The sequence below is a fragment of the Oncorhynchus nerka genome, linkage group LG2 (genome assembly GCF_034236695.1).
Source record: "Oncorhynchus nerka isolate Pitt River linkage group LG2, Oner_Uvic_2.0, whole genome shotgun sequence".
NCBI classification, from domain to species: Eukaryota; Metazoa; Chordata; class Actinopteri; order Salmoniformes; family Salmonidae; genus Oncorhynchus; species Oncorhynchus nerka.
In genome coordinates, this window is record NC_088397.1 from 62,547,231 (window position 1) to 62,680,752 (window position 133,522).

General features: G+C 43.7%; 3 protein-coding genes across 4 annotated transcripts; 2 read left to right on the plus strand and 1 right to left on the minus strand.

The window, feature by feature from the left end:
• The first annotated feature begins 25,909 nt into the window (after positions 1 to 25,909).
• On the plus strand, positions 25,910 to 54,283 carry wnt4 (wingless-type MMTV integration site family, member 4). The gene is made up of 6 exons (XM_029676380.1): positions 25,910 to 26,621; positions 50,935 to 51,016; positions 52,504 to 52,657; positions 52,784 to 52,915; positions 53,079 to 53,221; positions 53,319 to 54,283. Exons 1-6 carry the CDS (start codon positions 26,545 to 26,547, stop codon positions 53,787 to 53,789), a joined length of 1,059 nt encoding a protein of 352 aa, XP_029532240.1. The 5' UTR covers positions 25,910 to 26,544; the 3' UTR covers positions 53,790 to 54,283.
• A 15,353-nt stretch (positions 54,284 to 69,636) lies between these two features.
• cdc42 (cell division cycle 42) lies at positions 69,637 to 120,457 on the minus strand. 2 transcript variants are annotated; one of them, XM_029676392.2, is made up of 6 exons: positions 120,374 to 120,457; positions 79,498 to 79,638; positions 79,325 to 79,397; positions 78,838 to 78,947; positions 78,530 to 78,727; positions 69,637 to 71,686 (listed from the first exon to the last, which is right to left on the minus strand). In XM_029676392.2, exons 2-6 carry the CDS (start codon positions 79,600 to 79,602, stop codon positions 71,597 to 71,599), a joined length of 576 nt encoding a protein of 191 aa, XP_029532252.1. In that variant the 5' UTR covers positions 79,603 to 79,638; positions 120,374 to 120,457; the 3' UTR covers positions 69,637 to 71,596. The 2 variants fall into 2 exon arrangements, with proteins under 2 accessions (XP_029532252.1, XP_029532262.1); XM_029676402.2 differs by lacking the exon at positions 120,374 to 120,457 and adding an exon at positions 119,527 to 119,551.
• Positions 120,458 to 128,189: 7,732 nt separating this feature from the next.
• On the plus strand, positions 128,190 to 132,293 carry snrpe (small nuclear ribonucleoprotein polypeptide E). Its single transcript, XM_029687402.2, has 5 exons — positions 128,190 to 128,384; positions 128,701 to 128,727; positions 128,882 to 128,944; positions 129,069 to 129,147; positions 132,158 to 132,293. Exons 1-5 carry the CDS (start codon positions 128,331 to 128,333, stop codon positions 132,211 to 132,213), a joined length of 279 nt encoding a protein of 92 aa, XP_029543262.1. The 5' UTR covers positions 128,190 to 128,330; the 3' UTR covers positions 132,214 to 132,293.
• The last annotated feature ends 1,229 nt before the right edge of the window (positions 132,294 to 133,522 follow it).

The following is a 133,522-nucleotide window of genomic DNA, read 5'->3' on the forward strand; positions in this document are numbered from 1 at the left end:
AAGTTACTGTCTCAGGTCCATCCCCTGGCTGTGTGATTAATGATGCTTTACTGGCAATGAGAGTCAACTTTTTCCACTCACACAGACACACACATACACACAAATAATCCACACTTGTACACTCTCACAAAAAATGCTCACACACACACATACCGCCCTCACACATACACATGCCCCACTATCACACCACCACGATGCTAAACAGTTGGGAGGCTTGGGGCTGAAGAAACAAAGGATGATGTTTGGAGACAGTGGTGTGATGCAGGGACTTTTATTTATTTTATTTAACCTTCATTTAACTAGGCACGTCAGGTAAGAACAAATTCTTGTTTACAATGACGGCCTACACCGGCCAAACCCTTCCCTAACCCGGACGACGCTAGACCAGTTGTGCCCCGCCCTATGGGACTCCCGATCACGGCCGGTTGTGAATCAGCCCGGGATCAACCAGGGTCTGTAGTGACGCCTCTAGCATTGCTAGGATGAGGAAAGATAGCAGATTGATCCTGCTCTCTCCAGTAGATCACATGACCACAGTGTGTCAGATCCCTGTGGATCAGAGAGAGATCACACATACACATCTGGAACACATCTACAACAGGAAACAGAACACTGAGACGACGGTGTTACAACGGCATCCCAGTGCTTACAAAGCTATGATAGGGCTCTCAGAACACTGCCTGGATGCTATAATGCATCACCTCTCCATCACACATTGATGTCCTCTATCCTCTGTCCTCTTTTTCTGTCTCATCGCTTCAGCTCGTTTCTAGAACCCGTAGGGAACACAATATGTGGTCTATACTTGGCATGTACGTTTCTCACTTATGGGTGGCGATAGTGGGCAGGGTATATGCAAATTAAATACTGTAGTATTTACTATAGTATTCTACAACATTATATAGTAAGTACTACACATGATTGAGGGATACTAGAGTGTGTAATGTACTATAGTAGTATATAGCAACATGTATTATTTTTTAAATCTGGAATCTCTATCTATTTGTCTATGTTGTCTCTCTGTAGCTCGATGTAATGTGAGACAGAGGTGAGGACAGTCTAATGATGTCCCAGTGTTCAGCACCGCCAGGGTGACTGTCTCCACCCAGACCACACCACTCCTGAACCTCAATTCCAAATCAACCCCTTGACCTTATAAGTCGCTCTGGATAAGAGCGTCTGCTAAATGACTTAAATGTAATGTAAATGTAGTAATTCCTATATCCTATATCTGAAGGGATTGGTTTATCCAATATGGCGAAACTTTCACCTAGTGTATGCTGGTGTATCAGAGGGTTAGAGGGTTAGCGGCTATGGGTAGTTTTGGAATTCAGTTCAAAGAATTCAATTCACACAATGCTCACCAGAGCCCAGATCCAGACCCAGCAGCTGGCTCTCTCCAGCTGGACAGTGAGGCCACACATAAAAAACAGCTCAGTGAGTTAACAGTAAGTTCCACTGCATAGCTGGGATTGGTGGGGATCTCAGCACATCATCATTCCTGAGTCAACATACTGTAGCCACATACTTCCTCTCAAAGGTTCCTGTGGAGTTGGTTAGCCTGGTCCCAGGTCTTTTTGTGCCGTCTTGCCAACTCCTACTGTCAGCACAAACAGGGACCAGGCTAGAAGCCATCGCTTTTCTCAAAGACCGCCAACAAGGTTCCAAGTGCAACAAATTCCCAAAATACACGTCTTCACGGTTGAGATTCAGACGCAGAATGGGACAGGAGTGGCTTTGTGTCAGTATCCAATGCGGCCATAATACGGTTGGCACCTCCTATACAGCTTTAGCAGAGAAAACACATTTTTGAAAAGAACACCATTTTCAATGTGCTCACCTCTGGAAGACTGATATGACTTGAACAGCTTCTGATGTGTTAATGGTTAGTTAATTAATGACCTCTACATCAGACAACACATCAATACACAAAGACAGACAGACAAGCCTCCCATTTGGATTGTCCTGTACACACAAGTAGATAGACTATCGTCCCTTTACATACCTCGGCATCTATCAGTTCCTCTGCCATAAGCACTATGTCTTTAACATTAGTTTGTCTTAAAGGGGCAGTGCAGTTAAAAACGTGATTTACCCAATAACCACATTTCCATTCAAAGTTATTATGCGAGTAAAGTCATAGCGTATAAAAAAATGTATGACAGCTGTGATGGAAACAGGAAGTTTCGGTACAATTGTATAAATGCAGACAGATCATTTGTTCATTCGACTTGGTGGTATAAGGGCACAAGGCAAGACCCAAATGCAGACACAGGAGGCAGATGGTAGATATTTATTATAACAAAGGGAGTAGGCAAAGGCAGGTCGGGGACAGGTGAGAGTTCATAAACCAGGGGAGAGTTCAAACTGTAACAGATGATAGACAGTCTCGAGGTCAGGCCAGGCGGGGGTCAGAAAGTACAAAGGGATAGGCAGGATGGTAGTCAGAACAGGCAGAGTGGTCAGGCAGGTGGGTTCAGAGTCAGGATAGGCAAGGGTCGAAACCAGGAGGACTAGAATCAAACAGAGACTGAGAAAAATAGGAGCAAGGAAAAACGCTGGTTGACTTGGCAAACAAGACTAACTGGCACAGAAAGACAGGAAAGACAGGGATATATACACACACCGGGGATAATAAGTGAAACCTGGAGGGGGTGGAGACAATCACAAGGACAGGTGAACCAGATCAGGATGTGACAGTACCCCCCTTCTCTAGGGGCGCCACCTGGCGTCCTACCTGGGCGCATACCTGGTTGACTGGGGTGTCGTCGGTGGAAGTCGGCAATGAGGTCTGGATCCAGGATGTCCCAGTCAACCAGGTACTGGAAACCCCTGCCCTGTGGTCGAACACCCAGGAGGCGTTTTACCGTGTATGCTGGATGGCCATCAATGACACTTGGAGGGGGCATGGGCCTGGGGACAGAAGACTGTGAGACACAAGCATAATCCTAGACACATGGAAAGTAGGGTGAATAAGGAGGGTATGGGGTAACAAGAGATGGACAGCAGTGGAACTAAGGACTCTAGAGATGGGTAAAGGAATAATGAAATGCGGGGACAGTTTGTGGGACTCTACCCGAAGGGGCAGGTCCCGTGTGGATAGCCATGCCCTCTGCCCAATGTGGTAGCGGGGAGCTGGAGTCCAGCAGCGGTCCGCTTGTTTGACGATACCTGGAGATGGTCTTGAGAGGTGCTCTTCTCCAGGTACGTCGACAGCGGCGGATGAACATCTGGGACAAGGGTACGTTGACTTCCGGTTCTTGTTCTGGTAAGAGTGGAGGCTGGTACCCCATGGAGCACTCAAAAGGGGAGAGTCCCATGGCTGAACAGGGAAGGGTGTTCCGGGCATATTCCACCCAGACCAGTTGTCAGCTGCAAGTAGTGGGGTTGGTTGAGACCAGGCATATTAGGGTTGAATCCGGAGGAATCCGGAGGATAGGCTGGCCGACGCACCAATAAGGGTGCAGAAAGCCTTCCAGAACTCAGACGAGTACCCCGGTCAGAAACCATATCCACCGGGAGTCCATGGATCCGGAAGAGGTGCTGCACCATGAGCTGGGCTGTTTCCTTGGCAGAGGGAAGTTTGGGGAGAGGGATGAAATGATTGAGAACCGATCCACCACCATCAGAATGACAGTGTTGCCGTCAGACTGGGGAAGCCCAGTGACAAAGTCCAGAGAGATATGAGACCAGGGACGATGAGGGACCGGTAGTGGCTGAAGGGCAGAAGGAGCTTGCCATGGTCTTGTTCTGAGCACACACCGTGCATGCGACGACGAAGGCAGAGACGTCAGGAACCAATGTGGGCCACCAGAAACGTCATCGGAGGAATGCTAGGGTACGGCGGGAACCTGGATGACAGGTCAGCCTGGAGGAATGAGCTCATTCCAGGACCGGACTGAGTTGGGGACAAACAGCTGGTTAGCGGGGCCCCCTTCAGGTCCAAGCTGGGAACATTGTGCCTTGCAAACCAGGGTCTCAATCCCCCAACCTGCTGAGGCTGCAAGGGAGAATAGTTTCAGAGACAGAGGTTGTGGCAGAGGAACTGTAGAGGTGGGAGAGGGCATCAGGCTTCACATTTTGGACCCTGGGTGGTAAGAAATGGTGAAGTTGAATCTTGTAAACAAGAGCCCACCGGGCCTGCCTGGAGTTAAGGTGTTTGGCTGTATGGAGATAATCCACATTTTTATGGTCGGTCCAGACTATTCTGCTCCTTTCAGCCAGCTTCTCCACTCTTCCAATGCCATCTTGACCGCCAGGAGTTCTTGGTTGCCTACGCCATAGTTCCTCTCTGCAGGATTGAGGAAATGGAGCAGGAAGGCACAGGGATGAAGCTTTTGGTACTGGGTAGATTGCTGGGACAGGATGACTCCCACTCCAACGTTAGAAGCATCAACCTCTACCACAAATTGACAGGACAGGTCCAGATGGACAAGGATGGGTGCTGTGGTGAACCGATGCTTCAGGTCCAGTAAAGCTTAGTCGACAGCTGGAGACCATGTGAACGGTACCTTGGGAGAGGTGAGTGCAGAGAGGGGGGTCGCCAGGGTATTGTAGCCCCGAATGAAACGGCGGTAGAAGTTAGCAAACCCCAGGAAACGTTGTAACTGCACCCTGGATCTAGGTTGAGCCCAATCTACCACTGCTTTCACTTTTCCAGGATCCATTTTGACATTTCCCTCAGCGATGTCATATCACAGAAAGGAGATTGTCGAGCGGTGGAACTCACTCCTCACCTTTCACAGACAATTGGTTCTCCAGGAGGCGCTAAAGGACCTGTCTGACATAAAGAACATGTTCTTGGCAGACCAGGAAAAAGACAGGATGTTGTCAAGGTAGACAAACACAAAACAGTTTAGCATGTCCTGGAGCACATCGTTTACCAGAGCCTGGAAGACAGCGGCGGCGTTGGTGAGTCCGAACGGAATGACCAGATACTCCTAATGTCCGCTGGCTGTGTTGACAGCTGTCTTCCACTCATCTCCCTCATGTATCCGAACCAGGTGGTAGGCATTCCAAAGGTCCAGCTTGGAAAAAATGGTGTTCCCCTGGAGAGGTTAGAAAGCCGAGGAGAGGAGTGGTTAGGGGGTAACGATTCTTAATTGTAATGTCATTCAGACCCGGTAGTCAATGCATGGACGCAGGGTCTTGTCCTTCTTCTCCACAAAGAAAAACCCTGCGCCGGCAGGAGATGCAGACGGACGGATGCCTCCAATAGCGAGAGACTCCTCTATATACTCCTCCATGGCCTTGGTGTCCGGCCCGGATAGAGAATATAGATGACCACGAGTTGGTGTGGTGCCTGGGAGGAGATCAATGGCACAATTATAAGTACGGTGCAGTGGAAGAGAAGTAGCACGTGCCTTACTGAAAATTTCCAGGAGATCATGGTATTCAGTGGGAATGGCAGAGACATCCAAAGCCTTGCTAATGCAATAAGGAGGACGTCTCGGGGATGGTTGTGCTGCTTTAAGACAGTGGGAATGGCAAAATAGGCTCCAACCAAGGATGGAGCTCATGGTCCAGTCAATAACAGGGTTGTGATTTTGGAGCCTGGAAAATCCCAAGACAACAGGAACATGGACAAGACGCAATGAGGAGGAACTGTGTGGTCTCACTGTGGTTTCCTGAAACCCGTATATGAACGGGCACTGTACTATGACTCTTCCAATTGAGCGGCCGTCCAGTGCCCTTGCGTCCATGGGGACAGATAGAGGTTGAGTGGGAATACCAAGTTCAGAAACCATAGTCAATGAGCACTCAGATTAGTCTCCCCAGAGCAAAAGCACAAAAAAAAGAGTACGGGTGATGGAAATTAGGGAACTCCCAGTCTGGCTCCCCAGAGTAATTGTACCCTCTAGAGACAAGGGTTTCCTAACAGGGCAGGTAGCTATATAATGTCCTGCTCCTCCACAGTACAGACAACAGTTTGAACTTGCCTACGTGAGCGTTCCCCAACTGATAACATGGCTCTTCACAGTTGCATAGGCTCAGGAGTATCCAACTCACCCCTCATTGATGATTCTCGTGGAACCTCGTGTGTTTTCGGTTCTCCTCAGAAATACACCTTTCGGGATTTCTGGTTTCCTTAGGACAAGTGAACATCATCAGAAGAACGAGTGTTCCCGAGGCACAACCTCCTCTCACACCGGCGTTCTCGTAGACGGCCATCAACCCTAATCAAAAGGGCGATAAGGTCATCAAGGTCCAGTGGTATTTCCCGAGTTGCGAGCTCGTCCTTTATCCTCTCTGACAGTCCGTGGAGGAAGGTGTCAAATAGAGCCTCCGGATTCCAGGAACTCTCGACGGCCAATGGGCAAAAAATCTACTGCGTAGTCTGCCACACTGCAGGATTTCTGATGTACCTGCAGTAGTTTGAGCCTCCTCCCTCCCGGGCACCGGAGAATCGAAAACCTTCCTCACTTCTGCCATGAATTCCTCTTGCACACAGCAGATTGCTGCTCCCACACAGCTGTTGCCCGCTCTTCCAGACTTTAGCGTGATTAAATACGCTATCCTCGATCAGTCCGACGGGAATTAAGAGGGCTGGAGTTCGAAGATGAAAGAGAAATGGGAAAGGAACGCCCGGCGGGTACCAGAATCGCCTGCATCATGTTCCGGAGGTGGTATGCGGGGCTCTCGGGGTAGGTTACTGGGTGGTTGGAGGTCTCACATGTGGCGTACTGCCTATGAGCTAATTCACTGATTTGCTCCATTATCGCCTTGAACCCTTGGTCGTGGCGTTCCATCAGGGAACGAAGCCTTTCCAAAAGGTCCCAAAGTAGCTCCTCATGCCTCCCAATGGTGGCTCCCTGCAGGGAGACAATGTGACGGAGCTGGTCCAAGTCTGTTGGGTCTATCATGGCCAGTTCATACTATAAGGGCACAAGGGGAGACCCAAATGCAGACACAGGAGGCATATGGTTGAGCTCCGATATTCATTATAACAAAAGGGGTAGGCAAAGGCAGGTCAGGGACAGGCGAGAGTTCATAAACCAGGTCAGAGTCCAAACAGTACCAGATGCTAAGTAGTCTCGAGGTCAGGCCAGGCAGGGGTCAGAAACTAGATCCGAATTCAAAACAGTACAAGGGGATAGGCAGGATGGTAGTCAGAACAGGCAGAGTGGTCAGGCAGGCGGGTTCGGAGTCAGGACAGGCACGGGTCGAAACCAGGAAGACTAGAAACAAACAGAGACTGGGAAAAATAGGAGCAAGGAAAAATGCTGGTGACTTGGCAAACAAGACGAGCTGGCACAGAGAGACAGGAAACACAGGGATACAGTGCCTTGCGAAAGTATTCGGCCCCCTTGAACTTTGCGACCTTTTGCCACATTTCAGACTTCAAACATAAAGATATAAAACTGTATTTTTTTATGAAGAATCAACAACAAGTGGGACACAATCATGAAGTGGAACGACATTTATTGGATATTTCAAACTTTTTTAACAAATCAAAAACTGAAAAATTGGGCGTGCAAAATTATTTTCATTAAATGAACACATACAGTGATTATTTAAAAATATATGATTACAAAGACTGCATGGAGGCATTAACGTTAATACCTTAAACAGGTTCTAACCTACCTGTTTAAGGTATTCATCTTCACTCTTGGAAAAAAGGTGCTGTCTAGAACCTAAATGGGTTCTTCCATAGAATAATCCTTTAAATAACCCCTTTTGGATTTAGGTAGATTTAGGTAGAGCCCTTCTGGTTCCAGGTAGAACCGTTTTGGGTTCCATGTAGAACCCTTTTCACAGAGGGTTCTACAGTACCTGGAACCAAAAAGGGTTCTTCAAAGGGTTCTCTTTTTGGGACAGCCAAAGCACCCTTTTAGTAGTATCTAGTATTTGAGATCATGGAAGGATGAAACAGATCATTTACTGTGAGTGTATGTGTGAGGGTTTGATCTTTGATCAGTGTGCGTCAGCAGCATATGTCTCTGTCTATAAGCATAGTGATGACTCATGCCTCTCTGCCCACCAACCCCTCTCAACACACACACACACTCTCTCCCCCCTCTGACATGTCAGATGTCCTGAGTCCTGCCCTGGCACCTCTCTTCAAGCCCCAATTATGACCACTCTTGTCCAGAATGGAGACACAAACAGACACGCAAAAACACGCTTACACCCGCACCTACACACGTGCAAACACGCACGAACACACATACACACACCCACACCCACACACACACAGGGGTTTGGGGATCAGGTGCCCCAGACTGCATTCCCCTGTGTGATTAGGCTTAGTGAGCCATCTCCCCTCTAGAAACCTGTCGCCCGTAGCTCTGCAGCATGCTTAACACCCAAGCACTGTCTGTGGGTGACCACCGTGTGTGTGTGTGTGTGTGTGTGTATGTGTGTGTGTGTGTGTGTGTGTCTACAATCTGTGTGTGTATTTCCATGGTGTGTGTTTATCTGTGTGTCTATCCACTGTCTGCGGCCCCTAAAGCCATGTGGATTAGAAGCAGGACCCCACCAGAGCATGACAAAGTTTTTATCCCTGGAGCCCAGTGCTTTTACAAGCTGTGTGAGCGTACAGTACCAGTCAAAAGTTTGGACACATACACTCATTTTAGGGGTTTTCTTTATTTGTAATATTTTCTACATTGTAGAATTATAGTGAAGACATCAAAACTATGAAATAACACATGGAATCATGTATTAACCAAAAAAGTATTAAACAAATATCAAATATATTTTAGAGTCACCTCTGCTGCAGAGGTTAAGTTCATTAGAGTTACCAGCCTCAGAAATTGCAGCCCAAATAAATGCTTCACAGAGTTCAAGTAACAGACACATCTCAACATCAACTGTTCAGAGGAGACTGTGTGAATCAGGTCTTCATGGTCAAATTTCTGCAAAGAAACCACTACTAAAGGACACCAATAAGAAGAGACTTGCTGAGGCCTAGAAACATGAGCAAAAGACAGTTTATTATTTTTTATTTTTTTACATGTAACCTTTATTTAACTAGTCAAGTTAAGAACAAATTCTTATTTTTTTAAACTTATTTTTATTTATTTAATCTTTATTTAACCAGGTAGGCTAGTTGAGAACAAGTTCTCATTTACAACTGCGACCTGGCCAAGATAAAGCAAAGCAGTTCGACACATACAACAACAACACAGAGTTACACATGGAATAAACAAACATACAGTCAATAATACAGTAAAAAAAGTCTATATATAGTGTGTGCAAATGAGGTAGGATAAGGGAGGTAAGGCAATGACGGCGTACCGGGGATTTACAATGACGGCCTTCTGGGGATTTACAATGACGGCCTTCTGGGGATTTACAATGACGGCCTTCTGGGGATTTACAATGACGGCCTTCTGGGGATTTACAATGACGGTGTACCCGGGATTTACAATGACGGCCTTCTGGGGATTTACAATGACGGCGTACCCGGGATTTACAATGACGGCCTTCTGGGGATTTACAATGACGGCCTTCTGGGGATTTACAATGACGGCGTACCGGGGATTTACAATAAAGGCCTTCTGGGGATTTACAATGACGGCCTTCTGGGAATTTACAATGACAGCCTTCTGGGGCGGCAGGGTAGCCTAGTGGTTAGAGCGTTGGACTAGTAACCGAAAGGTGGCAAGTTCAAAAACCCCGAGCTGACAAGGTACAAATCTGTCATTCTGCCCCTGAACAGGCAGTTAACCCACTGTTCCTAGGCCGTCATTGAAAATAAGAATTTGTTCTTAACTGACTTGCCTAGTAAAATAAAGGTAAAAAATAAAAAAAAAAAAATGTACAATGACGGCGTACCGGGGATTTACAATGACGGCCTTCTGGGGATTTACAATGACGGCCTTCTGGGGAACAGTGGGTTAAGAACGACAGATTTTTACCTTGTCAGCTAAAGGATCTAGCAACCTTTTGATTACTGGTGCAACGCTCTAACCACTAGGCTACCTGCTGCCCCACTAGGCTACCTGCCACCCCATTAGACAGGTGAAAATCTGTCCTTTGGTCTGATGAGTCCAAATTTTTGATTTTTGGTTCCAACCTCCATGTCTTTGTGAGATGCAGAGTAGGTGAACAGATGATCTCTCTTTGTAACCTGGATCATTACAGTAGTGAGGGGCGGCAGGGTAGCCTAGTGATTAGAGCGTTGGACTAGTAACCGGAAGGTTGCAAGTTCAAACCCCAGAGCTGACACGGTACAAATCTGTTGTTCTGCCCCTGAACAGGCAGTTAACCCACTGTTCCTAGGCCGTGAAAATAAGAATTTGTTCTTAACTGACTTGCCTGGTTAAATAAAGGTAAATAAAATAAAACATGGGTGGTTCCCTCCATGAAGCATGGAAGAGGAGGTGTTATGGTGTGGGGGTGCTTTGCTGTTGACACTGTCAGTGATTTATTTAGAATTCAAGGCACACTTAACCAGCGTGGCTACCACAGCATTCTGCAGCGATACGCCATTCCATCTGGTTTGAGTTTATTTTATTTTTACAGGGACAGTGCATATTAATCAACATTTCAGTAAAAGTGCCGGTTTTAGCCAGCCGGCTAATTTTCAACAGCAGTCCCTGGGCAGGTTATTACAGTAAGTGGGGGAGTATCATAGATTTGAAGTACAGTTTTGCTACCTCTGTAGTCAAACAATTTCATATAAATCGGAAATTAGCTAGGTTGAATTTGGTTATTTGAATTACCTTTTTCACATGCTTTTTAAAAGAGAGGTTGGAATCAAGTATGATGCCAAGATACTTAAAATCAGATACCACCTGGACCTTCTCCCCTGACATATAGACATCTGGCTCAGTAGCATCTGTTGCCCTCTTTGTGAAGAACATGCAAACAGTTTTTTTCACATTGAGATGCAAACACAAGTCACTGAGCCACTTTGTAACCTGGATCATTACAGTAGTGAGTTCTTGTGCAGCTTGTTTTTTGCTCTTTGCATGCACATATATCACTGTATCATATGCATACATTTTAACTTCAGACCCAGTACAGACAGAAGGTGTGTGTGTGTGTGTGTGTGTGTGTGTGTGTGTGTGTGTGTGTGTGTGTGTGTGTGTGTGTGTGTGTGTGTGTGTGTGTGTGTGTGTGTGTGTGTGTGTGTGTGTGTGTACGTGCATGCATGTGTTCTGCGTTTTGCATGTGATAGATTGATGATAGATAGATATGTTTATTAGTCACATGCACAGGGTCGCAGATGTAATCACAGGGTACAGTGAAATTCTCATGCTCCGAGCTCCAACAAGCAGGTCAAGGATAAGTGAATGAGACAATAATACAACATAATAATACACTGTTTATTTTACATGTTATCGGGCCACACGGAGGGCCTTGAGATAATGACAGACAACTGTGATAATCTGATCTACCCAAAAGGGCCACTAGACATCTTTAAAATCCTTGAAAGATAACACTATTCTGGTAGTTTACAGGTAAATGTATACATTTTCCAGTAATATGTGCAATCTGGTTTCCGAGCCGGTCACGGGTGCACCTCAGCCACGCTCAAGGTACTAAACGATATCATAACCGCCATCGATAAAAGACAGTACTGTGCAGCCGTCTCCATCGACCTCGCCAAGGCTTTCGACTCTGTCAATCATCATATTCTTATCGGAAGACTCAATAGCCTCGGTTTCTCGGATGACTGCCTTGCCTGGTTCACCAATTACTTTGCAGACAGAGTTCAGTGTGTCAAATCGGAGGGCATGCTGTCCGGTCCTCTGGCAGTCTCTATGGGGGTGCCACAGGGTTCAATTCTCGGGCCGACTCTTTTCTCTGTATATATCAATGATGTTGCTCTTGCTGCGGGCGATTCCCTGATCCACCTCTACGCAGACGACACCATTCTATATACTTTCGGCCCGTCATTGGACACTGTGCTATCTAACCTCCAAACGAGCTTCAATGCCATACAGCACTCCTTCCGTGGCCTCCAACTGCTCTTAAACGCGAGTAAAACCAAATGCATGCTTTTCAACCGATCGCTGCCTGCACCCGCATGCCCGACTAGCATCACCACCCTGGATGGTTCCGACCTTGAATATGTGGACATCTATAAGTACCTAGGTGTCTGGCTAGACTGCAAACTCTCCTTCCAGACTCACATCAAACATCTCCAATCGAAAATCAAATCAAGAGTCGGCTTTCTATTCCGCAACAAAGCCTCCTTCACTCACGCCGCCAAGCTTACCCTAGTAAAACTGACTATCCTACCGATCCTCGATTTCGGCGATGTCATCTACAAAATGGCTTCCAACACTCTATTCAGCAAACTGGATGCAGTCTATCATAGTGCCATCCGTTTTGTCACCAAAGCACCTTATACCACCCACCACTGCGACTTGTATGCTCTAGTCGGCTGGCCCTCGCTACATATTCGTCGCCAGACCCACTGGCTCCAGGTCATCTACAAGTCCATGCTAGGTAAAGCTCCGCCTTATCTCAGTTCACTGGTCACGATGGCAACACCCATCCGTAGCACACGCTCCAGCAGGTGTATCTCACTGATCATCCCTAAAGCCAACACCTCATTTGGCCGCCTTTCGTTCCAGTACTCTGCTGCCTGTGACTGGAACGAACTGCAAAAATCGCTGAAGTTGGAGACTTTTATCTCCCTCACCAACTTCAAACATCAGCTATCCGAGCAGCTAACCGATCGCTGCAGCTGTACATAGTCTATTGGTAAATAGCCCACCCATTTTCACCTACCTCATTCCCATACTGTTTTTATACTGTTTTTTATTTTTTTATTTATTTATTTACTTTTCTGCTCTTTTGCACACCGATATCTCTACCTGTACATGACCATCTGATCATTTATCACCCCAGTGTTAATCTGCAAAATTGTATTATTCGCCTACCTCCCCATGCCTTTTGCACACATTGTATATAGACTGCCCATTTTTTTTTCTACTGTGTTATTGACTTGTTAATTGTTTACTCCATGTGTAACTCTGTGTTGTCTGTTCACACTGCTATGCTTTATCTTGGCCAGGTCGCAGTTGCAAATGAGAACTTGTTCTCAACTAGCCTACCTGGTTAAATAAAGGTGAAAAAAATATATATATATATATATATATATTCCCCCCCTTTGTAACCCTACCAGTCACCACTACCCTGGTCTCTGACCCTAGCCCTGGGTGGGTGGGCCTGTCTGTGTTCTCTTCATCGTTACCTGGAGACAGCAGTTTTATATTACACTAACATTTTTATGTTGACCCCATGACCAGTCTCCCTCCTACTCATCCATTCCTCTTCCACTTCCTCACCCTCTCTCATCCTCACTTCATCCTTTCTCTACTCTCACACCTCTACTGTTCTCCTTTCAACTCCGCCCTACTCACCTTTCCGCCTCACCCACTCCTCTCCCTAGGTGATACTGACCAAGCGTCATACACCTCGTTCAGTCCTGCAGTGGAGAGGATATAGGATGATGTGTATGTGTGAGGTCTCTCCCTGTTGTCTGCTAGGCTGGAGACAGACAGGCCCTCAGTCCCAGGGTGCTGCTGGTAATCAGGGATGGCTGGCTGGATCGGAGCACTGTGGTTTTTCCTAAAAGTCCTAGTCCAATGGGAATACCAGAGCTGTGGCCTCACACTGCAGATATCCCTCTCTATCCCCTATGTCTGACATGTGACCACAAATAAATAAGAGAGTGGGGAGACAGAGAGAAAGAGTGAGAGAAAATGTGTCACACCAGAGAAAGGGAGAACTTTCACTTAGTCACTCCTCTCATTCTAAATCTTACTTGTGCTGTGTCTATAAACTCTCTCGTTTTCTATTTTTCTCTCTCATGTGACTACAAACACAAACACACACCACATTAATTAGGGCAGGGGGTAAATATAAAACATTCTAGAACAGGCAGATCGCTCAAGATTGACTTCAAAATTGAACATCTGTCCACGTCCTGAGGATGTCGGGAAATGCCTCAAAACCAGCCACTAGGGGCAACAGTAAACACTACTACCATCAAGTAGGCTTGGGTTTTGCTAGGGCGCTGTGAACGGGGTTGGCAAATAGGCGTATCTGAAGGTCATGTGTTCAATAACAGTGGTAGACATTAACCCTTAACTTAACCATTCGGAATGGATGCCTAAACATAATGTTTTAACCCTATCCACAAACTTAACCCTTAACTTTGAAATTTGACGTTTGGATAAATGTGGCTAAACGTCAGAATCTGAAGTCAAATTGGTAAAACTGTGCGACCTTGTTGTTCTAGTGCGGCTGGGAGGCTATCAGGCTGGGAGGCTGGAGAGGGAAAAGCCTCACCACAGGACTCTTAAAGACATCCTCTCTCATTCCTGCTCTCCACTCATTCCTACTCTCCACTCACACTGCCACTCATGCAAGTCCCTAATGTCCGGCCCTGGGTGTGTGCGTGCGTGTGTGTGTGTGAGAGAGAGAGTGTGTGTGTTTGTGTATGTATGTACGTGCGTGCGCGTGTGTTTGTGTGTGCGTGCGGCCAGGGAGATGTCCGCCGTAAATCCGTCTGATTGAGCTGCAGTGACAGTGAGGGGTGACGCGGTTCAGTGCCCCCAGAAAACAGGGGAATAAACCAAATTGAATCCAGCTGTGTGTGTGTGTGTGTGTGTGTGTGTGTGTGTGTGTGTGTGTGTGTGTGTGTGTGTGTGTGTGTGTGTGTGTGTGTGTGTGTGTGTGTGTGTGTGTGTGTGTGTGTGTGTGTGTGTGTGTGTGCGTGTACATTTTTGCATGTGTCTGCCTGTGTGTGTTCGTGTTTGTGCTTCTGCGTCTGTTTGTGTGTGTGTAGCAGATAGCTCTCCAAACAGGCCCAGTGATGCTGGCTTGGACCAGAGAAACACAGCGAGGGAGGCCAGGCTGGCGGGAGCTCGGCTTGTGTTGTTGTTTTTACGCTGACTGTGGTTCATGCCGAGAATACTTGTGCTAACCTTCACAGCTGGAGACAACTTTGTGATTTCCTCTCCATGAGATAAGCTTCTGATAGGTGGCTGTTCTGTATAGTCAGGAGGAGTCAACACTATATAGTATACGGACTATTGTCTTTGGGATGATGCCAATCATAGATACTACAGTATTTATCCTCCATGTTGGCACCAGATGTCACATGACTATAATGTTCTCATTTGCATCCCACTGGAACTTTTCCATTGAACATTTGGTGCCAACATGGCTCCCATTGAAATGGTTTATGTTAAACACTGTGTTTGCGGAACTTGTTGAACTCCGTACAGTTCCAGTCAAAAGTTTGGACACACCTACTCATGCAATGGAATTTCTCTCCTTATTAATGCGTTTGAGCCAATCACTTGTGTTGTGACAAGGTAGGGTTCGTATACAGACGATAGCCCCATTTGGTAAAAGACCAAGTCCATATTATGGCAAGAATGGCTCAAATAAGCAAAGAGAAACGACAGTCAATCATTACTTTAAGACATGAAGGTCAGTCAATCCGGAAAATGTAAAGAACTTTGAAAGTTTCTTCAAGTGCAGTCGCAAAAACCATCAAGCGCTATGATGAAACTGGCTCTCATGAGGAACGCCACAGGAAAGGAAGACCCAGAGTTACCTCTGCTGCAGAGGATGAGTTCATTAGAGTTATAAGCCTCAGAAATCGGCAATTAACTGCACCTCAAATTGCACCGCACAGATTTCAAGTAACAGACAGGTCTCAACATCAACTGTTCAGAGGAGACTGCGTGAATCCGGCCTTCATGTTCGAATTGCTGCAAAGAAACCACTACTAAAGGACACCAATAAGAAGAAGAGACTTGCTTGGGCCAAGAAACATGAGCAATGGACATCAGACTGGTGGAAATCTGTCCTTTGGTCTGATGAGACGAAATTTGAGATTTTTTGTGAGGAGGAGGTGTGATGGTGTGGGGTGCTTTGCTGGTGACACTGTCTTATTTATTTAGAATGCAAGGCACACTTAACCAGCATGGCTACCACAGCATTCTGCAGTAATACGCCATCCCATCTGGTTTGCGCTTAGTGAGACAATAATTTGTTTTTCAACAGGACAATGACCCAAAAGGGCTATTTGACCAAGAAGGAGAGTGATGGAGTGCTGCATCAGATGACCTGGCCTCCCCAATCACCCCACCTCAACCCAATTGAGATGAATTGGGATGAGTTGGACTGTAGAGTGAAGGAAAATCAGCCAACAAGTGCTCAGCATATGTGGAAACTCCTTCAAGATTGTTGGAAAAGCATTCCAGGTGAAGCTGTTTGAGAGAATACAAAACTGTCATCAAGGCAAAAGGTGGCTACTTTGAAGAATCTCAAATCTAAAATATGTTTTGATTTGTTTAACACTTTTTTGGTTGGTACATGACTCCATATCTGTTATTTAATAGTTTTGATGTCTTCACTATTGTAGAATGTAGAAAATAGTCCAAATAAAGAAAAGCCCTTGAATGAGTAGGTATGTCCAAACTTTTGACTGGTACTGTATGTCTACAGCTATAGTCTAAACACATACCTGTGGCCTATGTCATTACTGTAACAGAGTCATGGCCAGTAAAAGTTGAGAGAGATGGGGAAGGAGAGAGAGGGAGAGCGAGAGAGAGAGAGAGAGAGAGAGAGAGAGAGAGAGAGAGAGAGAGAGAGATGCGAGAGAGTGAGAAGCGAGAGAGAGAGAGAGAAAGAGAGAGAGAGAGAGAGAGAGAGAGAGAAAATGCAGAGCCTGAGAGTTCTTGTTGAGAAAAGGGTTGTTTAATACCTTTTATGCAACCCTCATTTTCCACTATACACTTTTTCCTTGCTCCACCTTCCCTTCATCTTGTTGTTAAATAACCAGATTTGACCTTTGGAGAGTGGGGTCACCAGGGAGAGTGACCCAGGAAGTGAAAGGCTTCTCTGGGGGTCACTGGAACCCCCCTCTGTGTCAGAGACCTAAAGCAGCGGCTGGGGGGTGTGTGTGTGTGTGGGGGGGGGGGGGGGGGGGGGTGATCTCCATTTAATAATGAATGAATGTTTGTGTGAAACTGTGTGAGGGAGATTGAAACCCCACCTCCACAGTGACTGTGAGACCATCCCTATCATCCAAATGATGTACTCATTTTTATACCTATATGCTGCTATCCAGTTGCTGACCAGTCCCTTACACCAGTTTGAATAGATAGAGAACCATAACCAGCCGGACCCTGGTTCTTAAAGATTGGGAAACCCTGGTGAAAGCACCTGTGTGTTGTGAGGGTCTGGGGATCAGGATCAAGCACACTGACAGAGCAGAGAGAGACAGCAGCACAAAGAGCAGGGTCAGAGCTACACACAATCCTATTACACCCTATTAGACCTGGACCTGGGCAAAAGAGGAGGGGAGGCAGTGAATGGGGGGGTTGTATGAGGGGGTTGAGCACAGATCATGCACAATAGCCTTCAAGGAAAACTTTTCCTGAAACTCTGTGAAATGCATTTAGTGCATCTGTGGACAAATTTTTAGTAACTCTTTTTGAGTGTTTTTAGCTGCTAGATCACACCAGATAGACTTCAGTTTTCAACGTTTATCCAGGTCCCCAAGACGTCAGGAGATGCATTCAACACTGTCCAATAGGGGAAAGGTGAGGATGTATTACCATGAACCACTCGCTTCAGCTCGGAGGATCGTGGGTTCAATCTCGTGGGTACACTAATTTTTATGTTTTATATTTTAACCTTATCCCAATTCTTAACCCTTACCTTAACCCGTCATAATTAATGCCTAAACTTAAGCATAGAGTGTTTTATGCTTAACCTTCAAGTTATTCCTGTTTTAACAACCTTAACCCTTACCTACTTTCACTTCACCCATAGATGTTTACGAGACTGTGAGATCTTGTTGGTTTTAAAAAGGGTGTGTGTCTGTGATTCTATTAGTGATGTTGGCAAATAGCGGATGGTTGGATGGATGGATAAGAGTGTTGGCTAGCTGAAATAAGCCAAAGCTGCTCCAATCCCCTTCACAATGAACCAGCAGGGAGATGAGACTGGGTCAGGGGGCTCAGTGTAGTCCCATCATCACGCCCCCCCGGCCCTGAAGAAAAGAGTGATTAATCTGAGACCAATAGGATGTAGAGGCCACACTCAGCCCTTATGAAAGGCTTCAGAGGGCTTTAGGAGGAGGACTGACGGACAGACGGGGGAAGAGGACTCAGAAGATTCTGGAAAGGTTACAGAGGGACAGCCCTCAGAGCCCAGTCAGGTACTGACTCCCCTTTGTCTGCCATCAGGGCACTGTGCGTGTGTGTGCATGTATGCGTGTGTGTCTCTATGGGCCTCTGGGGGTCCACTGACTGACTCCCCTTTGTCTGCGGGCCCCTCCTCTCTGTCAGGGCCCTTTGTTATGACAGTTGGGCCGCTTTTATACCGACTAAATCACAGCACTCAGCTGTTCATTTACGGGCCTAACCCCTGACACCCCTCTATGCTCCTTCACCCTCTCCACTTGCTCCATCCAGCTCACCCCACTAAACTCATGGACACCATCATCACTTCATCCCAATACCTGATTCCTCTTCTGTAAATATACACCTCCTGATACAGAGCCATACCAACTTTTTACCCAGCTCCAGTGATGGTGTTTTCCACCACAGATCAGGACGTTGTTGTTAGTCTGATCTCTGGACAGAACATAGGAAGTGGCCGAGCTGCCCCCACACAGAGAAGAGAAGGAGGGATGAGTACAGGGATACGGTCAGAGAGAGGGAGAGGGGGAGGGGGGTTGACCTCTTGGCTGGGGCACAGAGGGGTCAGGGGGAGACAGAAACCGCTGTTACTGAGTAACCAACCACCTTCAACAGGCAGTGAACAGAGAGAGAGAGAGAGAGAGAGAGAGACAGAGAGAGACAGAGAGAGAGAGAGAGAGAGAGAGAGAGAGAGAGAGAGAGAGAGAGAGAGAGACAGAGAGAGAGACAGAGAGAGAGAGAGAGAGAGAGAGAGAGAGAGGGAGTTCTGCTCACATAGTATGTGAAGAGATCCTCTGCTGATGTGGTGGAGTCACAGTTGAGCTAGGTCATGGTCATGTGGTTGTGACAGTCATGTCAAGATATAGCATCCAGTGCTGAACCATGCAAGTTGCAACCTGACACCCAAACAACTACTACACCACACACACTGCCCTGAGAGAGAGAAACATCCACAAATCTACCCAGTTGTAAAGTAAAAATCCTTTAAAGTACTATTTAAGTAGTTTTTTGGGGTATATGTACTCTACTTTACTATTTATATTTTTGACAGCTTTAACTTTTACTTCACTACATTCCTAAAGAAACAATGTACTTTTTACTCCATACATTTCCCCTGACAACCAAAAGTACTTGTTACATTTTGAATGCTTAGCAGGACAGGAAAATGGTCCAATTCAAGCACTTATCAAGAGAACATCCCTGGTAATCCTTACTGCCTCTGCTCCGACAGACTCACTAAACACATATGCTTCGTTTGTAAATGATGTCTCAGTGTTGGAGTGTTGGAGTGTACTCCTGGCTATCCGTAAATACACAAAACTAGAAAATGGTGCCGTCGGGTTTGCTTACTATAAGGAATTTGAAATGATTTATGCTTAAGTATATTTTAGCAATTACATTTACTTTTGATACTTAAGTATATTTCAACCAAATACTTTTAGACTTTTACTAAAGAAGTATTTTACTGGGTGACTTTCAACTTACTTGAGTCATTTTATATTAAGATGTCTTTACTTTTCGCAAGTATGACAATTGGGTCCTTTTTCCACCACTGAATCTAGCACGGTCAATATTTGCAAGTGTGTGTGTGTATCTGTGTGTGTGTGTGTGTGTGTGTGTGTGTGTGTGTGTGTATCTGTGTGTGTGTGTGTGTGTGTGTGTGTGTGTGTGTGTGTGTGTGTGTGTGTGTGTGTGTGTGTGTGTGGAGGGGAGAATGCCCACTTAACCTGATGCGATCTTAGATAAGAGAAAGACACTTTCCCTCGTGGTCCTGTGTGTGTTTAGGGATGTGTGTCTGCGGGGGCCTGTGTTTGTGTCTAGCTCAAAGTGAATCAACCGGAAAACAGCACACCCCTTACAAAGGCTGGAAAAGAAACAGGGACTGATTCCAGAGAAATAATCAATAAATAAATTCTTTCTCTCCTCCTCACCTGTCTCTTGCCCTACCCTTCTCATCCTCCTTTCTCGCTTTCTTCAGGCAGCAGGTGTTGTGTGAGGCTATGAGACAGACGAAAAGAGAGAAAGAAGAGAGAGCGGGAATAAGAAAGAAAGAAAGAAAGAAAGAAAGAAAGAAAGAAAGAAAGAAAGAAAGAAAGAAAGAAAGAGGAAAAAGAAAGTGTATGAGCAACTGAGGCTTCTATAATTATAACTCAGACAGGGTGAAGTTAATGGTGCTGGATGTCCAGACTATTGTAGTGTGTGTGTGTGTGTGTGTGTGTGTGTGTGTGTGTGTGTGTGTGTGTGTGTGTGTGTGTGTGTGTGTGTGTGTGTGTGTGTGTGTGTGTTTGTGAAGGTTCCAGTGGCTAGGGTCACTGAGGACAACTTCCTTGGCTTCCTCCAGGAGGAAGGCTTTGGTCTCTGGTCAGACTGGCCGGACCTCAACGACCTGTGCAACTGGACTGGAGCAGAGCTCAGGTAGACACTGACTGACATGCAAACTGAGCCAGTGACTGCCTTGAGGCTTGTGTCACCCATGATGGAACATCTCATCCTACATCCAGGACAACACTCCTTGGTACCAGATAGATGCAGCCACTGCAACACTGGAATGGCCTGAGGCTGCAGGGGAAACTCACTGCTCTGAACTGTGCTGACCAGTCTCCCATTCCATGTACCAGAATTCTGCCATTGGCGAGGACATTCTCACCTTTACTGTGAAGGCACAGCTGCAAGTTCGACCAACAACATATAATCTAGCACTCTGCTACCTTGCAAACCATGTTGATGATGATGTGTTTTCCTGTGTGTCAAATAAACCAGATATTGTTGTTGTGGAGGGAGGCCAGGGGGAGGAGCTGATTTTGTAAGTGGGCTGCTCATTGGACGGCTACATGGTGCAGGCCTTTGCCTAGAAGCTGCTTAAGTACCAGTCCCTTGTGACACGCTGGGACATCCTTGGGTGGAGGTGCAAGATGGTGGCACGGATATTCGGCAGTCTGAGACATGTACACAGGCTTGCAGTGTGTGGCCTCCAGATTCTGGGCCTGACAAAAACTAGGGCAAAGTAATTGGCTTTGGTACTGCTCTGTTTCAGCTGTCACAGGCAGCCTAGTTGTTTGGAGAAGGTGTTGATTATGTACCCTTGAGTACCATGCATACAGGGACATTTGAAATGTTTGGATCCTTTTTTGTAAATGTGATTGGTGGATTCAAGTATTTAAAATGTGTGTGTTTGCAGTGTGTGTGGTGTGTTATGTATGTATGTGTGTGTGTGTGTGTGTGTGTGTGTGTGTGTGTGTGTGTGTGTGTGTGTGTGTGTGTGTGTGTTTGCAGTGCAAGGCGCCACAGTGTAGCACAACGCCAAGGTCCCTGCTTTCTCTGGTTACTCATCAGCTGTGTGTGTGACGCCCAGGGGTAAATGTTAAGGGGGTCCTGTGGCATTGTTGTTTCCAGGGTAACGGGCCAGGTGTGTGGGCCGAGACCATATAAAACCTGTCCTCCCAGAATACCTTTGTGACGGACGGATGAGCCAGCTCATGTTGCGATGGAGAAATGCTGCAGAACTTTCTCCCAGGACCCCCTCAATTAGCTTCATCACACACACATTATCTTTGTCTCCAAGTCTCTCGCTTCCTGTATCTTTCTCTCTTCTCTTTCTCTCCATTGTTATCTCTCTCTCTCTCTGTTCGCTCTGTCTCTTTCTCTCATACACACACGCACACAGAGAGACATGTGAGTGTGTGGACTGGCAGCATGCTGGGTATAGCGAGGGTCCTTAGAGGAAAATGGTTTATTTTCACTTAAACACACAGCAGGAGACTGGCAGCCACTTACAACATATTTACCCATGTACTGTACATAGACACAATCACACACACAGTACTGGAGGGGAGGTGATTTAAGGGTAATGGGCTGTCTGGAAACACCCCAGGGGGCATCAGAGGGACACACACACACTTGCGTTATCTTGGGTAGAGTATCCCTAGGCCTAATGGTACTGTACTGTTTGGGTTTTACAGTTTTCATGGAAGCCATGTTGGCACCAACGTTCCAAGACAGTTATGTCCTCGTAAGAATAGCAATAAGAATGTACCATAGAGGATAGTTGTACGTTTTGACTCTGGTTGATAGCCTACTAGAAGAGGGGATAAATAACACACACACACAGACACTTTCACAAACACACCTCATCCCTGGCGTCTGCAGGAAAACCAATCACATGTGTATTGTTCCTGTGGGATTGTGGTATTGTCCCACGGCCAAAGACCAGTAAATCAGTTCAGCGCAATAGAACTCTGGGTAGCTGAGTGTGTGTCTGTGTGTGTGCTCCAGTCCCTGTTCCGATCCTGATCTTCAAGCAACCTCTCAACATTACTCACTGTCCCCCTCTGTTGGCCAGTCTGTTCAGAAGCTGAACGATGATCTTTCAGTCTGACTCATTTACTGCACCTTCTCACATCCCAGGTGCTGCACATGGGTTTAAGTTTTTCTAACAATGTAACCTGATCAGGAAAAACCCCTGAACCCTATGGGATGTACACTGAGTGTACAAAAACATTAAGCACACTTTCCTAATATTGACTTGCACACTCTTTTGCCCTCAGAACAACCTCAATTTGTGGGGGCATGGACTCTACAAGGTGTCAAAAGCGTTCCACAGGGATGCTGGCTTCTTTAACCCGTCTCCTCCCCTTCATCTACACTAATTGAAGTGGATTTAACAGGTGCCATCAATAAGGGATCATAGCTTTCACATGGTCAGTCTATGTCGTGGAAAGAGCAGGTGTTCCTAATGTTTTGTACACTCAGTGTATAGCCGATGGTAATTCTGGTGGTAAGTACACATAGCAGGCCGCCGACATGATACTTGTTGTAGCCTAAATCCTCCCCTAACCCGGACGACACTGGGCCAATTGTACGCCACCTCATGGGTTTCCCAAACATGGCTGGCTGTGACACAGTCTCAAATCAAATCAAATGTTATTAGTCACATGCGCCGACTACAACAGGTGTTACAGTGAAATGCTTACTTACAAGCCCCTGACCAACAATGCAGTTTAAAAAATACAGACAAGAATAACAAATAAAAGTATCAAGTAATTAAAGAGCAACAGTAAAATAACAATAGCAATACTATATACAGGGGGTACTGGTACTGAGTCCATGTTAGTTGAGGTAATATGTACATGTAGGTAGAGTTATTACTATGCATAGATGATAACAACAGAGAGTAGCAGCTGTGTAAAAGGGGGGGGCAATGCAAATAGTCTGGGTAGCCATTTGATTAGATGTTCAGGAGTCTTATGGCTTGGAGGTAGTAGCTGTTTAGAAACCTCTTGGACCTAGACATGGCGCCGGGATCAAACCCGAGTTCGTAGTGACACCTGAGCACTGCCTAAGACCACTGCACCACTCAGGAGGCCTCATTAGTCCAGTCTTGATACAGTCCCAAAATGCTTTGCAAGTTAGTAATCAAGCATCATACTGTGACATTTTCTATATTTTGAAAGTTATGTACAGAACATGGAAAAAGTATTCATCCCCTTTGGTGCTTGTCCTATTTTGTTGCATTACAACTAGTCATTTTAAATGATTTTTATTTGGATTTTATGAAATGGACAAACACAAAATAGTCCAAACTGGTGAAGTGAAATTTAAAAAATGACTTGTTTAAAAAAAATCGAAATAATTTCAAATGTAAAAGTGGTTTGTGCATATGTATTCACCCCCTTTGCTATGAAGACACTAAATATGATCTGGAAGCAACCAATTACCTTCAGAAGTCACATAATTAGTTAAATAAAGTCCGCCTGTGTGCAATCTGTGACATGATCTGTCACATGATCTCAGTATATACACACCTGTTCTGAAAGGCCCCAGAGTCTACAACAACACTAAGCAAGGGGCACCACCAAGCAAGCGACACCATGAAGACCAAGGAGCTCTCCAAACAGGTCAGGGACAAAGTTGTGGAGAAGTGCAGATCAGGGTTGGGTTATAAAAAAATATCAGAAACTTTGAACATCCCACGGAGCACCATTAAATCCATTATTAAAAAACGGAAAGAATATGACTCCACAGCAAACCTGCCAAGAGAGGGCTGCCCACCAAAACTCACGGACCAGGCAAGGAGGGCATTAATCAGAGAGGCAACAAAGAGACCAAAGATAACCCTGAAGGAGCTGCAAAGCGCCACAGAGGAGATTGGAGTATCTGTCCATAGGACCACTTTAAGCTGTACACTCCACAGACCAAGAGAGTGACCAAAAAAATATCCATTGCTTAAAGAAAATAATAAGAAAACACGTTTGGTGTTCGCCAAAAGACACGTGGGAGACTCCCGAAACATATGGAAGAAGCTACTCTGGTCAGATGAGACTAAAATGTAGATGTTTGGCCATCAAGGAAAACGCTAAGTCTGGTGCAAACCCAACACCTCTCATCACTCCGAGAACACCATCCCCAAAGTGAAGCATGGTGGTGGCAGCATCATGCTGTGGGGATGTTTTTCATCGGCAGGGACTGGGAAACTGGTCAGAATTGAAGGAATGATGGATGAAAATAAATACAGGGAAATTCTTGAGGGAAACCTGTTTCAGTCTTCCAGCAATTTGAGACAGGGACGGAGGTCCAGCAGGACAATGATCCTAAGCATACTGCTAAAGCAACACTCGAGTGGTTTAAGGGGAAACATTTAAATGTCTTGGAATGGCCTAGTCAAAGCCCAGACCTTAATCCAATTGAGAATCTGTGGTATGACTTGAAGATTGCTGTACACCAGCGGAACCCATCCAACTTGAAGGAGCTGGAGCAGTTTTGCCTTGAAGAATGGGCAAAAATCCCAATGTCTAGATGTGCCAAGCTTATAGAGATATACCCCAAGAGACTGTAATTGCTGCAAAGGTGGCTCTACAATGTATTGACTTTGGGGGGGTGAATACATGCATGCTCAAGTTTTCATTTTTTTTGTCTTGTTTCTTGTTTGCTTCACAATAAAAAATATTTTGCATCTTCAAAGTGGTGGCATTTTGTGTAAATCGAATGATACAACCCCCCCCTTTACAGGTTGTAAAGCAACAAAATAGGAAAAATGCCAAGGGGGGTGAATTATTTCGCTTTTGCAAGCCACTGTATCTTGAAAACTTGATTGCTGACATGTTAACATTTGGGGAATGTATCAGCAGTGGTCTAATGAAACAAATACAAAAACGTTTTTTGTGGAATTTTCCTTTAAGACTAATGTCTGCAAATTAATATTCTGCTTTTTACATGGACATTTCTGCTGCGATAATTGGTCGGGACTTGACTGACATATCCCACAAAGACACTCCAGACTATTTGTATTATTCATATTTGTGTTAATATTATTAGTAATAGTAGTAGCAGTAGGCCTAGTAGTTGTAGTAGTCATAGTAATATTATACCTTTCAGGCTTACTATTTGTACCATTATCACCATTATTAAGGCAGTCTAAAATACAGTGATTTTCAGTGAGGCTTTAAATAGCCTTCTGACCACAGAATATTTGGCATGGGACAGGGTTGAGCAAGACTTTGCCAAGAAGTGTGTGTGTGTGTGTGTGTGTGTGTGTGTGTGTGTGTGTGTGGAGCGCGGTGAATGGCTGCGCTATTGCATCCTCCCAGGAGTGCTCTAAAACGGCGCAGAATACACACACACAGAAAGAGAGAGAGAGAGAGAGAGACATACACTATACCTTCATAACGCACTGAACCCGCCTTCATCTCCAAACTCACTCCCATACCTCCCCTCAGCCTCGCGCCGCCCCTCCACTAAAGTCAGCTTTCACCCTCTCTCCCCTCTCAGTGCCATCCACAAAGCAAACGCACAGTGGCAGGCTGTGAAAGATTGTGTGAAGAGTGTGTTTCGTGAATGTGTGTCTGACAACGTAAAGAGAACCAAAGCCCATCAGTTGGAATGGACCACAGTAGTAATAACACCGCAATCGAGGAGCGTCTCGAGAGCACCTGAGGGATTACAACTCCAACTCGAGAAGAAGTCGTTAAGGTTTTTACTGCCCCTCTCATTGCGCGCCCGGTGGTGTTAACGCGAAAACAGGAACGAGAGTAAACACGTGAAATAAGAAGGTTCCAATTCAGTCCCAGCCTTCCCGAGTTTGGCGCCGTGACACAGAAAAAAATCATTTCTGTGTATTTTTAGCATCCTCTCTTTTCCCTATCCTCCCATCTTTTCCTCTCTGTGTGGAGAGAGAGCAGGAGACGAACGGACCGGGTGACACAGCTGCGAGTCTCACGCCTCTCCGGTTGATCTCTGTGGATGTGTGATGATGGATTAACTGTATTTAACGGGGTCCCACGTATCTCCCGTACTTCACTAGACCACCGCCGTCAGCTCTCGTCCCTCCCCCTGGGAGCGCGTGGCAGAGATCCCTGCCATACTTTCTGTGGATTACTTAAACTGTCTTTGGGATTTTTCTCTCCTGGTAGCACTCGCGATGACCGCGGAATATGTTTTACGGTCCCTGCTGATGCTCTTCCTCGCGCTGCTCTCGGCCAACGCCAGTAACTGGCTGTAAGTGAAGTTTACGGACTCCAACTCCTCTCTCACCTCTCTGCATCTTCCCCTCTCTGCCTCCCTCCACTCTCTGCCCACCTCCTCTCCCTCGCCTCCACACCCCATCCCGAAACCTGGCCAGTCTGCACTTTCACTACTCTGTCCACTCTTCCCAAAATATCTTCCTCCATCTCTCTTCAAACCATCCCAAACCTCACATTTCTCCTGTTCCTGTCATTATCACGATGCTGTCCCTTTCTCTATCTCTGCCTGTCCCTTTCTCTATCTCTGCCTGTCCCTGTCTCTGTGGTCTCTGTGTGTCCATAGTGTCACAGCTCAATGCCCTGTCGTTGTTAACCCAACCACTCCCCTCATCCACTCGACTGTTAGGCTATAGGCTAACAATTTTATTATAATATTATAATTGGTCTTCTGCACCTGTCAGTCAAATAAGAATAATATCTCACCTTGCCTGTTACCTCGATGAAGCTGCCAGTGTCAGTGCATCTGAGTGTGCAAGGCCCAATTCCGTTATAGGCTATTTGTCAAGGTAAAACAAAATGAGTTGTCAGTCTCAGTTGTCCCCTGGGACCTGCAATGTGCAGGGTAGCCTACACCGAGTAAGTGACTAGGGCCAGACTAACTACACTATGAGCACATTGCACATTATCGCCCATTTCTCCCCGCTGCACGAGCCTCGCTGTTCGGTCACAAGTGCGTGCTTGCTCTCAGAGGTGGGAGGTGGTTAGGTGGGTCTGCATACCTCAAGGGAGACGGAGAGAGAGAGAGAGAGAGAGAGAGAGAGAGAGAGAGAGAGAGAGGGAGAGAGAGAGAGAGGGAGAGACAGAGAGAGAGAGAGAGAGAGAGAGAGAGAGAGAGGGAGAGAGAGAGAGAGAGAGAGAGAGAGAGAGAGACAGAGAGAGAGAGAGAGACAGAGAGAGAGAGAGAGAGAGAGAGAGAGAGAGCTAAGCAACAGCTCTGGGTTTTACTGTCCTTATTTTTATAATATAAAAACAGTGTGACTAGCATTTTTATTTCAATGATTAGTGTTTGTATCGTATAACTGGTGAATATAATATCGTATATGTTGACAGAAATGGGCTCTGTGGACATGAGGATAGCCTTATCAAATGATTATGATTATTAGAGTTTATATAGCATAAGCCACCATTCAATCTTGCATTATGCATTGATAAATTGCTAATACATTGATGAGTGCATTTAGTAGCCACATGCATTACAATGTCATCAAATGATACATACATTGAACCTGCATTATTATGTTAAACATAGATAGTTGATTATTAATTGTGCTATAGTGTTTGATGGCAGCTCGTGTTTTTGGACTCAAGGTGTGGTGAGAGAGCAGAACGCGGGCGTGTGCAGACATGTTCCACGCGCAGTGAAAACCCTCTCTGCTAGTCTGCTAAATATGATTATTCTGTCTGCGGGATCGACCAGGAGCATGTGGACTTCTCCCCCTCAGCCCTGAACCAAGCAGCCTCAACCCCCCTCTCCATTCTTCCGACACCGGTGTAGGAGACCTGTCAGCTGGGAGCAACACAAGTAAAGGAGAGGGGAAACAGGGCTCAGAACAAATACTGCAGAGGAACATTCTCTGTAGGTCAGATCATGTCAAAATTCACTGAAGATTAATGTTTTTAAAAAGCAAGTTTATAGGTCTACCCTATATTACAAATATTTGATAGGTCAAGTAGATTTTGAAAGTATATGTTCATTAATCTATATGTTTTATTAGAGTTTTTCAATTCGAAGGTAATAGTCTAATTTTGGCATCAATATGATGGGAATATAATTTTATGGATCTGTATTCACACAAAACTAGTCACATCTAATGAATGAATCGAATATGGTCGTATAGATTATATTGAGCATAATGCTGGAATCATTATTTTCCAATGAGTTATATTCGTATCAATGTCTGGTATGCAGGTTCGTTGAATAAGAACATCGTATTTAGACATTATTTAACGAAAAACAGATGTTTCGATAAAATGGTCGATTTAGATTATGTTACCAAATTTTGTAGTAGACTTCCAGTTTAATTTAGTTTTTTTTCTGAAACATGTTCAACTTGTTATGGCTCACCGCATAGGCCTATTTATCTCCAAATTGTGTCTGCTAACGCAGAGCATTTTTCTCATGGTGAGTTGAATGGTCTTTTACATACTCGTCTTGTTCTTTGCTGAAATCGAAAAGGCCTGTAGTCAATTACAGGCGATAGATCATAGAATGGTCTAATGCAGCGTTTACCAAACTCGGTCCTCGGGACCCCAAGGGGTGCACGTTTTGATTTTTGCCCTAACACTACACAGCTGATTCAAATGATCAAAACTCGATGATTAGTTTCTTTTTGGAATCAGCTGTGTAGTGCTACGGCAAAATGCCTAATGGTCTGATGTCATCATGATTTCCAGGTATATCAAAGTGTTTCTGTGTTTAGCTATGTTGACATGTGTCATCCAATTATTTGCAATATAGGCTATTCTAACATTGTCATTCTATTGAACATCTAATGAACACTATTTTTGGATAGGTAGCCTATACCCTTATTGCATGCCTTTTCCTTTTTGGTTCTTTAAAACAACATAGCACCATGAAAAAAATGGGGGGCTAATTACAATTTAGTATACAATTAGTTTAGGCTATAATACGCCTGCCAAATCTCATGAATGTTTAAAATGAGCGATATAATTTTGGATAAGCGATGATGCAATTCCCAGTTCGACGGGAACACTGTTGAGTGAACTATTTGTTTGTACCCTAACTCATTTTCTTATTGCCTAATATCCCGTGTGAATTTCAATCTCCCTCTCTAAACCACTCATCGGCTACTGAGCGCTGAGTCATACTCCTAATGTCTCTCTAGAATCGGGGCTGACGGGCCTGCAGTAGACGACTCCTGTTCATTATTTTTGTCGGTCAACGCCTCCTTTTCGCCCTCGTCTCGTTCTCTTTCTCCTATCCTATGGCGCGAGCGATTTCCCTGTTGCACCTGCGTGCGGCTTGAAGGGGGGGGGGGGGGGGGATAGGTGCGTCATCATATAGCCTAATTGACATTGTGTCGTTTGTCAAAGGGAATGCAGGGGTTCGGCCTACATGTTTGGTGCTTCAGTTTCATTTATTTACTCAACATAAACCCCCGTGAATTGGCCCTGGGGAGAATATCATAATCCTCGCCTATTTGTTTTAGATTGCTCATTGAATTTGAAACATCAATACCGTTTAATAATTAAGCAATAAGGCAGGAGGATGTGTGGTATATGGCCTATATTCAACGGATAAAGGCTGTTCTTATGCACAACGCAATGCGAGGATACAGCCCATAGCCGTGGTATACTGGCCATATACCACAAACCCTGGAAGTGCCTTATTGCTATTATAAACTGGGTACCAACCTAATGAGAGCACTAAAAATACATGTTTTGAAATAACTGTGGTATAGGGCTGATATACCACGGCTGTCAGCCAATCAGCATTCAGGGCTTGAACCACCAGTTTATGATTGTTTTTTTTAACACCCATACAGTGTTTTCATAGACAATTGCTTGACAGGATCCCATACTTTTAAGAAATAGGCCTAGCTACACATTAACTGAGTAAAGCGCATTAGCCTTTGAGGACCAATGTTTAAAAAAACATGATTTATTTCACCTTTATTTAACCAGGTAGGCAAGTTGAGAACAAGTTCTCATTTACAATTGCGACCTGGCCAAGATAAAGCAAAGCAGTTCAACACATACAACAACACAGAGTTACACATGGACTAAAACAAACATACAGTCTATAATACAGTAGAAAAATAAGTCTATATACAATGTGAGCAAATGAGGTGAGATAAGGGAGGTAAAGGCAAAAAAAGGCTATGGTGGCGAAGTAAATACAATATAGCAAGTAAAACACTGGAATGGTAGATTTGCAGTGAAAGAATGAGATAGAAATAATGGGGTGCAAAGGAGCAAAAATAAATAAATACAGTAGGGGGAGAAGTAGTTGTTTGGACTAAATTATAGATGGGCTATGTACAGGTGTAGTAATCTGTGAGCTGCTCTGACAGCTGGTGCTTAAAGCTAGTGAGGGAGATAAGTGTTTCCAGTTTCAGAGATTTTTGTAGTTAGTTCCAGTCATTGGCAGCAGAGAACTGGAAGGAGAGGCGGCCAAAGGAAGAATTGTTTTTTCGGGTGCCCAGAGAGATATACCTGCTGGAGTGCGTGCTACAGGTGGGTGCTGCTATGGTGACCAGCGAGCTGAGATAAGGGGGGACTTTAGGGGGATAAGGGGGGTTTAAGGGGGTTTGGCGACGAGTATGAAGCGAGGGCCAGCCAACGAGAGCGTACAGGTCGCAGTGGTGGGTAGTATATGGGGCTTTGGTGACAAAACGGATGGCACTGTGATAGACTGCATCCAATTTATTGAGTAGGGTATTGGAGGCTATTTTGTAAATGACATCGCCAAAGTCGAGGATCGGTAGGATGGTCAGTTTTACAAGGGTATGTTTGGCAGCATGAGTAAAGGATGCTTTGTTGTGAAATAGGAAGACAATTCTAGATTTAACTTTGGATTGGAGATGTTTGATGTGAGTCTGGAAGGAGAGTTTACAGTCTAACCAGACACGTAGGTATTGGTAGTTGTCCACATATTCTAAGTCAGAACCGTCCAGAGTAGTGATGTTGGACAGGCGGGCAGGTGCAGGCAGCGATCGGTTGAAGAGCATGCATTTAGTTTTACTTGTATTTAAGAGCAATTGGAGGCCACGGAAGGAGAGTTGAATGGCATTGAAGCTCGCCTGGAGGGTTGTTAACACAGTGTCCAAAGAAGGGCCAGAAGTATACAGAATGGTGTCGTCTGCGTAGAGGTGGATCAGAGACTCACCAGCAGCAAGAGCGACATCATTGATGTATACAGAGAAGAGAGTCAGTCCAAGAATTGAACCCTGTGGCACCCCCATAGAGACTGCCAGAGGCCCGGACAACAGGCCCTCCGATTTGACACAATGAACTCTATCAGAGAAGTAGTTGGTGAACCAGACGAGGCAATCATTTGAGAAACCAAGGCTATCGAGTCTGCCGATGAGGATGTGGTGATTGACAGAGTCGAAAGCCTTGACCAGGTCAATGAATACGGCTGCACAGTATTTTTTCTTATCGATGGCGGTTAAGATATTGGTTAGGACCTTGCGCGTGGCTGAGGTGCACCCATGACCAGCTCTGAAACCAGATTGCATAGCGGAGAAGGAATGGTGGGATTCGAAATGGTCGGTAATCTGTTTGTTGACTTGGCTTTCGAAGACCGTAGAAAGGCAGGGTAAGATAGATATAGGTCTGTAGCAGTTTGGGTCAAGAGTGTCCCCCCCTTTGAAGAGGGGGATGACCGCAGCTGCTTTACAATCTTTGGGAATCTCAGACGACACGAAAGAGAGGTTGAACAGGCTAGTAATAGGGGTGGCAACCATTTCGGCAGATAATTTTAGAAAGAAAGTGTCCAGATTGTCTAGCCCGGCTGATTTGTAGGGGTCCAGATTTTGCAGCTCTTTCAGAACATCAGCTGACTGGATTTGGGAGAAGGAGAAATGGGGAAGGCTTGGGCGAGTTGCTGTGGGGGGTGCAGTGCTGTTGACCGGGGTAGGGGTAGCCAGGTGGAAAGCATGGCCAGCCGTAGAAAAATGCTTATTGAAATTCTCAATTATAGTGGATTTATCGGTGGTGACAGTGTTTCCTATCTTCAGTGCAGTGGGCAGCTGGGAGGAGGTGTTCTTATTCTCCATGGACTTTACAGTGTCCCAGAACTTTTTAGAGTTTGTGTTGCAGGAAGCAAATTTCTGCTTGAAAAAGATAGCCTTGGCTTTTCTAACTGCCTGTGTATATTGGTTTCTAGCTTCCCTGAAAAGTTGCATATCACGGGGGCTGTTTGATGCTACTGCAGAACGCCATAGGATGTTTTTGTGTTGGTTAAGGGCAGTTAGACCTGGAGAGAACCAAGGGCTATATCTGTTCCTGGTTCTAAATTTCTTGAATGGGACATGCTTATTTAAGAAACTTATTTAAGATGGTGATCAAGCTTACATTGTAGGATGGCTGGGGTGTTAAGCATGTTCCAGTTTAGGTTGCCTAGCAGCACGAGCTCTGAAGATAGATGGGGGGTAATCAGTTCACATATGGTGTCCAGAGCACAGCTGGGGGCAGAGGGTGGTCTTTAGCAGGCGGCAACGGTGAGAGACTTGTTTTTAGAGAGTTGTATTTTTAAGAGTAGAAGTTCAAATAGTTTGGGTACAGACCTGGATGGTAGGACAGAACTCTGCAGGCTATCTCTGCAGTAGATTGCAACACCGCCCCTTTTGGCCGTTCTATCTTGTCTGAAAATGTCAGTGATTATTGAACCATGTGGACCATGAACCTGCTAATTTTTACAAATGTATTTGAAATTATGTGCTGTCATAAAAACAAATGAGAATATACAGTTGTCTGTTAAAGCTGATATATTGATACGCACTTATACATTCAAAGACAAATAAATATTGAGCTTCGTCTGTTATGATAAAAACAATATATATTTTACTTTTCACCACCAATATTCACTCTGTCAAATCATAAAACTGTTCAGGATGCTCTAGCATGTCTGCCGAGGGGTTCGAAGCTTGGAGCAGCAGTGGTGTGTGTGTATTAAATAGACTATAGGCATAGTCAGTGTGTCAGGCAGGCGATAAAGAGATGGCAGCTGATGAGTAACCAGAGAAAGCAGGGACCTTGGCGTTGCGCTACACTGTGGCGCCTTGCACTGCAAACACACACACACTGCAAACACACACCACACACACACACTGCAAACACAAATACCAGCAGTGACGAAGTGGTGATGAAGCTGTAGTCAGGTTGTCACATTCATGTTCTCCTGTCAGCGTCCTGTCCCCAGACCCCCTCCTGCTCACACTAATACACTACGGCTAACACAGGCCAACATAGATACCAGAGGAAAAGCACAACTGCATTGACTAAAAAACAGAGGAGGAAGGAGAAGAAGGAGAGTGAGAGTGAGAGAGAGAGAGGAGAAAATTAGTGAGCGAGATGAGGAGAGAAAAGAATAGAAAGGGAAATGGCAGAAGGTGGATGTCTGATGAAACACATACATACACACAAAGTGGTGTACACACATACACATACACATACACACACACACACACACACACACACACACACACACACACACACACACACACACACACACACACACACACACACACACACACACACACAAGCACAGGCATAATGCACATACATTAGAAACTAGTTCTCACAGTCTCATGTCAGAATTAGACGTTGATCCATGTTTCTCAAACATCAAATTCTGAAGTTCTTCCAAATTTCAAATTTAAAAGTGTTTTAAGTTTAGGTATTAGTTTAGGCATTAACTCCAAAATGTTATGGTTAGGCATTGACCCCCAAATGGTTAAGGTTAGGCATTGACCCCCGAATTGTTAAGGTTAGGCATTGACCCCCGACAGGTTAAGCGTTAAGGTTTGGGATAAGCTTAAAACTATCACTGGATTTGGACTTGTAACCTTTGGAATCAGAGGCAGATGCTTACGCCCCTCGGCCATTTCCATCCACAATGCCCTAGCAGAACCGAAACCTACTTGAAGGTAACAGCACTCACTGTTGCCCCTAGTGGCCAGTTTCCATGTCATCTCACAATGTGCTCAGACATGGATTATTGTCGAATACGGACTTGTATCATGGGTGACCTGGCTGCACATTATACCACCAAACCCCAGCCCTCATTAGCAATTAGGGTCATTCTTATCCTCTTTAGCATGCTTTCTTTCTTTGTCTCTCTTTCTCTGTGTGTGTGTGTGTGTGTGTGTGTGTGTGTGTGTGTGTGTGTGTGTGTGTGTGTGTGTGTGTGTGTGTGTGTGTGTGTGTGTGTGTGTGTGTGTGCTTGTCTGCATCATAGAGTTTTGCAATAAGGGGCTAGCTTGGAACGTGGTGTGTGTGGTTAAAGGCATGAGAGCTATTTTGAGCGTTATTCGTCACAAATTTAGATAGGGACTTAAACAATAGACTGTGGCCTCCCTCCTGCTCGCTCTGTATGGTTTCAGTAAGAGGATCATGGATCTCACCATGCATCCAATGCTGCACTAGAATAGAGTTCTGTTCCTGCCAGGGAGAAGAATAGAATAGAACAAATGACTCCTAAGTCATAAATCGACGATTCTGTCAAAGATAAAATCCAATTTGGACAAACGTCAAATAATGCAGTAATTAGGGACGGATAAAAATGTACAGAATCGTTACCTGGAGGAGCTTTTCCAATTTCAATCAAGGGGAGGGTTTAGTATTTTTTTATGTAGTCCAAGGGAGGGTCGTGTAATTGATTAAATTTCAATATTTCTCATTGTTTTAGTATTCGTTACTTATTAGGCTATATATCGATGTGTGCCTGATGCCATCCCTCATCTCTGATACTCCGCTGGGTGCTCAATATTAATTGCGCCTATAGTCTACTTAGTGTGGTCTCAAACTGTTTTATCCATAGCCTAAAGATGATATCATGCATCACAGATATATAGGTGATAGGCTACGAAGTGCATGCTCAGAGAAGCACAGAGAAAAGTTATATTTCTAAGATAGCTGCTAGGATGGTGTAAATAAAACTAGATTACATTACACACTACAATTGATATTCCAACCCGGAGCCTCGGCCTGCTCTGCTCTTACTGATCAAAACCGTTTTTGTGTGCTGCTTAATTAACCAATGGCTGTGCTGTGTAGAGCTACAGTGGCATTTCAGGAGGAGAATCAAAGGTTTCTTCCTATTTAAGAAGTCAGAGGTAGGCTTACCTGTTTGACCGAGGAAATTAGGCTATAGGATTCCTCCACCCACCATGCATTATTTAAATAGCCTACATGTCAGCATTTACGTTTTCAGGAAATCTGGCCTGTATTTTAGGATGCAAAACACAACATCATATGATGTAAAATGCATCATATGGGCCAAATTTCTGTTTTTGGAAAGTTACATATCTTGAAAACTTGATTGATAACATGCAAAACATTTTGGGACTATGTCAACAATGGACTAATGAAACAAACACCAAAAGATAGTTTATGGGTGGAGTTTTCCTTTAAAACCAGGACTCAAATTGAGGGGGTATGAGAGGGTATACCATACCACCTTTAATTAAGGAAAATGGCAAAAAACACAGACCTACCCCATATTAGCTTAAGATTTTGATGAAAATAAAACGGATCCGATTATATAAAGTGGTCTAGGCCAAAACAGCGCTTTGGTCCGTGACCACTCTGGAGTGGAAAGGTAGGCCTACTCTGTCTGGAGTGGAAAGGTAAGCCTACTCTGTCTGGAGTGGAAAGGTAGGCCTACTCTGTCTGGAGTGGAAAGGTAGGCCTACTCTGTCTGGAGTGGAAAGGTATGCCTACTCTGTCTGGAGTGGAAAGGTAGGCCTACTCTGTCTGGAGTGGAAAGGTAGGCCTACTCTGTCTGGAGTGGAAAGGTAGGCCTACTCTGTCTGGAGTGGAAAGGTAGGCCTACTCTGTCTGGAGTGGAAAGGTAGGCCTACTCTGTCTGGAGTGGAAAGGTAGGCCTACTCTGTCTGGAGTGGAAAGGTAAGCCTACTCTGTCTGGAGTGGAAAGGTAGGCCTACTCTGTCTGGAGTGGAAAGGTATGCCTACTCTGTCTGGAGTGGAAAGGTATGCCTACTCTGTCTGGAGTGGAAAGGTAGGCCTACTCTGTCTGGAGTGGAAAGGTAAGCCTACTCTGTCTGGAGTGGAAAGGTAAGCCTACTCTGTCTGGAGTGGAAAGGTAGGCCTACTCTGTCTGGAGTGGAAAGGTAGGCCTACTCTGTCTGGAGTGGAAAGGTAAGCCTACTCTGTCTTGAGTGGAAAGGTAGGCCTACTCTGTCTGGAGTGGAAAGGTAGGCCTACTCTGTCTGGAGTGGAAAGGTAGGCCTACTCTGTCTTGAGTGGAAAGGTAAGCCTACTCTGTCTGGAGTGGAAAGGTAGGCCTACTCTGTCTGGAGTGGAAAGGTAGGCCTACTCTGTCTGGAGTGGAAAGGTAAGCCTACTCTGTCTGGAGTGGAAATGTATGCCTACTCTGTCTTGAGTGGAAAGGTAAGCCTACTCTGTCTGGAGTGGAAAGGTAGGCCTACTCTGTCTGGAGTGGAAAGGTAAGCCTACTCTGTCTGGAGTGGAAAGGTAGGCCTACTCTGTCTGGAGTGGAAAGGTATGCCTACTCTGTCTTGAGTGGAAAGGTAAGCCTACTCTGTCTGGAGTGGAAAGGTAAGCCTACTCTGTCTGGAGTGGAAAGGTAGGCCTACTCTGTCTGGAGTGGAAAGGTATGCCTACTCTGTCTGGAGTGGAAAGGTAAGCCTACTCTGTCTGGAGTGGAAAGGTAAGCCTACTCTGTCTGGAGTGGAAAGGTAAACCTACTCTGTCTGGAGTGGAAAGGTAAACCTACTCTGTCTGGAGTGGAAAGGTAAGCCTACTCTGTCTGGAGTGGAAAGGTAAGACTACTCTGTCTGGAGTGGAAAGGTAGGCCTACTCTGTCTGGAGTGGAAAGGTAAGCCTACTCTGTCTGGAGTGGAAAGGTAAGCCTACTCTGTCTGGAGTGGAAAGGTAGGCCTACTCTGTCTGGAGTGGAAAGGTAGGCCTAACTTTTGAAAATACCATGCTCAGATTCCTAATGGCATCTCAAATTAAATTATTTGGGACAGTTTCATTGCAAACAAGACACACTGACTTGCCATTGGAAAAATATGATAATATGAACACAGGCCTATCTCTCTGTCCATTCTTAGTCTGTCATTTCGGTAATTTGTGTGGTATTAAAAAAATATTCAGGCAATTTTTTCTCGGACCTGCAAATATGATACTAGATTCATGCAATGATTTTACTATAAAAGCGATCTTGCCAAGCCTACTCTTGTCCATGGTGGTCTGTGAACCCACAGCCTTCTGGCCCACAGCCCTGTGCACTATCAAAATTCCCATGTTGACATGTAATGCTTACAGGACAAATAACTATTTCTAAAACTGCATATCTAAGGCTCTGGTCTATTATTTTAGGTATAGGGAAGGGTCACTTTTTTAAGCATTCAGGGAGAATTTAGATCAAATTTATTTTGCTGAAGGGAGGACCATCCATTTTCATTTCAGAGAGGTCCGATTTTCTCCATGTAACCCTTATTATAAATAACTTCACTACCTCATCTCTGTGCCCCACACATACAGTTGTCTGTAAGGTCCCTCAGTCGAGCAGTGAATTTCAAACACAGATTCAACCACAAAGACCAGGGATGTTTTCCAATCCTTCGCAAAAAAAGGGCACCTTTTGATAGATGGGTAAAACAAAATTAAAAGCAGACATTGAATATCTCTTTGAGTATGGGGAAGTTATTAATTACACTTTGGATGGTGTATCAATACACCCAGTCACTACAAAAATACAGGCTTCCTTCCTTAACTCAGAGTTTAATAGCTGTGATAGGTGAAAACTGAGGATGGATCAACAACAACATTGCAGTAACTCCACAATACTAACCTAATTGTGATAGATAAACAACATGGTTACTCCACAATACTAACCTAATTGAGTGAAAAGAAGGAAGCCTGTACATAATACAAAATATTCCAAAACATGCATCCTGTTTGCAACAAGGCACTAAAGTAATACTGCAAAAAATGTGGCATAGCAATTCACTTTTTGTCCTGAATACAAAGTGTTATGCTTGGGACAAATCCATTACAACAAATTGCCGACTACCACTCTCCATATTTTCAAGCACTGTGGTGGCTACACCATGTTATGGGTGTGCTTGTCATCATTAAGGACTGTGGATTTTTTCAGGTTAAAAAGAAACGGAATGGAGCTAAGTATAGTCAAAGATTATAGAGGAAAAGCTGGTTCAGTCTGCTTTCCAAAAGACACTGGGAGATTAATTCCCCTTTTAACAGGATAATAACCTAAAACACAAGGCCAAATATACACTGGAGTTGGTAACCAAGAAGACAGTGAATGTTCCTGAGTGGCTGAGTTACAGTTTTTACTTAAATCTACTTGAAAATCTTTGTCAAGACCCGAAAATGGATGTCTAGCAATGTTCAACAACCAATTTGACAGAGCTTGAAGAGTTTTGAAAATAATAATTGGCAAATGTTGTGCACTCCAGGTGTGGAAAACTCTTAGAAACGTGCGCAGAAAGACTCACAGCTGTAATCGCTGCCAAAGGTGCATCTACAAAGTATTGACTCAGAGGTGTGAATACTTTTGGAAATGAGATATTTCTGAATTTCATTTTCAATAAATTTGCAAACATTTTTAAAACATGTTTTCACTTCATCCTTATGGGGTATTGTTTGTGGATGGGTGAGAAAAAATACATATTTAATCCATTTTGCTTTCAGGCTGTAACACAACAAAATGTGGAATAAGTCAAGGGGTATGAATACTGTCTGAATGCACTGTATGTTGACCATATTTCAGATGATGTTTGAAACAGGATGGGCTTGTTTTTGCAAACGGACCAGTAAGTTATATCTGGACAGACTAAACTCATGTTCTGGCATCACATTATGCATGTATTTAAATGGTGTACAGGCACCCTCTGTCATATTGCAAAAGCATTTCCTTTAGATCCAATCCAGTGTCTCTGTGCATGTACAGTGGGGTCCAAAATGTTTGACACCCTTGATAAAGATGAGCAAAAATGACTATATAAAATAAATCATTCAAAATACTGAGCTATATTGAATGCTCCACCTTGCGAGGCTAACAGGCACTGAGCCTTTTTCTAAAATATTTTATGAATTGGAGAACACATTGGGATGATTCCCAAAGATCCACCACCATATTTTACAGTAGGTATGAGGTTATTTTCTGCTCATGCATTTCAATGCCAAACCCACCACTGGTGTGCAAGGCCAAAGAGCTTTATTTTACTGTCATCTGACCAAAGCACCAGTTCCAATCGAAGTGCAAATGGCGTGCAGAAAACTCCAGGCGTTTACATGTGTTGGATGACAGTAAAGTAAAGCTCTTTGGCCACACACACCAGTGGTGGGTTTGGCATTGAAATGCATGAGCAGAAAATAACCCCATACCTACTGTAAAATATGGTGGTGGATATGTGATGTTGTTGGCGCTATTTTGCTTCCTCTGGTCCTGGGGCCCTTGTTAAGGTCAACGACATCATGAACTTTACCCAGTACCAGGACATTTAATCACAATCAAATCAAATAAATCTAAATCTAAATGTTTTGATCAAATGTGCCGAATGCAACAGGTGTAGATTTTACCGGGGAATGCTTACGTACGAACCCATTCCCAACAATAAAGTGTTAAAGTTGCGCTATGCAGAAGTCACTCCACCATTTCCCGGTTGTTAAAACTCTAGTAATTTGCCTAAATTCAGTTTATTTGACAAAATAAGCTAGTATAGTGTAGACAATCACTGTACCATCTAACAAAACTTAAAAACGGGAAGCATAGAAATAGCGCAGATAGAACAGATCTAATGCTTCTTAGACTTTCAAATAAAATAATAGACCTATAACTCACATTTCAGAGTATTTGGTCGTGTCGCTCAAAAAGTTACATACAGTGCCTTTGGAAAGTGTTCAGACTCCTTGACATTTTCCACATTTTCTTATATTATAGCATTATTCTAAAGTTGATCAAAAATCCCTCAAAAAAAATCATCAATCTACACACAATACACCATAATGACAAAGCAAAAATAGTTTTTTGGACATTTTTGCCAATTTATTACAAATAAAAAACGGAAATATCAGATTTACGTAAGTATTCACAACCTTAACTCAGTGCTTTGTTGAAGCACCTTTGGAAGCGATTAAAGCATTAAGTCTTGGGTATGACGTTACAAGCTTGGCACACCTGTATTTGGGGAGTTTCTCCCATTCTTCTCTGCAGATCCACTCATGCTCTGTCAGGTTCGATGGGGAGCGTTGCTGCACAGCTATTTTCAGGTCTCTCTAGAGATGTTCGATCGGGTTCAAGTCCAGGATCTGGCTGGGCCACTCAAGGACATTGAGACTTGTCCCGAAGCCACTTCTGTCTTGTCTTGGCTGTGTGCTTAGGGTCATTGCTGTGTTGGAAGGTAAACCTTCACCCAGTCTGAGGTCCTAAGTGATCTGGAGCAGGTTTTCATCAAGGATCTCTCTGTACTTTGCTCCGTTCATCTTTACCTCAATCCTGACTAGTCTCCCTGCCCCTGTCGCTGAAAAACATTCCCACAGCATGATGCTGCCACCACCATGCTTCACCGTAGGGATGGTGTCAGGTTTCCTCCAGACGTGACGCTTCACATTCAGGCCAAAGATTTCAATCTTGGTTTCATTAGACCAGAGAATCTTGTTTCTCATGGTCTGAGAGTCTTTAGGTGCCTTTTGGCAAACTCCAAGCAGACTGTCATGTGCCTTTTACTAAGTAGTGGCTTCCATCTGGCCACTCTACCATAAGGGCCTGATTGTTGGAGTGCTGCAGAGTTGTCCTTCTGGAAGTTGCTCCCATCTCCACAGAGGAACTCTTAAGCTCGGTCAGAGTGACTATTGGGTTCTTGGTCAATGCCCTTCTCCCCCGATTGCTCAGTTTGGCTGGGCAGCCAGCTCTAGGAAGAGCCTTGGTGGTTGCAAACTTCTTCCATTAAAGAATGATGGAGGCCACTGTGTTCTTGGGGCCTTTCAATGCTGCAGAAATGTTTTGGTACCCTTCCCCAGATCTGTGCCTCGACACAATCCTGTCTCGGAGCTCTACGGACAATTCCTTCAACCTCATGGCTTGGTTTTTGCTCTGACATGCACTGTCAACTGTGGAACTTTGTATAGACACGTGTGTGCATTTCCAAATCATGACCAATCAATTGAATTTAGCACAGGAGGACTCCAATCAAGTTGTAGAAACACCTCAAGGAAGATCAATGGAAACAGGATGCACCTGAGCTCAATATTGAGTTTCAACGCAAAGAGTCTGAATACTTATGTAAATAAAAAACATTTTTGAATAAGGCTGTAACGTAATAGCATGTGGAAAAAGTCAAGTGGTCTGAATGCTTTCCAAAGGCACTGTATTGCCACTTTAAAATGTAAGAAAAATATTTGCTGAATGAAAAAGGAAATAGTAAAACAATAAAATAACAATAACGAGGCTTTATACAGGGTTACGAGGTAGTTGCGACAGAGAGAACAGTCTATGACTTGAGTGGCTGGAGTCCTTGACCATTTTTAGGGCTTCCTCTGACACCTCCTGGTATAGAGGTCCTGGAAAGCAGGGAGTTCCACCCCATTGATGTACTGGGCCATACGCACCACCCTCTCTTGCGGTCGGGTGATGAGCAGTTGCCGTACAGTACCAAGCAGTGATGCAGCCAGTCAAGATGCTCTCAATGGTGCAGCTGTAGAACCTTTTGAGGATCTGAGGGCCCGTGCCAAATCTTTTCAGCCCCCTGAGGGGGAAGAGACGTGCTCGTGCCCTCTTCTCGACTGTCTTGGTGTGTTTGGACCATGAATGTTCGGCCCTCCGTTTCCTGTAGTCCACGATCAGCTCCTTCGTTTTGTTGACGGCGAGGTTGTCGTCCTGGCACCACACTGCCAGGTCTCTGACCTTCTCCCTATAGGCTGTTTCATCATCGTTGGTGTTCAGGCCTACCACCATCGTGTCGTCGGCAAACTTAATGATGGTGTTGGAGTCGTGTGTGGTCACGCACGACTGAGCATGCACCCCTGAGGGGCCCTTCAAGTCCAGGATCCAGTTGCTGAGGGAGGTGTTCAGTTCCAGGGTTCTTAGCTTAGTGATGAGCTTGGAGGGCGCTATGGTGTTGAATGCTGAGCAGTAGTCAATGAACAGCATCCTCACGTAGGTGTTCCTTTTGTCCAGGTGGGAAAGGGCAGTGTGGAGTGTGATTGAGATTGCATCATCTGTGGATCTGTTGGGGCGGTATGCAAATTTGGGTTGATCCAGGGTTTCTGTGATGTTGATGTCAGCCATTACCAGTCTTTCAAAAGCACTTAATTGCTAGAGATATAAGTGCTACTGGGCGGTAACCATTTAGACAGGTTGCCTTGGTGTTCTTGGACACAGGGACTATGCTGGTTTGCTTGAAAAGTGCAGGTAATTCAGACTGGGTCAGGGAGAGGTTGAAAATGTTAGTAAAGACACTTGTTCTCTGGTCAGTACATGCCTGTGCCAGGACACTGAAACTTGGCCACAAGACAATAACCCAAACACATGTCAAAATCCACAAAGAAATGGTTCATTGGCCACAAAATCAACATTTTGCAATGACCGTCTCAGTCTCCAGACTTGAAACCCACTAAATATATCAAGGATTCTGTAGGGAGGAATTGTCTAAGATCCCTCCCAATGTGTTCCCCAATTCGTAAAACATTTTAGAAATGGCTCAGTGTCGTTATCATCACAGGATTAGATATTAAAAGGTACTGGAAAGAAACATCAATAATTTGATGAAAAAAAAGTATTAGTGTTTAAACAAAATATAATTATCTGAGCAATTGTAGTAGTAGAAAATACTATAATTCCCCAATTTTTTAAATATATAATATACCTCAGCATTTGAATGATTTATTTTATACAGTCATTCAGTAATTTTTGCTCATCTTTATCAAGGGTGTCAATAATTCCGGATCCCACTGTACACAATTTCCCTGCTTAACAGGAGTTATAATGGGTTCTGTGTTTAGCTTAAGTCAGACTGTCAGCAGCTGAGAGTGAAGGCCGCGGTTCATGTGTTAAGGTTAGAGTTCACTTGTAGGGTCAGTCTGAGCGAGTGTTGCTGTTGTTTGTTGGTTTGACCCGACTACTAGGCTGAGACAGTTTATGTTCTGACTGGAAGAACTTCCTCTTTCCTCTCTCTCCTCCTCTGTTTCACTCCTCATTCCCCCACCTCCTCTCACCTCTCTTTTTTCCCTCTTCCTTATCTCCTCTCCTCAGCTCAGCCCATCTCCTCTGCATCTATCCAACTATCTCCTCTCCCTCGATTCCTTCCTCTTTTCCATCCCTCCTCCTTCTACGTTCCTCCCTCTAATAATCTCCTCATCCACCTTGTCTCCCTCTTCCTCTTCCTTTTCCATATTCTTTATACCCTCCTAAAGAAGAACCAGCTCTTCTTTATGCCTTCCCCCTGCAACAACCAGCTCTTCTTTATACCCTCCCCCTGCAACAACCAGCTCTTCTTTATACCCCCCTGCAACAACCAGCTCTTCTTTATACCTTCCCCCTGCAACAACCAGCTCTTCTTTATGCCCTCCTCCTGCAACAACCAGCTCTTCTTTATGCCCTCCTCCTGCAACAACCAGCTCTTCTTTATACCTTCCCCCTGCAACAACCAGCTCTTCTTTATACCTTCCCCCTGCAACAACCAGCTCTTCTTTATACCCTCCCCCTGCAACAACCAGCTCTTCTTTATGCCCTCCTCCTGCAACAACCAGCTCTTCTTTCTGCCTTCCCCCTGCAACAACCAGCTCTTCTTTATGCCCTCCTCCTGCAACAACCAGCTCTTCTTTATGCCCTCCTCCTGCAACAACCAGCTCTTCTTTATACCTTCCCCTGCAACAACCAGCTCTTCTTTATGCCCTCCTCCTGCAACAACCAGCTCTTCTTTATGCCCTCCTCCTGCAACAACCAGCTCTTCTTTATACCTTCCCCCTGCAACAACCAGCTCTTCTTTATACCTTCCCCCTGCAACAACCAGCTCTTCTTTATACCTTCCCCCTGCAACAACCAGCTCTTCTTTATGCCTTCCCCCTGCAACAACCAGCTCTTCTTTATGCCCTCCTCCTGCAACAACCAGCTCTTCTTTATGCCCTCCTCCTGCAACAACCAGCTCTTCTTTATGCCCTCCTCCTGCAACAACCAGCTCTTCTTTATACCTTCCCCTGCAACAACCAGCTCTTCTTTATACCTTCCCCTGCAACAACCAGCTCTTCTTTATACCTTCCCCTGCAACAACCAGCTCTTCTTTATGCCTTCCCCCTGCAACAACCAGCTCTTCTTTATACCTTCCCCCTGCAACAACCAGCTCTTCTTTATGCCTTCCCCTGCAACAACCAGCTCTTCTTTATGCCTTCCTCCTGCAACAACCAGCTCTTCTTTATGCCTTCCCCCTGCAACAACCAGCTCTTCTTTATACCCTCCCCTGCAACAACCAGCTCTTCTTTATGCCCTCCTCCTGCAACAACCAGCTCTTCTTTATGCCTTCCCCCTGCAACAACCAGCTCTTCTTTATACCCTCCCCTGCAACAACCAGCTCTTCTTTATACCCTCCCCTGCAACAACCAGCTCTTCTTTATACCTTCCCCTGCAACAACCAGCTCTTCTTTATGCCCTCCTCCTGCAACAACCAGCTCTTCTTTATGCCCCCTCCTGCATCAACCAGCTCTTCTTTATACCCTCCCCTGCAACAACCAGCCCTTCTTTATACCCTCCCCTGCAACAACCAGCTCTTCTTTATGCCCCCTCCTGCATCAACCAGCTCTTCTTTATACCCTCCCCTGCAACAACCAGCCCTTCTTTATACCCTCCCCTGCAACAACCAGCTCTTCTTTATACCTTCCCCCTGCAACAACCAGCTCTTCTTTATACCCTCCCCTGCAACAACCAGCTCTTCTTTATACCCTCCCCTGCAACAACCAGCTCTTCTTTATACCTTCCCCTGCAACAACCAGCCCTTCTTTATACCCTCCCCCTGCAACAACCAGCTCTTCTTTATGCCCCCTCCTGCATCAACCAGCTCTTCTTTATACCTTCCCCCTGCAACAACCAGCTCTTCTTTATGCCCTCCTCCTGCAACAACCAGCTCTTCTTTATGCCTTCCCCCTGCAACAACCAGCTCTTCTTTATGCCTTCCTCATGCAACAACCAGCTCTTCTTTATGCCCTTCTCCTGCAACAACCAGCTCTTCTTTATGCCCTCCTCCTGCAACAACCAGCTCTTCTTTATGCCTTCCTCATGCAACAACCAGCTCTTCTGTATGCCCTCCTCCTGCAACAACCAGCTCTTCTTTATGCCTTCCTCATGCAACAACCAGCTCTTCTTTATGCCTTCCTCCTGCAACAACCAGCTCTTCTTTATGCCTTCCTCATGCAACAACCAGCTCTTCTTTATGCCTTCCTCATGCAACAACCAGCTCTTCTTTATGCCCCCCTCCTGCAACAACCAGCTCTTCTTTATACCTTCCTCATGCAACAACCAGCTCTTCTTTATATCTTCCCTCCTGCAACAACCAGCTCTTCTTTATGCCTTCCTCCTGCAACAACCAGCTCTTCTTTATGCCTTCCTCCTGCAACAACCAGCTCTTCTTTATGCCTTCCTCATGCAACAACCAGCTCTTCTTTATGCCCTCCTCCTGCAACAACCAGCTCTTCTTTATGCCTTCCTCATGCAACAACCAGCTCTTCTTTATGCCTTCCTCATGCAACAACCAGCTCTTCTTTATGCCCTCCTCCTGCAACAACCAGCTCTTCTTTATGCCTTCCTCATGCAACAACCAGCTCTTCTTTATGCCTTCCTCATGCAACAACCAGCTCTTCTTTATGCCTTCCTCATGCAACAACCAGCTCTTCTTTATACCTTCCTCCTGCAACAACCAGCTCTTCTTTATGCCTTCCTCCTGCAACAACCAGCTCTTCTTTATGCCCTTCTTCTGCAACAATCAGCTTGGCTCACAAACTAAGATACCATCTGAAAGTTCAAATAAATACTGTGTCAATATGAGAGCAACCAAAGCATAGCAGACACATTGATATGACGTGAGCAAAGATGAGTAAATTGTAACCAATTAGATTTAAATCAAAATAAACAATTCACCTTCTTTCAATGATAATCCCAAAATGAAGTTCATATATAATCCTAACCAAAGTCTCAATGTCCAAAGTTAATTAGGAAGTCAAAATCCAATCCAAGAACAGTTCAAGACAAATAGTCCATCTCAAAGCAAGAATCCCCCTTCAAAATGAATATATAACTGCAAAAAAGAAAACAGTAAACAGTGTCACACTCCTATCTCCTCCTCCTCTTTTCTTTCCTTTCCTTGACCTTTTCCTCCTCATCTGCATCATATTGCTGAGATTGTTATGATGGTCATTTCAATTACTATTGAAATATGTCCTTGCTGTATATTTAATTTGTACAGTACTGTAATATACTGTAGCCACAACAGCTGCACAGATTCCCATAGACTCCTATGGAGTACATCTCAATAGTCACAATAGTCTGATAACATAAGAAAAGTTAAGCCGTCATGAAAGAAGCCAACCAGAACCAGTTCTTTAATTTCACTGCAAACTGAAGAAAGAAGATGAGGAGAGAAAACCACTACATTATTGAGATGCACCCATTTTCTCTACTGACAATCAGGCTCAAAATAATTGCTTATCAAATGAATCCTTGCCACTTTCCGTAAAATGTTAACATAGTTTTCTGATGAAACACATTTGCTGTCGGGTGCAGACCGTGAGTTTGTTTTTGTCAGAGTCAGTCCTTTAAGAACATTGCCTGGAAGGCACTAACATGGCTGCCAAGAAATTATGTTATGTTGTCTACGTCTCAGAGCAGTTGAAACCTGAAGGATAAACTTTTTCTGTCTGGCTGTTGATGGTCTGGGCCTTGGGCTGTGCTGCCTCTGTGCCTCAGGGGAGACTCCTGAGAGGAGACTGAGATCAGGCTGCCCTCTGCAGGCCAGACTGGGTTCTGCAAGTGTGTCTGCTGATCTGACTCCAGTCCAGCAGAGGTTATCCCAGGTCATCATATCATACTAGCTCAGAAAGTGGTGGTACAGAGTTATCCATGCTGCTGGTATATACATGGGCCTGGAGTCTCTCTAAGAATAATCATGAATGGTTAGTTTTCTTGGAAATGCATATTTTGCTTTTAACCCAACCCCATGAGAAACACACGCACGCACGCACACACACGCACACCCACACGCACACGCACACACACAAACACAGAGAGAGAGGTTGGTAGCCAGCCAGTGTCAGCCGCGGTGCAGTACCGTAGGTACAACGATTTGCTATATTTTATGTGCCCATATATCTAGGTGAGGGGTTCGTCAATGTGCTGGGGCATACCACAGTATGCAGGAATCCAAAGATTGCAATTTAGAACGGGTAATCTCTACAGACCCCTCACTGCTATTTGTGTGTGTTTGAGTATCTGCGCGTGTGCCTTGCCACAAACCTTTCCACTTACTTTCCCAATCATGCTTCCAGAATGTCTGTGGTTGTCCTGTTGGCTGGCTAAACTTTGTCCTCCACTAGCTGTGTGGTCAAAAAACAACAACATTTTTACTTACATTTCATGCACAGTGAAGCAATGATAACTTACTATAGGATAAAACTACAGCTGAATATTGCAGTGAACACAGATAAACAGTATCTATTACTGTGTATTGTTTGCTGTGAGGAGCTTCCTAAACCTATATATACCTCTACCTGTTTACCTCTCCTGTGTACTCAGCAGAGGAAAGGTAAGCCGTGCTAGTTTAATCAACTGATATAAATACCCTGGGAGAGACAGAGAGAGGTGTCTGGAAGAGTGTGTGAGGGCTGGTCTCTGTGACATCCTCTGTGTTAGTAGAGATTCATCTGGGGGTTGATCTGTCCTCAGAGGAAGGGGTAGTTGATATAGCCAGAGCTCAGATACAGACCTATCTACCACAGATATGGTGTACAGCATGGCATCTTTAGAGCAACACACTTGTTTAGCCAGGGGGGGTTTCTCTCACCTATCTATCTCTCCTCCTTTCTCTCAGTCTCCACTCCACCCTCACCACCCTTCCTCTACAGCCCAGATACCCTTTCTCTCTCTCTCTCTCTCTCTCTCTCTCTCTCTCTCTCTCTCTCTCTCAATGTAGAGCTGCAGTGGTAACTGTCTGTCTCTGTTTCTGTTTCTGCAGTAAGGCTGTAGTGGAGTGGTTGCGTGCTAAGTTGCGCTGGGCTAAGCTTGTTGGAGCCAGCAGTGTTGTCAGGGCTGCGATGTGTAATGCAACACAAACACACAGTAGCCGGCGAACAAACCACACTCCAGGTGGAATGCGACCACGAACCGTCTGACTATACCTCCCAGAGAGAGAGAGAGTGAGAGAGATGGTGTGAGTGGGAGAGAAAGGAAGAAGAATGAGAGCAGGGGGAAAGAGTGGACAGAGGGTACACAGCCAAATAAAGAGATAAAGATGGAAGCACTGAACACACAAACACACACACTAACACACACCAACATACACTAACACACATGCACACACTCCCAAAATGTCTGGGCTAGTCTTTTCCCATGCAGTAGGGTTTCACAAACACATAGACAGAACTACACCTGCGGAGAGCTTATCTGTCCTTCCCATGTGCTTTATCCAATGTTTATTAAATGTTTCCAGGGTCAGGGCTGGGCCAGTGGCATGCCAGCAACAGCAACTGGTGCTTTATGAGTACTTTCATCTCTGTGTGTGTGTTAGTGTGTGCGTCCGTGTGCACATGTGTGTGCGTGTGCGTGTGTGGGGGTACTGAATGCTGAGGGGGACAGGTTTATGTGATAGGAGAGATGCTGAGCCTCACCAGCTGCAGTGCAGACAGACAGTGGTTCTCCAGTGTTCAGAGGTCTCAAGGTGACTTCATCACACTATCATAGCTGGATGTGTGGAGACTGTGTACCCAAATAGACAGAACACACAGCTCAAGGTCGTAGGTCTTTTTCTTGTATAGCTGTATTTGAACTTCAATGTATTTTATTGAGGGGAAGATGCGTATGTACAAATTGAGGAAGGATAATTATTTAACTGCAAATCTATCAACTTTAAAATGAAGAGAATAATGCATCCATGATTCTGAGGTGCATGAAAAACAGTATCTGTTCAGATTATACAGTATCTGTTCAGATTATACAGTATCTGTTCAGATTATACAGTATCTGTTCAGATTATACAGTATATGTTTAGATTATACAGTATATGTTCAGATTATACAGTATCTGTTCAGATTATACAGTATATGTTCAGATAATACAGTATACTTTTAGATTATACAGTATACGTTTAGATTATACAGTATATGTTCAGATAATACAGTATACGTTTATATTATACAGTATACGTTTAGATTATACAGTATACGTTTAGATAATACAGTATATGTTTAGATTATACAGTATATGTTCAGATAATACAGTATACGTTTAGATTATACAGTATACGTTTAGATAATACAGTATACGTTTAGACTATACAGTATATGTTCAGATTATACAGTATATGTTCAGTATTTACCATTTTATCTGTTGGTGAAGACAGTTGGTTATGAACTGAGCCTGTACCATTTCATTCATAAAAAGTGATTGATTGTTGTTGTCAGACAAGCATTCAGACAGGCTGAGGGAGGAAGGCAGCAGTGCTCTGATAGTGAGGTCCCCTGCTGTATAGACAAGACTGTCGGAGGGAGGATGTGGTCGAGTGGTCATGGTCGAGGTTATCTGACTATTGAGTGGAGAGGAGATGACCATGAGAGAGAAGGAGATGGAGAGAGAGAGAGTGTGTGTGTGTGTGTGTGTGTGTGTGTGTGTGTGTGTGTGTGTGTGTGTGTGTGTGTGTGTGTGTGTGTGTGTGTGTGTGTGTGTGTGTGTGTGTGTGTGTGTGTTGAGAGAGAAAGGGAGAGAGGGTGTTATATGCATGGAGAAGAGGAGGTGACTGTGTGTGAGAGAGAGAGAGATTATCTGGGCTATAGAGGAAAGGTGGTGAGGGCAGAAGGCTAGAAGGAGGTGTGTGGACTATCAGCCCTGGGAGAGACCCCAATCAACCTTACCTAATGATACCCTGTCAACATCGGAGAGAGAGAAGTACAGGGAGACTGACAGAGGGAGAGAGAGAGGGGGGGAAGAGTGAGGTGAGGGACAGATAGAGAGAGAGAGGAAGGGAGAGATGGAAGGAGAGAGAGGTGAGGGAGGGCCACCGACAAGGCCCAGACAGCCCCTCTGTCGAAAGTTCTGGTGAAGAGTATGTCTGTGATGAGCGTATGAGATGGGTCTATTTCTGTAAGGTGCTTTTAGCCAAAGAGATATGGGACTGAAGGGGTGAGGAGTGACCTGTGTGCCCTGGAGGTGGTTTAGATGATACAACTATTTCCCTCTTCTCAACATGATGTAGAACTAAATCTGCACCGAGCTCATACTGAGGCATCTGTGTCGGTCACTTTCGTCTCATCATTGTTATTGGAGGGGTCATTGTGTTGTTATTTGTCTAGTTGCATATTTAATATCCCCCCTCCCTTCTTTGTGTCTCTGTCAGGTACCTGGCTAAACTGTCGTCGGTGGGCAGTATCAATGATGAGGAGACGTGTGAACGTCTGCGAGGACTCATCCATAAACAGGTACACATCTACCATGACAAACAGTGGCAATATTTTCAGGTTTCAAGGTTGGCAGGGTATGACAGGATGGTACATATGTTATAAAAGTTACACTACCGTTCAAAAGTTTGGAGTCACTTAGAAATGTCCTTGTTTTTGAAAGAAAAGCTAATCCAAGTTTATCATTTTAAAATACTAATTGATCATTAGAAATTCCTTTTGCAATTATGTTATAACAGCTGAAAACTGTTGTTCTGATTAAAGAAGCAATAAAACTGGCCTTCTTTAGATTAGTTGAGTATTTGGATCCTCAGCATTTATGGGTTCGATTACAGGCTCAAAATGTCCAGAAACAAAGACCTGAAACTCATCAGTCTATTCTTGTTCTGATAAATGAAGGCTATTCCATGCAATTGCCAAGAAACTGAAGATCTCGTACAATGCTGTGTACTACTCCCTTCATAGAACAGCGCAAACAGGCTCTAACCAGAATAGAAAGAGGAGTGGGAGGCCCCGGTGCAAAACTGAGCAAGAGGACAAGTACATTAGAGTGTCTAGTTTAAGAAACAGACAACTCACAAGTTCTCAACTGGCAGCTTCATTAAATAGTACCCGCAAAACGCCAGTCTCAACGTCAACAGTGAAGAGGCGACTCCGGGATGCTGGCCTTCTAGGCAGAGAAGCAAAGAAAAAGCCATATCTCAGACTGGCCAATAAAAAGAAAAGATTCAAATTGGCAAAAGAACAGACACTGGACAGAGGAACTCTGCCTAGAAGGCCAGTATACCTGAGTCACCTCTTCACTGTTGACGTCAACGACTGTTGAAGTTTAATTGACAAAAACAAGGACATTTCTAAGTGACCCCAAACTTTTGAATGGTAGTGTATGTCCAAGTCTTTATATTCAAGATTACAAGCCATAGTAATTGAATTTGAACCAGGTGCAGATCTGTAATCTATGATCATTATTATAACCAGATACAGATCTGTAATGTTATGATCATTATTCTAACCAGGTGCAGATCTGTATTGTTATGATCATTATTATAACCAGATACTGATCTGTAATGTTATGATCATTATTCTAACCAGATACAGATCTCTAATGTTATGATCATTATTTTAACCAAATACAGATCTGTAATGTCATGATCATTATTCTAACCAGATACAGATCTGTAATGTTATGATCATTATTCTAACCAGGTGCAGATCTGTAATGTCATGATCATTATTCTAACCAGATACAGATCTGTAATGTTATGATCATTATTCTAACCAGATACAGATCTGTATTGTTATGATCATTATTCTAACCAGGTGCAGATCTGTAATGTCATGATCATTATTCTAACCAGGTGCAGATCTGTAATGTCATGATCATTATTCTAACCAGATACAGATCTGTAATGTTATGATCATTATTCTAACCAGGTGCAGATCTGTAATGTTATGATCATTATTCTAACCAGATACAGATCTGTAATAATGATCGTTATTCTAACCAGGTGCAGATCTGTAAGCGCAGTGTGGAGGTGATGGATGCTGTGCGGCACGGGGCTCAGCTAGCCATAGACGAGTGTCAGTTTCAGTTCCGGAACCGCCGATGGAACTGTTCCACACTGGACACCATGCCCGTCTTTGGCAAGGTCGTCACACAGGGTACGCCTCAGTATCAACAACTTATCTTACAATAAATATACTTATGAACTTCTCAGGATAAAAACATTGGCATTTCAGTTGTAGGTGTGTGTTTAACGCTGGCCTGTGTGTGTGTGTTCTTGACAGGCACTCGGGAGGCAGCCTTTGTTTATGCCATCTCAGCAGCCAGTGTGGCGTTCGCTGTGACCCGAGCCTGTAGCAGCGGAGAGCTGGAGAAATGTGGCTGCGACCACAACGTCCACGGAGTCAGTCCAGAAGGTAGACACACACACACACACACACACACACACACACACACACACACACACACACACACACACACACACACACACACACACACACACACACACACACACACACACACTATTTGACTGCTAACTCTCTCTCTCTCTCTCTCTCTCTCATCCTCCCTCCCTCCCAGGGTTCCAGTGGTCAGGCTGTAGTGATAACATTGCTTATGGAGTGGCCTTCTCTCAATCCTTTGTTGATGTGAGGGAGAGGAGTAAAGGACAGTCCCCCAGCAGAGCACTCATGAACCTACACAACAATGAGGCTGGGAGGAAGGTATGATATATCACAACCAACAACTCTGTCATAGCAAAGTCAACAGCAAAGAAAAAGACAGGAGATAAAAACATGCATTATTTCTGTCTCCCTGCAGGCCATTCTGAGCCACATGCGTGTGGAGTGTAAGTGTCATGGCGTGTCAGGTTCCTGTGAGGTGAAGACCTGCTGGAAGGCCATGCCGCCATTCCGCAAGGTGGGTAACGCCATCAAGGAGAAATTTGACGGCGCCACAGAGGTGGAGCAGCGCAAGGTGGGCACCACCAAGGTCCTGGTGCCACGGAACTCCCAGTTCAAACCTCACACAGACGAAGACCTGGTCTACCTGGAGCCCAGCCCCGACTTCTGTGACCACGACCCGCGCACACCAGGCATGCTGGGTACGGCGGGGCGGCAGTGTAACCGGACGTCGAAGGCCATTGACGGCTGTGAGCTGATGTGCTGCGGCCGGGGCTTCCAGACAGAGGAGGTGGAGGTGGTGGACAGGTGCAGCTGTAAGTTCCACTGGTGCTGCTACGTCAAGTGCAAACAGTGCCGCAAGATGGTGGAGATGCACACCTGCCGGTGATCACCATGGAAATCCCCAATGGAGACCCAAACAAATGCCCCATCACACCCCACTCTCTCCTTTCTCACCTGCACAGAAGGATGGGAGGGAGGGAGAGGGGGATGGTGTTTGTGGTTGACCTTTTCCCCATTTCAAAACCATCCCTATTCCTTTTACAATAGACCCCGGGAACAGACAGACAGAGTTGGACAGAGGACATGGGCATTCCCAGTCAGTTCATACAATGTTAAAGGAAAATGATACACATGCACGGGATGTATAGAACTAAAAATATATATATCCCAACAGAGTATTTTCCCTCTCTTCATCTTGTCTCACACTCGGTTGATTCACATTGTTTTGGTTGCTTTTGTTATATCTTTTATTCATTTTCTTTTCATTTTCTTTTTTAACTTATTTGACATTGTTGTGAGCGATTCGGGGTGGATTCGGTGAGGGGAGAGTGGACTGCATGGGAGAGGGACTGAGGGTGGGGTATATTGGACCCGGGGAAAGTGGGATGGCGTAGTGGGGAAAGGGGTGGGTGGAATTTAGGAGGGGGGGGGGCTGAGTTTGCCCTCTGTCTTTGCTGCTGCTTTAGGGACTCATCTAGAGTGCTGGATGTAAAGGGAGAGACACGCCTGTCTGTCGGTCTGAGAGAACCACCCAGAGGAGGAACGCTGACCGACAGACAGACATTATTATTTGCGGTCCAGGTGTACATGACCGTGTTGTGTTGGGGTAAAGTTGTGTGGCCATTTGTCCCTGTACAGCCCTGATACTGCTCCACTCATCAAATTAGTCACAGATTTACATAATTACTCACCGAGTCAAATAATTACTCAGGTCTCACAGAATCACTCACAGGCCGGGGTTCCATAGGCATTGCGGCTTTTAAAGGCAATGTTCCCATGTTCGCAAAGAATTAATTCATGGTAAACGCTACATATGTCGGCTCAATCAGAGATTGGATTGAATCCCATCATTAGTCTGTGTCAGACCAAGGGGGAGTTTGCCCATACAGATACAGACAGACAGACAGACAGACAGACAGACAGACAGACACTTTTCTCTCCGACCGCACATACCACACCACAAACCACCGTCCCTACAGCTTACCACATACAACGAAGTCTACACACACAATGATCCCTACAGCTTATTACACAAAACGCAATTACCACACACATCACCTTCCATACACCTTACCAAACACAAAGATGCCAACACACACAAATCATACACCACACACACACACAAAATAGATAACGTACAACACACGCTAGCCACACACACACACAACACCATACTCCACACACATCATACCATACGCTACTGCCAGGGCACAGGGACTGACCTATGTATGGCTATCATGTACAACCACATAAACCCAAGCTTTTCTATAGTAACATGCTATTCATTATAGAAACATAGATCTGTAAAGACTTATACACTGAAGAAGACTATTCTGAGTATGAATGTATATTAAAATGAAATATATGCTGTGTCAAAGATTATACTCTTGTTTGTCATATTTCTTTTTTGACAAAAGAAAATAACTCTGTTAAGAGTTGTGTGTGTGTGTGTGGGGGGGGGGGGGGGTGCAAGAGACGGAGAATATTCGTTGGCTTAATATCATTCATTAAAATAACAAACATTGCAGCTGACTTGGTACCAACATCATTAAAAAACAATATCCTGTCATTATCCTGAGTCCATTTAGTTGTGCCAAACCCAGGCCTGATTCCTTCCAGGTATGTGTTTAGTAGTGGCAGGCAGGCAGGATGAATGACAGGGACCAGGGACCAGGGGCTGGCTGCCCACATGTGTAGACGGTTCGTTCACCAGGGAGGCCTACAGAGTCCTGCCACAGTCTGGGAGAGCTTCTCTGTGTTGATTTCCACGTTGTCAAATACATACACTAGAAGTACTAAAGAGGAGAGAAAATACAGGTATGGAGTAAACGCTAAGTAAAATTTATATGGAGACTTTACCTTATCGGTTTGTGAGAAATACAGAGATATAGTATACATGGAACAGAACAGATACATTAAACCTACATGTGTAGAGAAGAGAAGGCTAGTACTAATCTAATCTATACAATGAGTTTTTGTCTTTACTGTCACTGGAAATCCAAAGATAAGCCTTAACAACGGGACCCTCCCTGCAGTCTGACACCCCTCACCCTCCACCCACATACAACATACACACACGTCACCACAGGACACACATTTCTATGGGAACGGTCCGTGTGTGTGTGTTAGGTACATTACACCCCCAGGGTCTTCCCTCCACCACTGACACATATAATCACATGTATGTGCCATAGATCAACACATCTATCACTCCAGATATCAGGACACATATCCCCTGGCCATGGGAGCAGGCACAGTGGGTTTGGGAAGAAACAGCATAGAGGTTCATGTTTCACTGCTTCTCTGATTCTTCTCAAATCAGAAGGTAAGAAGGCCAGTATACCAGGGAGCAGGGATGCAGACCACATGGTATCACTGATATCTCTATTCTGTCTGCCTCCAATAAGGCCCTCTGATGTCCCAGATGATGTGGAGAGAGGGGAGTGGGTCGCTACAGTGATTGGCTGATAATATTCCTCATATTGAAACTGGGCATTTCTTAGAACTCCTGTCCGTACACAGTCAGCTAGGGAAAAAAGGGGGAAGAGAGGGGAGGAGAGGTGTATCAGTAAAACCTCTCCTTCCTGTGTTTGCGGAGGCAGAGATATTGAGGCCTAAGAGCTTTAGTGCTGTGTTCACTAGGGCATTTGTGCGTGTGTGTATTGTGTGTGGAGGAGCAGAGCAATGGTGAAGAGAGAAACAGTATAGGACTTGGCTGGTTCTAGTAGTACTTCCTCGGCATACCTGTGTGACTCGGTGTGAGGGTTCAGGAGGCACGCTGGTCACATCTGAGAACCATCTGAGGTGTGAAAATATTCCAGTAAATATTCCGGTGTTGCAAGTTGAGTGGGTTGGTGTTCCCACAGCGTTCCTACAATGTTTCTAGGGACAAATGTTTCCCTGTGCTTCCCTGTCACCGCCTACCAACCAGTGCTGGTAAAACCTTGGATCATTGCTATTCTAACTTCTGCGACGCATATAAGGCCCTCCTCCGCCCTCCTTTCGGAAAAGCTGACCACGACTCCATTTTGTTGCTCCCTGCCTACAGACAGAAACTAAAACAAGAAGCTCCCGCCCTCAGGTCTGTTCAACGCTGGTCCGACCAATCTGATTCCGCGCTTCACGACTGCTTCGATCACCTGGACTGGGATATGTTCCGCATTGCTTCCAACAACAACATTGACGAATATGCTGATTCGGTGAGCGAGTTCATTAGAAAGTGCATTGACGATGTCGTTCCCATAGCAACGATTAAAACATTCCCAAACCAGAAACCGTGGATTGATGGCAGCATTCGTGTGAAACTGAAAGCCTGAACCACTGCTTTTAAATAGGGCAAGGTGACCGGAAACATGACCGAATACAAACAGTGTAGCTATTCCCTCCGCAAGGCAATCAAACAAGCTAAGCGTCAGTATAGAGACAAAGTAGAGTCACAATTCAACGGCTCAGACACAAGAGGTATGTGGCAGGGTCTACAGTCAATCACGGATTACAAAAAGAAAACCAGCCCCGTCACGGACCAGGATGTCTTGCTCCCAGGCAGACTAAATAACTTTTTTGCCCGCTTTGAGGACAATACAGTGCCACTGACACGGCCCGCAACCAAAACCTGCGGACTCTCCTTCACTGCGGCCGATGTGAGTAAAACATTTAAAAGTGTTAACCCTCGCAAGGCTGCAGGCCCAGACGGCATCCCCAGCCGCGTCCTCAGGGCATGCTCAGACCAACTGGCTGGTGTGTTTACGGACATATTCAATCAATCCTTATCCCAGTCTGCTGTTCCCACATGTTTCAAGAGGCCCACCATTGTCCCTATTCCCAAGAAAGCTAAGGTAACTGAGCTAAATGACTACCGCCCCGTAGCACTCACTTCCGTCATCATGAAGTGCTTTGTGAGACTAGTCAGGGACCATATCACCTCCACCCTACCTGACACCCTAGACCCACTCCAATTTGCTTACCGCCCAAATAGGTCCACAGACGACGCAATCTCAACCACACTGCACACTGCCCTAACCCATCTGGACAAGAGGAATACCTATGTGAGAATGCTGTTCATCGACTACAGCTCGGCATTTAACACCATGGTACCCTCCAAACACGTCATCAAGCTCGAGACCCTGGGTCTCGACCCCGCCCTGTGCAACTGGGTACTGGACTTCCTGACGGGCCGCCCCCAGGTGGTGAGGGTAGGTAACAACATCTCCACCCCACTGATCCTCAACACTGGGGCCCCACAAGGGTGTATTCTGAGCCCTCTCCTGTACTCCCTGTTCACTCACGACTGCGTGGCCATGCACGCCTCCAACTCAATCATCAAGTTTGCGGACAACACTACAGTGGTAGGCTTGATTACCAACAACGACGAGACGTCCTACAGGGAGGAGGTGAGGGCCCTCGGAGTGTGGTGTCAGGAAAATAACCTCACACTCAACGTCAACAAAACAAAGGAGATGATTGTAGACTTCAGGAAACAGCAGAGGGAGCACCCCCTATCCACATCGATGGGACAGTAGTAGTAAGTAGTACGTTTTAAGTTCCTCGGCATACACATCACAGACAAACTGAATTGGTCCACCCACACAGACAGCGTCGAGAAGAAGGCGCAGCAGCACCTCTTCAACCTCAGGAGGCTGAAGAAATTCCGCTTGTCACCAAAAGCACTCACAAACTTCTACAGATGCACAATCGAGAGCATTCTGTCGGGCTGTATCGCCGCCTGGTACGGCAACTGCTCCTCCCACAACCGTAAGGCTCTCCAGAGGGTAGTGAGGTCTGCACAACGCATCACCAGGGGCAAACTACCTGCCCTCCAGGACACCTACACCACCCGATGTCACAGGAAGGCCATAAAGATCATCAAGGACAACAACCACCTGAGCCACTGCCTGTTCACCCCGCTATCATCCAGAAGGCGAGGTCAGTACAGGTGCATCAAAGCAGGGATCGAGAGACTGAAAAACAGCTTCTATCTCAAGGCCATCAGACTGTTAAACAGCCACCACTAACATTGAGTGGCTGCTGCCAATACACTGACTCAACTCCAGCCACTTTAATAATGGGAATTGATGGAAATTGATGTAAAATATATCGCTAGCCACTTTAAACAACGCTACTTAATATAATGTTTACATACCCTACATTACTAATCTCATATGTATATGTATATACTGTACTCTATATCATCTACTGCATCTTTATGTAATACATGTATCACAAGCCACTTTAAACTATGCCACTTTGTTTACATACCCTACATTACTCATCTCATATGTATATACTGTATTCGATACCATCTACTGCATCTTGCCTATGCCGTTCTGTACCATCACTCATTCATATATTTTTATGTACATATTCTTTATCCCTTTACACTTGCGTTTATAAGGTAGTAGTTTTGGAATTGTTAGGTTAGATTACTCGTTGGTTATTACTGCATTGTCGGAACTAGAAGCACAAGCATTTCACTACACTCGCATTAACATCTGCTAACCATGTGTATGTGACAAATAAATTTGATTTGATTTGATGGAAATACTAGCCTGCAATTTCACATTTTGACAGGCTTCCCTGGGAAATAACATAACCATGGACCCCATGCCAGTGAGAGGGCTCTGAGTTTACAGGTAGGAGGTTCCGGCTTTCAGCTGGGCTTAATATGGCGGCTGGCAAGATGGCAGTCTAGTGACTAACCTGGGCTCTGAGCTGTTTGGCCCACTCTAGCATGGCAGTCTAGTGACTAACCTGGGCTCTGAGCTGTTTGGCCCACTCCAGCATGGCAGTCTAGTGACTAACCTGGGCTCTGAGCTGTTTGGCCCACTCTAGCATGGCAGTCTAGTGACTAACCTGGGCTCTGAGCTGTTTGGCCCACTCCAGCATGGCAGTCTAGAGACTAACCTGGGCTCTGAGCTGTTTGGCCCACTCTAGCATGGCAGTCTAGTGACTAACCTGGGCTCTGAGCTGTTTGGCCCACTCCAGCATGGCAGTCTAGAGACTAACCTGGGCTCTGAGCTGTTTGGCCCACTCTAGCATGGCAGTCTAGTGACTAACCTGGGCTCTGAGCTGTTTGGCCCACTCCAGCATGGCAGTCTAGGGACTAACCTGGGCTCTGAGCTGTTTGGCCCACTCCAGCATGGGAGTCTAGTGACTAACCTGGGCTCTGAGCTGTTTGGCCCACTCCAGCATGGCAGTCTAGAGACTAACCTGGGCTCTGAGCTGTTTGGCCCACTCTAGCATGGCAGTCTAGTGACTAACCTGGGCTCTGAGCTGTTTGGTCCACTCCAGCATGGCAGTCTAGTGACTAACCTGGGCTCTGAGCTGTTTGGCCCACTCCAGCATGGCAGTCTAGAGACTAACCTGGGCTCTGAGCTGTTTGGCCCACTCCAGCATGGCAGTCTAGAGACTAACCTGGGCTCTGAGCTGTTTGGGCCACTCTAGCATGGCAGTCTAGTGACTAACCTGGGCTCTGAGCTGTTTGGTCCACTCCAGCATGGCAGTCTAGTGACTAACCTGGGCACTTGAGTGGACACTACATCATCTACTGGATCAGCCCAGAAAGTGTACAGCTACACAGTTATAGGTTGGCTATCCATGGTGCCTAACCTGCTATACTGGATACGTCATTGGAATGTTGCCTTTTGGCGCATTACAAGTTAGCAGTGTGAACGACAGGAGTAACAAGAATACATACTACTGTACACTCAGGGCTTAATCACACATATGTACACCCAACCTGTCACATAAATCATGGACAGATTTCAATTGGAGATGTGCATGTTTAGGTTACGTTACATTTATACGTCTAGGATACAGTCCTTTTTTCTTTCACCTGTTCCTCTGTGCCTAGGTTTCACACACATACACATACACCCGTGTGTGTGTGTGTGTGTGTCTGTCTGTCTGTCTGTCTGTCTGTCTGTGTGTGTGTGTGTGTGTGCGTGTGGGGGGTTAACAGGTTAGGTTTGGGGGATAACCAGGCAAAAGCCCTGGTATATGAGTGAAAAAGAGAGTATGGAGGCTTTAGTTCTCAGCCCTGACCTCCCAGGCCTCTCTCTAACTCACATCTCACCAGCATACTTCTCATATTAAAAGAAAACAAGTTACACAAATGAGACAGATGGTTCTTGTTTGTGATGATAGTTGCAATTTTTGGGGTTTGAGGAGTGAGTGCCAAGTTGTGCAACACACAGAGACTGACAAAAACCCAGCGCTGAACCCCACACCCTGAGGATGCAACACCTAGCAGACCTGTACTGGTTGTTACATTTACAAGCTCTTTCTCTGTATCTGTATTTCAATTCTTCTATTTGTGTAGTAAACTAAGAGCTCTAGTCAATTCATATTGTGAAAGGTTTGCGGTGTAGCATTATTGAAATGTAAAGGTAATTTCCAATTGAGCTGACATATGTAGAGCCCTAAGGATCAGTATGGATTCTCACCAGAAGTACTACAGTGGTTCGTCCTTTAAAAGTTGCAGCGTACTACAGCACAGCTTGCATGGTGCCACAGAATTCTATGGTACGTTATTTAAGTGCCAACCACTGGTACCATTAATGCTAGCTAGTGCTAGTTTGACCACCAGAGGGCATCTTTGAAAAGCATTTGATAGCCTTCAATAGTGGCTGTACTAGAGAATTGAAAACCTTTTTTTAGAACATAGCATATGAGACTGATTTTAAGAAATGTTGCTTAAGTAATTTGATTAATATTATGGTGTTTCTATTCCAAGAAAAACGAAAAACCCTCTGGATTTCCTTTAGGATGGAACGGAAAATATGGCGCTGTATAACGTGACTGTCGGGAGTAGGCTGCAGTGCTGGGCTATTTATCTAAAGAATCCTCGTGCTGTGCGGGCACGCGGGAGACCGGGGTTCAATTCCCCAATGGGGAGGAAGGAATAGGCTGTCCTTGAAAATAAGAATTTGTTCTTAACTGACTTGCCTAGTTAAATAAAGGATACACTAAGAGCATAACATTTCTACACCCTAATTGCAGTCTAACCAATACGTAAACAGAGATTCAGTGAAAATACAAATCTCATTGATTTATCAAGACCAGTCCCCATGCTTGTCTCAGAGCAGTGCGAAACGGTGCTAAAATAGTTGTAGGCTATTGCTTCAAATGCTATTGCTTCTAACTTTAATATGCTCTTTAAATAAATAAGACCTACACCACTTTTAACAGCACATTACTCAACACTAGTGAGACTCATGTTGGCTACGGTAGGCCTACAGTACATAAAAAAATATGACATGACTCTCCGCCAATAATTACATGCAGTGGGGAGAACAAGTATTTGATAACCTGCAAAATTGGCAGTGTTTCCTACTTACAAAGCATGTAGAGGTCTGTAATTTTTATCACGGGGACACTTCAACTGCGAGAGACGGAATCTAAAGCAAAAATCCAGAAAATCACATTGTATGATTTTTAAGTAATTAATTTGCCTTTTATTGCATGACATAAGTATTTGATACATCAGAAAAGCAGAACTTAATATTTGGTACAGAACCCTTGGTTTGCAATTACAGAGATCATATGTTTCCTGTAGTTCTTGACCAGGTTTGCACACACTGCAGCAGGGATTTTGGCCCACTCCTCCATACAGACCTTCTCCAGATCCTTCAGGTTTCGGGGCTATCGCTGGGCAATACGGACTTTCAGCTCCCTCCAAAGATTTTCTATTGGGTTCAGGTCTGGAGACTGGCTAGGCCACTCCAGGACCTTGAGATGCTTCTTATGGAGCCACTCCTTAGTTGCCCTGGCTGTGTGTTTCAGGTCGTTGTTATGCTGGAAGACCCAGCCACGACCCATCTTCAATGCTCTTACTGAGGGAAGGAGGTTGTTGGCCAAGATCTCGCGATACATGGCCCCTTCCATCCTCCCCTCAATACAGTGCAGTCGTTCTGTCCCCTTTGCAGGAATGCATCCTTCTTCTTCCTCCAAACACGGCGAGTGGAGTTTAGACCAAAAAGCTATATTTTTGTCTCATCAGACCACATGACCTTCTCCCATTCCTCCTCTGGATCATCCAGATGATCACTTTAGACGGGCCTGGACATGCGCTGGCCTGAGCAGGGGGACCTTGCGTGCGCTGCAGGATTTTAATCCATGACGGCGTAGTGTGTTACTAATGGTTTTCTTTGAGACTGTGGTCCCAGCTCTCTTCAGGTCATTGACCAGGTCCTGCCGTGTAGTTCTGGGCTGATCCCTCACCTTCCTCTTACTCATTGATGCCCCACAAGGTGAGATCATGCATGGAGCCCCAGACCGAGGGTGACCGTCATCTTGAACTTCTTCCATTTTCTAATAATTGCGCTAACAGTTGTTGTCTTCTCACCAAGCTGCTTGCCTATTGTCCTGTAGCCCATCCCAGCCTTGTGCAGGTCTACAATTTTATCCCTGATGTCCTTACACAGCTCTCTCGGGTGTTGGCCATTGTGGAGACGTTGGAGTCTGTTTGATTGAGTGTGTGGACAGGTGTCTTTTATAAAGGTAACGAGTTCAAACAGGTGCAGTTAATACAGATAATGAGTGGATCAATCTATGGCCATAGCATCCTATAGCCTAATTTCCTCTGTCAAACAGGTAAGCCTACCTCTGACTTCTTAAATAGGAAGAAACCTTTGATTCTCCTCCTGAAATGCCACTGTAGCTCTACACAGCACAGCCATTGGTTAAGCAGCACACAAAAACGGTTTTGATCAGTAAGAGCAGAGCAGGCCGAGGCTCCGGGTTGGAATATCAATTGCAGTGTGTAATGTAATCTAGTTTTATTTACACCATCCTAGCAGCTATCTTAGAAATATAACTTTTCTCTGTGCTTCTCTGAGCATGCACTTCGTAGCCTATCACCTATATATCTGTGATGCATGATATCACCTTTAGGCTATGGATAAAACAGTTTGAGACCACACTAAGTAGACTATAGGCGCAATTAATATTGAGCACCCAGCGGAGTATCAGAGATGAGGGATGGCATCAGGCACACATCGATATATAGCCTAATAAGTAACGAATACTAAAACAATGAGAAATATTGAAATTTAATCAATTACACGACCCTCCCTTGGACTACATAAAAAAATACTAAACCCTCCCCTTGATTGAAATTGGAAAAGCTCCTCCAGGTAACGATTCTGTACATTTTTATCCGTCCCTAATTACTGCATTATTTGACGTTTGTCCAAATTGGATTTTATCTTTGACAGAATCGTCGATTTATGACGTAGGAGTCATTTGTTCTATTCTATTCTTCTCCCTGGCAGGAACAGAACTCTATTCTAGTGCAGCATTGGATGCATGGTGAGATCCATGATCCTCTTACTGAAACCATACAGAGCGAGCAGGAGGGAGGCCACAGTCTATTGTTTAAGTCCCTATCTAAATTTGTGACGAATAACGCTCAAAATAGCTCTCATGCCTTTAACCACACACACCACGTTCCAAGCTAGCCAATTATTGCTCTCAAATATGCCCTCTGGTGGTCAAACTAGCACTAACTAGCATTAATGGTACCAGTGTTTGGCACCACGCAAGATTCTGAGGCAACTTTTAAAGGACGAACCACTGTATGTAAGAAGTCCCAGACAACGTTGTCCATTGATTATATATTTATAATACAGTACCTTTACAAGAACCATAAATAACGTTCTAATAAATTAAAATCAAATTAAAATAATCAGGTCTGCCACCAATGATGGATAAATACAAATACACACACCACCATATTGTCTCTTCTTATCATAGAACTTTAGCAATGCTCTAAAGTTCCCGGTAGTCTGCTCTGTGTTGTACTGTACCCTCTGAGGCTACGGCTGGGTTAGGATGTCCCCCTCTACAGCCTGAGGCCTACAGCTGTCACTCTGACCTAATTCTACTGCTCTAGACCCAGGGGTAAAGAGACATACTAATTCCATTTAGAGAGAAGGCTCTACTCTTGTATGGACCAACAGGTTGGAGGCTGAGTCTCAATCCCTCTGCCCTTGTTCATTCCAGCTTCACTGATCTATACATGCATAAGCAATAGCTCCACCTAGCTCCTACCACGAAGCATACGGGATGTGACGTAGGTGCATGACCCACAGCATCTTAGAGCCTGCATTCCTGGCCTAACCTAGTAAACCCCTCTGGATACATACACATTGCTATGATAAACAGGATAAAGTCTGAGGCCGAGGCTGCATGGACAAATTGATGGCTCATTGTAGATCATGGATTTTGGATTGTAACGAGTCCCTGTTGAGTTAGTTAGAAACATGATTATGTCTATTTGGTGGGCCTCAAGAAACTCTAGAGAGCTTTAAATGGATCACAGGCCCTGTACGTTAGGGAACAGACGCTCTAAAGGGACGCCACTGCTGACCTCACTCTTTCCATGAACTCAGGGAATCAGCCAGGACATGAGAGGGGAGCAAGAGAGGAGAAGAACAGAGAGAGCGAGAGAGGACAGATACTGCATCAGTGTGGCAGATGATGTTATCAGTGAGGTCACTCACCATCTCATCCCTGAGTGGATAAATCTGATAAGGTGAACAGCGTGGATCAGATAGGGAGTGAAAGTGACAGGCGTGTGGTGGACCAGAGCGTTCCAGGCACTGTGTTCATGTGGGCTGCCGGCAGTTGGCTTGGCCAGCACTGTTTATTTTGGTTCAGCTGCACTAGCTCTCTTGATGCTGGTACATCTATCTATGGGGGTTTGGACTCAGTGTTGGTTCCCCTTGGCCTGCATGATGACCACCTGTCTTTCCCCCTCTCACACACACACAGCTGTGGACAGTGAATTTGTGACGACCACCTCAGGCAGGACGGTCTGTCGACACATCATACGGGGGAGGAGAGACGTGTAAGATTTCCCTCACACCTGGACAGTGCTAGCACCTGTGGGAATGAATCTGTGGTGTGGCAGGAGGGGAGACGGACTGTGTGTGTTTTTGTTGGTGTGTGTGTGCGTGTGGTACAGCTGAGGGGAGACGTACCATGAGTGTGTTACATGAATCTGTTAGCCGGTGGCGACTTACCGTGTCACAACAAGATGTGCTTTGACAGGAGCGCGGTATCCATGGTCTCCAAGCTGTCAAATAGCCTCTCCAACCCACACCTCAGCCACATAACTCTCTCTCTCTCAAATGCAAACAAATAAATATTGCCAAAATTCAGTTAGTAATGGAATTGATAGAAAATGACATCAAGTGTGGTGGGGATGTTTTGCCTTGGTATATTTATTTTCCTGGAAGTCAAAGAGATATCGATATACAGATACAGAGACATGCTGGCCCTGTTCAAATACTTCAATACTCCATTCATCCCTCCCTTCGTTGAGGTGGTCACTGACCTGTGAAATAGATAGATTATGAGATGTGATTCAGCCTCCAGATGAAATATAGCTTCATCACTCAGAATCGTTCCTTTCCCTTTGCCCTCCCTGCGGCCATCTTTACCATGGCTACATGGGCAGTGCACGCACCGAGACACAGTCAGCATACCTACACGCATGTCTCTACCCTCCCCCATCTCTCTTCCTTGATGAAAAACACATTGTCTTCCATATGTTGACAGGAGTGTCTGGCAAAAGACAGTGCAAAGATAGAGGGCTGAATACCATAATGGCTAAGTGAATAACCCTGACACCTAGAGGCTCAGATATGACATGGAATTGTTTAATGACAGGCAATTAACGCAATAGAGACAGACAGGCAGAGAGATAAATAAGCAGTCGCACACGCATACACACATCACACTCACAAGTTTGAGCTGGCATGCCCACGCATCTCCTAGACATCGGTGGAGTGATTTACTGTATTGCTTTAATAAACTGCTAAAACTTTGACTGCTTTTCATCATAAGTCATCTTCTGTGGAGATCATCATAAAATGCTCGGGTCATATAATGCTGCATAGCACACGCAGTTCCAGGGTTCACCACTGCACTTCTCTCCTGGGACATGGCTCTCCACCAGCTGTGTGTGTGTGTGGGTGTACACTACATTACCAAAAGTATGTGGACAACTGCTCGTTGAACATCTCATTGCAAAATCATGGGCATTAATATGGAGTTGGTCTCCCCTTTGCTGCTTTAACAGCCTCCACTCTTCTGGGAAGGCTTTGAACTAGATGTTGGAACATTGCTGCGGGGACTTGCTTCCATTTAGCCACAAGAGCATTCGTGAGGTTGGGCACTGATGTTGGGCGATTAGGCCTGGCTCGCAGTCTGCATTACAATTCATCCTAAAGGTGTTCGATGGGGTTGAGGTCAGGGCTCTGTGCAGGCCAGTCAAGTTCTTCCACACCAATCTCGACAAACCATTTCTGTATGGACCTCGCTTTGTACATGGGGGCATTGTTATGCTGAAACAGGAAAGTTCCACAAAGTTGGAAGCACATAATTAGTCTAGAATGTCATTGTATGGTTTAGCGTTAAGACTTCCCTTCACTGGAACTAAGGGGCCTAGCCTGAACCATGAAAATCAGTCCCAACCATTATTCTTCATCCACCAAACTTTACAGGTGACACTATGCATTCGGGCAGGTAGCGTTCTACAAGCATCCGTCAAAACAAAGATTAGTCCTTCGGACTGCCAGATGGTGAAGCGTGATTCATCACTCCAAAGGACGTGTTTTCACTGCTCCAGAATCCAATGGCGGCGAGCTTTACACCACTCCAGCGCACGCTTGACATTGCGCTTGGTGATCTTAGACTTGTGTGCGGCTGCTCAGCTATGGAAACCAATTTTATGAAGCTCCCGACAAACAGTTCTTCTACTGACTTTGCTTTCAGAGGCAGTTTGGAACTCGGTAGTGAGTGTTGCAACAGAGGACAGATGATTTTTATGCTCCTAGACATTTCCACTTCACAATAACAGCAATTGACTTGGATAGCTCTAAGCGGGCAGAAATTTGACAAACTGAGTTGTTGGAATGGTGGTATCCTATGACGGTGCCAAGTTTAAAATCACTGAGCTCTTCAGTAAGGCCATTCTACTGCCAATGTTTGTTTATGGAGATTGCATGGCTGTGTGCTCGATTCTATACATCTGCCAGGAACGAGTGTGGCTGAAATAGCAGAATCCACTCATTTGAAGGGGTGTCCACATACTTTTGTATATATAGGGTTTCTTTTGTGCTTCCTCAGTTATTTCTCAGCTATGATTGGTTGTCCCAGAGATGTTTAAACATCACTCAATAGTGATTGGCTGTCCCCAAGGGGACAATTAAACAGGCTTGATCTTGATTGGCTTTCCCAGAGGAGATACTTAAACATGTCTGTCAATGAGGAGCAATGGAGTCTAGTGGGACTCTCCACTCAACTTTATAGTAAGTGCTGAATAGACTCTCTTTTTAGATTTCTAGTTTCTAAGCTCTCTCCCTACACACACACACACTGCATTAACAGAGAGCCAGGCTCAGACAGATCACCAGCTCAGCTTTAATCCGGATGTGGAGTAATGGTGCCCATGGGGCTCTAATCTTATGATTTATGGGAGAGTTAGAGAGTAGATACTTGTGCTGGCAAACAGTCCACAGCATATCAGAGAGTAATGAAGAAAATACTTATTTTTCTAGTTTGGCTGTGCAATGTGAAGTTTAACAAATCTGGACCTTGAAAAACAGCACAGGAGCTAGTGTGCATATCAGCAGATGTTGGTATCACCACTGTACAGCCATTTGCCCACTAAGCTGTGTGCTTGTATGGAAATGCTTGGATAGTAAGTGTTAGCTGATTCTCTCTTCTGCAGGTGGTTACCCCTAGCTAACACACACACAGGAATGCCCTTAGTTCAGCCTATGGGATAATTCATGGGTCTCAGCAGCTCTTTAGCGTAAGAAGGCACCGACAGACAGCACTCCAGAAACGCACAGAATGTGTGAAGGCCTCTTAGAGGTAGAGGTGTGTGTAAAGGTGCATATTTCAACACCCCTCAGGGGCAGACGATCCATGAGCATCTGTGAATGAGTGTGTGTATCACCAAGAACATAGAACCTGATACTTAAATCTTTCTGAAAAGTATTTCAATTTATTAGACATATGCATCCATAATCAATCAGCGCTCCCTGGTGGTTAAAGGAATATCCTACACACATGCAAAAAAATAAATATGGCATCTGGCTGAAGCGAAGACACGCTACCTCACTCTCCAACCAAGGTGCATTAATTCAGGAGCAAACTGAAGTGAAGAGGAAATTCAACTTTTGGGCAGTGTTTAGACAGGCAGCTGATCTTTTTTCCAGTAATTGGTCTTTCGACCAACCAGATCATTTTCCAGAGGTAATCTGATTGATCAAAAGTCCAACAAGATCAGAATTGGGCTGGCTTCGTAACAGCAGCCAGAGGTCAGTGGATTTAAGCTCTTAACATAAACAGCCCAAGAGTTGCTGAATTTCTTCACTTGTGACTGTACTCATGCCTGCAGCTTCCCTTCTATCTAGTATCCATGGGGCAAGATGCAGTGTCAAGTGATGTGGTAGTCAAGTCACTCCAGAGATGTGTTGACATGCCCCACACATTTACCTCCTGCACCCTCTATAATTATTTTTATAAAGTAATACTTTTTAGTGAACTTCCATTTTCCTCCACAAGTGAATGGATATCTCCTACATCATGGTTGGAATGCGAGATGAGGGTAGTATACTTTTGTCTATGCAAACCACACAGAGCAATATTGGGTATTTGACCCTTGAGCGCCACCTTGTTTTCTGTAAACTGCCTGATAAGAATGGCCAAGGAAAAAGGAGTAAAGGCAATTAAGGTATAAGTTTAATATTTTTTTTTTAAAGAATGCATATACAAAGAACAGACGTCAGACAAAGCATTTGGTTTTGCACCAAAACAACGACAGGTTATAATAATAACAATATAATAAATGACTTGGGCTGCATGTCAACCCAACTCTGAGCTACCAGTCAAATCAACCAATCACGATCCAGGTTTAACAGACAATCTTCTGTCATTGGAAGGTTTAAATGAACTCCAATTAGTGTTTCTAGCTGGTGAGTCAGAGTTCAGCTGAGTTCCAGCCCCTAAAATGTAAAAGGAGAGGAAGTAACCTTTTTATAAAATCAAAAACCGCACAACTGAAAAGAAAAAAAAGATTTTGGTAAAAATATCTGGAGCCTACATTGACATGTGCCAGCTTACATCATTAAATCTGTTAACCAATCATCTCAGAGACCAGGGGCTCATCTACATGCATCACCAGCAGGTTCAACAACCATTTCGACAACGTTAACACCATAGAATTAAAAGTAATAGAACAGACAAATCCCTCAGACCACAGATGTTTTTGAGGTACACATACAGTATCATGGCAGCACCACAGCATTGCCATTGCAGCATGACAGTATGAAACACTGAGAAAGGCACAGAATTCTGATGTGGCACAGAAATCTGATTCAATAAGCATCAATTAATTAACAATCCAAATAGGTCATAAAATATGGCCGCAGGTGTACCTACTATAGAACGTTGCTTTGAACGGGGCATGTCAGCTCTACCAATTATAATTCTATGGTTACCATAACGTTTTGACAATGTTGGACCTTAGCAACACATTAAGCACACACCACTTGTTCTGCTAACACTGTTTATGTTCCCTGCTTCAAAAGGCCAATTCCTGCATCAAGACCCATTGCTACGGGATGCCTTTAGATATTTAGTAATGCCAGTCCCTAATTTACACCTAGCCTCTTCCCCTACAGTACAGTCCTACAGTACAGTTCTGAAAGGATTGGATAGATAAGCAATATGGTAATAAAATGTTTCCTTATCCAGTTTATTAAGATCTACAAAAGTGCCCCGGGGGTAGGGGCATATAGGAGAAATAAAAGTTTCTATGATCAGACTTCTGTTCTGTCATGTGGAGGGGAGACATTGGCAAAGAAAAAGGCTACTCTCAGCACTACTTCAGGTGGTTTTGGAGGTGGAGCAGCAGGATTGGGCACTTGACGTGCTCATCAAGAGGGGTGGGGATTAATAATGCAGCAGCTATTTCATTTGGGGGTGGAGCATAGGTCTTTCAGAACGGCTAACTGGCCAATGGCTGCAAAGAAGATGGATGACTAAGAGCCAATCGACATCACTGACAGGGCAAGATGTCAAAGACAGTTTAGCCTGATTTCCTAAATCACCTATGAGAGATGACACTTTTATGAGAGCCTATGTCACCTGTGTGTTGCCGGCATGGTTCAAACCCTTTGGATAGTAAAAAGGGACATGGTCTTGGCCTTCCCTTGAGTGCAGGGCTGAATCTCAGTCTATAGTTACTGCCTCTCCTTGTCTCCTTCCCTGAATTTTAAAGTCAATGCTCAGTGGGCATCCATCATATTGCTTTCACTAACTTTACTGTGAGATCGGTGTAGATTAAGATGAGGAAGCCACTTTAGCCTACTGAGAGGCACTGATTACGCAGGACTGGGTTGTCTGTCACACATCTAAAGGCTCGTACTTACTGTTCTAACTGGAATAGGAGTGTGGCCATGATAGTCACGGTTACAAGCTGGGTTAGGTTCACTTCTGTCTCTCCATCCGTCGGCCCGCTGGTTTATTGCAGTCTAATCGGAAACTCGTTGTTTGTTTTTATACTTCGCTTCAGAGTAAATGGCTGTCAATCAGCCTTAGCAGAGCAAGGGATGGGATGGGCGGGTGAGGGGAGGGTGTGTGTGAAGTGGTGTAAATGTGTGTGAGGGATGAGGTCACTCATAGCAGCACACATTTGCGTTTCTTCTTGGGCTCGGGAGGCTCCAGCGCAGCCAGTATCGCCTCATCAAACACATTCTTTAGGCCTTTCTGTGGATACAAACAAACACACAGGCTCAATGAAGGGGCAGCATATACACACACACGACCCATGAGAGCGTCCGCTGGATAAGAGCGTCTGCTAAATCACTAAACTAAAAAATTAAATGATCAATGACGGGGTAACACAGACACACATGAAAGGGAAAAACAATAGCATGAATACAGAAAGGCATTAAACAAAAAAACAAAGGGTTAAATGATCAAGTGCAAACAATACATAGCATTGGCAGAAATTAAAACCCAGGATACTTCATCTTCACAGACGGAGGTGAAAATGAAGTCAAGAGCAGTTGGGGATATGATCAACCTGAATTCATTCATATCAAAGTGAGGAGCGTTCAAAACAAAGTCTGGGCAAACAAGAAAGTGGAGGTACGAGAGAATACTGGCTCAAAGAGACACATTCCGCATCTCACACATACACACACAGTGGGAAGGGAAGTCAAATTAAACAACTACACCAAGCCAGACCACTCAAACAGTTTCACCAGATCACTAAAGAGCCTCTGTTAGCTGGAACTTCCCTTGGCTTTTGCTGATTAACGTGTAATTAGTTGGAGCAGCATATTTCTGCGCTCACTGTTTGTTGGTAGAGCAGCTTAGGATAGGAAGGATGGCCTCAAGCCATGCCATGTAACGGGAGAGTGGTACAACACAGCTCTATGAGCAGAGCAGGAAGCCCCTGTATCCCTCTGTTTAAGGAAACTCAAGGAACCCTGTAGAAACAAACTATGGCAAGACATGTTTTACCCAGAGATCAGGCTCTATTAAAAATTGGTCTAGGAGCCTATGTAGCAATATGACGCAGCACGATTGAGCTGCTATCCAGCTGTCCCCGTAGATGGAGGAAAAGACAAGCGGACAAAAAGGATAGCAATTTCAGTTGTCCTTTATTAATTCATGTCACAAATCATTTCACACGATTATATTAGCTTTTTATTTCTTTTTACTGCCAAGATGGCTAGATATGAACTGCAGCAAATGGCACTACAGAGTGGTACATAGAGAGTTTGGCCTGTTAGAGCTGGACGGCATGGTGCTGCCTTGGAGGATTCCATTCAGGATGACTATTTGGTAGGGGTGTAACGGTTCATTAAACCCATAGTTCGGTACATAGTGTGGTTTGGGGGGGGGTCACAGTACAAAGGAAAAACGAAATGCCATTCACAGCGTTCAGCAATCAATGTTCCATTGTTTGATGTGACTGGACATTGGTCATCCATTTATATATTCTTAATTCAATTTCTTTACTTAGATGTGTGTGTATTGGGTATATGTTGTGAGATTGTTAGATATTACTGCACTGTCGGAGCTAGAAAGACAAGCATTTCTCTACACCCACAATAACATCTGCTAAACACATGTATGTGACCAATACGATTTGATATGGATTGTTTTGTTGGACTTTTCACGTTTTCACTAATGCTGCATTTGTAACCATGTGGGAGGTAGGAATTTACCCGTTGTGAAGTCGTAAATACATGTGATTTGAACTCAGAGAAACGCAGATTGGCTTATGGTGAATAAGCTGTGTCAACCATAAACTAAAAGTACAGCTATCATGCTTGTAAACAGATTATGAAGGTCAAAAACCACATTAATAGATTGCCTTTTATAAAAAAAATGTTTTTAACTGCGGTTAGAGGCCATTTCCATAGTAGGTGACATCAGAGGTCACCATGTGGGAGAAGTGGGTGCTCATCGTACCCAATTAGTTCCTGGCTGTACCTCACAAAAGGAAAGTTTGAAATGTGTCAAATTTGGATTACAACACGTGCATCAGCTTTAGTTGATTTAATGGAAGACTGAAGTGTTTTTTCAGCTCAGATTCACTTAAGGGAAAGGGAGATACCTAGTCCGTTATACAACAACGCATCTTCCACATTTAACCTGAGACGGCCCTCCGCAGCTCTGATTCAATCGACATCCAAGTCTTCTGCGCCCAGGGAACAATGGGATAACTGCCTTGCTCAGGGGCAGAACAACAGATTTTTTTTTACCTTGTCAGCTCAGGGATTAGATCCAGCAACCTTTCGGTTACTGGCCCAACGCGCCTACCAGATGCCCTGAAGAGGCATATGCCTTCAACGTAGCATAGACATAGCCTATAGGCCTAGTGTTTTATTTTGTAAATATACGTTATATATTAATTCAGGTTCACAGTGCGGACCGAACCGAGGTTACCATGCCAAAGAGTTGGGTATGAATACATGTACCATTACACCCCTACTATTTGGGTTCTAGCTCTAAATGGTTGCCTTTGCAAGTTTGGTTTTAAAATCCATGGTCTGCCATGGGTCAGTACTGCCCAAAAGGTTCCAACATGGCTGACGTGATATCATCAAAGAGCATTGTTGTAATGCTTCTTGGTTGAAACCATGATGGCCAAACTCTGTTGCTCTGGCACAGCCCTAAATGTAAATGGTCAGACCGCAGGCTTGTCATATATCAGCAGTAGTACAAAAAAACACATGAACATTAGGAATCATGGAGGCTTGTAGAATTGGTGCTTAAATCACAATGCTGTGGAGCCAAGTAAATAAGACACTCCCTTAACTCTGGACTCTCCAAATAATATAGCATGGGGAGGAGGAGAAACACTAACCAAAGGAGAAGAGACATAGGCTGTGTCTCAAATCACATGCAAACTCCCAGAAAGTACACTACTTTGTCCACTATGGTAACAGGATGTCATTTGAGATTCGCCCAGGGAGGATAAGTGATGGGATTAACCAAACCAAAACAGTCCTTCAGGCACAGTAAGGCCCATGAGGACAAGTAAACAAAAAGAGAAGGGAAGGAAGAGCAATGGGACACAATAGAAAGTAGCACTGTCATAACGGGGGAGTGGATACAGGGATTGCTTTAAGAGGTTCTGGGTTGGTTGGGTAAAACAACAGGTTTAAACTAAAAGTAAGCAGCAAACAATTTGAGAGAAAGGAGGAACGGATTTTAGAATATACAGCACTTCCTCTTTCTTTGCGTCTCTGGTGGCTCTAGGGCGGCTAGGATAGCTTCATCAAATACATTCTTCAGCCCTCGCTATAACGACAAAGGAGAAGGGAGAAAATGACAGCACAGTTAGCACAGCAAACAGAGAAAGAGGAGATGAGCAGAGAAGACAAGAAAAGAGGAGAGCGGAAGAGGCAGTGGAGGAGAGATTGCAGTAGAGGCAAGAAGAAATTGAAATGGTAAAATGCAGATGAGGGCGAGTGAGGTTAGGAGAAAGAGTGCAGGCAACATTGTGTAGAAAATGTAAGGACAGAGCATTAGGAGACTAGAGCGAGGACTAGAAGATGGATCTACTGTAAAACAACGTTGGTAGAGGAGATGAGGAAGCCTCTAGAGAGATAGAAGTTTAGATAGAAGTTTCCGTGACCAACAGATCTAGGATCAGATTACCCTATACCCCCTGTTACAACCTTCACCATGTGGATAAAACATCTGACCCAGGTCCAATGGTTAGGGGCAACTTATGTTTTGCCTACTGGGGAGACAGTCACACAGGAAACAGGATATTGCATCAGCATCTGTTACGCCAGTGGAAGCTGGTCTAGAGAGAGGAAGGAAGGCGGCAAGACGCCAGGCCAGTGTAGGAGAGAGACAAGATGGGGAGGGAGCGGGGACCTAAAACTAAACTGGGCCACAGCTCACATCCACTGGGACCCATTGTTTCCACAGTACAGCCCAACTCCCACCGCGTAACACCATCAGACAAGATGGCCGTATGAGATGGTGGTGATAGCTGTACTCCTCTTTGCAGCTTAGAAATGGACATCTCTGATATGCGCAATAGGGTGATAATGAGGACAATATTTTTCCATCTAAAAGGATTAATATAATATAGACTGTTTGCCAATCTGCTTTGTTTGACTACCAAGAGTTTTGTCACTGGTGCAGCTCAAGCACACCCCTGTACCACAAGCTGATGGAAAATGTTGAATTTTGGGTGTAAAAAAAACTAACGCCTACAAACAACTTCAACAGACCAACTTTTTATCTGCAACTAAAAATACTGCACATTCCTGAATGAGGCCAACAACTGATAGACTGCAGACAGCAGCTGCTAAACACTTTAGAGTAGGGCAATATATGTCTATCTATACTTATCGTAAAACAATATGCATATTGACCGATTTCACCACTGTTTCTACTACTGTAGCGATTCAAAGGGAACAGCCAGAGTGGGACTTGAACCAGAGACCATGTGGTTTCAAGGGTACTAGTACCTTTGTGCCATAAAAGGTCTGGGTAAATCAAACACAGCATATCAGATGAATACACAGACCAGAGCATGCAGTCTACCCCACTTTCTTGTTTCTGTGAGCAGTGACAGATTATATAGGGCATCTATTCAGCTGAGCAGAGAGAACACTTACCTGCAGGTGGCCTGTGTAATTTCAAGATTGAGTGAAGATGTGTGGCAGTGTCTTTTTTTGTGTGTGTATACAGTTGAAGTCGGAAGTTTACATACACCTTAGCCAAATACATGTAAAGTTAGTTTTTCACTATTCCTGAAATTGAATCCTAGTAAACATTCCCCGTCTTACATCAGTCATCATATTCCCAGTGGGTCAGAAGTTTACATACACTCAATTAGTATTTGGTAGCATTGCCTTTTAAAAATGGTTTAACTTGGGTCAAATGTTTCAAGTTGCCTTCCACAACCTTGTTGGGTGAATTTTGGCCCATTCCTCCTGACAGAGCTGGTGTAACCGAGTCAGGTTTGTAGGCCTCCTTGCTCACACGCCTTTTCAGTTCTGCCCACAAATTTTCTATAGGATTGAGGTCATGGCTTTGTGATGGCCACTCCAATACCTGGACTTTGTTGTCCTTAAGCCAGTTGCCACAAATTTGGAAGTATGCTTGGGGTCATTGTCCATTTGGAAGAGCCATTTGCAACCAAGCTTTAACTTCTTGACTGATGGCTTGAGATGTTGCTTTAATATATCCACATAATGGTCCCTCCTCATGATGCCATCTATTTTGTGAAGGGCACCAGTCAATCCTGCAGCAAAGCACTCTCACAACATGCTGCCACCCCTGTGCTTCACTGTTGGGGATGGTGTTCTTCGGCTTGCAAGCCTCCCCTTTCTCCTCAAAACATGACAATGGTCATTATGGCCAAACAGTTATATTTTTGTTTCATCGGACCAGAGGGCATTTCTCCAAAAAATACGATCTTTGTCCCCATGTGCAGTTGCAAACCGTAGTCTGCCTTTTTGTTTTATGGCGGTTTTTCAAGCAGTGGCTTCTTCCTTGCTGAGCGGCCTTTCAGGTTATGTCGATATAGGACTCCTTTTACTGTGGAAATTGATACTTTTGTACCGGTTTCCTCCAGGATCTTCACTAGGTCCTTTGCTGTTGTCCTGGGATTGATATGCACTTCTCTAGGAGACAGAACGCGTCTCCTTCCTGAGCGGTATGACGGCTGCATGGTCCCATGGTGTTTATACTTGCGTACTATTGTTTGTAACAGATCAACATGGTACCTTCAGGGGTTTGGAAACTGCTCCCAAGGATGAACTAGACTTGTGGAGGTCTACAATTTTTTTTCTGAAGTCTTGGCTGATTTCTTTTGATTTTCCATGATGTCAAGCAAAGAGGCACTGAGTTTCAAGGTAGGCCTTGAAATACATCCACAGGTACACCTCCAATTGACTCAAATTATGTCAATTAGCCTATCAGAAGCTTCTAAAGCCATGACACCATTTTCTGGAATTTTCCAAGCTGCTTAAAAGGCACAATCAACTTAGTGCATGTAAACGTCTGACCCACTGGAATTGTGATTATTTCACTTATAATTCACTGTCTAAAAAATTGTTGGAAAAATTACTTGTCATGCACAAAGTAGATGTCCTAACAGACTTGCCAAAACTATAGTTTGTTAACAAGAAATTTGTGGAGTGGTTGAAAAACAAGTTTTAATGACTCCAACCTACGTGTATGTAAACTTCCCACTTCAACTGTACACGACCGTTCAAAAGTTTGGGGTCACTGAAAAATGTCCCTGTTTTTGAAAGAAAAGCAACTTTTGACCATTAAAATATCAAATTGAACAATAACAGTGTGGACATTGTTAATCTTCTAAATGGCTATTGCAGCTGGAAACGGCAGAATTTTAATGGTATATCTACATAAGCGTACAGAGGCCCATTATCAGCAACCAACACTCCTGTGTTCCAATGGCACGTTGTGTTAGCTAATCCAAGTTTATCATTTTAAAAAGGCTAATTGATCATTAGAAAACCCTTCTGCAATTATGTGAGCACAGATGAAAACGGTTGTGCTGATTAAAGCAGCAATAAAACTGACTTTTAGGCTAGTTGAGTATCTGGAGCATCTGCATTTGTGGGTTCGATTACAGGCTCAAAATGGCCAGAAACAAAGTACTTTCTACTGAAACTTGTCAGTCTATTCTTGTTTTGAGAAATGAAGGCTATTCTATGCGAGAAACAGCCAAGAAACTGAAGATCTCGTACAGCGCTGTGTACTACTCCCTTCACAGAACGGTGCAAATGGGCTCTAGCCTTTTAAAATGATAAACGTGGATTTAGCTAACATAACGTTCCATTGGAACACAGGAGTGATGGTTGCTGATCATCCATTTCCAGCTACAATAGTCATTTACAACATTAACTTGTACTTGATATTATTTTAATGGACCCCCAAAAAATGTTTTTCTTTCAAAAACAAGGATATTTCAAAGTGACCCCAAACTTTTTAACGGTAGTGTGTGTGTACATATGTGGAAGTGACTTGAATGTGCTAGGCTGGGGTGTGTTGCGTACACATGTCTGTGTGGGATTGTATGCGAGTGTCTGGTCTTACCTGCGTGAGAGCTGAGCACTCAACGTATTTGACAGCCTTGAGGTCTCTGGCTAGTTTCTCTGCCGTCTCAGGAGTGATGGGCTTCTGCTTGTTCTTGGCCAACTTCTCTATGGTGGACGGGTCGTCTCGCAGATCTATCTGAGTCCCCACCAACAGGAACGGGGTCTTTGGACAGTGATGGGTGATCTCTGGAACCCACTGGAACACACACACACACAGGTTAGAGTGTGAGTGATATGTGGAGGAGGGAGAGACTAGAAGAGAGGCAGAAGGAGGATATGAGAAGAAGAGGGGGAGCGTAGACCCACCTTTTCTTTTACGTTTTCGAAGGAAGAGGGGGATACGACGGAGAAACAGACGAGGAAGACGTCTGTCTGGGGGTAACTCAGAGGCCGTAACCTGTCATAGTCCTCCTGACCTGGAGAGAAAACAAACGTTACACACACACACACCTGGAATGCAACATGCGTTCAAACTTTTGTTAGGTACACTCTAAAACACAAGCACTTCGATGCACACACCGACACACACACAAAGGGACTTTAGTGTCAGTATTCAGGCTGTCCAGAGAAGGCAGGGTGCGTCTCTGAGAGTCAAACCTCTCCACTGTATAGAAACCAAGACAAACACCAGTCTAAAATAGCAAGGACACACACACGTGTAGAACGCAGCTGATGGGAGGCTATTTCTATAACAATACCAGTCCCTTTACTACAGCTTAGTGAACCTAGCTACCCTTAGTCATCAGTAGGACACACACGATGAGACAGGGCATTGAAGAGGAGCATACTTTACCTGCAGTGTCAAACAACCCCAGGGTGTAGGGCTCCCCTCCTATCATTACAGTTACAGCATAGTTGTCAAACACCTGCAACAGAGAGGGAAGGGTAGAGAGAGCAAGGGGGGGGGGGGGGTTTGAGACAGTGTGTGAGTGTCAGTGTGAGTGTCAGTGTGCATAAAGTACTTACCGTGGGTACGTATTCAGAGGGGAACTTGTTTGTGGTGTAGGAGATTAGCAGACAGGTTTTACCCACAGCTCCATCCCCCACCACAACACATTTGATAGTCTGCATAGCTGTGCTTTAGAATCCTCTTTACTCATTCAAGATCTAGAGAGAAAAGGGGAGAGAAAGATTAGTGACGGTCAGATAGAGCTGTGGGGGTAGCTAGTAGTGTCAAAACAACAGGCTAACATGAGCACTCCTGAGCACCCAGTTTAAACTATTCTAAAATAAGATGAAACTTTAATGAAAATTCGATTGCAGTGTTTTCCACAAGCACATGGAGTAGCCAGCCAATTAGAAAAAGTAGCCAGCCAGGCTCCCCCGGGCTGGGGGAGGTTACGTTTTTTTTTGACCGAACAAGTTCTATTTTGGTAGCCTCTGGTACATTCAAATGCTAGATTGTATTTTCAACCAGCAACTCAGGAAATAACACTTGATAAAAAAATATATATAATTTATTTTTTTAAATCACACTTTAGTGTTAGTTTCAGCTGTTTTACAATATAAAATAAAAAAACAACAAATGTGTTTTGGCTGCACTGGGCCTTTAAAGAATCCTGTAGGAGTCTGCTGACTTACCAGGCTTTAAGCTTCCTTTGAATATACATTTTCTCAGCAACAGTGCCCTCGGAAAGTATTCAGACCATTTAACTTATTCCACATTTTGTTATGTTACAGCATTATTAAAATGTATTTTTTAAGTCCCCTCATCAACCCACACAAACCGCATAATGACAAAGCAAAAACTGTGTTTTTTAAAACTTTAGCAAATCTATTAAAAATAAAACAAATACCTTATTTAATTAAGTATTCAGCCCCTTTGCTATGAGACTCAACTGAGTTCAGGTGAATCCTGTTTCCATTGATCATCCTTGAGATGTTTCTACAACTTAATTGGAGTCCACCTGTGGTAAATTCAATTGATTGGACATGATTTGGAAAGGCACACACCTGTCTATATAAGGTCCCACAGTTGACAGTGCATGTAAAAAATAAAAACCAGGCAATGAGGTTAAAGGAATTGTCCGTAGAGCTCAGGGACAGGATTGTGTCGAGGCACAGATCTGGGAAAGCATAGCAAAAAATATCTGCAGCATCGAAGGTCCCCAAGAACACAGTGCCTCCATTATTCTTAAATGGAAAAAGTTTGCAACCTCCAAGACTCTTCCTAGAGTTGGCCGCACGGCCAAACTGAGCAATCGGGGGAGAAAGGCCTTGGTCAGGAGGTGACCAAGAACCTGATGGTCACTCGGACAGAGCTTCAAGGGTCCTCTGTGGAGATGGGAGAACCTTCCAGAAGGACAACCATCTCCGCAGCACTCCACCAAATCAGGCCTTTATGGTAGAGTGGCCAGACGGAAGCCACTCCTCAGTAAAAAGGACTGACCATGAGAAACAAGATTCTGGTCTGATGAAACCAAGTTAATTCTTTGGCCTGAATGCCAAGTGTCACGTCTGGAGGACACCTGGCACCATCCCTACGCTTCTCTGTGAATTTCACTACGGTGAAGCACGGTGGTGTCAGCGTCATGCTGTGAGGATGTTTTTCAGCGGCAGGGACTGGGAGACTCGTCAGGATCGATGGAAAGATTAAACGGAGCAAAGTACAGAGAGATGCCTTGATGGAAACCTGCTGAACAGCGCTCAGGACCTCAGACTGGGGGCGAAGGTTCACCTTCCAATAGGACAACGACCCTAAGCACACAGCCAAGACGACACAGGAGTGGCTTCAGGACAAGTCCCTGAATGTCCTTGAGTGGCCCAGCCAGAGCCCGGACTTGAACCAAATCAAACACCTCTGGAGAGACCTGAAAATAGCTGTGCAGCAACACTCCCCATCTTACCGGACAGAGCTTGAGAGGATTTCCAGAGAAGAATGGGAGGAACACTCCAAATACAGGTGTGCCAGGCTTGTAGCGTCATACCCAAGACTTGAGGCTGTAATCGCTGCCAAAGATGCTTCAACAAAGTACTGAGTAATGGGTCTGAATACATATACAGTTGAAGTCGGAAGTTTACATACACTAAATTGACTATGCATTTAAACAGCTTGGACAATTCCAGAAAATGATTTAGAAGCTTCTGATAGGCTAATTGACATAATTTGAGTCAATTGGAGGTGTACCTGTGGATGTATTTCAAGGCCTACCTTCAAACTCAGTGCCTCTTTGCTTGACATCATAGGAAAATAAAAATAAATCAAAGACCTCAGAAAAAAAAATTGTAGACCTCCACAAGTCTGGTTTATATTTGGGAACAATTTCCGAACGCCTGATGGTACCGCGTTCACTCAAAGATTCATATCGTTCATTCTAGCGGAAGAGGGCTTAGCATACTTTTCTCAGACTAGCATACTGAAAAGTAGAAAAAGTACCTGGCTGAAAATGACTAATCTGCTGTATAGCCAACTGCCAGCGCTAGTGTAAAAAAACTAAATTGTCTTCATTCACATTCATTCCAAGCACTGTGGTTGGACTGCGACTGCGGTAGTTACAACATACTGTCCCCTAAATGAACACGAGAACCAGAGTTGAGGAAGACGACCGGTTGAGATCCTGATGTGCTGAAGTTCACCCAGTTAAAAAGATGACAGAGCTCTGCAGTCTGCCTGCCAGTTGGGATGTGCACGGTTATTTGAATATCCGAACGGATGTTAGTATTCAAATACTTGGAGTATTCATTTGTGAAAAATGTGTTACATAAGGGTAAAGCAAGACATTTAAAATTAGTTTTATTAAATTAACTTCAGTGTAGTTATGATGACCACCGCATGACCCATAAAAAGAACGGTATCCTTCACGTGTAGCTTGTTTATGTTGGCAAATCAAAGGGGAAGAGGAGTACAAGTTCACTAATGCAATGCAAGATGGAATACAATTACAGAATTAAAAGTTAGCTAAATGAGGACTAGGCTACAATGAGCAACCCAACAGGTAGGCTGTTTTATCTGAATGGCATTGGGAAGAAAGCAGAGCATGTGCCCTCAATAAGCCTAGCTAGCTACCTTCTCTAGGCTACTCCATGCAAGACAGGCATGGTTATATGGGATGACAAACAATATTGTGGTTGCTACAAGTTCTCTAGTTTTGCTGTAGTCAAGTTCCCTTAGAGAGTCTCTCTCTCCCTCAGTCTGCTCGGCACATATGCCGACCAATACACTCCGCAGCTGTAGCAATAGTGCACAAGTCTCATCTTTGCGCAGTAGCGCTCAGGTTAAAAAAAAAATATTTAAAAAATAAATAAATAAAAGTTAATATCTGACAAAAAATCCTGATACTATTTGAAGAGTCAAATTATTTCAAACACCCATCCCTTCCTGCCAGTCACAATTCAACTAAGCTTGGGCAGTATACCGAGGTATTTGGAAATAGCCACAGGGTGGTTTTTCAAATCAATTTGAAGATTTGTAGCTACTTTAAGTAAAATACTTTAAGTCAACTTCTGCAATACACGTTAGGAGATAAGGACTGCGTTCTTCATTTCACCCATCACAATTTTTCATCATGACACTTACCGGTAGTTCTCAGTCGTGAGGTGTTTGTTTACAAGGTCACAATGACGAGACCAGAGCCTTGTGAGTGAGTCACTTTTATTCAGCACGCACCAGGTGATCGCGTTACAGTATGGAATTCACAACCAAATGTTCGCCCACTAGATATCTTAGCTATTAAGTTAACCGTGTAAAAATGTGCTAAATTCTCTGTAGTGGTGCATTTGGTTTGCTAATTTAGTAGCTAGTTAGCCATCTAGCTAAGTGGTTAGCTTCTTCCAAAAATCAAGCTTCACATGACAGCAGAGAATCCCCTCCCAGATCAAGAGCCTTGCTTTTTAGCATTTAATTAGCATGCTCTATGGGATTTTACATGTACTTGTTAGCATTGCTAACATTTGGATTACAAAGGCGGAGTGGGGTATCCTGGTATGGCACAAGATTGGTATGTAGGTATGACAATCTGGATACCACCCAAGCCGATATTACACAACACTCTCCCCCATTGTCTTCTGAACTATCACTCACATGCTGGTTACATACAAACTACCTACCTCTCATAACAATGCACACCATCACCCTCTATTTCGCTACCCTCACACACACCTCGCTGAATACACACTCCATCTCATTACACATACACACACACACACACACCTTACTCTCTTGCTCATTACATAAACGCTGCCTTCATTACACACTCCCTCGGTCCCCCTCTCATCCTCTATCTCGTCACGGAGACCAAACCAACAGTTATTTCTAACTGTACGGAGATTAAGTAGTACAACAGTGATTATTGGATGCCTAACACCCAGAGATCTCCTGTTCAATAGCCGAGTAAGGCCCGGTCTGTAAAACAACCCCTTGCACGGGACAAACTCTTCTGCATTATGGGGATGGCTTTAATAGCATTCAAATGGGTTGAATGGAACTCAGGAATATTGCTTATCCATTCATCTGATAGATCTGGGTGATGGGAAGGGACAGGGGCCTGTACTGCAACTATATATCACACCTCCAGACACTGCCCTAATGGAGAGAACTGAGACAAGGACATTTGGGTAATTTAAATAGAGTAGTGTTCTTCACACATACACAGCAGAGCTGAGCTGCTGGCATAGAAAAATGGGCTCTGTCAGTGAGATGGAGAACACAGGGTTTTGTGAGGCTAGAGAACACACATTGATCTTTATAGTTTATCCATCTACTCTGTACCCATAGACTGAACAAACCCAAGGTAACAATATTGCTGACATTTTCTGTTTTACTGGGAGGGGTGGGAATCAGTAAGCACAGAGAGGAACGGGGAAGAAACAGTTTTCCTTGTAAAAAAAACAAAAAAAAAAACTTATTGTTGGACACAGATGACAGCTAGACCTAGATGATGCACACTAACATCTAGAAGCAAAATCAATCTCATATTTACACATGCACAGAAAACTACACTGTCAGAGGTTATTGGCACAACACATTTGAATTAGCCTAAATTGTTGTTCTCCCCCTTTGAGCCAGGCTGTCCTCTAGCCCAGGGAAACAGGCTGAATCCTCAGCCAAGTTGCATTAATAGTGTGACAGACGACCATTTACACCCACCCGCCGTACTATTGCTCGCCCTCCATCCGCCCTCTGACCAGCCAGCCTTCCCCTCCCCGTGCAGACAGTGGGTCACTGCGGCTTTAAGCTGAGGCATAACGTCATCGGTTTAGAAGCGCTGCACAGCATAGCACAGCTCAATCAGCACACATAGCTAGATCACAACAACGCACAGCATAGAACTCAAAGCCACTCACTGACAACTCACAAAAGTGATTCAGAGTACCCAGCAGCAGGTCATAACAGACACTGCCACAATGACCGTATAATCGTGTAACAGATGGTTATGATGAAGACCGTCATGAAAATAAGAACCATCATAATGGTTAGGGAACAAAAATAAAAATGGGTGGAACGAACAGCTGACAGAATTGCCAGGCATTGTTGAGTCAATTTCTGCGGTAACGGTTACTGGCCCAGCGCAAATACAAACGTGATTTTCTTGGCAGTAGGTAGCCTAGTGGTTAAGAGTGTTGGGCCAGTAACCGAAAGGTCACTAGTTCAAATCCCCGGGCAGACTTGGTGAAAAATCTGTCAATGTGCCTTTGAGCAAGGCACTTAACTAGTTGCTCCTACCCTCTACTTTTTTGAACATTTTGTTAAAAATCGCGCAACATTTCAGCGCCCTGCTACTCATGCCAGGAATATAGTACGTTCATATGGTTAGAATGTGTGTATAGGAAACCCTCGGACGTTTTTAAAACTGGTTAAATCACGACTGTGGCTATTACATAACGTGCGTTACATCGGAAAGCGCAGGAAAACCTGATCACAGAAAATGGAAATAAATATCCTTGCGCCACTTCCAGCAATTGTTAACAGTGAGCCGAATTAGATAAGACCGAGCATTCAACTCCCACAGCATCCCCATGCAGTCGAGTATCTTGTGAATTTAATCATCTTTGATTCTTGGTTGAACCGAAAGAGGGGCACGACGTACCTCCGGTCTCCGCCCAGATCATTCCGGAAGAGCTCTCTCCTGAAATTTTTTCCAAGACGACAGCAAATGAATGTACATCGCCTACGGATGATTTTTATCGCTTATTAACGTTTACTAATACCTAAAGTAGCATTACAAACGTATTTCGAAGTGTTTTGTGAAAGTTTATCGTCTACTTTTTGAATTTTAAAAAATGACGTTACGTTGTGAAATCGCTGATTTTTTTCGTTTATCACACAGTCTACATATAACGATATCTTGGCTTTATATGGCCCGATTTAATCGAAATAAAGACCCAATAGTGTTTATGGGACATCTAGGAGTGCCAACAAAGAAGATGGTGAAAGGTAATGACTGTTTTCTATTTTATTGTGCGGTTTGTGTAACGCCGAAATGCTAATTATTTTGTTTACGTCCCCTGCTGTGCTTTTCTGTTGTAGTGTATTGGTGCATGTGTAAGGAATTGCTATTTCGTATGCAGGTGACTAACTTACTGCTAATTACATGGCTACAACTCACAGTAAAGCCTGTGGGGTCCCCTACAGGATAGCTCCCACATTACACACAATCTCCTTTTAATTTTAACCGAACACTGTGTGCCCGAAGAAGATCCTACGATGATGGACAGACAACTGAGCCAATGGCGGAAGACTACAGACTACAACCAGCTGAACCAATCCGGAGATCCGATCTTCCTAGGGTCAACCTACTTTCTGTGACGTATATAAGAGCTGTGCGGACTGTTTACGCTCTCTGCCTGCTGTTCCAACACGAACTAACGGAAGAGCCGTATTTACGTGTACCAGATATTTTCACTCTGAATAAACTGTTTACTTGTCATAAAATTTACCACTTAGTCTGAATCGATCCTTGACCGGCTCACCCATCTACATATCCAATTGCTAACAGAAATGGTACGCAGAGGATGGTTAACTAACGGTCCAGTCGAAGCGGGCAGATTGGATGTGAGAGAGGGGTGAGCGCGTGGAGAGGGAGATTCGAGAAGGACGGGTGATTTGATTCTCGGGGGGGTGGACAACAATTCTACTCAACTCGGGAAACTGATCTAAAGGTGCACCATAAATAAGGTAAGCAAAACCTGTTAAATCAAACTTTGCATATTGTCGTATAGTCTGCCTAAATTTTGATCAGTATTTCCGAGTAAGTATGAATTCTTGTGTAAATTTATAATTTGCTGACGAGTCGAAAAGAACAGTGTAAGTGAAGATATGTAGAAACAAGCCAGCGACGGCTGGTGTGATATGAATCAATGATGAGATATCAGTCACAGTCTGATAGCTTTCAATGATGAAAGATCAATTAAAGGCCTAAAAAGTTCCAATAGGGATCGGACATATATATAAATTCAGTTCCGATAGGGGTTGGACATGCGCATCAATGCTGATAGGGGTTAGTGCGATAGGGATCGGGAATAGAGAGATTCGCCGATAGGGATTCGGCTTTCAGGGGTCAGAGAGATCGTGTATTAACGTGTATTAATTCTGATAGGGGTTGAATTCGATAGGGATCAGTAGGGGATAGAGTTGGATTCTAGAGTTGAATTCTATCCAGTAAATCCGCTTTGTCCGGTCTGATAGGGGTCGTTTTAATAAGAGGTCAGAGATATAACCAGTATTTGTATGTTTTGTCTATTTGTAACTGTTAATATGTACCTATGACTTCTGTGTTCTGACAGTTGTTATATAATTTTATTAATTGGCCTATACTGAGTTATTTTAATAGGAATGAGTGAATTGTGATTGACCAATATGTTAAATTCCTTCGGGACCCTGTTTGTTCTGAAATCTGCATAGAAAACTGTCCTAATTATATATATATTGGGTTGTGTATAGAGGTGAGGGAAAGCAGAGGCTGTGTTTTAACATGTAAAGGACACGATTATGAATGTTGGAAATTCTATGTGAATTTCGTATGAATGACTGTAGTATTGAGAAAACATATTAACCAGAGTTCGTTCCATGATTTTGAGACCGGGAAATTAAATTGAGAGAAACGTTTGTCGGAGTAAACCGCTAGGTTGGGATACGTAACTGGGCTATTATGCACACGTGCTGATAGACAAGGCCATCTCAGTAGTCGAAATGACGTGCAAACTTGATTGGCTAAAACACTGATTTTTTTTTTTTTTTCATTCCTGTTGATATTGCTATAGAATCGCTCAAATTTAAATGTATAATCAGGAACAAAATGACTGATGTGTAATTGAAATAATATCTGAAGATAATATTTAAATATTGAGACTAAATAGTTGAATAGATCCCTTGGTTGTGCGCTCCACAAATCCCATACCGACCCATGCGTTTTTCTCGAACTAAAACATACAAAGGAGAAGCTCAGAGATAAGAAAGAGCACGTGCAGCAGTGTCTCTTCGAGTACATCGTGGGTATTAATCAACGTCGATTGAAGTATATGCTAACTATATTCAGATAGAAGGAGAGAATTCCGATTAAAACTACGATTAAATTCCGATTGAATTAAATAAAATCACGATTAAAAATTCACAATGGCGACCCTCAATACTCCAAAGCTGAGGTTTAATGAGTTCCTAGAACAAAAAAATAGAATATAGATCAGGGGGAAAGAAACAATGGAAGCACATGAAGAAAGTTTGGGAGGGATTAAAGCTAAAATGGACACAGGAAGGTCATTTAGGAGGGGAACCGCCATCCGCAGTTCAGCTGAAAACAATGGAATGTGGGTTAAGAGAGAAAGAGGCAGAAAATAACAAAATTCACGTATTTAAGAAAGAAGGGTCAGATACGAAGGGAGCGAGATTAATGAGAATCCTAATTGAGGGAAAACTTTGGGCGTTTAAATTAGTGCTATTTTCTGTTGTTCAGATGCCGGAGTAACAAATGCGTATAACTGAAAATTGGGTCTATTTGCGGAGAATCTCAGTGGTGGAGTTCTCGCCTGCCACGTGGGAGGCCGGGGTTCGGTTCCCAGTTGAGATGTAAAGAGCAGTTATATATGTCTGAGTTTTTGGTTTTAATTAAACTAATTGTTTTGCAGAGAAAGTTATAGTCACTAGTATTGGTATAAGATATAAACTGAACGTTTTAAATAGTTTGTTTGGTTCAAATTGAAAGACTAATTCATTCAACTTAATATAAGAACGGAGATTTTGATGCAAGGCGATGTCTGTTCACTAAATGATTTGTTGGGAATAATACATTGGGAAAAGAGTCGTAATTAAAATGCTAATTCAAAGACGAGACAGTAACTTAAATCAAATTAATTCTGAATAATAACGAGGGAACAATTACGATAGATTTGTGTCCATCGAAATGTTTTTATAAGATTAGCGAATTGAGAGATGTTGATTGATGTTGTAAACTCTAAATCAGGATTCAACAGATGTGATAAATTAGGTTTGGTTTATCGAACCCGAAATACTGTTGTTGCAGAAGGCCAACCATTATTTACAATGAGTTGAAAATCGTTGCGAAATAAGTCAAGATTGAGCGCTTGTTCATGACATCACTCGAGAGGTTTCCGTCGCCACGGAAATGATGTCTTGACTGGGGGTGACAGAGAAAATGGTTAGTGTCCTTTAAAAGGAGTATGTAAATCGTCAGGAAAGATGCTAAAAACTAGCAGCTGATTCGCTGGGTGGGTATCATTGATTTGTGGCGTTTATTTGGACTGTAATTGGGCCGTGAGAGAGAGGGATTGGATGTCTGAGTCATAAAACATCGTGATGGTGGATTCTGATGGTTGTTGATTCTTGGTTTGATCGTTTGAATAGCACCAGTGAATTTGAGCACTGTTTCCATTATGTGGAACGGTGTCAGGGTATTAATGGTGAAAAGCAACCTCTATGGTAAAACATTGTACATGTTTCGGTAAACTAGCGAGGTTGAATTTGGTTATTTGAATATTTCCCTTGATACGTAGACATACGTAACAGGGGCAAGTTGTTTTTCCTTGAGGAACACGCAGATGGTGTTTTGTTTTATTGAGATGTAAATGTGAGTTGAAGGAGCCAAGGGAAAATACGTTATTTTTATTAAATATCAGGGATTATAATATTGGGGAGAATGAGGCCATAAACGACCAAATTGGAAAGGCCTGGAAGTTTTGATTAATCATTAAGGTTTGCAAATATATACACATAAAACATTTGTTAGGACTATTTGTTTTGGTGCAAAGGTATTTTAAAGAGACGCTCAAATATGGAACTTTATGAGTTTTTATTTTATGAGTTTTAAATTACACAAGTGAATTTGGATTTTAAGGATAAAGGGTTCTTTAATATGTCTAGTGTAGTATAGAACTTGACTATAAAAGGGTGGGTTGACTCATGGACCTTATCATGACTGTCTTCTAAGGTCTGATCAGCCTTGGGGGAGAGTCATTGGTATAATGAATGTGGGCATATTGAGTACTAGTTTTAAGGTAAATTCATTATAAAGGAGTTTAGGTTATGAGGTTAGGATAGGATATATATTAAGCCAATAGGGCAGGGAATTACATAGAAAAATAAGTTTCAGTTCTTAGGGGTGATAAATCACTGTAGACAAGGAATTCTGCACTCTGCAACATATATTAAATTCATGTTATTGTCAGATAGAATACTGAGAGTCCTTGAAGGAAGGATTTTGATATGATAAGCATTTGTTTTGAATTTTTTTTTTTACCATTAGGGGTTTAAAAAAAATAAAAAAATAATTTGTATTAAATTTAACAGGTATATAGGACATCTGTGATGATTTAGGATTATTGTTAAGTTGATAAAGGAAATGTAAGGACTTTAGAGATTGACACTCATAGACCTGATTTTGGATAAAGTGAAACAGTTAGAAGCTTAGTGGTATTTGAGAAATATGAGAGAAAAGGTTTAAATTGGTAAATATATATTTAAGAAAATATATAAGTAGCGCAGATAGTTCTTAAGTAGATAAGAAACTTGACAGGGAATTGGTACTGGATTGACGCCCAAGGGAGAATTGGACATGTGGAAAACTAAAAGGGGCTCCTTCATGATGTCAGACATAAGGATAATATACTAATCTTACCTAAGTCAGTATTTAGAGTAGGTAAGGTTGATACCTGGGCAGAGTCAGGTATCAAAAGGGGGATGGGTAAATTGTGGTCTAGGATAGGATGGGGCTTATTGGATAGGAAACTAAAAAAAAAAAAAATGTAAGCTAACAATTGGGAATAGAAGTTAAAGATATAATCAGATAAAACATATGAGAAATTGTTTGTTAACCAAGCCTGTATGTCCAGGATTGTATGCATTACAGGTGAACTACAGGTGAAGTCCCTCAATCCAGTCCCAGAGGCTTGGGGACCATAGAAGACCCCTGGTGACAGCTAGCTGAAAGAGCTACCCAGATTCATATCGCACGGCGGAAGGGTAAGACATTTTTTCACTGTCGGACAATAAACAGAGTTCGGGAGAAGAACTGGAATTAACAGAATTCCGGGGGCCAACTCTCGAATGAAGTAACCCTACCTGTCCTATCACCCCTGTTTTTGTTCATAGAAGTGAAGATGTGTCTGGCTCTGGCTAAGTGATGTGTATTTTGTTCCAAAATAAGCATAAGAATCCCTAGATCTGGGTAGACAAGAAGTTAGAGTAGAGATTACATGATAACCGACTTCGGACAGTTCTAGGATTGGAGAAGAGGGTATCCTTATAGCATGGAGGATCCCACAAGGGTGGATAGGTTTTCCATGATATGGGGAAACCTGGGAGCAATGTTGAACTTTGTAAAGGTGATGAAATCCTACTAACCATCAAAACTATTAAGCTCTCTGATGCAGGCACTCACACCCTCGGACTACAAAGGACGAGGACAGACATGATGGGTGTGTTTTCTATCAAGGTACTGCCAAGACCAGAGGTAACCGGACACACTCCTCTACCACCACTGTGTTAAAAATACCATTCAGGTAATTAATGTTAGAGTCTATTCGGCTATTGATCAATTAGAAACTGAGACTGGTTTTGATAGTAGGGACAATTTGTGGCTGTCTTATATGAGGTACACAGCTAAAACCCTGAGAGGAAAGGACTGTATTATTTGAAGTTATGCTAGACCTGTTCTGGCTACACCCATTTGCTGTAGGAGAAGGAGAGGGGTGGTTGTGTATTTTGAGAAGTTTTTACCAGGTTAAGCCCAATTCAACCCTCTGTTCCTCTTTGAGCCTTGTGTTTCCTGCAGTACCTCCTCATCGGGCCTCTTGGGGTGTTGAGGCATATGGGGGCAATTACGAGTGCATCACGGGTACAGGTAATGGCATTGATTATGGGAGATTGCCTGAAGCTGATTGCAGGAGTAACATAAACCATTAATTCCACTTGGCCAGTTACAGGCCTAAACCAAACTAGTGGTCTGGCTGATGTATGGTGGATGAGTGAAGCCAAAAGAGGGCTGAGACCCATTCTTAGAGGAGAATGGCAAGGTACGTGTGGTCTGACCAGTTTGATAATTCCACTGACCATTGTTGATGTTGTTGCTGAACAGCTGCTGAGTTCTGTAACCAGGGGACCTGAAAACATTCCATCCCATGGGAGACAAATGTAGTAGTGCTCCATGGACAGAGGATGTAGTTGACATACACACTAACCTGTTGGGAGTGCCAGTGGGGATTCCTCATGAGTTTCAGGCCTTGGGTAGGAATGATGGACTCTGGCACTTACTACCTACTATGGGTCCAGCCATGGTGGATGCTGGACAGACTGCATGGATTAATTATATCTACTATGATCAACAGCGTTTTGTGAATTACTCCGTGATGCACTCACTAGTATGTCTGAACAGCTTGAGGCCACATTTGGGGTTTCCAGACAGAATAGACTTGCCTTGGATATGCTTCTTGCCAGTCAGGGGACGTCTGCAAGATGTTCGGTAAACAATGTTGCACGTATATTCCTAATACCAGTCCAGATGATAGTTTTTAAACTTCACAATCTAAGGCGGGGTTGATGCACTATCTGCTAAGATGAGGTCCACGGGGGTGGAGGAGTCTGTTCTCTTGGCCTGGTTTGGTAAGTGCACTGGTAGGATGGTTACTGGATTTCTGACCCTAATTCTTGTATTATTTGTTATTGATGTGATGTGCTGCTCGCATCATACTGTGTTTTGACAAGTCTGTTACAGATGTGGTGAGGGCTTCAGGCATGATGCCTTTGCTTGATGCTCCAGTTGGCGATGCTGATACGGACGCATGCTTTCAGGGGAGGATGGGACTGACTGATGATGACACATGGTTTTGAGTCCCTGGGTGGCTTGGAGCCCACCTGGTACAGGATAAAAGTAGCTGAGAGGACCAGATGGTTTCTAATAATTCTTTACTCTGTTTTCCATGACCAAAGTTTTATCCTACATCTTACATGTCAATAACAATAAAGTTTTATCCTGTTTTTGATAAGTGACACCCTTGGGGGGAACAAAGGCATACAACAAAGGCATATATAACTTGTTATTAGTAATAAACTTTTTATTATTTTCATGAAATGCTATGACTGCTGAAATAAAGGATAATTGAGTGACACCCTAGCTGGTGTCAAAAGGGGGACCTAAATTTCACACTATTTTCTTTTGTTCTGTTTTTGAATGAGCTGTTCTCTTTTGACATGAAGGTAGTTTACACTTTGTAACTGTTATATGATTCATTGCTGAGTTTTTGTTCACACCCTTGGAGTTATTTTACATTATAGCCATTACCATATATATGATTGAATATTATCTGCTGTTGCCTTGTGTGGATGTATGTATGTGTTATGCTACCTAGCTGATTTGAACCATTCTTAAAAGTATCAGGGCCATGGAACTTTCTCATGCTGGAAAAAATACAGAAGGGAGGGCACATTCAGAGCGTGGGGTTGCGAGAACAAGCGGTCGTTTTGGTTAGATAACAGGAGCCAGGTGCGAGATAACGGTATGGAGCATGAGACCCATCTTTCAGTTTTTGCAGCAATTTTAGGAGGAGGATCCAGTTGCTTTTATTGATTAAGCTTCTCCATTGTATGTCGTGTCCCATCTGGGATGGGAAGAGGGGGAAATTATTTTTCTTTGTGGGCCATTTCCGGATAGACATACCTAGTTTAGGATATTTTTCCTTTTTGGATTATGTCTTCGTTTTTGCTTGGAGTAATGTATCTGGACTATATCACATCTCTTAGGAGATGTGAAGAGAGGGTATCAGAAACTTTTTCCTGCTGGAAAAAGTGGGCTAATGTGGACAATCATTTTACTTTTATTTTGAGCTGTTCTCCGCTCTGTTAAATGAGGGTTGTAAGTTCCTAGGTGGCTGGTAGCCAACTTAGTACATAGTGGGATTGAATGGAGAACATGATGGTAATACATAAATATCTATTTCTGTTTAATACCGTGCCTTATTTCATAGTCCTTATGGGAGAAGTTTCTCTTTGTGTCTGGATCCAGTTAGGTTGTGTCACGTCTCTGGTGAGACGTGAAGAGAGGGTTTTGTAAGGAATTGCTATTTCGTATGCAGGTGACTAACTTACTGCTAATTACATGGCTACAACTCACAGTAAAGCCTGTGGGGTCCCCTACAGGATAGCTCCCACATTACACACAATCTCCTTTTAATTTTAACCGAACACTGTGTGCCCGAAGAAGATCCTACGATGATGGACAGACAACTGAGCCAATGGCGGAAGACTACAGACTACAACCAGCTGAACCAATCCGGAGATCCGATCTTCCTAGGGTCAACCTACTTTCTGTGACGTATATAAGAGCTGTGCGGACTGTTTACGCTCTCTGCCTGCTGTTCCAACACGAACTAACGGAAGAGCCGTATTTACGTGTACCAGATATTTTCACTCTGAATAAACTGTTTACTTGTCATAAAATTTACCACTTAGTCTGAATCGATCCTTGACCGGCTCACCCATCTACATATCCAATTGCTAACACATGCTATCAGATAATAGCTTCTCATGCTGTCGCCGAAAAGCATTTTAAAAATCTGACTTGTTGCCTGGATTCACAACGAGTGTAGCTTTAATTTGATACCCTGCATGTGTATTTTAATGAACTTTTGAGTTTTAACTAATACTATTAGCATTTAGCGTAGCGCATTTGCATTTCCAGAGCTCTAGTTGGGACGCAAGCGTCCCAGGTAGAGGTAAGAGGTTAACCCTAATTGCTCCTGTAAGTTGCTCTGTATACAAGAGTCTGCTGAATGCTTAAAATGTAAAAATATGGTGAATGTTTAATACAATACTTTAAAAAATGGATTAAATTGAAACTGTCTATGCTAGTGAGACAATACCCCACCCATAATGTCAAAGTGGAATGTTTTTTTAGATTATGTTTTTATTAAAAATGAAGTCAAGTATTCAACCCCTTTGTTATGGCAAGCCTAAATACGTTCAGGAGTAAAAATTCGCTAAGAACAAGCCACATAAGTTGCATGGGCTGTGTGCAATAGTGTTTAACATGATTTTTGAATGACTACCCCATCTCTGTACTCCACACAACTACTTGTAATGTCCCGCAATCGAGTAGTGAATTTCAAAACAGAATCAACCAAAGACCAGGGATGTTATTCAATGCCTCACAAAGGGAACCTATTGGTAGATGGGTAATAAAGGGGGCAAAAGCAGACATTGAACATCCCTTTGAGCATGGTGAAGTTGATTACACTTTGGATGGTGTATCAATACGTCCAGTTACTACAAAGATACAGGCGCCCTTCCGAACTCAGTTGCCGGAGAGGAATGAAACCGCTCAGGGATTTCACCATGAGGTCAATGGTGACTTTAAAAAACAGGTACAGTTTAATGGCTGTGATAGAAGAAAACTGAGGATGGAGCAACAACATTGTAGTTACTCCACAATACTAACCTAAATGACAGAGTGAAATTGAAGCCTGTACAAAATAAAAATCTTCCAAAACATGCATCATGTTGGCAATAAACTGCAAAAAAAGTGGCAAAGAAATTACCTTTGTGTCCTGATTACAAAGCAAAAAAAATCATGTTCAGGGAAAATACATCACTGAGTACCACCTCATATTTTCAAGCATTGTGGTAGCTGCATCATGTTATGGGTATACTTGTCAATGGCAAGGACAAAAAATTAACTTATTAGAACTAAGCATGGGTAAAATCCTAGAGGAAAACATGGTTCAGTCTGCTTTCCAACAGACACTGGGAGACAGATTAACCTTTCAGCAGGACATTAACCTAAAACATGGCTAAATCTACACGAGCTGATTAGCAAGATGACATTGAACGTTTCTAAAATGGCCTAGTTACAGTTGACTTAAATCCACTTGAAAAGCTTTGGCAAGACTTGAAAATGCATGTCTAGCAATTATAAACAAATCAACTTGACAGAGCTTGAAGAATATTAAAAAGTGCACATATTGTACAACCCAGGTGTGCAGAGCTCTTAAGAGAAACTTACACAGCTGTAATCGTGGCGAAATGTGATGAACATGCATTGACTCAGGGGTGTGAATACTTATGTAAATGAGATATTTCTGCATTTCATTTTCAATACATTTCTAAAAACATTCTCTCACATAGGGTATTGTGTGTAGATGGGTGAGAGAAAAAATGCAATCCATTTTGAATTCAGGCTCTAACAACAAAATGTGGAACAAGTCAAGGGGTAGGAATACTTTCTGAAGGCACTGTATAGGCTATATTTCTTCTTTGTGAAAATGATAATCCCTTTTAGTGTAAGAGCTGTTTGAAAAGACCTAACATTTCAGCCTGTTTTGGTGCTAAATTAGTTAGACCAGTAAGTGAGCTCGAATCTTCTCTACCAATAACGGCTAAACTCAACAAAAAAAGAAACGTCCTCCTACTGTCAACAGCGTATATTATATGTGTAAATATTTGTATGAACATAAGATTCAACAAAAACTGAACAGCTTCCACAGACATGTGACTAACAGAAATGGAATAATGTGTCCCTGAATAAAGGGACACAAATCAAAAGTAACAGTATCTGGTGTGGCCACCAGCTGCATTAAGTACTGCAGTGCATCTCCTCCTCATGGACTGCACCAGATTTGCTAGTTCTTGCTGTGAGATGTTAGCCCCACTCCTCCACCAAGGCACCTGCAAGTTCCCGGACATTTCTGGGGGGAATGGCCCTAGCCCTCACCCTCCGATCCAACAGGTCCCAGACGTGCTCAATGGGATTGAGATCCAGGCTCTTCACTGGCCATGGCAGAACACTGAAATCAGCCATTCTGCTCGTTCTGTGCGTGGTGGCAATGTCATGCTGGAGAGTCATGTCAGGATGAGCCTGCAGGAAAGGTACCACATAAGGGAGGAGGATGTCTTCCCTGTAACGCACGGCGTTGAGATTGCCTGCAATGACAAGCTCAGTCCGATGATGCTGTGACACACCGCCCCAGACCATGAAGGACCCTCCACCTCCAAATTGATCCCGCTCCAGAGTACAGGCCTCGGTGTAACGGTCATTCCTTCGACGATAAACACAAATCCGACCATCACCCCTGATGAGACAAAAGCATGACTCGTCAGTGAAGAGCACTTTTTGCCAGTCCGGTCTGGTCCAGCGACGGTGGGTTTGTGCCCATAGGCGACGTTGTTGCCGATGTTGTCTGGTGAGGACCTGCCTTACAACAGGCCTGCAAGCCCTCAATCCAAACTCTCAGCCTATTTCAGACAGTCTGAGCACTGATGGAGGGATTGTGCATTCCTGGTGTAACTCAGGCAGTTGTTTTTGCCATCCTGTACCTGTCCTGCAGGTGTGATGTTTGGATGTACCGATCCTGTGCAGGTGTTGTTACACGTGGTCTGCCACTGCAAGGCCAATCAGCTGTCCGTCCTGTCTCCCTGTAGCGCCGTCTTAGGCGTCTCACTGTACGGACATTGCAATTTATTGCCCTGGCCACATCTGCAGTCCTCATGCCTCCTTGCAGCATGCCTAAGGTACGTTCACACAGATGAGCAGGGACCCTGGGTATCTTTCTTAGTGTGTTTTCAGAGTAGAAAGGCCTCTTTAGTGTCCTACGGTTTCATAACTGACCTTAATTGCCTACTGTCTTAACGACCAATCCACACGTGCATGTTCATTAATTGTTTATGGTTCATTGAACAAGCATGGGAAACGGTGTTTAAACCCTTTACAATGAAGTTCTTTTTTTTTATATATACAAATTATCTTTGACAGGGTCCTGAAAAGGGGACGTTTCTTTTTTTGCTGAGTTTAGTTTTCAGCTTCCCCCTCCACACTCAGACCACTCCCAGATAGTCCTAGCAATATTCTTGCTTGAGAAATGTCTTTGCTAAGAAGCATTGTTTTTAAATAAAAAATAAACAAATCACAGTAAGGTACTTACTTAATTGTTACGAGAGAGAAAAACATCTGCACTGGACCTTTAACAAGATGATATAGCTTTGTTGCTAGCTAAAATAGCTATTTTCCCAATTAAACTACTTTCAAATTTACCTTGAATGCATGTATGTATTTTGAAGTACAGACTACAGGTGGCCTTCCAAATGTAATATTATTGTTTCTACAACATAGGATACAAAGTCTCAAAATAAGGCTCTTCACATCAACCAGATATAACTTGCTTTGATACTCACATCGGTCCTCCTGTGTTTATGACCAAGTTGGAAGGTTAATTTAACAATTAGCAAATAAATACAAAATAATTGTCCATTGAGTGCTAGTATGCAAAATTATAATCTAGTGAAGAGAGAACGCTGATTTGGACAGGCAGTGTCACGTTCGTAAAGTTTTTGAATTAAAAGTTAATGTAGCAGCATTTCCAGTATGATTGTATGCAAATGTTCTATGCAAAGCTATCTTTCATAAAGGGCTTAGGTGATGTGTAACCGGTTGCCTTTCTCTGTCAGTACTCGTTCTAAGCGTAAAGGATGTGACAGTTAAGGATGCTTCATAACATGATCATGATAAAATGTTCATGTACTTCCTACTGCTTCTGAAGTGTGTTTATGTTAACAAGCAGGCAAATCTTAAATCTGTGAGATTGATCCATTTTGGGTGCACTCACATTCTCATATGAACTGCAATAATGCATTATGCTAACCGGAGCATTTTTTTATTTAACCAGGTAGGCCAGTTGAGAACAAGTACTCATTTACAACTGCGACCTGGCCAAGATAAAGCAAAACGACAGAGTTACATTGAATAAACAGTCAATAACACAATAAAAAAGTCTATATACAGTGTGTGGAAATGAGGTAAGATTAGGGAGGTAAGGCAATAGACAGACCATAGTGGCAAAACAATTACAATTTAGCATTAACACTGGAGTGACAGATGTGCAGAAGATGAATGTGCAAGTAGAGATACTGGGGTGCAAAAGAGCAGCAGAAAAATGGAAAGAAAGACGGCCAAAGAGAAGTTGGCTTTGGGGATTATCTGTGAAATATACCTGCCGTAGCAGGGGGGGGGGGGTAAACAATGCAGCAACCTTATTAGCTGTGGCAAAACAGAGATGCCTGAATATACAGATGAAGCTTATTACATTGGAAGAGACAGCAGACTCCACCCAGAAGCATCACGTGGAGGACATGTGGAAAGATATCAGACCTGTTCCAGGCCATCCATGTTGAGCACATCTCATGGGGGAAAGTGAGAGACTATCCCATCTGCATGTAAATCAGCTGAGCACAATTTTGTGCAGTGTCCTCAAGAGCAGTGTACTGCCACCTAAACACACCAATCCTCTGATTACCAGTCCTTGTCCAGCTCCAATCGTGAACATTAAAAACAGGGGCCTGCCTTCTTGTCAAATATAAAGCCACAAAATCCAACAGGCAGTTCATGGGACTGGTAACAGATATAGACTGATACAGTTGAAATCCAGTTCTTGAGGAGTAACGACCACACAGGATGTGTACATCTTGCCAGCCAAGGAGGACAAGGGTTGGGTGGCAGCTGGTCAAGTGGTCCAGTCCATGACCTTTTGTGGACAACAAGCCTTTTGTGTTACTCAGTAGGTGGTTGATAAAAAACATTTCATCTTCGAAATAAAACATCTGTCATTAACGATCTAGAATGAAATTGCTAAAACTTTGTAAATTTGAGATAGAAGTGCAGTGTCATTTGCAGTTTCTTTTGGGACCCGTTCACATCCATAACTCTAGTGTTATGAAAATACTCAAATTTATATAACTTTTGAGGTGTGCAACCCTCTAACTCAATGAAAATAAAAGGTATTCCAATAAAGAATTGTAAACGCATTTTTGGTTGGTTAATACCGGACCCACGAGTGCACTTTGATAGCCTATGCAATAACTGTTCAAGATGCTGGTTATTTATTGGTTCTTTGAGGTACATTGGGCCCTATGATTTCTGTGTTGCGGAAATCACTGACGGAATCTGGTCATAAAAATGGAATCAGCTGTAAAATGTGGAATATTGCAAAAATGTTCCATAATTTGGCTGAAATTGATGTAAAAAAAAAAAATCTAAAGCAGGCCTAAATGATTTCATAATTTAAAGATTACAGACGAGTAGGCCTAGAGAAATAATTACGTTTTCAAATGAGGTGTTTTGAGAGAGCAGAGCAATACCAAAAGGACTATTACGAGTAGAGGTCGACCGATTAATCGAAATGGACGATTAATTAGGGCCGATTTCAAGTTCATAACAATCGGTAATCTGCATTTTTGGACACCGATTGTGGCAGATTTTTTTTTTTAAATTTAAAAAATGTTTTACCTGTATTTACCTTGGCAAGTCAGTTAAGAACATATTCTTATTATCAATGATGGCCTAGGAACGGTGGGTTAACTGCCTTGCTCAGGGGCAGAGCGACAGATTTTTTAAAACTTTGTCAGCTCGGGGATTCAATCGTGCAACCTTCCGGTTACGAGTCCAAAGCTCTAACCCCCTGCCTTACATTGCACTCCACGAGGAGCCTGCATGGCAGGCTGACTACCTGTTACGCGAGTGCAGCAAGAAGCCAAGGTAAGTTGCTACCTAGCATTAAACTTATCTTATAAAAAACAAATCAACCTTAACAATCACTAGTTAAACTAGTAATATCAACCATGGGTAGTTATCTAGCTTGTCCTGCGTTGCATAGAATCGATGCGGTGCCTGTTAATTTCTCATCGAATCACAGCCTACTTCGACAAACGGATGATCATTTAACAAGCGCATTCACGAAAAAAAGCACTGTCGTTGCACCAATGTGTACCTAACCATAAACATCAATGTCTTTCGTTAAAATCAATACACAAGTATTTTAAACCTGCATATTTAGTTAATATTTCCTGCCAACATGAATTTCTTTTAACTAGGGAAATTGTGTCACTTCTCGTGTTCCGTGCAAGCAGTCAGGGTATATGCAGCAGTTTGGGCAGCCTGGCTCGTTGCGAACTGTGTGAAGGCCATTTATTCCTAACAAAGACAGTAAATACATTTGCCAGAAATGTACATAATATCTAAGGTTGTACAATGTAACAGCAATATTTAGACTTAGGGATACCACCCGTTAGATAAAATACGGAACGGTTCTGTAATTAACTGAAAGAAAAAAGTTGTTTTCGAAATGATAGTTTCCGGATTTGACCATATTAATGACCTATGGCTCGTATTTCTGTGTGTTATTATGTTATAATTAAGTCTACGATTTGATATTTGATAGAGCAGTCTGACTGAGCGGTGGTAGGCAGCAGCAGGCTCATAAGCATTCATTCAAACAGCACTTTCCTGCATTTGCCAGCAGCTCTTCGCTGTGCTTCAAGCATTGAGCTGTTTATGACTTCAAGCCTATCAACTCCAGAGATTAGGCTAGTGTAACCGATGTGAAATGGCTAGCTAGTTAGCGGGGTGCACGCTAATAGCGTTTCAATCGGTGACGTCACTCGCTCTGAGACCTTGACGTAGTTGTTCCCCTTGCTCTGCAAGGGATGTGGCATTTTTGGAGCAATGGATAACGATGCTTCAAGAGTGGCTGTTTTCAATGTATTCCTGGTTCGAGCCCAGGTAGGGGCGAGTAGAGGACGGAAGCTATACTGTTACACTGGAGATACTAAAGAGCCTATAAGATCATCCAAGTGTCAAAGGTACATGAAATACAAATATTACAGAAATAGTCCTATAATAACTACAACCTAAAACTTCTTATCTGGGAATATTGAAGACTCATGTTAAAAGGAACCACCAGCTTTCATATGTTCTCATGTTCTGAGGAAGTAACTTAAACATTAGCTTTTTAAAAAAAAATTTAAACATGGCACATATTGCACTTTTACTTTCTTCTCCAACACTTTGTTTTTGCATTTATTTAAACCAAATTGAACATGTTTCATTATTTATTTGAGGCCAAATTGATTTTATTGATGTATTAACTTATTAACTGTAGCGGGATATTTTCATCTGCAACCACTGAAAAGCATTGCACAACAGTCAAATAATATTACTAGAAAATATTCATATTCATTAAATCACAAGTGCAATATTTTGAAACACAGCTTAGCCTTTTGTTAAATCACCCTGTCGTCTCAGATTGAAATTATGCTTGGTCACGAAAATCAGAAAAGCAATCAAATGAACCATTTACCTTTGATGATCTTCGGATGTTTTCGCTCACGAGACTCCCAGTTACACAGCAAATGTTCCTTTTGTTCCATAAAGATTATTTTTATACCCAAAATACCGAAGTTTGTTTGTCACGTTATGTTCAGAAATCCACAGGACAAAGCGGTCACCACAACGCAGACGGAAATTCCAAAGTCTTCATAATGTCCACAGAAACATGTCAAACGTTTTTTTACAATCATTCCTCGGGTAGTTTTTAAAATATATATTCGAAAATATATCAACCGATGGTGTAGCTTTTTCCATAACAGTTGGAGGAACAATGGCCGCTTTACTCAATTGCGCACAAACTCACTCAGAGCCCCCACCTCTCCACTTACGCAATGTGATCCTTCACGCTCATTTTTCAAAATAAAAGCCTGAAACTATGTCTAAAGACTGTTGACACCTTAGGGAAGCCACAGAAAAAGGAATCTGGTTGATATCCCTTTAAATAGAGGACAGGCATGCATAGGAACACAGAGGTTTCAAAATAAGAGGCTCTTCCTGATTGGATTATCCTCAGGCTTTCGCCTGCAATATCAGTTCTGTTATACCCACAGACAATATTTTTTTGGGAAACAGTGTTTTCTATCCTAATCTGTCAATTATATGCATATTCTAGCATCTGGTCATGAGAAATAGGCCATTTACTTTGGGAACGTTATTTTTCCAAACATAAAAATAGTGCCCCCTAGCTTCAAGAGGTTAAGTTAAAATAAAAGTCCATTCAGTATTGTTGTAATTGCCGTTATTACAAATAAACAAAAACAATGGGCCAATTAATCGGTATCGTTTTTTTTTGGTCCTCCAATAAATCGGTATCGGCGTTGAAAAATCAGACGGTCGTCCTCTAATTACAAGTCAGGCGATAAGCTGTTTGCAAATTGTCAACATACTATTGGTTGGACCTGTAAAAATACGTGTGATGACCAAAGTCTAAAGCCCACGTGAAGAACAAGGAAAAGCACCGTCTTAGCCAGAGCATGCCTCTTCAAACGACCATTACTAGTGCAAGCGCAACTGCAGATTCAAGACGAGAATTTATTCAGGACTTTGTGGCTGTGTACGCAGAGTCTGATATTCCCTTAGAAAAGATAAGAAAGCTACGGCCGTTTCTAGTGAAGCATTGCAAACAGGGAGGAGTGTTGGCCAAAAATGAGAGCAGCCTCCATCAAACTCACCTGCCCCATGTGTTCGACCAACACATGACTGCTGTTCTACAGAAGATCCGTTAGAAGTTGGCGGTGGTTGTGAACGAGACAGATGCAAGGGATTGTAGCGTTCTAAACATAACTTAGCCTATTAATATACCGTTGCTATAGTCTACATTTACATTCTGCAATGTGAAATTGTCTGCACGCTAATTGTGATATTCCAAACGACAAGCCATCGTGGTGAAATATAGCGATGCATAAATGTCAGCAACTGGTCTGCCTCTCCATCTAGCTAACTATCGCTATATCTATATTGTGTTTACACTTGAAATGTAAATAAAATAATATTGTGACAATAAGTGTTAAGGAAAAACGTTTTGTTTTAACCTCTTTCATTGCATGTGTTGAAAACCAGTACTTTCTGGTGGATGTCATTTTCATGGACAGATGCAAAAACGCCACGTTTTCCCAAGCTATACTAGCCTCCCTCCACAGCAACGATCTGAACCTGAACAATGCCTGAGCAGTGGTCACAGATAATGCTGCTACTGCCTGAAGGCATACAAGGAGGTTCTGAAAGGAGTGATGCCAACAGCGTCCATGTAACCCGTCTCTGTCATGTCATGAATCTGGTGGGTGAGACCTGGCAGCGCCACAAATACTTCTCTGAAGTTGCATCACGTATGACATAGATCTTATCGGTCTTCTTTAAGAAGCCTGGCAGAAAGAGGAAATGGGTGAGCTTCCTCATTATGAAGGAGTTTGTGCAGGCCAAAGCTCCTCCTGAAGCAGTGAGCTCCAGATGGAATAGCTGGTTTGAGGCAGTGAAGTACCATGCAGAGCATGTTCATCTCTACAGAGCGTTTTCATTGGCAGAAAAGTCATCATCCCAGGCAGTCACAAACATCCTCAGTCAGCTGGAAACAGAGGTGGTGGTGCAGGCACTCACTGTTAAGCTAACCATCTCAGAGGGCTGCTCCAAACTGATGACAGCTCTGTCAATCCTGGAAGGAACCCGCCGTCCCACAGCAGTGTCTGCATACAACGCCATGGAGGATCTAGACTCTTACCTAGTGAATGGAATGGCAAAAACATTTGGGTATGCTGCCAAGACAGGTGAGCTATTGAGAAAGATGGGGATTGGAGACAGGAGGGAGGTGCTTGACCATCTCCATGATGCATTCCACTTGGCCTTCAAAGTTCTCAAAGCACTGGGACACACATCCAGTCAGAGGTCTACAGGCTGGCAAGGGTGTTCGATCCTAGGCAGGCTTCAGCCATGGAAAAGTAGATTGAAGCCTACACACAATTGAAATCCATGGCAAGCCCATCAACAGAGCTCAGTGAACAATGGATTGCCTATCAGCTCTGTGTGTCCAGGGAGTCCTCACCTGTTTTGGAGCTTGCTGATTACTGGAGGAGCATGAGTGCAAGATTCCCAAGCGTTGCAGTGCCCTACATCTACTTCCCAGTCAACTCAGTGGACTGAGGGGAGTATCAGCAAATACACAACTCCACTCAGAGACAAGCGAGAGGCACTCAACGAGCTCAACACAAAGAGGCTGATAATCATGTACTTATAATAGAGAGGTCTGTGATAGGCAAAATCTATGGAACTAAGTTGTCCATCTATTGCTGCATAATTTTCCTAGTGAAGCACTTTATTTCACAAAAAACAATGTACCATTTTGTTTTTTTACATAAGTACAACTAGGTTTTGCCTATTGCTGGCTGCATTGTTGCCTAGATTACCACATTACTTTTTTCATTTATAATGAAACACTTAACTCTGTATTGAAGCACTAGCCTTGATTTAAAAAATTGTGCAATGTTGTGTTGCATCAATACAAATGTACCGTTATATCTTAAGTTCGTCGGGCTAGGGGGCAGTACTCGGAAGTTTGAATGACCGAAGTACCCAAAGTAAACCACCTGTTACTCAGGCCCAGAAGCTAGGATATGCATATAATTGGTAGTATTGGATAGAAAACACTGCCTGTGAGTATAACAGAACAGATATAGCAGGTGAAAACCCTTGGAGAATCCATCCGGGAATTTTTTGTTGTTGAAGTGACACCATTTAAAATGCCTGTCTATGGGACAATCAAAGGCATACCTCCCAGATTGCAGTTCCTAGGGCTTCCAGTAGATTTCAACAGTCTTTAGAAAGAGTTTCAGGCTGGTTTTTTGAAAAATGAGCTAGAATGTAGTTTTTCTAGGTGGCTCCCATTTTGGCTGTAGTATTGTGGCACGCGTGGATGAGCAAGGGCACTTCGTTATTTATCTCCAGTAATGAACATACTATTCTATTATTTACATTTTAACGTTTATTTAGATATTAGAGCACCTGAGGATTGATTAGAAACCTTGTTTGACTTGTTTGGACGAAGTGTATTGGTAACTTTTGGGATTCATTTGTATGCATTTTCAACGAGAGAAACCGGTGATATACTGAGTCAAGCACGCCAACTAACCTGACTTTGGGATATAAAGGACTTTATCAAACAAAAGGACCATTTCTTATGTAGCTGGGACCCTTGGGATTGCAAACAGAGGAAGGTAAGTGATTTATTTTATTGCCTTTTCTGACTTTCGTGGCACCTCTGCTTGTTTGGAAAATGTTTGTAATGCTTTTGTACACGGGGCGCTGGTCTCAAATAATCGCATGGTATGATTTCGCCGTAAAGCCTTTTTGAATCAAAGCGGCTGGATTAACAAGAACTTACGCTTTTAAACTATGTAAGACACTTGTATTTTCATGCATGTTTAATATTACGAATTTCGCATTTCACACTCTGCAATTTCACCGGATGTTGGCCAGGTGGGACTCTAGCCCAAAGAGGTAAAATTGTTGATGTTTTATGAATTCACATTAGACACTGATGATAAAGTGTAAATCGTAAAACACAAAATTCAGAAAATTGTAAACGGATTTCATAGGGCCCTAGGTACACTATTTTCAGATAACTAGAAAGTAGTACGATGAAGAAATCTTTAAAATAATAACACTCAATTTGCAGAGCGTCACATCCATTGTGCTTCGCCAAGCCTTCCTTTTAGCCTCTCTAGGGTATGTGGGACGCTAGCGTCCCTTCTGGCCAACATCCAGTGAGATTGCAGAGCGCCAAATTCAAATACAGAAATGCTCATTATAAAAATTCAGAAAACAAAACATATTTTACATATGTTTAAAGATTAACTTCTTGTTAATCCAACCACGGTGTCAGATTTATAAAATGCTTTTCGGCGAAAGCATACCTAGCCCAGAACATACCTAGCCGACAAATTATTACAAACAGTAACCAGCCAAGCAGACGCGTTAAAAAACTCACAAATAGAGATAGAATTAATCCCTTACCTTTGATGATCTTCATATGGTGGCAATCACAAGACATTCATTTGCTCAATAAATGTTCTATAAAATCTCTTTATATCCAAAAACCTCTGTTTTTTTCACCAGTTTTCTTCAGTAATCCACAGTCTCAAATGCAGTCAAAACAGGTAGACAAAAAATCCAAATTGTATCCGTAAAGTTCATAGAAACATGTCAAACGATGTTTATATTCAATCCTCAGGTTGTTTTTAGCCTAAATGATCTATAATATTTCAACCAGACAATAACGTCGTCAATATAAAAAGGTAAACAAGAAATGCACTCTCTCGGGGTTGCGCATGAAAAAGCTCTGCGACATGGTAGGGTCCACTCATTCAGACTGGTCTTACTCCCTCATTTATAGGAATACAAGCCTGAAACAGTTTATAAAGACTGTTGACATCTAGTGGAAGGCATAGGAACTGCAAATTGAGTCCTAAGTCAATGGATACTGTAATGGCATTGAATAGAAAACTACAAAACCACAAAAAAAAACTACTTCCTGAATGGATTTTTCTCAGGTTTTCGCCTGCCAAATCAGTTGTTATACTCACACTATTTTAACAGTTTTGGAAACTTCAGAGTGTTTTCTATCCAAATCTACCAGTTATATGCATATCATATCTTCTGGGCCAGAGTAGCAGGCCGTTTAATTTGGGCATGCTTTTCATCCAAAATTCCAAATGCTGCCCCTTACCCTAGAGAGGTTAAAAAGTGTCTAGTAATATTTTACCCTGAGACTGAGATTTACTTTTGCCGATGTGTCCGTTCTCCAAAAAATGCCTGTCAATTTACGTGACATCCCATTATCCTTTACTTCAAAGTGGTATTACATAGAACTTGGTAATTTTGTGTGTACACTTCACCTATAAAAAAGGTTTTAAAAAAATAAAACATTCACATTTATGCATGATAAGTCAATTCTGTGAGACATCTGGTTTCTCATTGTGTGTGCAAATGTCACATCCATAACACTGAAATTGCCTACATGCAGCCAGGAGCATAGGAGAAAATGTGTTGTTTTTTTTAAACAACGTATTTTTTTGCTATTCAAACGTTTATTATTACGGTGACAGATCATTTGGCTGGCCAATAACAGACATCCAAAATTCCATGACCATCACAGTCCTAACAGAGAAGCCACAATTCCCTGTGAGGGTAAAAGGCCCCAGGCTCCATAAGGGTTGCAACGGGCAGTGGCCCTCTCCCCACGATTATGGTTCCACTTCCAGGAACTGACACAGCCATTCATTTTTAGCATACAAACTTCAACATGCTGGTTATCGTGGTTCCAAACATTGAATAGCTACAAAAGTCTCTGGGGTAAACGATTAATTCAATGGTTAGGTGTCACTTTAATCCCTTACACTCTTAGAAAATGGCCTATATACACACATAAAATCTAACAACAATTTAAGATGTTTACTGCGTTACAGTTCATATAAGGATATCAGTCCATTGAAATAAATAAATTAGACCCTAATCTATGGATTTGACGACTGGGTATACAGACATGCATCTGTTGGTCACAGATTTTTTTAAAATATATGTAAAAAAATTAATTAGGAGGCGTGGATTAGAAGATGCGTCAGTATCTGGTGTGACCATTTGCCTCACACAGCGTGACACATCTCCTTTGCATAGAGTTCATCAGGCTGTTGATTGTGGCCTGTGGAATGTTGTCCCACCCCTCTTCAATGCCTGTGTGAAGTTGCTGCATATTGGCGGTAACTGGTATTCCGAAAATGCTCAATGGGTGACATGTCTGGTGAGTATGTAGGCCATGGAAGAACTGGGACATTTTCAGCTTCCCGGAATTGTGTACAGATCCTTGCGACATGGGGCCGTGCATTATCATGCTGAAACATGAGGTGATGGCGGCAGATGAACGGCACGACAACGGGCCTCAGGATCTTGTCACGGTATCTCAGTACATTCAAATGTCCATAGAAAAGGTTCAATTGTGTTTGTTGTCCGCCACGCACACCTCCAACTCAATCGAGTTTGCAGATGACAACAGTAGTAGGCCTGAATACCAACAACGAGACAGCCTAGAGAGGAGGGCCCTGGGAGTGTGGGGTCAGAAAAATAACCTCACTCAATGTTGACAAAACAAAGCAGCTGATCGTGGACTCCAGGAAACAGCAGAGGGAGCATGCCCCTATCCACATTGACGAAACCACAGTAGAGCAGGTAGAAAGCGTCAAGTTCCTCGTCATACACATACCTGACTATGTGAAATGGTCCACCCACAGACAGTGTGGTGAAGAAGGCACAACAGTGCCTCTTCAACCTCAGGATGCTGAGGAAATTTGGCTTGGCCCCTAAAACCCTCAAACTTTTACAGATGCACAATTGAGAGCATCCTGTCACCGCTTGGTACGACAACTGCACCGCCTGCAATAGCAGGGCTCAAGAGGGTTGTGCGGTCTGCTCAACGCATCACTGGGGGCACACTGCCTGCCCTCCAGGACACCTACAGCACCCAATGTCACAAGAAAGCCAAAAAGTTAAAAGAACAACCACCACCTGAGCCACTGCCTCTTCACCCTGCTTACCATCCAGAAGGAGAAGTCAGTACAGGTGCATCAAAGCTGGGACCAAGAGACGGAAAAACAGCTTCTCTTTCAAGGACATCAGAAATAGCCGAAATAGCCAGCTTCCACCCGGTTACGTAACCCTTCACCTAGAGGCTGCTGCCCCATATACAGCTGAAGTCGGAAGTTAACATACACTTCGGTTGGAGTAAAAAATAAACTCATTTTTTCAACCACTCCACAAATTTCTTGTTAACAAACTATAGTTTTGGCAAGTCGGGTAGGACATCTACTATGTGCATGACACAAGTCATTTTTCCAACAATTGTTTACAGACAGATTATTTCACTTTATCACAATTCCAGTGGGTCAGAATTTCACATACACTATGTTGACTGTGCCTTTAAACAGCTTGGAAAATTCCGGAAAATTATGCCATGGCTTTAGAAGCTTCTGATAGGCTAATTGACATCATTTGAGTGAATTGGAGATGTACCTATGGGTGTATTTCAAGGCCTACCTTCAAACTCAATGCCTCTTTGCTTGACATCATGGAAAATCAAAAGAAATCGGCCAAGACCTCAAAAAAAAAAACTGTAGACCTCCACAAGCCTGGTTCATCCTTGGGAGCAATTTCCAAACACCTGAAGCTACCACGTTCCATGTGTACAAACAATAGTATGCAAGTATAAACACCATGAGACCACACAGCGGTCATACCGCTCAGGAAGGAGACGCGTTCTGTCCACTAGCGATTAACGTACTTTGGTGCGAAAAGTGCAAATCAATCCCAGAACAGCAGCAGGGGACCTTGTGAAGATGCTGGAGAAAACAGGCAAAAAAGTATCAGTAAAACGAGTCCATATCGACATAACCTGAAAGGCTGCTCAGCAAGGAAGAGGCCACTGCTCGAAAAAAAAAAAAAACATAAAACAAAAAGCCAGACTACGGTTTGCAACTGCACATGGGGACAAATAAAGATAGCACTTTTTGGAGAAATGTCCTATGGTCTGATGAAACAAAAATATAACTGTTTGGCCATAATGACCATCGTTATGTTTGGAGGAAAAAGGGAGAGGCTTGCAAGCCGAAAAAAACACCATCCCAACCGTGAAGCACGGGCTGGCAGCATCATGTTGTGGGGGTGCTTTGCTGCAGGAGGGACTGGTGCACTTCACAAAATAGATGGCTTCATGAGGTAGGAAAATTATGTGGATGTATTGAAGCAACATCTCAAGACATCAGTCAGGAAGTTAACATCTCTAGGATAGGGGGCAGCATTTGGAATTTTGGATGAAAAGCATGCCCAAATTCAACTGCCTGCTACTCATCCCCAGAAGATACGATTGCATATTAATAGAAAACACTGAAGTTTCTAAAACTGTTTGAATCATGTCTGAGTATAACAGAACTTATTTGGCAGGTGAAACCTGAGGACAAACCATTCAGATTTTGTTTTTAGGTCACTCTTTTCAAAATGTTTTCATTGGGAATCCAGATTTCTAAGGAACCTTCTTGCAGTTCCTACCGCTTCCACTGGATGTCAACAGTCTATAGAAATTGGTTGAGGTTTTTCCTTTGTATAATGAAGTAACACTGTTCAGAACGAGGCTAGAGTGAAGAGGACTCTTTGTTAGAGGCACGTGACCTGAAAGCTAGCTAGTTTGTTTTCCTCCTGTATTGAACACAGATCATCCCGTCTTCAATTGTATTGATTATTTACGTTAAAAATACAGAGAGTTGTATTACAAAAGTAGTTGTAAATGTTTTGGCAAAGTTTTACAGGTAACTGTACTCTATTCTACTGTTTTAGTATATGCAACTCCAATATTTCTCATACTAATATTGATAGATTTAAAAAAAACTTTTAGGTTGTGTGTATTGATGTGAATTGTTAGATATTACTGCATTGTTGGAGCTAGAAACAAGCATTTTGCTAGACCCGCAATAAAATCTACTATGTTTATGTGACATAAAATTTGATAGTTTATGCCTGCCCAAACCCCGCCACCATGGGGCACTCTATTGACAAAGTTGGCATCAGCAAACCGCTCGCCCACATAACTCCATACACGTGGTCTGTGGTTGTGAGGTCGGTAGGACGTACTGCCAAATTATCTAAAAAGACATTGGAGGCAGCTTATGGTAGAGATTTGACCATTACGTTTTCTGGTAACTGCTCTGGTGGGCATTCCTGCAGTCGGCATGCCAATTGCACACTCCCTCAACTTGAGACATCTATTGTGTTGTGTGACAAAACTGCACATTTTCAAGTTGCCTTTTATTGTCCCCTGCACAAGATGCACCTGTGTAATGAAATGCCACACCTGTCAGGTGGATGGATTATCTTGGCAAAAGATAAATGCTCACTAACAGGGAAGTTACCAAATGTGTGCACACAATTTGAGAGGAATATGTTTTTGGGGTATTTTATTTCAGCTCACGAAACCAACTTTTGACATGTTGCATATTTTTGTTCAGTGTAAATAGAAACATTTAAATTTGGCCTTACCAGAAAAACTATAAAAAGTTATATTAAATGACCAGGGTAGCAATTGAAAGAGAACACTGGAGAAGATGGGAAAATCATCAGACCAAAAAAACCTTAATGGAAACATCATCTTACTGTCAAAAGGCTATAGTCTTATTATTGAACATGCACCTCTGATAATGAAGCAGCTAATAAAACCACATTTTCAAATATTCGCCAAAATACAATTAGCAGGAAAATACTGCTCTAAACACTGCACCTAATGTGAGTGATTCCATATGTGAGCGATAAATCTGTTAGAAAACTTAGAAAGAGGTGGAATCTAATAGCAATAACTAGGATGATAATATAGGACTAAGAGTGTGCCTTCGGCTTCTGGACAAGGAAAGAAAGTTGATATGAAAACCAATAGAACAGGAGAGAAATCAAAACAGTTAACACAGGATTGAATTTAGAATCATTTGTTGCACAATGACCAGTACCAGCTTTTTGAGGAGGTGCTCTCGCTCTGTCTGACAGGTGATAGCTATTCTGCCCCACAAGCAAGGCTCTGTATGCTATGCACGTGTGATAAATGAGATGACTAAAGAAAATTTACAAAAGGCACTTCAGACAAACAGATTTTGGTGCACATAGAATAGAGTCATGAGTGCATTCAAGTGTGCGTTCCTTGGCACATTTTCTTCACAATACGACAAACAGGTTAATTCTGTTTAGGACAACCCAGGGTATAACATGTCATCCTTGTAACTGTGGAACAAACTTAACGATAATAAACGTTGACACTGAATTAGATGACTTTTCAAATATGGAAATGTGAAATACACATTTCAACTCATAGGCGTGTGGTTAGCTTGTATGACATCAAAGCAGTATCTCATCTTTCAGAACAGACTCTTCTCAATTTACAGCATTTCCCTCACCCAAACAACAAATGTGCAAAAGCAGCCCAATTAGCAGGAGGGGTGAGGGTCGTCATCTTGCCACACGCAGTGCTCAAGTTCAGAACGGCAGTCAGTCAAAACCTAAAGCGCTGTGAAGCGGAGAACCTGTGCTCTGACATCATGTATAGCATGTTACTGTACAGCCACTGCGTTCCAATTTAGGCACTTATCAATGACAAAATCTGCTATTTTCAACCCGTATAAGGGATGACAGGGGCTATGACTGGAAAGGACTACAAAAACTGATGAGGAAAATATCAAGGGTACAAGACGGTGTACATACCAGAGTTAGGGGATTAAACAAATTATTCCATACAGCATTGCGGTCTGTAACAGACAAGTCACATGATCTGTTAGCGAACACATGACTCCACGTGCAATCTCAGTAAAAAATAGAATGTCTACGATGCACAGTAATATCGCATATATTTGATATCACCATGAGTTCCAGAACCCCTCATTGCAGCCCTATTCAGAGGTTAGGCCACAGCTTCTCCAGGAAAGGGAGTGGGGGGGCTGGCAATGGGGGCAGAGGGACGCTAGATGGGTATGTGTGGAGCCTCCACAGAGCTCTGTAGCAATGAGGATGAGCGGCGAGTGTAAGGGAGAAAGAGAGCGAGGGGGAGTGAGAGAAAGCAAGACAGTGTCATATTGCAAAGTGAGCAAGAGAGTGAACGGGAGAGGGAGTGAACATAAACTAATGCACAGATGGACATCTTCCTTCCACACTCCAACAACCTGAGGATGAGGGGCTAACCATCCCTCCTCTGTTCCAACACACACACCAGCCTGATCAGGGTGTTTTCCTCCTACACTGGCTCCAAGCAGCTGGACACTGGCTGGGGTGATGTTGAGACAAAGTTAAAGAGTGATAGATAGGCATATGACCTAAACAGTGCTGACAAGAACAGACAGTGTTGCCACATCTAGCCCCTCCAAGCCTACTGCTAGACTAATTTTTATTTTATTTCACCATTACTTAACCAGGTAGGCAAGTTCAGAACAAATTCTCATTTACAATTGCAACCTGGCCAAGATAAAGCAAAGCATTTTGACACATACTCTGACGGAAACATGGATCACCACAGACAACACCGCTACTCCTACTGCTCTCTCTTCGTCCGCCCACGTGCTCTCGCACACCCCGAGAGCTTCTGGTCAGCGGGGTGGTGGCACCGGGATCCTCATCTCATTCTCTCTTTCTCCCCTTACCCATCTGTCTATCGCCTCCTTTGAATTCCATGCTGTCACAGTTACCAGCCCTTTCAAGCTTAACATCCTTATCATTTATCGCCCTCCAGGTTCCCTCGGAGAGTTCATCAATGAGCTTGATGCCTTGATAAGCTCCTTTCCTGAGGACGGCTCACCTCTCACAGTTCTGGGCGACTTTAACCTCCCCACGTCTACCTTTGACTCATTCCTCTCTGCCTCCTTTCCACTCCTCTCCTCTTTTGACCTCACCCTCTCACCTTCCCCCCCTACTCACAAGGCAGGCAATACGCTCGACCTCATCTTTACTAGATGCTGTTCCTCCACTAACCTCATTGCAACTCCCCTCCAAGTCTCCGACCACTACCTTGTATCCTTTTCCCTCTCGCTCTCATCCAACACTTCCCACACTGCCCCTACTCGGATGGTATCGCGCCGTCCCAACCTTCGCTCTCTCTCCCCCGCTACTCTCTCCTCTTCCATCCTATCATCTCTTCCCTCTGCTCAAACCTATCTCCTGATTCTGCCTCCTCAACCCTCCTCTCCTCCCTTTCTGCATCCCTTGATTCTCTATGTCCCCTATCCTCCAGGCCGGCTCGATCCTCCCCTCCCGCTCCGTGGCTCAACGACTCATTGCGAGCTCACAGAACAGGGCTCCGGGCAGCCGAGCGGAAATGGAGGAAAACTCGCCTCCCTGCGGACCTGGCATCCTTTCACTCCCTCCTCTCTACATTTTCCTCCTCTGTCTCTGCTGCTAAAGCCACTTTCTACCACTCTAAATTCCAAGCATCTGCCTCTAACCCTAGGAAGCTCTTTGCCACCTTCTCCTCCCTCTTGAATCCTCCTCCCCCTCCCCCCCTCCTCCCTCTCTGCAGATGACTTCGTCAACCATTTTGAAAAGAAGGTCGACGACATCCGATCCTCGTTTGCTAAGTCAAACGACACCGCTGGTTCTGCTCACACTGCCCTACCCTGTGCTCTGACCTCTTTCTCCCCTCTCTCTCCAGATGACATCTCGCGTCTTGTGACGGCCGGCCGCCCAACAACCTGCCCGCTTGACCCTATCCCCTCCTCTCTTCTCCAGACCATCTCCGGTGACCTTCTCCCTTACCTCACCTCGCTCATCAACTCATCCCTGACCGCTGGCTACGTCCCTCCCGTCTTCAAGAGAGCGAGAGTTGCACCCCTTCTGAAAAAACCTACACTCGATCCCTCCGATGTCAACAACTACAGACCAGTATCCCTTCTTTCTTTTCTCTCCAAAACTCTTGAACGTGCCGTCCTTGGCCAGCTCTCCCGCTATCTCTCTCAGAATGACCTTTTTGATCCAAATCAGTCAGGTTTCAAGACTAGTCATTCAACTGAGACTGCTCTTCTCTGTATCACGGAGGCGCTCCGCACTGCTAAAGCTAACTCTCTCTCCTCTGCTCTCATCCTTCTAGACCTATCGGCTGCCTTCGATACTGTGAACCATCAGATCCTCCTCTCCACCCTCTCCGAGTTGGGCATCTCCGGCGCGGCCCACGCTTGGATTGCGTCCTACCTGACAGGTCGCTCCTACCAGGTGGCGTGGCGAGAATCCGTCTCCTCACCACGTGCTCTCACCACTGGTGTCCCCCAGGGCTCTGTTCTAGGCCCTCTCCTATTCTCGCTATACACCAAGTCACTTGGCTCTGTCATAACCTCACATGGTCTCTCCTATCATTGCTATGCAGACGACACACAATTAATCTTCTCCTTTCCCCTTCTGACGACCAGGTGGCGAATCGCATCTCTGCATGTCTGGCAGACATATCAGTGTGGATGACGGATCATCACCTCAAGCTGAACCTCGGCAAGACGGAGCTGCTCTTCCTCCCGGGAAGGACTGCCCGTTCCATGATCTCGCCATCACGGTTGACAACTCCATTGTGTCCTCCTCCCAGAGCGCTAAGAACCTTGGCGTGATCCTGGACAACACCCTGTCGTTCTCAAATAACATCAAGGCGGTGGCCCGTTCCTGTAGGTTCATGCTCTACAACATCCGCAGAGTACGACCCTGCCTCACACAGGAAGCGGCGCAGGTCCTAATCCAGGCACTTGTCATCTCCCGTCTGGATTACTGCAACTCGCTGCTGGCTGGGCTCCCTGCCTGTGCCATTAAACCCCTACAACTCATCCAGAACGCCGCAGCCCGTCTGGTGTTCAACCTTCCCAAGTTCTCTCACGTCACCCCGCTCCTCCGCTCTCTCCACTGGCTTCCAGTTGAAGCTCGCATCCGCTACAAGACCATGGTGCTTGCCTACGGAGCTGTGAGGGGAACGGCACCTCAGTACCTCCAGGCTCTGATCAGGCCCTACACCCAAACAAGGGCACTGCGTTCATCCACCTCTGGCCTGCTCGCCTCCCTACCACTGAGGAAGTACAGTTCCCGCTCAGCCCAGTCAAAACTGTTCGCTGCTCTGGCCCCCAATGGTGGAACAAACTCCCTCACGACGCCAGGACAGCGGAGTCAATCACCACCTTCCGGAGACACCTGAAACCCCACCTCTTTAAGGAATACCTAGGATAGGATAAAGTAATCCTTCTCACCCCCCTTAAAAGACCTAGATGCACTATTGTAAAGTGGCTGTTCCACTGGATGTCATAAGGTGAAAGCACCAATTTGTATGTCGCTCTGGATAAGAGCGTCTTCTAAATGACTTAAATGTAAATGTAAAGTCAATAATACAGTATAAACAAGTCTATATACGATGTGAGGAAATGAGGTGAGATGAGGTAAAGGCAAAAAAAAAGGCCATGGTGGCAAAGTAAATACAATATAGCAAGTAAAACACTGGAATGGTAGATTTGCAGTGGAAGAATGTGCAAAGTAGAAATAAAAATAATGGGGTGCAAAATAAATACAGTAGGGAAAGAGGTAGTTGTTTGGGCTAAATTATAGGTGGACTATGTACAGGTGCAGTAATCTGTGAGCTGCTCTGACAGTTGGTGCTTAAAGCTAGTGAGGGAGATAAGTGTTTCCAGTTTCAGAGATTTTTGTAGTTCGTTCCAGTCATTGGCAGCAGAGAACTGGAAGGAGAGGCGGCCAAAGAAAAAATTGGTTTTGGGGGTGACTAGAGAGATATACCTGCTGGAGCGTGTGCTACAGGTGGGAGATGCTATGGTGACCAGCGAGCTGAGATAAGGGGGGACTTTACCTAGCAGGGTCTTGTAGATGACATGGAGCCAGTGGGTTTGGCGACGAGTATGAAGCGAGGGCCAGCCAACGAGAGCGTACAGGTCGCAATGGTGGGTAGTATATGGGGCTTTGGTGACAAAAAAGATGGCACTGTGATAGACTGCATCCAATTTGTTGTAGGGTATTGGAAGCTATTTTGTAAAGGACATCGCCAAAGTCGAGGATTGGTAGGATGGTCAGTTTTACAAGGGTATGTTTGGCAGCATGAGTGAAGGATGCTTTGTTGCGAAATAGGAAGACAATTCTAGATTTAACTTTGGATTGGAGATGTTTGATATGGGTCTGGAAGGAGAGTTTACAGTCTAACCAGACACCTAAGTATTTGTAGTTGTCCACGTATTCTAAGTCAGAGCCGTACAGAGTAGTGATGTTGGACAGGCGGGCAGATGCAGGTGAAGAGCATGCATTTAGTTTTACTTGTATTTAAGAGCAATTGGATGCCACGGAAGGAGAGTTGTATGGCATTGAAGCTTGCCTGGAGGGTTGTTAACAGTGTCCAAAGAAGGGCCAGAAGTATACAGAATGGTGTCGTCTGCGTAGAGGTGGATCAGAGACTCACCAGCAGCAAGAGCGACATCATTGATGTATACAGAGAAGAGAGTCGGTCCAAGAATTGAACCCTGTGGCACCCCCATAGAGACTTCCAGAGGTCCGGACAGCAGACCCTCCGATTTGACACACTGAACTCTATCAGAGAAGTAGTTGTTGAACCAGGCGAGGCAATCATTTGAGAAACCAAGGCTGTTGAGTCTGCCGATGAGGATGTGGTGATTGACAGAGTCGAAAGCCTTGGCCAGATCAATGAATACGGCTGCACAGTAATGTTTCTTATCGATGGCGGTTAAGATATCGTTTAGGACCTTGAGCGTGGCTGAGGTGCACCCATGACCAGCTCTGAAACCAGATAGCATAGCAGAGAAGGTATGGTGAGATTCGAAATGGTCGGTAATCTGTTTGTTGACTTGGCTTTCGAAGACCTTAGAAAGGCATGGTAGGATAGATATAGGTCTGTAGCAGTTTGGGTCAAGAGTGTGTCCCCCTTTGAAGAGGGGGATGACCGCAGCTGCTTTACAATCTTTGGGAATCTCAGACGACACGAAAGAGAGGTTGAACAGGCTAGTAATAGGGGTGGCAAAAATTTCGGCAGATAATTTTAGAAAGAAAGGGTCCAGATTGTCTAGCCCGGCTGATTTGTAGGGGTCCAGATTTTGCAGCTCTTTCAGAACATCAGCTGAACGGATTTGGGAGGAGAAATGGGGAAGGCTTGGGTGAGTTGCTGTGGGGGGTGCAGTGCTGTTGACCGGGGTAGGAGTAGGCAGGTGGAAAGCATGGCCAGCCGTAGAAAAATGCTTATTGAAATTCTCAATTATGGTGGATTTATCAGTGGTGACAGTGTTCCCTATCTTCAGTGCAGTGGGCAGCTGGGAGGAGGTGTTCTTATTCTCCATGGACTTTACAGTGTCACAGAACTTTGAGTTAGTGTTGAAGGAAGCAAATTTCTGCTTGAAAAAGCTAGCTAGCTAATGAGCATGTTCAACCAACAGCTTGCTGGGTCTAAAATGGTGTCTCAACTTGTCACTATGTGTGACTCAACACGGTTAATGCCTACTATAATTATGATGCTTCCTGATAGCAAGCGGACAAGAGGATGAGTGACGAGTGTATGGGTTTTCAATAAAACAGCCACCACCTTTGTTGCATGTAGGCCCGTGAGAACATGGAATCACATCCCGATAGAGCTGGTCATACCATATGTTCCACACACCTCTCCAAAATGTTGTCATTTTCTGTAGGCCTCTGGCCTGTTGAAAGGAAACAACTTCAATAGTTGCCAACCAATACCTAGCCATGTGGACTTAACGCCTATGTGGACTCAGATTACACCGCTCTGTCAGTCAGCTACTTTCACTGCCTTGGTTGGCCTTGTTTCAGAGTGCTGGCTGGCCTACAAACACAAATGAGTGGATTAAGGGTGATGCAATCATTATCACAACAGTAAAGTGTTGTCTCCATCTCCAAACACGCACACAGGTGCCTAATGTTGAACTAATGCTAGGATGCCCAGATATTCCAAGAATGTCAATAGAAGATTCACCATCCCACCCCTTTGCAGATGCAGGGGTTCTCCCACCTAGGACACTTTTACAGAAGGGGCAGAGGTACACACAATGCAGCTGTGCAATGACTTTCAGGGACTTTCCCATCTGGGTTTACAGTACAATGCTGTGCAGTATAGACTACCAAAAGCAGCTCTATCTGCAAGGCGGTGTCTGGTATTACACCGGATTTACTCACTCTGAAAGGCTTTAGTGATCTTTCACAGCCTCCCTGTTTCCTTCCTACAGCCTATGTAGAAAACACACAGACTCACGTACTGCCAGCCAACCCACATAACCATACTTATTTTAAAGGTCTATGCCTTTTTCTGAATGTAACGTTAGTCTGTCAATAAGTACAGTACACCAAACAAATGAAATCAATGTACCACAAAGTCAGGAGTTTGGTTGAATTGCTTTTCTATCAGCACTGACTGAATGGCACTGTGGAAGGGGACAAAAAAAACAAATCAGCTTTACACAACCATATACCCGATGTTCCACTATCCATGTATTAACTAACCATGAGCTAACCAGCTAGCTAATTAAAGATGGCTCGTAGCTACTATTCGATGGCCTGATCTATCTGTCTTACAATTCTAAAACATTGGTAGAGAAATGGTCAACAATCAAAATAATAACACTCCTAACTAGGTAACATTACACGCTACGTTGTCGTGAAATAATGGAAACATCTATGTGCTGGCTACCATCGTTCAATCATTCCTCCTGGCTTCCTCCTAGCAGTAACGTTAACTACCCTCCCAAGCGGTTTTAAGCAGAGAGCGACCATCGCCATTCTAGCTAACACCCTGGCTAGCTAACAGCTAGTAGTAACAGTGTCAATCAACGATGAAGAAACACAGATTCACGTAACTTAATTGTTTTCACACAAACCCTGTCAGATCGATTGCTTTAAGTACATTAATACACTAGCTCGTTTAGATAACGTTAGCTATAATTTAATTGAAAAAGTCTGATTAGCGTTGATTTAGCTAGTCAGTTTGGCTAGCGGCTTCCTTTCGCTAGTTTGCAGTAGCTACCGTAGTAAACGACGTTAGATTGGCTACCAAGCGGATGCTGTTGTTGAATGAGATGACAAAAGCAAACATTTTATCTCCAATGAAGTAAACAACCAGATACCTACGTTGATAGTGACATGTTAGTTATAACACCGATAGTAACTAGCTACTATACGTGAAGAAATAATTTATTAAAAATAGTCATTTTCCGTACCGTATTCTCTTTATTTGTGTCTCTGCGGCGGGCGTTGGCAGGTTCACGCTAGGGGCTTACTAGTCAAAAGTGCAGGGGCACGTGCGTAGAACGTAATGCGTGACATGTTAATAAGAAATCACTTATAGCAAAATTGATTGATTGACTCCAAATGATTTACATTTCAATAACAGTGAACATGAATATATTCCCTAGTAAGAATAGTGCAGTACAATACCGGTATTATCTTACTCTGTGTTAATGCAGACAGATAAGCACGGAATTGTGACCAAAAGATCTTATAGAAAAATGGTTTTGTGTCAGCTACATTAAACACTTAGCTCTGACTGAGTTCCTGGAATAAGATGCAAAACGCATTCTAACACTGTCTCCCCTCTCAGGACTATGTCCTCAAACCGGTTACCTGACCATTATCCAACCAACACTTCTACAATCTGGGACACAATGACTGCAACATAAACTATTGTGTAAAGTTATACTGTTGATGTTTACAGTGTCTCTCTTGATAGTTCTTCTGATATGCTTGCTGATTGACAGAGGTCTATTACTAAGCCAATACTCAAAACACAGAGAGAGAGAGAGACCGCCAGAAAGAGATAGAGAGACAGAGAGAATAACCCATCTAAAATAAGAATTTTAACCAGAATATTTTATCTATATTTTATCTCCCTATGCAGTTTGATTTGGTTATCAAAATGTTTTACGACAAAAGGTGCCTTCATAATAAAAGTAAAATAAAATTAGTCCAGTAAGTGGCGGAAATGCAATTTTCCAGTCACACAGCGGAAGTAGGCCACTGTGTTATTCATAGTTAGATAGAGGACTCATCTTTATATCTGTACCATTGTAGTGTCTGTGACAGCTGTACCATTGTAGTTTCTGTGACAGCTGTACCATTGTAGTGTCTGTGACAGCTGTACCATTGTAGTTTCTGTGACAGCTGTACCATTGTAGTTTCTGTGACAGCTGTACCATTGTAGTTTCTGTGACAGCTGTACCATTGGTAGTGTCTGTGATAGCTGTACCATTGTAGTGTCTGTGACAGCATGGGCAGTGGCATTGAGGCTATCTCCATTTTCAATTAGTCAATTTTCTTCTTCAAGATAGGCTGATCCCTCCTGATGACCCAGTTGGACAAGACTCCAACAGGGTCACCAGGAGGGATCAGCCAATGAAGTTGGAAGAGTTGACTAGATTAAAACGATGGAAGCCCTCAATGGCGCTGCCCATTTTAATTGGCCTTTTGGCCACTGGATGCCTCTATCATTCTCTATGGTGTTGTTTACATCTGCACCACATGTCGTGCACCATATCAGTGATCAGTATATAATGACGAGATGCTCATGTCTCCTCCCTGAGTCGTTGTCCCAAAGGCGGGAAGACCGGCGAAAAGCTTAGGTCCAAAATAAAACCATAGAAACGCATTGGGTTTATTTTGGACAGATTTTGTCGAGAGCGAAACATATCGCTTCGTTTCTTCCTCTCTGACCATACATACCAAGGGTTTCCACTAGATAGCACAGCCATAAAGTCAGAATGGTCTTATGATGTCTTAAAAGTTAATGAAAACAAAAATATGCTTTTTGTTATTAATTTTAGCAGTGTGGTTAAGGTTAGGGTTGGGTTTCAAATAACATTTTATTTTACGATCAATTGTAGAATTAGGCGGGTTTTATGACTTTGTGGTGTGGTAACTATTGACAAACCCCATACCTCAGTGATTGTTTGGAAACTCTGCGAGAATCGAAAGAGGCTGTAGTAGTGAATGAGATTATGCTGGGTCCCAGCCCATTCGGGAGTGACCGGGAATAAAATAGTAGACCAGGTAGCCAAAAGGGCTTTAAAACGAGATATTCTTGCTCCATTGGGTAGAGGTAAGGCCAAATGCAAGATTTTCTCGGTTGCGTCTATGACATTGTACATTGTACAGTGTCCAAATTTGACTGGTACTGTACATACTATATACATTTTACAAAGAGAATATGTTACATGAGTTGTCTTTTGTTTGTTTTTAGTCCCAGCCTTCAGCTACCCTCAACCCCTCCAATCTATTTCTGAAGACCATCCAGTTGAGTTCGAGCTGACATATTTTTCCCACTGTGCTGTTCCACAAGGTTCTGAACCTTTCTATTCTCATAGTTTCTACATATTGTAAATTAAAGATAACTCTTAGCACAAATGATATTGATTGATTTGACTATGACTTTTCAAAAATCACCCAGCATTGCTATTTGTATTGCTATTTGCTCCAAGTAAATGTTGCATTTTTGGCCATTCCTGAACAATAATACAGAAAAATAAGCTACATATGGGCAGTACCAAAACAAGTGATCTCATGATTCTGTCTCTACGCAGCAAAATCTGCAGAGGATGGTTGTATCCCCCATATATAACACACATTGGTTGCAATCATTTTTTATAATGATTTAAATTAAAAAACACAAGTGTTGAATCCACCGTCATTTTGTGTATCAGTTCATAAACCATGTGCCATGGAATCGGTACATGGGAAATCTCCTCCCAACTATTTTGCAACCTGTATGGCACAGCAGTCCATTTTTTGGTCCTTAAATTAAACTGGAATACTTAATCACAATTTTCGTTAACCAATTGGTCTTTAATGCAGGATTTCTTACCTTCCCCTTGCCTCCATTTTTGCAGTAATGCTGCAATCAGTTGGTTGTAATTTGACAGAGCAGGCATTTCCATATTTTTGTTAACTGCATGTGACATAACTCCAGCAGTCCTACTGATATCAATTACAAAGACTACAGTAAAAAAAATATAGAACTTTTTATTTGATCAATTAGTATATTTGAGTTTAACCACAATATTTGTTCGGTAATTTCTGGTGGATTAAAGTGAAATTGCAACTATCTTTCTATGGCGATATTTCTGAGATTATTTAATTTTCAAATACAGTGCCTCCAGAAAGTATTCAGGCCCCTTGACTTTTGTTATGTTACAGCGTTATTCTAAAATGTATTAAATAATTTTCAAATACAGTGCCTCCAGAAAGTATTCAGGCCCCTTGACTTTTGTTATGTTACAGCGTTATTCTAAAATGTATTAAATAATGTTTTCCCCTCATCAATCTACACACACACAAAACACACACACACACACACACACACACACACACACACACACACACACACACACACACACACACACACACAATACCTCATAATAAAAAGGTAAAAATACATTTCTGAATATTTTCTCATTTATAAAAAATGAAACTGAAATGACATTTACATAAGTATTCAGACCCTTTACTCAGTACTTTGTTGAAGCACCTTTGGCAGTGATTAAAGCATCAAGTCTTCTTGGGTATGACGCTATAAGCTTGGCACACCTGTATTTGGGGAGTTTCTCCCATTCTTCTCTGAAGATCATTTCAAGCTTTGTAAGGTTAGATGGGAGCGTTGCTGCACAGCTATTTTCAGGTCTCTCCAGAGATGTTTGATCAGGTTCAAGTCCGGGCTCTGGCTGGGCCACTCAAAGACAAATTACGGACTCCTCTTTAAATCTGCGTATTCCTCCAAAGCTCAGTTGTCCTGAGTCTGCACAACTCTGCCAGGACCTAGGATCAAGAGAGACTCTCAAGTGTTTTAGTACTATATCTCTTGACACAATGATGAAAATAATCATGGCCTCTAAACCTTCAAGCTGCATACTGGACCCTATTCCAACTAAACTACTGAAAGAGCTGCTTCCTGTGCTTGGCCCTCCTATGTTGAACATAATGAACGGCTCTCTATCCACCAGATGTGTACCAAACTCACTAAAAGTGGCAGTAATAAAGCCTCTCTTGAAAAAGCCAAACATTGACCCAGAAAATATAAAAAACCATCGGCCTATATCGAATCTTCCATTCCTCTCAATTTTTTTTGAAAAGGCTGTTGCGCAGCAACTCACTGCCTTCCTGAAAAAAAAACAATGTATACGAAATGCTTCAGTCTGGTTTTAGACCCCATCATAGCACTGAGACTGCACTTGTGAAGGTGGTAAATGGCCTTTTAATGGCGACAGACCGAGCCTCTGCATCTGTCCTCGTGCTCCTAGACCTTAGTGCTGCTTTTGATACCATCGATCACCACATTCTTTTTGAGAGATTGGAAACCCAAATTGGTCTACACGGACAAGTTCTGGACTGGTTTAGATCTTATCTGTCGGAAAGATATCAGTTTGTCTCTGTGAATGGTTTGTCCTCTGACAAATCAACTGTAAATTTCGGTGTTCCTCAAGGTTCCGTTTTAGGACCACTATTGTTTTCACTTTATATTTTACCTCTTGGGGATGTCATTCGAAAACATAATGTTAACCTTCACTGCTATGCGGATGACACACAGCTGTACATTTCAATGAAACATGGTGAAGCCCCAAAATTGCCCTCGCCTGTGTTTCAGACAAAAGGAAGTGGATGGCTGCAAACTTTCTACTTTTAAACTCGGACAAAACAGAGATGCTTGTTTTAGGTCCCAAGAAACAAAGAGATCTTCTGTTGAATCTGACAATTAAATCTTGATGTTTTTTTTATTTTATCTTTATTTTACTAGGCAAGTCAGTTAAGAACAAATTCTTATTTTCAATGATGGCTTAGGAACAGTGGGTTAACTGCCTGTTCAGGGGCAGAACAACATATTTTGTATCTTGTCAGCTGGGGGATTTGAACTTGCAACCTTTCGGTTACTAGTCCAACACTCTAACCACTAGGCTACCCTAGTCATCTCAAATAAAACTGTGAAGGACCTCTACGTTACTCTGGACCCTAATTTCTCTTTTGACGAACATATCAAGACTGTTTCAAGGACAGCTTTTTTCCATCTACGTAACATTGCAAAAAATCAGAAACTTTCTGTCCCAAAATGATGCAGAAACATTAATCCATGCTTTTGTTACTTCTAGGTTAGACTACTGCAATGCTTTACTTTCCGGCTACCCGGATAAAGCACTAAATAAACTTCATTTAGTGCTAAATACGGCTGCTAGAATCCTGACTAGAACCAACTAATTTGATCATATTACTCCAGTGCTAGCCTCCCTACACTGGCTTCCTGTTAAGGCAAGGTCTGATGTCAAGGTTTTACTGCTAACCTACAAAGCATTACATGGGCTTGCTCCTACCTATCTTTCTGATTTGGTCCTGCCGTACATACCTACACGTACGCTACGGTCACAAGACGCAGGCCTTCTAATTGTGCCTAGAATTTCTAAGCAAACAGCTGGATGCAGGGCTTTCTCCTATAGAGCTCCATTTTTATGGAATGGTCTGCCTACCCATGTGAGAGACGCAAACTCGGTCTCAACCTTTAAGGCTTTACTGAAGACTCATCTCTTCAGTGGGTCATATGATTGAGTGTAGTCTGGCCCAGGAGTGTGAAGGTGAACGGAAAGGCTCTGGAGCAACGAACCGTCCTTGCTGTCTCTGCCTGGCCAGTTCCCCTCTCTCCACTGGGATTCTCTGCCTCTAACCCTATTACAGGGGCTGAGTCACTGGCTTACTGGTGCTCTTTCATGCCGTTCCTAGGAGGGGTCACTTGACGTGTTCTTCCTGTCTGGGTAGGTGCCCCCCCTTGGATTGTGCCGTGGCGGAGATCTTTGTGGGCTATACTCTGCATTGTCTCAGAATGGTAACTTGGTGGTTGAAGATATCCCTCTAGTGGTGTGGGGGCTGTGCTTTGGCTAAGTGGGGGGGGGTTATATCCTTCCTGATTGGCCCTGTCCGGGGGTATCATCGGATGGGGCCACAGTGTCTCCTGTCCCCTCCTGTCTCAGCCTCCAGTATTTATGCTGCAGTAGTTTATGTGTCGGAGGGCTAGAGTCAGTTTGTTATATCTGGAGTGCTTCTCCTTTCTTATCCGGTGTCCTGTGTGAATTTAAGTATGCTCTCTCTAATTCTCTCTTTCTTTCTCTCTCTCGGAGGACCTGAGCCCTAGGACCATGTCTCAGGACTAACTGGCATGATGACTCCTTGCTGTCCCCAGTCCACCTGGCCGTGCTGCTGCTCCAGTTTCAACTGTTCTGCCTGCGGCTATGGAACCTTGACCTGTTCACCGGACGTGCTACCTGTCCCAGACCTGCTGTTTTCAACTCTCTAGAGACAGCAGGAGCGGTAGAGATACTCTTAATGATCGGCTATGAAAAGCCAACTGACATTTACTCCTGAGGTGCTGACTTGCTGCACCCTCGACAAATACTGTGCTTATTATTATTTGACCATGTTGGTCATTTTTGAACATTTGAACATCTTGGTCATGATCTGTTATAATCTCCACCTGGCACAGCCAGAAGAGGACTGGCCACCCCGCATAGCCTGGTCCCTCTCTAGGTTTCTTCTTAGGTTTTGGCCTTTATAGGGAGTTTTTCCTAGCCACCGTGCTTCTACACCTGCATTACTTGCTGTTTGGGTTTTAGGCTGGGTTTCTGTACATCACTTTGAGATATCAGCTGATGTAAGAATGGCTATATAAATAAATTTGATTTGAAAGACGTTCAGAAACTTGTCCCAAAGCCACTTCTGCATTGTATTGGCTGTGTCCTTAGGGTCATTGGCCTGTTGGAAGTGGAGCCTTCACCCCAGTCGGAAGTCCTGGAGCAGGTATTCATCAAGGATCTCTCTGTACTTTGCGGCATTCATCTTTGCCTCAATCCTGACAAGTCTCCCAGTCCCTGCCACTGAAAAACATCCCCACAGCATGATGCTGCCACCACCATGCTTCACTGTAGGGATGGTGCCAGGTTTCCTCCAGACATGACGCTTGGCATTCAAGCCAAAGAGTTCAACCTTGGATTCATCAGACCAGACAATCTTGTTTCGCATTGTCTGAGAGTCTTCAGTGAGAGGTCCAACGCTTTAATATTGAATCATTTCTGCCCTCTGAATTCATACGCATTATATAAATAGGACTGTTTAATTTTGTCTGGTTTGCCGCTCCAAGTAGTGGAATATTTGTGCTCATATAATTTAAAAAAACAAGTCGTTAGGTTTAGGCAGGGCCAAACAGGTAAACTGGGATATGACTAAATAATTAATTAATTAATTAGGGAGATTTTTTCCACAAATAGACAGGTGTTGTCCTTTCCATGATACCAACATTTTATCTAATTTGGCTAACTTTCTATTAAAATGTATTGTAGTGAGAATTTCTTTCTTTCAGGATATGAATACTGAGTATGTCGACTTCACAGTCGGACCATTTTATTGGTAAACCAAACTTTTTTTTTTGCGATCCAATACATACATTTATGCATTTGATTGAAATTCGGTTTTAATCCAGAGTCAGTGGTAGTGAGTGTGTGGATAGTCCTGTGAGTTTGCAGATCGTCCAGTTAGCCATTTGACTTTTCAGTAGTCTTATGGCTTGGGTACAGAAGCTGTCTCGGAGCCTGTTGGAGCTTGATGCTCGGATACCACTTGCCGGACGTTAACAGAGAGAAGTCTGGAAATGTTCCGAGCCATCCTCTGACACCGCGTGCTATAGAGTTCATGGATGGCAGGAAGATCGCCCCAGTGATATACTGAGTCGTTCGCACCACCCTCTGCAGAGCTTTGCATTCGAGGGCGGTGCAGTTTCCGTACCAGACGTTGATGTAGCCATTCGATATACTCTCGATGGTGCAACTGTAGAACCTCTTGAGGATCTGAGGGTTCATGCAACATCTATTGAGCCTCATGGGGAAGAAGAGGTGGTAATACATTCCTCATGAACCAGGGGAGGGGTGAAGCGTTCCCCTACAATACAGTTCTGTGGTAAGTGCCTCCCGCCTATAGGGGCGCTGCAACTTTGAAGAGAGTCTACTCTGCTTGCGCACGCGGAAAGCAGGAAGCGCGCCATTGAAGAACCACAACGTGAATATTTCGAGTTTCTTGTCTTCCTTCGAGTGAAACGTTTTGACAATTGTTTTTAGGACAACAAAGCGTAAACCCACAAAGCTTAAACCCATAACGAGGATGGCGTACAGAGGACAAGGACAGAAAGTCCAGAAGGTTATGGTGCAGCCTATTGTATCCTTTCTTGATGAAAAACTTAGTACAATATTTTGCCCTAGGCTGCGTTTCATTCATTGTTAGCTACCTACTATTAGTGGTAGTTAGCTACCTACAATTACTTTTCTGCAGCTAAACATTGGTTTGATTAACGTTAATTGCATATTTCTCAAAGCGGTTAGCTTGTCCAGGAACACAAATAGTGTAACCCGTGATGCGTGCTCTATTATGTTACGTTAGCTAGCTAACAGTAACTCCAGAAAACATGTGCAGTCAAATCAGCCAGTTTGCTAACTAAATGTTTGACACAGTTCCTTGACCCTATGTCCACCAGAACCTTATTTTCAGGTATCTACAGAACGTAAGTTTCATATTTTCTGCATTTGTCAGATGATCTGATGGTCGTGGTTCTTGCGAGTTGCAAATGTGGTAGACTTCATGCTTTTATAATACATTACAATCATTAGCAATCTCATCAAATATAATCACAGCCTCTCTCCCTCTTCTCCCTGCAGCGCTCTCGTATCCAAGTGTGGCTGTATGAACAGGTGAACATGCGGATAGAAGGCTGCATCATCGTAAGTGATCATCCTTCGATATTTCCTCCTTTATTCTCTTAGTCAAAGCACCTGAAACTACACCAGGGCTGCTGACACCTAGCAAGATGTGTAGTTGAAAGCAACAAACCTCTCTCTCTCTCAGGGCTTTGATGAATACATGAACCTGGTTCTGGATGATGCTGAGGAGGTTCACATGAAGACCAAGAACAGGAAGCCCTTGGGTAAGTCGGCGTGTGCGCGCACGTGGTTGTAATGCCGCATTCATAACAAGTGGGAAACTTGGAAAAATACTACCGGTACTTGTAAGCTGGGAACAAGTTGTGTGTTTTGAAAACAAATGATCGTTTTCAAAAAGCATATTAATAAATGTTTTGTTGCCTCCTGAGTGGCTCAGCGGTCTAAGGCTACAGTGCTAGAGGGGTCACTACAGACCTGGATTCAATCCCAGGCTCTATCACAGCCGGTTGTGATTGGGAGTCCCATAGGGCGGCTCACAATTGGACCAGTGTTGTCCGGGTTAGGGGAGGGTTTGGCCAGGGTAGGCCATCATTGTAAATAAGAATTTGTTCTTAACTGACTTGCCTAGTTAAATAAAATGTAAATGCTGAAAATGCTGTTATTGAGTTCATTGCCGTATGCCTAGATCATACCTACAGCGTCATTACGCAAAATGGTACACTACATCATTGGGATATGTGTGCAACAAAAGTTCAATATTCACCTAATGCTACCATTTCTGTCAAGCTGTCTACGCATACAGTTTGATGCATACATTTGATAAATCCAACGTATGCACCACACAACGCACTGCAACTGCCTCTGCAATGTTGCAAGGCCAACGCAGCATTCCTTTGGAAATGAATGTACTTCTGGTGTACCAAAATGCAGTAATGCTGTTGGTGGAATCGAGGCGCTAGTCTGTGAAGTCAGAGTTCAACATGTGGGAGAAGTCGGAGCTCAGCGACTATAGGCGAGTGCCCCACTAGTTATTACCGGTTTGAGGGACGTTCAAGTTGATTTTTCCAAACGGCTTGTTTCTGGGCCCAGTTTCCCAATATAATTTAGGCCCTATTGTTTTTTGTTCTACCTTGTTATTTTTTGTATTTCATTGTTAATTATTACGGCATTGTTGGGTTTAGAGCTTGCAACAAAAGCATTTCTGTACTTTTGCATGTGACTGAAAAACATACGTTTCAATGATGTACCTTTCTTTACAAAGGCCAAATATGTAACATGCGTTTCCCAAAACACCACACGGGCGAACAGTCGGTAAGTGCTTTGTTGGAGCGTGTGTCAATACTTATAGGATTAAAAGAAAGCAGTGCTGCTCACAGATCAGTGTTCCCAATTCAAATCTTACCTTAACATTATAATTATTTCAAAATACTGACGATGGATCAGCTCCTAGAGCGGTATTTTCACCTACAGCTGCAAATAGAGGCGGCTTATTCTAATGCTTGCCCAATTAAAAATGCACTAAATTACTCATTTGGCACATGATTGCGCACGTTAGGCCTCACATCATGAAATATATTGAGACAAATTACAGACCGTAGCCTAAAAGTAGACAAATGTAACCAAATGTATTTCAATATGATTGAAATGGGCCTATAGCCTGCTGTATTTATATTTTAGGCATTAGATTTAGATAATTTTCAAATGCACGTTTAATAACTAGTTTGGTTAATTTGGTCTCTTGAAGCTTCTGGGAACCGGACCCTGGACATTTTTCCGACTTGGAACAAGCTAGGTGGCATAAGATAAGCTACTAAAACGCTGGCCGACCCGCCTGACGGATCACCACCTCAAGCTGAACCTCGGCAAGACGGAGCTGCTCTTCCTCCCGGGGAAGGACTGCCCGTTCCATGATCTCGCCATCACGGTTGACAACTCCATTGTGTCCTCCTCCCAGAGCGCTAAGAACCTTGGCGTGATCCTGGACAACACCCTGTCGTTCTCAACTAACATCAAGGCGGTGGCCCGTTCCTGTAGGTTCATGCTCTACAACATCCGCAGAGTACGACCCTGCCTCACACAGGAAGCGGCGCAGGTCCTAATCCAGGCACTTGTCATCTCCCGTCTGGATTACTGCAACTCGCTGTTGGCTGGGCTCCCTGCCTGTGCCATTAAACCCCTACAACTCATCCAGAACGCCGCAGCCCGTCTGGTGTTCAACCTTCCCAAGTTCTCTCACGTCACCCCGCTCCTCCGCTCTCTCCACTGGCTTCCAGTTGAAGCTCGCATCCGCTACAAGACCATGGTGCTTGCCTACGGAGCTGTGAGGGGAACGGCACCTCAGTACCTGCAGGCTCTGATCAGGCCCTACACCCAAACAAGGGCACTGCGTTCATCCACCTCTGGCCTGCTCGCCTCCCTACCACTGAGGAAGTACAGTTCCCGCTCAGCCCAGTCAAAACTGTTCGCTGCTCTGGCCCCCCAATGGTGGAACAAACTCCCTCACGACGCCAGGACAGCGGAGTCAATCACCACCTTCCGGAGACACCTGAAACCCCACCTCTTTAAGGAATACCTAGGATAGGATAAAGTAATCCCTCTCACCCCCTTAAAAGATTTAGATGCACTACTGTTCCACTGGATGTCATAAGGTGAATGCACCAATTTGTAAGTCGCTCTGGATAAGAGCGTCTGCTAAATGACTTAAATGTAAATGTTAAGAAAAGTGATGCGGACAAAACAAGCAAATGCCTCTTCTGAGGGGAATTGCAATATCTACATCATTGCCCAGAGCCAATCAAATGCAGGTGTTTAACAGACAGCACTGCCATTAAAATGCATTATTCAATATTGAAGTCAACGAGATAAGATTAGGAAGGATAGCCCTTAAGACTAGTCTGTGACCAACTCATGGTAAGCAGCCCTGTCCTGCACGTTGTACTAATAGCATGCCGTTGTTGACACTCCATACTAGATAGGTGACGCTTGTCTTATAGGGCCTATTAATGCCATCAAACACAAGTTGAGTAAGGACTTAATAAAAAAGCAGATTTTTTATTGTATTTTTTTAATACCTTTCTCTAGTTACTTCTCATATGTTGTTGATGATCATACAACTTTCCTTTGTTGGCAGTCTGAGCAAGTGTGTCCTATCAACCAGTCTGGTCATCATGACTGTTGGCTGAAGTGTCACTTACTGTAGGCTTATCACGTGTCTCTCCATCTATCCTCACTTCTCTCAATTCCTCCCTGTATCTCTCCATCCATCTCTCTCAGGGAGGATCATGCTGAAAGGAGATAACATCACCCTGCTACAGAGTGTAGCCACCTAACTCAACCCAACAGGACCAAGTCCATCCATCTCCAGCCGACATACATTTTCTAGGATATTTCTTTCCCCTTTTTGGTTTTTTTTTTTTTTTTTTTACATTTGATTTTTTGCAAAAAATATTATAGCTCAGTGGTGTTCGTGTTACATGAATAATGTAATTGTTTATTTTTGCCAGCTATTCCTCTGTAATAAATGTTTTGTTATCTGAAATATCTACTCAACCAATTACTCTTTAGTTTCTCAGTGAGAACATAGTTACCTGTAACTTTTTTAAGAATTGTAAAAAAACAAATTGAAATAAGTTCAGCTGTTGGGTTGCATGGGCTACTGATTGAGATATGCTTCTAGATGTATTTTCTTCTCCCGCAATATTGACTTTCATAGCCACATACACTGAGTGTAGAACAAATTAGGAACACCTGCTCTTTCCATGATTTAGATTTACCAGAGGAATCCAGGTGAAAGCTGTGATCACTTATTAATGTCACTTGTTAAATCCACTTCAATCAGTGTAGATGAAGGGGAGGAGACGGGTTGAATAATTATTTTTAAGCCTTGAGACATGGTGTGGGAATGTGAGCCGTTCAGTGGTTGAATGAGCAAGAGCAAATATTTAAGTGCCTTTGAATGGGCTATGGCACCAGGCTTGAGTGTGTCAACTGCAACGCTGCTGTGTTTTTCATGCTACACAGTTTCCTGTGTGTATCAAGAATGGTCTACCACCCAAAGGACATCCAGCGAACTTGACAACTGTGGGAGGCATTGGAGTCAACATGGGTCAGCATCTCTGTGGAATGCTTTCGACGAATGAAAACTTTTCTCAGGGCAGAAGGGGGTACAACTCAATATTAGGAGTGTTCCTAATGGTTTGTACGCTCTGTATTTCTGGACTGTGACAATACATCGATGGTCCACCAGGAGGTGATATGCCCATACAGTATTTCAATGAAGCTTGCATAAATGTATGGATACATTTTTCAACAGGGATGCAATACTTTTTCTCATTTCATTTTGAGAATCCAGGAAATGTTGCTTGCAATGACAGTGCTGACTGTCATTATGTCAATCATCATTACCATGCATCTTACCGTAAATGGCCAAAGTATTCCCATATGGTTTTAATAGGCTTTTATATAAAGCACGACCTGGCCATTTCACTGTTGTGTACAATATACCTTTAACACATGATCTTGAGTAGGTCAGGAAGGCCAGCCTTAAAGGAAAAATCCACCCAAAACCACTCATTCCTTTAATTGACAGTGTTAAATAACACATGAGAACAATATTTGTGAACAAATGTTTCCTTTTGG

Coding starts and splice junctions, on each gene's coding strand:
- wnt4 (XM_029676380.1), top strand. CDS start 26,545: ATGACCGCGGAATATGTTTTACGGTCCCTGCTGATGCTCTTCCTCGCG. Junction 52,658..52,783: donor TGGCAAGGTCGTCACACAGG/GTACGCCTCAGT, acceptor TGTTCTTGACAG/GCACTCGGGAGGCAGCCTTT. Junction 52,916..53,078: donor CCACGGAGTCAGTCCAGAAG/GTAGACACACAC, acceptor CCTCCCTCCCAG/GGTTCCAGTGGTCAGGCTGT.
- cdc42 (XM_029676392.2), bottom strand. CDS start 79,602: ATGCAGACTATCAAATGTGTTGTGGTGGGGGATGGAGCTGTGGGTAAA. Junction 79,398..79,497: donor CCTCTGAATACGTACCCACG/GTAAGTACTTTA, acceptor TCTCTGTTGCAG/GTGTTTGACAACTATGCTGT. Junction 78,948..79,324: donor GGGGTTGTTTGACACTGCAG/GTAAAGTATGCT, acceptor TTTTCTCTCCAG/GTCAGGAGGACTATGACAGG.
- snrpe (XM_029687402.2), top strand. CDS start 128,331: ATGGCGTACAGAGGACAAGGACAGAAAGTCCAGAAGGTTATGGTGCAG. Junction 128,385..128,700: donor AGGTTATGGTGCAGCCTATT/GTATCCTTTCTT, acceptor TATGTCCACCAG/AACCTTATTTTCAGGTATCT. Junction 128,945..129,068: donor GGATAGAAGGCTGCATCATC/GTAAGTGATCAT, acceptor TCTCTCTCTCAG/GGCTTTGATGAATACATGAA.